Below are 121,896 nucleotides of genomic sequence, written 5' to 3'. Positions count from 1 at the left end.
TGCTCTAACTTAATTATGGACTGTCATAATGTGCGTATTATCTGGTATTGATTTTATCATGTTTGTTTTGTTTTGGCCACAGTGTCTTAGAACAGCTAAACTGGACTCCATGCTGAGCAGAAGCGGAGACGTGGAAACCTTTTGCTGGTAGTGACAATTTTTGTCTCTCAGGAGCCCAGAGACTTTGCAACTCCTCTGCCTTTTCCCCAGCAGAGAGACGTTGCAGCTTGCCTCCTACTCCTCTCCGCTTTAATCGCTGCTATTTTAAGATGAGATATTAGACTCGCAACACACACACATACACACACAGGTATAAACACATTTGTTTTGCGGTCATGGATAACCCAGGTGCGCCCACAGATTGCAGCGAAGGGAGCATTGCCTGCAGCGGCAGAACGCTGAATTGCAAACTGTTGGGTAATAAAACAAAGACAGGCCCCAGGGTTTGCAACAGTGGGCCCTCGGGTGGCTAGAAACCCTGAAACAGACTTAGCAAGTCGTTTGTCTGATTTCCGTGCTCACACTTTGAGCATCACAACAGGTGAGCTTTTGCAAGTGATGAACACACCCATAGCACCTGAAACCAGCTCTTACCTCTTACCCTGGGACTGCAGAGCTGAAGGAATGAACACAGGATGATGCCTAGACTAAGCATCAAATCCCCATTCAAACATGAAACTCACCAGGTCGTGTGAACGTCTGAAGCCCTTCTGGCAGAGGGTGTTTGCAGAAATAACCTATGTTGCAGGTCAGCCTGTGGAATGTGCCCTGTTTGGGATTGTTAACTAGTTTTAAAGAAGGGCAATCTGACCTTTGTTAGAAAGAGATAATTCATTTTCTTTTAGCAGCGGCACGCCTACCAGTGCACAGAATCAGAAAGGATTGGAACATCTGCGTATCTCTCGTTGGAAACAGAATGTATGGTCTATTGCTGCGTCAGAACAATTAACAAAGAGATTACATGCATTGAATGTGACAAATGATGTAGACAATTTCGTTGAGATACGGCATCCCTATGAAAAAACACTTTGCTGATAAGCCTGAAGAATGGCAGATTGGACTTAATTTGATTGATCCGTCCTGGAGGAGGGCGAGTTGGGATTTTGTTTCTGTAACTCTTTTTGGGGGGTGGGGAGGGGGGATGGTTATATATTGGGGGGAAATTGTAAAGTATTTTTTTTAAAAAGAAAAGAAACTCACCTGTGATCTTGGGCCAGTCCCTGCCTCCTAGATCAACCTCTCAGGGTTGTTGTGGGGATAAAACGGGGAGGAGGCGAGAAGCCACATACACCACCTTGAACTCCTTGGAGTAAAGGCAGACAAACAATGGAATACGTAACGAATGGATGCTCAATGGCGTAGCGTGGGTTGCCAGTGCCCGGGACGGGGCAAGTGTTGCCCCCCCTGGCTGGACTGGGCAGCTGGGGTGAGGTTTTGTGCCAGGGGGCCCGCACGGAGGGTGAACGCTGCCCACCTCCAACAGGCTCCTCGCCAGCTGCCTCCATCCACCTGCCCACTAGACCAACCTGCCCATCACTGCAATTCAGCTGCCGGGGCTCTGTGCCTGTCGTGGGGGCACCTGGTTGTGCCCCCACAAAATGTGTGCCTCTGCAGACACTGCAGTCCAACACACCTGGAGGGCATGGCGGTGGCATCCCCTGCGATAAGTAAGTAGAATGCAACAGCTCGCTTGTGTTTCAAGGGTGTTCCAGGGAGGTAAACCAGCAATGGTATCCCAGAGTGGGGCAGGATTGCTATGTTAGCCTTGGAGCCGCTTCAGAAAGTGACTGAGCACTTAGGTCACCCAGCAGGGAGCCGATTATTATTTCCCCCTTATCACCCCAGGATAGATGGAAGCTGAAAGCATGCTGGTGGACTTTCTTCCAACTACAACCGCCTCAGCTGTTGTTGCTGCGTCACCTTAGGAATGAGAAGGATAATCCTTGCCTGTTGCATGTAAACAGAGCTTTATTTGACTTCATTCTTGACAGCCTGCTGGAAAGGAAAGCAGCCAGAGTCCCCCCCCCAAAAAAATCCTTAGCTGTGATCTCGCACATCACAACTCGTCTTGCTCCCCACATCTTTTAGACACTGAGGAGGACCCTATTTTTGTTTCAAAATATCGTGGGGACGTGGGTTTTTCTTTTTGGTGGAATGTGCACCAGGCATTCTTCTCCTTGGCTGCCAAGATGTTCCTGCTACTCTGAACTGCCGAGGCAGAACATGCCAATCTCTCTTCCAGCCATCTGTGGCACACCCTCCAACATGTCACTGATGAAAATAGGGGCACCCCATTTAATAATAATAATAATAATAATAATAATAATAATAATAATACTCCACCCATCTGACTGGATTGCCCCAGCCACTCTGGGCTGCTTCCAATGCATATAAAACATAAAAAAAGATTAAACTTTTTAAAAAAAGCCTTCCCTATACACTGCTCCCTTCAGATGTCTTCTAAAGGTTGTATAGTTACTTATCTCCTTGGCTCAGGGGTTGCATAACTCCATCCCCTCCAACATTTCTCTGATGAAAATAGGGATGTCTTAGTCCACAACAACAACAACAACAACAACAACAACAACATTATTTCTACTCTGCCCATCTGAGTTGCCCCAGCCACTCTGGGCAGCTTCTAACATATATAAAAACATTAAACATTACAAAACTTCCCTATACAGGGCTGCCTTCAGATGGCTCGGGGGTTGGATAATTCCACACCCGCCAACATTTCTCCAATGAAAATAGGGATGTCCTAAGGAAAATCAGAAACTAGGATAACTTCTGTAAATCTGGGACTGTCCCTGAAAAATAGGGATACCTGGATGGTCTGGTTAGGCCAGAAAAAGTTGGTATTCAACAGAGCACTTGTAAAAGTGAAGCTGTATACCACAGCAGCCAGGACTATCTAAGGGGTTGGAAACCTGGACACCAAGACTCAAGTTTAGGGCAAATACTCTTTGGTGGGAGAACCCCACCTTGCCTCATGGGTGGGCTTGAAGTCTAGCACATCATTCTCACAGGCGCAACCAGATGTCTATGGAAAGCCCAGAAGCAGAAGTGGAACGCAACAGCACTCTCGCTTTGACACACTGGCAGAAAAAGCAACCACCCAACAATTTGATTGGGAGTGGCTGCCGAGACCACATAACGCCGGTCCTAAAAGACCTACATTGGCTCCCAGAAGGTTTCCGAGTGCAATTCAAAGTGTTGGTGCTGGCCTTTAAAGCCCTAAACGGCCTCGGCCCAGTATACCTGAAGGAGCATCTCCATCCCCATCGTTCAGCCCGGACACTGAGGTCCAGTTCTGAGGGCCTTCTGGAGGTTCCCTTACTGCAAGAAGTGAGGTTACAGGGAACCAGGCAGAGGGCCTTCTCGGTGGTGGTGCCTGCTCTGTGGAACACCCTCCCAGCAGATCTCAAGGTAAACAAACAACTATCTGACTTTTACAAAACATCTGAAGGCAGTCCTGTTTAGGGCAGTTTTTAATGTTTGATGTTTGATCGTGTTTTTAATATTCTATTGGGAGCCGCCCAGAGTGGCTGGGGAAACACAGCCAGATGGGCGGGGTATAAATTATTATTATTATTATTATTATTATTATTATTATTATTATTATTATTACTTTTTCATTAAAAATGTTTCACGTCAATTAAAATATAAGTAAGCCCTTGGCATCAGTAATGGGTTCGCTGCTCACAGACTACCAGCCAGTTGCTCAGAATTAAAATAAAGATTGTGATCTACTACACATCAACATGTTTTTTTCTGCTCCCAGGCCAGAATAAAAATGTCCAATGAACACTGGGGTGGGACCTTTTGAAACCCCACAGGATCGAGGAATCCTTTCTTTTTATTTCTACATTCCTGCATCACACCCTGCTGATTCCATTTCATTTTATGCTGTTTGTTTGAACAATTTGCATGCCACTTAACTACAATCATCCCCTTTGCCGTGAATGAGAAACTTAATATAGGGAAATGCGTTGAAACTATGAACGTCAAACTTCTGTGGAAATGCCTGCTGAAATAATCTCTGCAGCAGGCAATGGAAATTCAACCGGGAGTGCCATGAAGTTGGGCCCACAATCCCAATGGGTATGAACCATACATGGGGGAACCACCAACAGTGACTCCTCTGAAGACCTCAGTGATCAGGCAGGGAAGTAAAGGATTAGGTGGTCCTTGAGGTATCCTGGACTCATTGTTAAGGGGCCTTGTAAACAACCTTGAACCTCACCTGGTGCAATCTGGGCAGCCAGTGCAAGCTTTTGAGCACCGGAATTATGGAGTTAAGAGGTTCCACCTCCTCCATGGGAGCTGGGGCTGCCAGACCTCCATATTTGACCTTGTCTCTAGGTTTACCTGACCCACACCCCACCTTGGGGGGGCAGGTAGAGGGCTTGACTCTTCAGGTGGATATATAATAATAAGACATGGGTGGCACTGTGGTCTAAACCACTGAACCTCTTGGGCTTGCCGGTTTGAATCCCCGCGATGATAATAATGATAATGATATTATTATTATTATTATTATTATTATTATTATTATTATTATTATTATCATCATCATCATTATTTATACCCCACCCATCTGGCTCCCGTTGCTCTGTCTCAGCACCCACCAACCTAGCAGTTCAAAAGCATGCCAGTACAAGTAAATAAATAGGTACCACTGTGACGGGAAGGTAAACGGTGTTTCCGTGCGCTCTGGTTTCCGTCATGGTGTTCCGTTGCGCCAGTAGCGGTTAAGTCCTGCTGGCCACGTTACCCGAAATGCTGTCTGTGGACAAATGCTGGCTCCCTCGGCCTGAAAGCGAGATGAGCGCTGCAACCACATATTCGCTTTTGACTGGACTTAACCGTCCAGTGTCCTTTACCTTTTTTATATACAGTATAGTATAATAATAATAATAATAATAATAATAATAATAATAATAATAATAATATAGAGATTATGCCCACAGCTTGCAAGCTTCAGCCCAGCAGGAGTTAGCTGCAAATGATAGCAAAACATTATATATACACACTGCAATTATTTGCCATTATTTGCCGGCTCCCTCGGCCTGAAAGCGAGATGAGCACTGCAACCCCATATTCGCCTTTGACTGGACTTAACCGTCCAGTGTCCTTTACCTTTTTTATATATAGTATAATAATAATAATTATATAGAGATTATGCCCACAGCTTGCAAACTTCAGCCCAGCAGGAGCGAGCTGCAAATGATAGCAAAACATTATATATACACATTGCAATTATTTGCAAAACTGCTTTGAGAATTGGGGGCTGGTGGGGAAGAAAGTGCTGTGTTGGTGATGTCCCAGATGCTAGCCAATCACCACAGTCCTCAGCCAGCATTTCTCCAGGTCAAATCTGAAACACTCCCAAAAGCTACAGAGCAGGGTTTTTTTCGCTTGTTTGTTTCCGAGTTTGTGCCTGGAAGAAGTTTCACTTGGAGCAGATCTGGCGAGGGCAACACAAAACTAGCCTTAACAGATCTAGAGAGATGTTACTGCTGTCTTTTTTAAAAAAATAAACTTTATTTTATTTCATATTAAAATATACAAACCATAACATAACATAACACAACTTAACCACAACAAATATAACAAACCCAACATAACATAAGCATAACATAATCAAATCCGACTGAACATACATAATGAAGAAAAAAGGAAAAGGAAAAGAGAAAAAAGAAAAGGCGGAAGAAAAAAAAAGTATAATAAAAGAAAGGAAAAAATAAAGGAAAAAATTGAGGGGGGGGGGAATCCAATTAAGAAAAATTTAAAAATAACTTCCAAACATTTATATTTGGTTCTCTCCTATATACAATTTTACTAGGCTTTCCATACTCTTATGATTTTTAACCCAAATATTAAATGACAAATTTTATATTTACCACTTCCTTAATCAGCTTGTGCATTTATTCTAAACATATCACCCATTTTGAATTCATTCCGTTTATGAAGATAATATTCCACATATTTCCACTCTTCCCTAATCTTCTGCTTAGGGATCTTCCTAATTATTGCTGTTAATTTAGCTAGTTGTACATATTCTGTCAATCTGATACGCCATTCTTCTATGGATGGGACCTTTTCCTTTTTCCAATTTTGAGCTATCAGGGTTCTACCTGCCGCACATGCATATAATAAGATGTTCCTCCTGTCCTTCGGTAAGCTGCTGTCTTAACACGGTTGTCAATGAAAGCCAAGGCAATATTTGCTTTTCTGTGCAATGGCACTGCAGTCATTCATATTATCTCACACTTATTTTCATTCTCTCTCTCTGTCACATACACACACACACACACTCAACCATTTTCAGTCTCTGAGTAACCTTTGGTCTAGTAAACACCATCAGAAGTGGACATAACTCAGTTATTGCAGCATAACTGATAATGTAAACAAGCCCCAAAGTAGCTTGCATGACTCCACCAAGCAGAGCGTGTGATACACGGGTGTCCCCTTTCATGACCGGAAGTTCTTGCCAAAACATACAGATGAGTTCAGCTGTCAGAAAGGGATCGAATATCCCTACTAGGAGGGGGAGACAGGGAGCATAAAAGAAGCGTTTCATCCTCCCCTCCTCCCTGAAATGCTATTTTTCTAGGTGCGAAGAAATTCTTTTAATATAGAGGAGGCGCATCTGGCCGTGCAAGTATTTATTAAGCGGCATAGCAGAGCTGCAAGTTGATTAGCTCGGCGAAGACCACTTCCAGGCGTCATTCTCAGTGGGAACAAAAATGTGATGCAAAACTGCCCAGGCTGACAGATTTTGGCTTCCCCTAAGGACACCAGTGGAAGGCAGAGAGATAAGGTCCAAGAGAAGAATCCTCTGACGTTAAAGAAAAACTGAAGATGGGCTTAACGCTATACTCTACAGCAGTGGTCCTCAACCTTGGGCCTCCAGATGTTTTGAGACTACAATTCCCATCATCCCTGACCACTGGTCCTGCTAGCTAGGGATCATGGGAGTTGTAGGCCAAAAACATCTGGAGGCCCAAGGTTGAGGACCACTGCTCTACAGGAGGATTTCCTGGAGCTGAAACCTCCTTGAACACACCTATCGATGCCTTCTCTTAGAAAAAAAAGCTTAAGGCAGGGTTCAAGGACATGTTGGGGCTTCAACTCCCATAACCATTAGCCATGCTGGTTGTGGATGATGGCAGTTGGAGTCCCATTAACATAGGGGAGGCCAGAGGCTCCCTAGATCTCACTGTGTTAAAGACACACAAGGGCAACTCCCGCTCACTTAAAATGAGGGACAGGAGAAGTTCGCTGTGGACACTGGGCCCCTTGTTAACCAGCGGAAGGGGCTGCCACTTGGATTTCCCAGCACCTCAGGCCTCAAAATGTCTTGGGCCGGGAATGCATTGTGTCGAATCCATGACTTTTGAGGGCCTCGGGGGGCACCATTTCCCAGATTTCTCGTTTTTCTCCGGCTTCTGACTCAACACTTTTCCAGGTAATGTTTTTTTTGCACCGCCACTGAGGAAAGAGAAACGCAACTAAATAGGCTCGGAAGGCAGGGCTGAAAGGGTTTTATAACAAGCCCTCTTATTTATTTATTTTATTTTTGGCAGCTGGGGGAGGAAGGGATGGCAGCAGCAGCAGCAACAACAACAAAAATCTGTCCAAGGGCCTCCAAAACACTAAGAGCAAAAAAATTAAAAATCCAAAATGAGATTCTCTTTCCTTTTTCTTTTAAAGGGACGCATTGTTTTATTTTCCTCTCTCTCTTCTTGGCTGAAACCTGAAATGCTTTGGCTTGAGAGGATAAGATAAAGCTGTGCAGATCAGCCGTCGTAGCCCTGGCTATGAATCATTTGCTGCTGCTGCTGCTGCTGCTGCCTTGCTCAATGCCAATCTCCCACCATCCCAGGGAGAACTCAGGCAGTGCCTAGAAATCACAGCGTTCTCTCTCCTCTCTCTCTCTCTCCTCTATTGAGAGTCCTCTCAGCAGCAAAAGCACCCCTGGAGCACCTCGGAGTTCATCTGGGCTGCAGGCTGTCTTCTCTCTGGCTGGCATTTCTTCTTCCGCCACGCTCTAATCCTGCACAGATCTCGTGATCAGGTAATTCTCTCCTCTGCCCACTTGATATGACGCAGCAAAATTAGTACAGTCATACCTCGGGTTACAGCCACTTCGGGTTGCGTCTTTTCGGGTTGCACTCTGCACTGGACCTGGAAATACCGGAATGGGTTACTTCCGGGTTTTGGCGCATGTGGAGCGCTAAATTGCGCTTTCGAATCGCGACCCGCACCTGCGCAGACGCGGGTTGCGAATGCTGCGGGTTGCGAACGTGCCTCCCGCACGGATCATGTTTGCAACCCGAGCATCCACTGTATTGGGTTTGGGGGGGGTGAGAATGGGGGTGTGGGAAGCAGCTGTGCTTCTCCAAGGCTTAATTTGCTTTTGTGACCTTGCTTAAGGATGTTTTAAAAGCCTCACATTTAAAAGAACAGAGAGAGACTGAGAGAGAGAGAGATGAATAAGCAAGTTTGCAGCTTCCCCTTCCCCTGTTGTCAAGGAAAAGCTGAGCAGGCATCTATCATAGAACTATAGGAAATTCTCCCTTAGTGCAGGACGTCAAGTTTCAAGAACCAGTGGGTCTTTCCAAACGTATCAGCCTGTTTGCATTACCCTGTTTCTCCGAAAATAAGACATAGCCATAAAATAAGCCTTAGAGAAGCCATAAAATAAGGCTTAGTCAATACATGCTCAAACTAAGAAAACTCTGAATATAAGAAATTGAATATGTAAATGTATCAAAGCCGCATGAGAGAACCTTTTGAAATAAGAACTTGAGCGTTGTGGCCTAAGCCAAGATAAGTGGTTTCATACAAATTTGAATGTATTAAACATAACAGAAAGCAGAAGGAGAAACTACTGAAGAAGCCCGTCATATGGGCGAAACAGGTGAAAAACGCCGGCAGCCTGTCATCACTGACCCTTCGTTCGACCTGCTGCCACTTTGCTGACCGCTATATAGCCTCAAAGACCATAAAGACTGGTTTGCCTTTCGGTATTTATTTGTATATGCTATCTGCTTGACGTTTGGTTTTGGCTTCTGTGTCGGCATTTGTATATGGTTCTCTTATTGTTTTCTTTTTGTACTAATAATACTTGATTGAAACTTGATTGAATCTTGTGCCCTTGCGTGCTGCTTGTATTGTAGCAGGATTTTTAAGCATTCAAGGAATATAAACCATACCCCGAAAATAAGACATAGTTATAGGCGCAGTAGCATTGGCGGCTGCGGCAGGAGGAGGAGGAGGAGGAGGAGGGGAAAAAATAAGACATCCACTGAAAAGAAGCCATCGTGGGTTTTTTTGAGGAAAAATGAATATAAGATGGTGCCTTATTTTCTGAGAAACACGGTACATAACACAGTGAATTCAATAATAATAACATTATAATTTTTTTTTATTTGTACCCCGCCCTCCCCAGCTGGAGCCAGGCTCAGGGCGGCTAACATCATAAAACTAACACAGTATACAAAGAACATAAAAAACAGACAATCAATTAATTAAAATACATCTTAAAATTAGTTCAGAGCAAATTAAAATCTGGACAGATGGCAGTCCATGGGTAAAATTGAGTGTGGTTAATATTCTCTAGGCCCAGGGTTCAGCAAACTTTTTCAGCAGAGGGCCGGTCCACTGTCCCTCAGACCTTGGGGGGGGGGACTATATTTTGGAAAAAAATATGAACAAATTCCTATGCCCCACAAATAACCCAGAGATGCATTTTAAATAAAAGGACACATTCTGCTCATGTAAAAACATGCTGATTCCCAGACCGTCCGCGGGCCGGATTGAGAAGGTGATTGGGCTGCATCCGGCCCCCGGGCCTTAGTTTGGGGACCCCTCCTCTAGCGCCAACTGTTACCACTGGTCTTATAGCTTGAGTTGGCTAGGAGGCCTCTTTAATGCTTGTTCTTATACAGGAACAGCTCCATCTTGCAGGCCCTACGGAAAGATGTCAAATCCCGCAGGCCCCTAGTCTCTTGTGAGAGAGCGTTCCACCAGGCCGGGGCCACGGCCAAAAAGGCCCTGGCTCTGGTCGAGGCCAGTTTATTCTCCCTGGGGCCTGGGATCTTCAGGGTGTTATTATCTGAAGACCTTAAGGTCCTCCATGGTTCATACCAGGAGAGGCAGTCCCATAGGTACGAGGGCCCTAGGCTAGGGATTGTTTGGAAAGGGACTGAAAATAAAACTGTCAATATCATCATGGTGATAGAAAGATAGATATAGGACATGGTGGAATGGACCACTTTGGAAGGTGGTGGACTCTCCTCCCTTGGATGTTTTTAAGCAGAGGTTGGATGACCATCTGCCATGGATGCTTTAGCCGAGATTCCTGCGTGGCAGAGGGGGGCTGGACTAGATGACCGACCCTTGGGGTCCCTTCCAACTCTACAATTCTGTGATTCTAGTTTAACCACCACGGTTGTTCCTTTACTACCTGGGGACAAGATGGAGCCTTGAAGAACTTTGCTAGGAGGAACCCAGATGCTCTGCAGAACTGACAGCTGTCAGCACGCTCTAGGATTCCCCTTCGAGGACAAAACAGAACCACACACTAGTTGGTTCCATGAACACCTGCTAGGCCACCTAGCTGCATACCCAACGTCTCATGTTCTGTCAACCACAATGAAAACCACTGAAAGTTCCAACCGGATGAAAAGAATAGAGTTCACCACACTGAATACCAAGTGCAGATACAGACTCTGGTAAAAAGCAAACTGTGTTTACAACCCTGTTGTAGGAGAAATCAGGAAACCTGGGCCCAGATGTCAGTAAGGCATAGGCTGGAACAGGCATCCCCAAACTTCGGCCCTCCAGATGTTTTGGACTACAATTCCCATCTTCCCCGATCACTGGTCCTGTTAGCTAGGGATCATGGGAGTTGTAGGCTAAAACATCTGGAGGGCCGCAGTTTGGGGATACCTGGGCTGGAACCTTCTCCGAATTGTTTGGGGTGGCAAACCATTACACACTTACCTGGGAATTAGTCTCATTGAACTCAGCGTGACTTATTTCTGCAGAGGTATGCATATGATTTTGTGCTGCCAGTTTGGTGCAAATTTGCAAATTATTGAAAGCAATTCTCCTGAAATGGATGGGGTGAAAATTATACCTCTGTTTGTTTGTTTTTTTAGGTGATGCATACACCACAGCAGAAATCATCATGGGGGGGGGAATGCATTCCCTGTCCCAGCTCAAGGGGAAGTGGATTGCAGGAGAGGCCGCTACTTGTTAGTCCACATTGCATCAGGTAAAAAAAACCATATATATCTGTGGCTATCACACACTTCCCAAATCTAGTGTGTTCGAGATGTTGTTCGATGTAATTATCTGACCGTTTGCTATGCTGGCTGGGGCTGATAAGAGTCTGAGTCCAAAACCCATGAGGGGCACCAGGTTGGGGAATGCTGGTCCTAAGTGCTTTTGTGGAAAAGATTCAGGGATTAAATGCAACACCTACAGTCTAATCCAGGCATGTCAAACCTCCAGATGTTTTGGACTACAATTCCCATCTTCCCCAACCACTGGCCCTGCTAGCTAGGGATCATGGGAGTTGTAGGCCAAAACATCTGGAGGGCCGCAGGTTTGACATGCCTGGTCTAATCCTTTATATGCCTACTCTGAAACAAGCGCAATTGAATTCAGTGAGGCTTACTCCCAGGTAAATGGGTATAGGACTGCAAACCTAGAGTCGCTCTTTTGCTGTAAGGAGATCGGACAAAAAATGGTTCTTCCCTCTGACTGTCCAAAGTCCAGCACTGACCCGTATTGAAGAAGACCGAATATCTTATTAGTGGCAGGGATCTGACTGTCGCACGATGTAGCTTTTCCAACAGCCGTGCCTGCCAAAAATATGAAAAAGACATGTAATGTGATAGTCTGATTTCTCCCACTAATAACATACTCAGTCTTCCCCAGTGCCAACCGCCAATACATCTGCCATAATGTATACACATTTTAAATGGAAAAAAGCAGCGTTATTTGCTGCCACAGGGGCACAGAATGAGGAATCTTGCTGATAGGGTTCACGAGGTTTATTTGGGTGTATGTGTTGTTATGTGACTTGATGCAATTAGGGTTATAGGCTGAATCAACACGAAGTTACCCGACCTAGATCCACTTGGCCCCTTTGTTTGCTCAGCAGGTATGGGGTCAAGTCATTGCAAGCAAAATGCTGGCTTGGTAGGGCTGAGAGCAAGATCCGAGATCTCCGCAATGGCCTTCCTTGCAGCTTTTGAGGCCTGCACAATGGCAGCCTCCTTGCGTAGATCTGGAGGGAGAGAGGGAGAGATTCCGACTCCGGCAAGCAGTTTAGGAACAGGGACCACCTCTCCCCTTTCAACACATTATTTCAGCAGAGCAGAGCAAACTTCAGCACTACCATAGGAACAGCAACAGCGCGACTGATCTCCCGCACAGATCAGCCGACCCTCACCCCATCCGCTTTCCGCAGCACAGAGATTTCGGCAAGCAGGATTTCCGACCGCTGTGTTTCCCAAGCTTTTGATACTTGGGGCATTAAGAAAAATATATGGAGGAAAATTTGAGACATGCCTATGCTCAGAAAGATGCGAGCAGGTTTTCCTCAACCCTCTCTCTTCATCCTTGCAACTAGGGGAAAGTTGTCTTCTCCTTACTAATCAGTCAAGGGAGATGCTTCTGAGATTCTCTCATGCCTTTCAGGTGCACTGGAAATCCAAGTGACCCCTTACTCCCCAATCCCCAGATACCTGCACCAGGCCTTGCTTTTCCAACGCTGTGGGTGAATTATGACAAGCCAGCTTAGTTTTTCCAAGTTTTTTGACTCCTCCTGCATCTCACTTAAGAGTTGCCCAGCACAGAATTTGGGAATGTCTTAGTGGGTGCGAGAGAATGTGCTGGGTGTGTGGAAAAAGTAGGGTTCGGAAAGAACAATACGTTACGTGGAAGGGATACATACGTTTTGTTTCAGAAACGTCACTGAACCTTTCAGCTTGCTGCTCAGCGCAAAAGTCTAGTTAGCTAAATAACCTCGTTGTGGAAACTTAAAACACATTGTGGAGATGGAGAAATTTGGATAGACAAGAGAGGTACTAACCTAGTACTGAAACAGGTGGTGGTTGTTGCTGCTGTGATCAACAGAAAAAGTCTTATGAGACAACTCATAGAATCCAATAAACAAACAGCATCTCAGAAATTTAGGATTACATCCCATGGGACCATAGTAAACACTTATCATCAAATTAATATTTTTGCATAATACAATGCATTACTGTTCTCCACCCTTAACAGTTTGTAATTTTGACAGTTTCCCCAAGTCTCGATAACGTGGTACTTTGCTGTTGCCCATATTCTTACCAAAAAAAACACCCTTTTTTCTTGGTTACATTTCCAAATGTGATTGCTAATATTTCTCAAAAGGATGGGAGTTAAATAATATAGGTTTGCTTCAAAATATTTCTTTACATAGTTTAACAGAAAATTTAGTGGGTCCACATTTTCAAAGGATAATGAAGTTCTGATTATTTGTTTATATTGAAAAACCAGGTATTTCCTCAAGCTTATGACAAGGAGATGTTTAGTGATTTAAAAGAATTTCTAAACCTCTTGCTGTATACTATAGTGTCTACTATGTGCAATATAAAACCAATGCCCATTAAAAAGAGAAAAACAACAACCTAAAATAATAAAGCAATGGTACAAAAACTGATAAAAGTGAACCAAACAAAACCAGAAGATTCAAACACATAAAATACATCATTTTGATCTTAAGGGTCAGGGAAAGCCTAGGCAAAAAAACCCCAGCCTTTACTAGACACCTGAAGCAAGTAATAGTTGCAGCTTCATTTATGGCAAAGGGAAGGGCGATCCACAGTACAGAGGCAACAGCAGAAAATGAATGTTTTGGGGTCACTACCCTATGATATTCTGTGGGGTGCGGTGCCACAAGCAAGAATTTCCCTAGATGTTCTAAATCAGGCATCCCCAAACTTCGGCCCTCCAGATGTTTTGGACTACAATCCCCATCATCCCTGACCACTGGTACTGTTAGCTGGGGATCATGGGAGTTGTAGGCCAAAACATCTGGAGGGCCGCAGTTTGGGGGATGCCTGTTCTAAATGATCTTACAGGCAGCATCTAATTGATGTCTCATATAATTAGTCCCCATGTTACCACTCTGAAGTAGATCATGATTCCCATTTTACATCAAAATAAGGCTGAGACTTGGGAGACAGGTTCAAATCCATGAACTAAACCCATGGCTGTGTTGGGATTGAAAGGCAGTTTCTCCATGTCTATATGGCTTGAAACCGAACTGATTGGCCTCACAGAGGCCACTTGCTGGCGCATTAACCGGTGAGCATTAATGTGTGAGCAGACAAGGATGAAAGTAATGTATGCTTGATGTGGGCTTCCTGTAGGCATCTGGTTGGCCTCTGTAAGAGGAGGGTGGACTAGATGGGCCTTTTAACCCGATCACACAGGGGATTTTAATGTTCTATCCATGGTTTTAAATGTGGGCTTGCAAAGACAAACAAGTTATCAGTTGATGCTGAAAGCATATGTGTATCAGTATGCAGTCCCTAACTGGGAGCCAGCCAACATGGTGCCTCCAGATTATGCTCCTAAACAATGGGGATAAACCAGGTTCAAGTCATGGTTCAGGTTTATAAACCACACACTGGATGGCCCAGAGAAGAGACGGCACACATTTCTTGCCTTTATGAGTGTGCATTAAAACAAAACTATTGATTGCAAGATGCATCCTATAGAAACGACATTTTGCGGAGCAAATCTTTCAGGTCCCATCTGCTCAGGCTGTAACTTCTCTCCCCCTTTCTTTCGACATAAACAAGTTTTTCTCCTTCCTCGCTTCTGCTTCTGTCAGCACTGCAAAGGCCCAATACAGCTGCGGAAGAGCAAAGCTGCATTTTCTTTATGCGCGAAGGCACCTTTCCCCAAGTTGCTCAGAGGGGCTGTGCCGAGACCCTGTGCAATCCAAGGCCCGTGGCAAACCAAGTGATACCACTACCTAGCAAGCAAAACACAGACAGGTGTTTGTTTTGGGGGAAAACAAACAACCCATTTACTGCTTCTTCCCATCCGTTATCATCATCATCATCACCATCATTGCATTACTCCACAGGATAATAATGCATCCCCCCCCCATCAATTCCTTTTCACTTGTTAACTTTTTGGAAAGCTATTCCTGCCGCTTAAAGAGACCCCCTAGCGTCCCACTCTCCAGGGGCGCCCCCCCCTTCTGCAAATGTGCTTGCTCATTACTGTACACCTCTTCTTTTGCTTTTTGGAGACGCATCTGCGCTGGATTCTGCCTGGTGCCTCTCCTGTTTCTGATCTCTCCTTCCAGAAGCGGTGTGGTCCCCCCCCTCTGCTGTTGTTGTTGTTCCTTGTTTTCCTCCAGACAAAACTTGGTGATGCTGGTGGTCTGTTGCAAGCAGCCCGGCGTGTTGCGTTGGCGGGGGTTAGGCGAGATGATGGTGTGGCTTGGAGCTTCTGGGTTGGTGGTTTATTTTTTTGGCTCGCTGCTGCTGCCGCCGCCGCCGCTGCTGCTGCAGAGTCACGTGGGAGTCCCCGAAGTTTCCATAGCGAGGCCTCTCGGCGTCACATGATGGCCACGATATAATGAAACAACATTGTAGCGAAGGAAGCAGTGCCGGGCGGCGGCGAGAGAGGCGCGCACGGGAGGCGGAGAAAGTTCTCGGGCGCGCCGGCAGCAGCCCCGGGAACCCGGTGCGGCTTCGGGGAAGGGGCGTCGCTACGGGTAGGGCAGCAGAAGAGCCGTCCGCCCCGCTCCCTTCCCAGCCCGGAGCGAGAGGAACTTTGCGCGCCAGCCTGCGTGGGAATTGCACCTGCTCCGGGCCGGAGAGCGCGCCTGGCCATCATAGGATTGGAAGGGATCCCGAGGATCATCTAGTCCAGCCCCCTACAATGCTGGAAAAAGGGGGTCCGCGTGGAAGATGATGGGGTTTGGAAATTTTTGCTTGGGGAAAATTATTTCCTCCCCCCCCCACTTCCTTTTTTCATGTTCTTTGGGAAGAAAAGAGACCCGCGCCTGGATCGCGAAGGTGAGTTTATTTATAGGGAGGATTTGTTGGGAGCAGGGGGGGGGGCAAGGATTGAGGAAAAGGCAAAGATGCGCATCCCCGGGCAGGGAGGATGGCGCTCTCCGTTGGGTCAGTTTCCGAGACGCTGCGTTTTCGTTTCACCACCTCTTGGCAATGCCCCGTTTCCCCTCTGGCTCCGGTTTTTTTAAAAAAAATTATCTTTCCTTTTTATTTTATTTTTAAAAAGGGAATTGCTCCATGGTGGCGCTGCTTCCGCGCGGGGCTCCGGGCGCACCGGGCGCCCCTCCTGCGGGCGGCGTGGCGTGCGTGCGCTTCGCCCCCCCCCCTGCGATGTCCGCATTCCAGCTAATGTTGCGCAGATAAAATTCAAACTTGAGGTAAACAGAGGAGGAGGAGGGAGGGAGGGAGGTTGTTTCCATCCTTAGATCCCACCTCCTCCCAGGCGGAAACACCTCCCGGTTCAAGAGATGAGAACAGTCCCCAGATCTCCTCCAACACCGACAGCCCCATCCATCCCTAGATTCCTTCACTTCTTACCGTAGGGGCTCCTGGCTGATGCCCGGAACTCTCCATCAGGGGTGAAAGAGCAGGTGTCTTTGCAACCCCAGACATGATCCTCTCCCCACCTACTCCCCAAATTTAACAACCCAAGACACCTCCAGTGTTGGGCATGTTTTTTGTTTACCATTTGGAAAACACCATGCTCCTTTCCCGGTTAGCCGCAAAACATCTTTTCCCCCAAGGAAAGGGGTTTGTTAGAAGTATTGTAATCTCTCTGACCTCCCCATATTAAAACATCCAGGTGTTTTAATAAGCCAGAGCAGTGTTTTTTGTACAGGGGCATCAAGTAGTCGGTAGGACTTGCCGTCAGTTATCTTGCTTGCACTCATGACAACAACCTTGCAAGGTAGGCCGGCGTTACTGTGCCTGCGTTGCAGTTCAGTGCGGAGGCGGTAAGAGGGGAGGGGGGCTGTCCCTGAGACCTAGGGTGAGTTTCTGGTAGAGGAGGGAACGCTCCCTCCCTGCTTCATGGCACAATCCAGGGGCGAAACAAGGCTTTATTTCACCCAGGTCAAAGACCCAGTTTGTGGCACACACACACACACACACACACCCATGTACATTTGCGTACACACACAGGCTGGGAGCCTCAATGGCGCTCCTCTGGAAGCTTCACCTGAGGCAAAAATCCAGCTAGCCCCCCCCCCAATAGCTATAGCCCTGGCAGAATCACTACCTCCTCTCCCATTTTGCTTGGGCTCTTCCTTAAAAGGTAAAGGTAAAGGGACCCCTGACCATTAAGTCCAGTCGTGACCGACTCTGGGTTTGCGCGCTCATCTCGCAATATTGGCCGAGGGAGCCGGCGTATAGCTTCCAGGTCATGTGGCCAGCATGACAAAGCCGCTTCTGGCAAACCAGAGCAGCACATGGAAACGCCGTTTACCTTCCCGCTGTAGCGGTTCCTATTTATCTACTTGCACTTTGATGTGCTTTCGAACTGCTAGGTTGGCAGGAGCTGGGACCAAGCAACGGGAGCTCACCCCGTCACAGGGATTCGAACCACCGACCTTCTGATCAGCAAGAAGGCTTGGGCTCTTCCTTACTTTAAAAAAAAGAGCTCTCTGTGTATGTGTAGACAGAGAGAGAAAGGGCAGAAAAGGAAATACTGTATGACCCTCTTACCCACCCTTACGCCAGGAAACCCAGGCCTTTTGCTCTTACAATACTGCAGCCTTGCTGAGAACAAGAGGAGCAGTACAGTAGGGAGTTTTGGAGAAGTGGAGCTTACATCTGCAAAGAGGGGGGCTGACTAACGCAGGAGCGAGTGGAGGAACGCTGGGCTGGTGGTTGTGGTTGTTTTTGCCAAACTTCTGGGCAAAGGAGAGAGCCTCAGGGGCATTCGGCGGTGGGTGCTGCTCTGTAGACCTTTGCTGAAAGACCCTCCCTCTCCCAGGCACCTGCAAGGAAAGGCATGGGAGCCTTGCTATCTCCTTGGCCTCTGGTCCCCTTTAAGGCTTCTGCAGTTTCAGGCATATCACTGGTGACATGCAAAGCGCTGTAATAACAGGGTGGAGGTTTGTGTGGAAGCGACAGCTGGGCGTGCATGAGGTTAGACCGTGTTGACAGCTGGCTGTGTATGTGGCTCGGCGGTATTGGTGTTGGGGAAAAGAGGAGAGCGAATGGTAGTAGTGAGGGGGCAGGCACACACACAGGTAGTGTGCGACCAGCAGTGGTGGTTTTTGTGATGTGCTTCCTGCGGGGTGGGGGTGGGAAGCAGACGGGTGCTTTTTGCCCACTGGGATGCTTGAGGCTGTGTTGACATGAGTTAAGAGAAAACTTCCCCCCCTACTCAACCGCTTGGAGGGAGGTGCAGGCAATGGATTGGTTAACTGTGGGTGGAGATGTTTCGGGAAGTGCTTGTTGTGTTGAATAACAGGCTAGATGTTAAAGAGAGTGTTGCATGCCTGCCTGGTGTCTGTGGTTGTTCCTCCACCGCCTCCCCAGGCCTCCTTGCCTTCCAGGGTAATACTTAGCAACTTCGCTGTACAGAGAGAGCTGCCTGTGCAAACATTTCACTAATTAATTGATGCAAGCTTCCCCTCTGCGAATGTTCTCTGGTGGCAGGGAACAGTTTGCCTCCAGTGGCATGCAGAGAGGCAGAGAGACAGAGAGGGTTAGTGAGGAAGCCCAAAGCTGGAACATTTAACTAAACAGTCTTAAAGGCATATACATATGCATACATAGGTCTATTCTCTCTCTCTCTCTCTCTCTCTCTCTCTCTCTCTCTCTGTCTGTCTGTCTGTCTGTCTGTCTTTTACACACACAAATTGCCTCCTAGAAGCTCAGCTCAGTTTGGGTAACAACATGTTATTTAAAACTGTGGCAACGAAACCGGAGAAGTTGAATTATGAGGAAGTGATTAGGCTTTTCCGGCATTTTTCTTCGGTAAAAGGAAAATAACCTAGATTCCTTTCATCCCCCCATAGCTGCCAAGTTATCCCTTTTTTACAGGGATTTTCCCTTATGCTGAATAGGCTTCCTCGCGAGAAAAGCGAAAACTTGGCAGCTATGCATCCCCCATGGTGAGATATATTCTTTTATAAAACCCTTTGTAAGATATCTGTACTACTGGGTCCCATCACAACCTTCCCTCACACACACACACCCGGCAAAAAGCCACCCTTTAAAGCTGGGATGAAGGTAAGGTTTTGCAGATTGGCCGGTTAGAAGAGAAGGCAGGCTTTAAGGCTGCGGTTGTGCTGTCTGACTGATGTGTGCGTGTGAAGCATTTGAGAAGGCTAAAAGTAGGAAATATGCCATTTCCCTGTGCGCATGGAGCGAGGCATTGGATGTTCACAGGGTTGCCTTGGGGTAATCTCAGGATAAAGGAGCAGGAGTCACACACGAGTACGTTTCACCCACGTTAAATCAGCTTACAACTACCGTGGTTTCTTGATCTTCACAGATGAGTTAAGGGGTCTTTATTTGCTATGGCAATAACAGTGTTGGTATCTTAAGATTAAAGACCACATATATATATATATATATATATATATATACGGACAAGGAGTTGATTCTTCTAGGTAACACAGCTTAATTGGGAGTATGAAGCCTCCCCCCACAAAAGAGCATGGGGAAAATTTGGGGCTATTTGTTTTCTGACTGGCTTAGGCTGAATGTAAAAGGGCCTTTGGTCTGATTTTGTGTGTGTGTGTTTGTGTGTTGCTGGCAAGCTTCCTCACACTGCCGTGCATGTTCCACAGCAAATTCGCCCGTGTATGTGTGTGTGTGTGTGTGTTTTTAGCCTAGTACTACTGACCCACAGCTAGGATGGTTTGTGGCAAAGTACAAGATGTTCAGTTCCTTTGCATGGGAGAGAGCTTGCAAATAACCAGCTCATTGCAGGCTGGGAAGCAATGCATCCAGATTCCAACCAGCTGATGTGTGCCTGGCAATGGTGTGAAACGCTGCTAAATGAGGGTAAAGCGCCAGTTTGTTGTTGTTGTTGTTGTTGTTGTGTGTGTGGCTCATTCTGGGGAGAAACGACTCTTATAGAAACCACAAAGGTCTCTCCATAGAGGAAGGTCGCTAATTTTGGAGGGACAGGTTCTGAGGGTACAAACACAGGCTATATTATCATAATGCTTTTAAAGGTCTGAACCACCTATTGGACTGGCTGAAAAGCAGTTTTCGTAAGAAAAAGGGGGAAAGTAATCTGCATTATTTTGAGTTGAATGAGGGTGTGGCTGTGCTGGATTAATTGATGCGTATGATCTTCTGTACGAAATGTGGGCTGTGGTGCATTGTGGGCTCTGTGTTAAGATTTGAGAGCTGAGGAGTGATTTGTGTTTCGGAGTCCAGGGTTCTTAATGGCAAAGGTAATGATGATGTTACGAGGCACACAGAACAATGCAGAAATCACGGGGCTGGATGCGACTGGGGAAGCAACATAAACAGAAAATGGTTACCGGAAATGAAAGGGGGTGGGCGGGAGAGGATTCGGCTATCTGTGCATGTGTGCACATGAACACAGGGCAAACATGCCCAAACTCTTGTAGCACATCCATACACATGAAGACCTGTGGTGCCAGGGCGAGCCTTGTTCTAGTGTGGGGTCCTGCAGAGATTGCAAAAGTGCTGTTTGCTGCAAACCGGAATGGTGTTGCCATGTGAAGATGTGTTCCTCGATAAGAGGTGCATGGAGGTGGCCTGCGCCATTTTTGTAAGGCTGTGGTGCGTGGAGATCTCGTATCTGCTGCATAAAAAGTAGCCAATGGATGGCATCATCATCCTCTTGTTCCGGGATGCTCCTTGGTCAGCACAAGATAAATAAGCAGGTTGAGAGGGAGGCACCAGATCCCACAGCACGGCCAGATATGCTTCAGAAAGTCGAGTGTTCCTCTCGACAAAAACATCATTTTGCACATGTTCACAGGGATGGTACCCAGATTGGTTTATGGAATCCTTCTTAGGGGGAAAGCTGTCCTCAAAAGCCCCCTGCCTTTCACGTTATGCTGTTCATAAATCAATTGCTGGGGTTGTGAAGAGGTTTGCCCTGCTGTGTTGTCTTGTTTTGTGGGAGAGAAAGAGAGAACAGGTGCCGTGGAGAGATTTCATTTTGCGGGGCTGCTTTCTAGATGGAAGGAAGCCCTGGATTTGTTTCATTTCTCTTGCATGACGATGGCATTAAAGTCGAAAGGGCATTTCATTTTTATAGGGTGGGGGGCAGAAGTTGCAGTCCCTGAAGTATTGTCAGGCATTGTGTGGAGTTTGGGGCATTTGTTTTGTGGAATAACGGGACGGTATGGATGCATGGAAGGTGTTTGCTTCCAGCACTTCTCCCCCAGAACAAAGACAATGTTTCCTGGCCATGTTGGGCTGGAAAGTCCTTCGCAAATTTAGGCTTCCCTTCACGTCTTTTGCGGGGTACCTCGCACTTTATTATTAAAAAAAAATCCAAGCGGGCAGCCTTGTTAAGTCCGCTGCAAGCACGCACAGAGCAATACCTATCTGTTGCCGTTAGGGGGCCCGTGACACCTCTTTTCACGCGTTGTGAGGTTCACACGTGCACCCGAAATGAGGCAAACTGCTCTGGAACTGCGAGTATCAGCCTCCTCGGATTGGCTCCCTTTCTGAGCTTTCCTGTCCTGCGCCCCGCGAACGCGGGTTTGGCTGCCTGACTCGTAACATGAGGAATGTTGTTGTTATCATTTTGTGAGGGGAGACTTTTGCGTGGGGAAAGTGTCGGACTTGTTTTCAGGCGCGTCTTGGGAACGAGCGGCTTTCGCGTGTCTGAGGAGAGAGAACCGTGTCTCTTCCTCCGTGTGAATGTCTTCGCGTCGCCTCAGGAGTTTGTTTTGACAGCCGGGCTTTTCCTCCCTCCCTCCCTCCCTCCTCACAGTGACGTGGCCAGCCCCGCCCACCCCGCTGCGCTCCCAGCCGACACGAACACGAACGCAGCTCCCGCTGCCAAGCAGCGGCTTCCGCCCTCAGCCTCCCAAACCCGGCCGGCGCCACCTCGCACTGACTGCGGCACCGCCGCCGGCGAGCCCGCCCACGCACTCGCGGCCGCCTAATCGAAACCCTCCTCTCTCCCCCCCCCGCGCCCCTCCCTCGCCACTGTTGCCAGCCAATCAGAGCCTATCGCCGCTGCCTTCGAGCCACGCCCTCAGCTTCCCCCTTCTCCCCCCTTCCCTGGCTCGCTCCCCCGCGCGTGTGCTGATTGGCTTCTCCTCAAGTACGTTTCTCGCTCTCCTCTCCTCTCCCCCCTCCCCTCCCTGCCTGCTTCTCCAGTGTTTGTTATGGTCCGGCCTCGTGCCGCCGGCTCATTTTGTCACGCGGCAGGGCCTCGCGCCGCCCTTGTCCCCGCCCCTTCTCGCTCGTTCGCTCCCTTTCCTCGTGCTAGCTCCCTCCACCCCCACCCCGCGCCTTGTGGCGACGAGGCTTCTGATTGGTTGGGAGGAAGGCGGGAGGGAAGGAGGGGAGCTAAAAAGCGTTTATGGCGTTTTACCTCAGACATCCTGGTTCTTGAATTTTATTGGATTTTATACTAAATGCACGCGCGCGCACGTAGATCTATTTATATTTATACAACCACACACGTATATAGATTTACATACATCTCTATGTATATCTACATGCCTATATATAATATATACTGTAGATATACATTTATAAATATGTGTGTGTGTAGAGAGAGGGGGGGAGACTGGCAACAATAATGACACTGCCTGCTCTTGGGTTCCTTCTTACGGATGGACAAAACTCTGAAAAAAAATAATCCTCATGATTATGAATAAACGTTTAGTTACCATCAGTGGGCTCTTGTCAGAATAATTTAACACCAGTTTTATTCTCCCACAACAACAAAACCCTTTAAACTGCATGTTCTTGCTGCAGCAGGCAGAAGTTCAACAGGCGGAAATGGCTGCTGTGGCTTTTGTCTCCGCCTCAGGGGAAGCGGCACCTGGCTGTTTAAAGCAATATGGCCAAGAAGTTCCCTTAGCACCCTCACCTTCAAGAAATGTGTTTTTTCGATACAATGGCTGCAGAAAGAAATGTTGCAGCACTAGCTGTGGGAGTGGAGCCCAATGATCCCTGAATTCTAGCAACTCGTAATATAATAATAATAGTAGTATTGTTGCGTGCAATATTTGTTATGGCAAGAACAACTTGCTGCCTTTGTGAAGAGAGCAGGGATCAGGGAAACTGTGCCCTTAAATGTACTGTTATTAGGACCATAGTTCCCACCGTCCATTGCCATTGGCCATGGTGGCTGGGGCTGATGGGAATTGGAGTCCAGCAACATCCGCTCACACCCTGATACAATCCCAAGGGCCGCATTGCCGCCTGGGCCACCTTCTGGGAGCCACATGCCAATGGTAGGCAAGGGCCAGAGCCACAAGTGGGTGGGAGCAGCTGAGGCAACATTGATACTTGCACAGAATTCTTACTACTCTTGAGTTAAATTTATATACCGCCCGTTGTCCGGAGAAGATCACAGGGTGGTTTTACGGTGTAAAAATGCAGAATGCAAACCCCAAATGCATATCATAATAGCAACAACAACCAATAACTACCTCGCTCCCCCCCAAACACAATTAAAAAGGCCATATATGGTTTAATCAGCCAAAGCCTGGCTATTGAGTTACTACGTAAAAGAAGGGTCCTTTCTGAATCCCATTCCACACACTTCTCTGTCTTCCATTCAGGCAAGCAGGAGGCATTATCAGATTTCAAGCAAAACAAAAGTAGGCAAGCAAGGTGACACTAGGATTGCCACATTTTGATCAGCTCGTGCTTCTTTGCATTTAAGAGCGTCTCTACGGTATTTGCAGACTTTGTTTAGGGAATGCTAACGTGTTTTTTCTCCATGCTGGGCTAAAGCATTGCTTTATTGTTTTGCTGCTAAATACACAAGAGCAGGGGCGGTCTGCCTTTGGTTCTTGGTCAGCAACCCCAGGACAGGATTCATTCTCAAGCCAGCTTTATAGCAGTTGCACCCTTGATTCTGTTGCCAGCATGAATCCCATTGGCTTGCAGTCTCCGTCTCATACTCGGGTGGGCTATTCCTGGCCAGCCAAATTCCTTGCAGGAACCTCAGTAGATGCTGCCAAGATTATTAAAACAGCCACCACCAGGTAGCTCTACCGCTGCTGATTTGGCCCTGAAGGTTTTCATTATACGTTCCCCCCCCCCCTTTTGCTTTTTTTTGCACGGCACCAAAATAGCCGACTGCAGGCTGGTGACTCATGAGAAAAACACCTGTTTGGTCACATTTGAGCAGAGCGAAACAATGTGGCAGGTAGGGAGGTGGGCAGCTGTGAAAAGGAGGATAGTGGGGTTTCTGCACAGAGGAGGAAATTTTGGAACGGAGGAAACTTCTCTGTCTAGATCTGTATTGCCTGCACTGAGTCACAGTGGCTCTCCAAGGGAATGTTCCCAGCCTAACTTGCAGCTGCCAGTGAGGGAATCTGGGACCTTCTGAATGCAAGAAAGTTGCTCTGAACTATGGCGAGAGTGGTTTCCTGTATTTTGCATCGTTGTTAAAAGCTGAAGGAGACTCTTAGGCACCTGTTCTGCGTTTGGCCACTGTCATGTGAGGATATTTATTTGTTTAAAAGCATGCATAAATGCCTCAATATTTTGAATATCTCTAAGCAGTTACAATCTGGGCACTGGATGATAGCTGCCTCTAAATCTCTGGATTCAGCAGGAGGCAAAGTGACCATGGCTTGTCCCACCCAATGTTCGAAATTCCCCAGGCGCAGTTTGCACCTGGTTATCAGCCATTTGCGACCAAGTGAAGATGCCTGGGCCTGACACCATCTGGAGGTGCATGCCTGGGAATCTCTGGGTCTTGCCTGTTTTCACACACTAAGAACACACCCTGTAGAATTCTTCCCATTGTATTTTATCTGCACAATCAGAATGAATTTCTGGAAGCAGAAAGTTGTGTTGAAAAATATGACTTTCGAGCCTTCTGGCCCCCAAATGGCAGCCAGGCATTCCATTTTGGCGACTGTAACCCTGCTTTAAGGGGGATTTTGGCGCCTAGCTTATATATCTGAGTTTCTAACACTGGCACCCATTATTTTCCTGATGCTACCGTCAACTGCCCCTTACTGGCTGTGAAGAGTCCTTTTGAAGAGAGAAGCAGGTGACAGGACCAGGGAATGGGGTCACATCAAGATTGTTGCTTCTCTTGCTTCAAAGAGGAGGGGGGGATATTACTATTATTATGTTATTATGATTATTATCCTTAGGGCTGCCATATGTCCAGAATTTCCCAGTCATACCTGGGATCCGTCCTTCAAAAATGGCTTCCGGGCAGAATTTTCTGTAAAATTCCTGACATTTCCCCCCAGAATTTCACTTTTTGAAATACAGCAACCCTAATTATCCTTATAGATTTATAAGTTTTAATTAAAAAATAAAATTAAACTTCCCTGCAAGGCAGCTCATGCTGTTACCTTAAAAACAACCATATCAGTGAATTGACAATCCAATGTAAATAATAGAGTGGCACAGCTAACAGAATTTAATATGACTCAGTATCCCAAGGGTCACCTTTCCCAGTATGAACCAACCCCAAACATTTGTTATGCATCTGAAGTCCTCCTTCTTGTGCCCTTTTCCAAGGGAGGTGCAGAGGGTGGCGACATGAGAACGGGCCTTTTCAGTGGTGGCTCCCTGTTTATGGAACGCTGTCGTTGGTAAGGCACACCTTGTTCAGTAGCTGCTTTTAGGTGCCGGGCAAAAACATACCTGTTCGCCCAGGTCTTTGGATCTTAATTTTAGCATGGTATGGTGGAGTTGTATCTGCTATATCTGTGTACCTCTATCTATCTTATGTATTTTAGGTTGTGTTATTCTCTTTTTATATTTGTTTTTTAATGTTTCCTTTTTTTGTAAGTTGCTTTAAGTTTCATTTTTTAAAAAAAAGAAAGTAACTAGAATAATAAAATAATAGAACTGTACAGTTAGGGACCTTAAGAATCATCTAGTCCAACCCCTGCAATGCAGGAATCTTTTGCCTAGCACGAGAAAAGGCTTTCTTGAATAAGAACATTTTCGAAGGGCAAAAGAACAGGGACGTAACAGACTCCTCCAGGAAGGGAACTTCACCACCTTGGTGCCAGAAAAGGCGTTGGAACCAGTGTCTGGAAATGAGGATACGAGAACCACAGCTGATGCTACAGCTAGAGAAACTCTTGACATCACTTTGCAATCCAAAGGCGTGTCTACTTGGAAGAAAGTCCCATTAAGTTCAATAGGACTTTCTCCCAGCCAGGCTAAGGATTGCAGCCTTAGCCATTTTCTCTTTTCAAGCAGCTGGCAGGCTTGCTAGCACACTAATAACATTTCCAGCTATTTATGGGCTGCCTATCGAATAAAATAATTGCTCTTCCTTTCCTAAAACACACTTCTGCTGGTAAAAAATAATACCCTTTTTTGATATCCGCCTTGCTGCTGCTTTCATTAGTTTTATTGAATTGATGTTTGTTTGTTTTTAATGCAGGAAAACTATTTCTTTTTTTGAAATCGAAATTCTGTCTACCTTTCCAAATAAGAGGAAGGGCATCCTGTTGTTATGGTGTCCCAAAGCACAGTTTGTACTGTACTGTTTTATGGAGCAGTTAGGATCATGAATACGGAGGGTAAATTTAAAAGGCCCATGACGGATAGCGATTATGCCTTTGCTTTGTGGAAGTATGTAAAAAAAATTCTATTATTCTCCTTATGCAAGAGATGCCTGTGGCTTCACATCGAGAGCTAACGGCGTGCCAAGTTTTCAGAAGTTTCAAATTCAAACTTCTTACTTTTATAAAAACAAAAGTCGGAAGAATTCAAAAGGCATCCGAAAAGGAAATGGCTAATGCATCATTAATCCTATAATACACCATAATTTGGCTTTTAAAAACTTGAATAATTTTTGCTGAAATTTTAACCCATGCCATACCAAGAACGGCCACACCCAAACGCTACAGAGATTAAATAAAATGCCTGTAACAGTACAAAATGTGATAATGAACTAAATATTTGATTTGCTCGTGATTGATTTGCTCATGGCTATCATATCTCCCCCTCCCCAGTCTCCTCTTGTTATCCTTTACTAGCTTGCATGGTTTTACGTTCATTATTAAGACCCTATTTTATTTTATTTTTATTTCTCCTTTTTGGCACCCAAAATCAGGTTTACCAATTCCCCCTCACCCCGGTGAAGCTATTCTGCCTTTGACAAGTGTGTGGCAGGCAGAAATTCAGCAGGTGAAGCTTTGCTTGCCGCTCAGAGGCACCCGAGTCCCTGCAGTCTCGAGAGCGAGAGAAATGTAAATAACCCTAATCCAAATCCAGGGAATCGTGCTGCCACTGCTCATATATTTCAGGGTTGCTCTCTGTTTCAGGCAATAGACCCTCCACGCATTGAATAGCTGCACGACAGCTAGAAACTTAACAGATGCAGCTTTTTAATTCCTTCCTCCTTGGGGGGGGGGGAGCTTCCACGGTGGATTTCTGCCTGTTATACAGCTGTTGGAAAATGCAGTACTCTTGCCTCTGCAAAATTCACAGAGGGAAGGGAAGGAGAGCAGAGGCCCCAACTGGGAGAGCTGAGAGAGAACACAGCCTTTGACATCACAGGGAGGGGAATTTACCTACTAGGAACGAACAGTTCTCAGTTTCAGAGAGAGAGAGAGAGAGAGAGAGAGAGAGAGAGAGAGAGAGAGAGAGAGAGAGAGGACGGGTGTGTGTATTCCCCTGGTAGATGGAAACCACCGACTTCTGATGTTTATTTCCTGTGTATTTCTTAATGGTAATAGACAGGGACCTTGGTTTATTGCACATCAGAACTCAAGAATCCCAGAAAAGGAAAGCCCAGTTTTCTCAAACAGTGCAGGCTGCTCCATTAAGAATGCAAGGATGTAAGGAGAAGCCTGCTGGATCAGGCCAGTGGACCATCTAGCCTGGCATCTTGTTCTCACAGGGACCAACCAGGTCCCTGTGGGAAACCAGCAAGCAGGATTTGAGCACTCTCCCTTCTTGTGGTTTCCAGCAACTGGTATTGGGAAGCATTGTGGCCTCCAACTGTGGAGGCAGAACATAGCCATCATCATAGCTGCCAAGTTCGGGCCTGAGAAATAAGGGACTGGGCCGGAGGTAGCAGCTCGGAAGTAGCACTGCCGCCATTTTGGAACTGGGCGGAGCATGCTCAGAAGCTACTTTTGATGCTGCTCTGCCCTGTTCCAAAATGGCCGCCGCACCAGAAGTCACGCTGTACCCATTTTGGAACTGGGCAAAGCAGCATCAAAAGTCGCTTCTGAGCATGCTCCGCCCAGTTCCAAAATGGCCACCGCGCCAGAATAAACCAGGGAAAAACAAAAAAAAATCCGTTTTTTCGGCTGGGGACAGCTGGAAAAACGGGGGTTTCCCGGGGAATACGGGAGACTTGGCAGCTATGGCCATCATGCCTAGTAGCCTTCTCCTCCCTGAATTACCATATTGGCCCGAATATAAGCCACACCTTTAAAATTCAGGGGGGGAGGCAATACCCAAATATAAGCCGCTCCCTTAAAATTGGGTTACAGGCTGAAAATCGCTGCCGTTGGTAGAATTATAACTCCCGAGCCAGTTTAAGCCTTTGATCTTGCAAGCCCGCCAAAGTTACCATACAATCGCTAAAATCGAAAATCGTTATTCAGTTGCTGCAATTCCGATGATTCCCCGCCTTCCTACGGCTCCTCCTCACCCAGTTCTGTCCCAAGCAATGTGAGACACCTTCATCTTGTCTGACTTTCCTCTACTATCTTCATACCTCTTTGCATTTGGGGAGACCAGGGGGGAGAAGAGCTGCCCATCGCAGGAGGGGGGGCACCCTGGATTCTTCACCAGCCTGACTCATGTCTGCCTCCCTCCTCTCTAGCCTCCTCTGCTGCCTCTGATTCTGGACTGCTCTCTCCCACAGCCTCTTCCTGCTCACTAAGCCCTGTTGCCTCTTCAGCTTCCGACACCACCTCCTCCCAGTCTTCTCCCTCTCACCACTCATCATTGTTCCACCAGTCCCCGGGCTCTGAGCCTCCTTCCCTTGGGGGTTCCCCAGCTGGTTCCTCTCACCATTCCTCTGCGTCCAGCCAGTCCATGACACCCAGTGGCCCCTAATCACTGCAAGTTACTTTTTCTGCATGGCTTTTCCTGTTCACTGGTGAGCCTCCCCAGTCCCCCACCCAGCAGTGTGGCCTGGGGCCTTGCGTGACGGGGGGAAGTCATGCGACGAGCATGATCCCCACGGCAACCGTGATGTGTGTTCCTGCCAGCGATGGCGTGGGAAGGAATGCGTCAGTTATTGGGGATGGATATGCTTGCATGGTGTTATGCAGCTACGTTATGCCATGCTGTGGGTGGCACCGCAACCCAAGGACGCCATGGTCTCCATTGTTTAGATAGCTACTCTCCTGTTCCTGGAGCTCATATTTTCTTCCCTTGATCTTTCAGATAGCTCTTCCTAATCAGGGCAGAACGATGTGTTCGTTAAATTCATTTTTCTTTGTATTTACCCTTGTGTTTTTAAATAGCAGCTGTGGAATGCGTATGGGATTAACTCTTCCACACCTCCATGCCATGGTCTTAATGTTAATCACTGCCCCCTCCTTATTGCCAGTTATTTGTTTATAAAAGTATCCCTATACCTCCAATCCATACAATATAACATGGTGGTATACAGCAGCATATAAAAACAAAACCACCACAAAAAGGTCCAAAATTATTAAGATCAGTGGCAGACAATATTAAAGTAGCTGCATAGATCTGTCTACAGAAAAAAAAACTCTTGGAAAAGTTGAAAATAAAAAGCGAGGGTGCCTGCTGCGTCTCTGCTGGAAGTGTGTTCAGAGCACGGGACCAGTGACACTGAATGCCCACTAGGAGGCCAGTCCAGGAAGGAAGCATGGCTTCATGCAAATAGCAGGCTTGGAGGTGATGGGTGATTTTCATTGAGACCACCATGCAGGGGGAAGGGTTAAATCCCCTTCTCCTCTATCACAGTAGGTCCCAATCCAGATCAGCCCCCCCCCCAGCTGCTATCTGAAAACAACAAGCACAAAGGACTCCGTCTGCATTTATGTCTGGTTTGACCCTCACTGTTACTTTATTTTTTAAAGAGTCTCTTCAAACTGAGCATATAAGCAAGCCCATTGTCTCGTGCCAGTAAAGACATTCATTAAAAACTTAGTTACTTAAAGAGCAAATTTCCAGTAACAACTGTAGTTGAGCAATAGGAGGAATTCCCATCACTGTAGTCTGTGGGGCAGATTAGATGACCCTGCGTTGGGTTGAGGCACACTGTGTCCCCTGGAAGGCTTGGCAGATGGGGCTGGCTTAGGATTCAGTTGTAAACTTCATAGCTATGCAACTCTCAGGGGCACCCTAGTGCGGCTTTATAAAACCCACCAAGAAATTAACAGCATATGAATGTGCCGGCAAAACACAATTTATTAAAGCAGATTGTGCGTCGGTATTAAAAGCAAACAAGGATGAAAAGTCAACAGAGCGGCAGCTTCGTTGCACTTGGCTCAAAAGCACAAGTCTTTCCGAAACAACCCTGTCTCTACTCCAACGGAAGAAGTGTGAATCTTGATTAGAAATTGGAATGGCGGGGAAGGAAGAAAGGAAGCATCTCTTTGGCTGGGCAGATAACAGAACGTGTGCCAAAACCAACAAGGGTGAACAGATACAAAAATGGACAGGGGCCCTGAACCTTTAACGCTTGCGTAGATTAGAAGAAGGACCTTTCGTGTGGTCCTCCTCTCCTCCCATGTGTGTAGGAAACCTGCCAAAATTTTCTCTCCTGCGTGCTTACTGAAAGTAGAGGTGCTTCTGTTCTCCTTGGCGATTCATGTTTATCCAATAACAAGCCTGGGGGCTTCCAATAATAATAATTATCTCTCTATGTCGCCTGGTTGCTCCAGCCACCCTGGTCAGCTTCCAGCAAATTAAAACATATTCTTGAGAAGCCATTGAGAGTTGTCGTGAATGCCTTTGAAAAATCACCTTTGGCTAATAAAGAGTCATTCCTTCTCCTTTGACAGGTGGGACCATGCTTTGCTCATTCATGCTTCTGTACCATCGAGCATGGGTCCTGCAGTGTGCCAGGCGTGGCGCTGCCCTTGAAGTTGACCCCAAAGCTTCAGCTGGTGCTTCAGGCCTTCAGAAGCAGGGATGGAGAACCCGTGGTCCTCTAGACGACAATTGGATCACCACTTCCCATAATTGCTGACCATTGGCCATGCTTACCCGGGGGCTGGTAGAAGTTGAGTGCTCAACAGCAACACCCAGGGACCCACAGGTTCACTATCTCTGTTGTAAAGTGTGGCCCATTTCAGCTGTTCTGGGACAGTTACATTGGTGGCCAGTTTGCTTCCAGTCTCAATTCAGGGTGCTGGTTTTAACCTTTTTTAAAAAGCTGGGGTGGGTAATCTGTAGCCCTCCAGATGTTCGATTCCAGCTCCTACCGTATCAGTCCCAGCCATCATGTTTTAAAGACTTGCATGGCTTAGAAACGTCAACTCTTTCCCAACAGCTTGGGGCGGGTCTTTTATGGTGACATCTCTGGAACGGGAATCTCTCTATCATGTATGATCTAGTTGAGATTTCTGCATTGCAGGGCGTTGTGCTAGGTGACCCTCAGGATCCCTTCCAACTCTACAAATCTATGAAGTAAACCCGGTTGAAATATGAAGTAAAAATGTATATAATGAACTAAATAGAACCTGGCAAATAGGGACAAAACCCAAGGCGCTGCCATTTTATATAGTGACATCACTATAAGTAAAATACTGCTTTTTCTAGAGCCTTATGAATCAATAGCATTAAAAAGGATAATAGCTTAATAACATCCACCTGGCAACCGATAATTTGCAGAGGACAGTTTTATATTTTTCGAAGCACATCCAGATTAAATGCACCACTTTATGACAGCTAAATGGAAAGAGAACAGGCAGTCTGTTAATCTACAGCAACCATGGATAGCCTTGGAAACACCACCAAAGCATTCTTGACATATGCCTGTCAAGCCTCTGCTTAAAGACCTCCAAAGAAGGAGACTCCACCACACTCCTTGGCAGCAAATTCCACTGCCAAACAGCTCTTAGTGTCAGGAAATTATTCCTAATGTTTAGGTGGAATCTTCTTTCTTGTAGCTTGAATCCATTGCTCCGTGTCCGCTTCTCTGGAGCAGCAGAAAACAACCTTTCTCCCTCCCTCCTCTATATGACATCCTTTTATATATTTGAACATGGCTATCATATCACCCTTTAACCTTCTCTTCTCCAGGCTAAACATACCCAGCTCCCTAAGCCCTTCCTCATAAGGCATAGTTTCCAGTCCTTTGACCATTTTGGTTGCCCTCTTCTGGACACGTTCCAGCTTGTCAGTATCCTTCTTGAATTGTGGTGCCCAGAACTGGACACGTGTGATTCGCTCGTCTACCAGTATCATCCTGGATTTTTGGTTCAGATGCCTTGGAAGCTCAGAAACTGAAAGGTCAGACGGCAATAAGTCTGCATAAGTACAGTTTCTCTGCCATGTATATCAGCATGATATACAAATATCAAGAATGGTAAAAGGTCATTGGCTTCCGGTATGAGCTTGTTTCCTGAGCAACTCTCTCTCTCTCTTTCTCTTTTACCAGAGTAGATCTAAAAAAAAAAACCCAGTTTCTCAGAAAGAAAGAAAACACCCACACAGCTCTGTTTCATTTTTCCTGCCTTGCTGCAAAGAGTTCGTCTTAGGCAGGGGTCAGCAAACTTTTCCAGTAGGGGGCCAGTCCACTGTCCCTCAGACCTTGGGGGGGTGGTGGACTATATTTTGAAAATAATAATAATGAACGAATTCTTATGCCCCACGAATAACCCAGAGATGCATTTTAAATAAAAGGACACATTCTACTCATGTAAAAACACTCTGATTTACCAGACTGTCCATGGGCCGGATTGAGAAGGCGATTGGGCCGGATCCGGCCCTGGGCCTTAGTTTGCCTACCGTCCGTTTTTGTTCCGCAAAAAGGTGACCGCAAGGTGGGGAGGCAGAATAGAAGTTCAGGACGTGATAAGAGGTTATGCATTATCGTGGCGAGAAAATGGAGAGGGCACATACAAATTGTGGTGGCAAAGCATCGGTATCTACTAGCCAGCTATGAGGTCGGCTCGCACCATGAAACTGCAACAATATTGCATGCATTTAGCCAGTGTTAGAAACTCAGATTTATAAGCTAGGCACCAAACGGTACCTTAAACCTAGGTTATGGTCGCCTAGGGGTTGGACTAGATGACCCTTAGGGTCCCTTCCGACTCTACAATTCTAGGATTCTGTAAGATCTTGGGGGAACTACGATTCTGTGATCTCAACTACATTGCTTGACTGTAGCGTGCTCTTACAACAATGCACTTGTCCCAGTATGCAAGAAGGAGAAAAACACAGTGGAAATGGAAATGGTATCAACTGTGGACTAAGGCAGGGGCTTTTAAACTGTGGTCTGTGAGTTTCATTTGGGTGGTTTGTGGAAAGGCTGCAGCACCGTCGAATATCTCTGTGCTCCACCCTGGAATTACTTTCCTTGGTGTAATGATGATGAAGGACTAAGAGGCCCAGCAAGGGGTCCACGATTTGCGTTGCAGTGCAGAAACACAAAAATTCTTTTGCTGCGCACAAGTCGGTTGGCTCAGTGGAGACGTCAAGTCGCTAACCTGGCGCCCAGAAATCTCCACGTCATTGCAATTTCACCCGCCCCAGTAGCGACATGCACTCAGCGCCCGGGGAATTCCGAACACTGCATTTATCATATGCACTTAGCGCAGTGGAACCTACTTATGAGCAGATATGTGAAAGTTTAGGAAGTTGGAAGTTGCCGTATCCTGCATCAGACAGTTGGTCCAACAAACTCAGTATTCTCTCCACTGCCGGTCAACAGTATCACTTCCCTTAAACCAGTGGTTCCCAATTGATGGTCCACCGACTGCAGGGGGTTCGCGTAACCCACCCAGGGGTTCCACAGCACCATTCACATAACAAAAACTGCCAGAAAGATTCCAACATTTTCAAAAGTAGGAGTTGCATGGCTTGGCTTTTGAGAAATGGAGGGTCCCCAGTAGAGCTGGACGATAAATCGTCCAAACCTGGCTTGAAATCCATATCGCCATATCTGTTTCATAATTTTTGACCTGGCAACATATCGCGAATTACGATGCGTATGCCAAAACGACGATGCAGGGAAAACCGCGAAGCCAGCCAGTGTCTCTGCCAAGCTCCATCCTTATTCCAGACATTGTGATGTATCGGTATATCGTGGTGTTTTGGTGGTGATATATCACAATGTTTGAAACCAGTTATCGCTGAGCCCTACTGTTCTCCTCCGCATAACTCCACCCTTATTTCAGATGTCGTGATATACTGGTAGATCAGTGTCCTGTTAGAAGGACATCAAATTTGGCAGAGCTGCAGTGCCAGGGAGCTATCACTAGGTGGACACAAAGACCGCAGTATAGCAGAGGTTGGCACAGCATTCTCTTATTTCCAAGTCCTCTGCTAACCACCCAAGTAGCCAAAGGCACCGTTTGCTGCATTTGTGAAGACAGAGTGAGCCTGCTGCGATCACGTGTAATCAGTGGGGAATTTGGCCCCATTAAGGTGTTGGTGCTGTTATTCATTTATCCCATTTATACCCTACATTTCCTCCCGAAAGAGCTCAGTCAAGAACAATTTTGAAAGTCAATCCATGCAACAAAGATCGCTTTGTCCCTTACGAACTCTGCAGTCCCCTTCGGATGATATTCAGAGGCCCTTTTCTGGTTTCCTCCACCTCCACAGCTGTTTAGGTCCCAGCTTGGAACTATGTTGTGTTATGTTGTGTCCCCCTATGTTGTGAGTCCTGCAAGGAAGGGCTGAAAGCACCTAGGTTTGCTGGAAGAGAGGAGATTTGGGGAGGGGGGTGACAGGTGCCTTCAGATAGCTGTTAAGAGCAGGGCGTGTCCTCCGATGCTCCTGGGAACCACTAAGTGGAAGTATCAGGAAAGCAGGTTTTTGGCTCAACATTAGGAAGGACAGTTAACAGAGTGGTGGGACCCCTTTTGCTGGAGATATCTTAGGAGAGGGTTGATGTCAGAGATGCTGTAGCCAAACCTGGCACTGCAGATCCTATACTGAACAAGAGGGTGAACCGGTGTTCGACATTCCCCCGGGACCAAGCACATTTTGTGATTGGCTTGGGTTGAGCTGCGACCATGTGGAGATCTCTGGATGCCAGGTTGGTGACTGAGATCTCCACCCGGCTGGCCCCTCCATCTTTCTTAAGCAAGTCAGCAGAAGAGCTCATTTACTGCATCTTTATCCCACCTTTTCCTCCAAGGATTACATGGTTCACTCTGCTCCTCAGTTAATCCTTACAACAACCCGGTAAGGTAGGTTAAGAGACTGTGACTAACTCCAAACTCATCCAGTGATCTTCATAACTGAGTGTGAATTGGAACTCTGATCTCCCAGCTTCTAGTCCAACCACCACACCACATTAGCCCCCTAGAGTCCTTCTGCTATGTGGCAGCTATATAAATTAAGTAGGTAAATAAATATGGGGAAAGCAAAATGTCCCTTAGAGAAGGATCTGAAAATATTTTCCTCAACATTACTTACTAATAGGGACAGATTTGCAGTATGGTAGACATTCTTGTGGTTGCGTTGTTCTTAATGGGCTTTGCTTATGAATTCATTGAATTAAAATGAGGTATACAGTGGTACCTCGACTTATGAATTTAATCCGTTGCAAATGGACCTTTGTAAGTCGAAAAATTCATAAGTCGAAGCCAATGGGGGGGAATTAAAAAAAATCGTAAGTCAAAAAAATCCTATCTAAAAATGTGTAAGTCGAAAAAATCCTATCTAAACCGCATCCAAAATGGCGGACGGAACTCTGTTCGTAAATCAAAACATTCGCAAGTCGAGTCATTCGTAAGTCGAGGTACCACTGTATACACCTCCCCCCAAATGAATATTTACTTGTGCCGTTTTTTTGTTTTAATGCTGATAAGAGTTGGCAAAAGAATTCAAAGGCAAAGGAAAGGACTGCTCACCTATGGAAGGGCTTCCTGTTCAAAGTAGTGACCAGATGTGTACAGTGAATGACAGTGACCGTCAACAGTGGAAGGAAAGTGATAAGGTCTGCATGGAAACGGTTTTTATTGTGGGGTGGGGAAGACTGGAGGTTGCCCCCTCCTTTCTACAACTTTGGCCACTTTTGGCTGAAAGTCTCACCTCACCTGTGTCCTACGATGCTGGTAAAAGCCTTGAAATCCAGAAATGTCCTCTGCCTTCAGCATCCTTACGCAGAAGAACAGCTTTCCTCCGCTGTGAGGACTGGAGATGATGGAGCTCCCAGTCCAAAACATCTGGAGGGAACCAGCATAAGGAAGGCTGTCATAGAGTCATCATTAGCTGTGTCCTTTACAACCTCACAATTCCATGATGTATGTTACACATTTTTCGGATATCTCATTGACCGTCTTGGGAACTTCAGTCTCAATGTCGTCACTATTGTTTTATCTCAAGGATGGCAGGTTCCACCCAATACCGCTGGACCGATGGCAGGTGTAGTCAAACGTCTGGGAGTCCACAGGTTTTCCAATGCCCCCTCACTACCTGTTTTATTTCTATAAACCAACCTGCACCCAACCAGGTACCTTCTCATTAATTTTGGACTCCCAACATGACTATCCTGGCTGGGCCTGGTGGGAGTTGTAAATCCAAAACATCTGTAGGGAGAGTCCCACTAGTTTCCAGCGAGCTGTGATGGTTATTTTTAAGAGTGGTCTGCAGATTTTAGACTATGTGGTGCGTGCGTGTGTTCCTTCACGTGTAATTGTGTCTGTCTCCCTTTCAGGTTCGGGGACCGCTCGGTTTGAGGTTCTCCGCACGTAGTTCTTCATTAGAACGCTCTGTCTCTTTGTGAGGAGGGAACATCAGCTCACGTTGGAAGGAAGGATTTCATCCCTGCAAGTGGAGAACCCCATGCTTGTTTCCTAGGCAACTGCTCGCAGAATCATTTCGAAGGCTAAAGACTGTTGCACGAAGCAACAGGTTGTGCTAACATCTCCTCCCATCTTCCCCTCCCCGGAAGATCACTTCCACGATCCTCGTGTCGTTTCCAGCGGTGGTCGTGGGTTGTTCTTTTTATACTGGTCTGGAACATAAGGGGATCTCTGCTGGATTTGGAAAATAGATTCCGGGTGATGGAGGATTCCATAGCCACACCTGAACAATCCATCCATTTAATGTCCAAGCTGAATGTTTTTGATGCAACGTGGGCCTGCTATTTGTTGTCTACAGAAGGCCGAAGAGTCTCGTCTCTTCCTAATAACCCTCCCCCTGCTCCTTTGGACTTCTCTTGCTGTGGCTCAGGAGCAGAGACCCGTCACTTCCACCTCCCACAGTGATGTGGCCTCCACTGTGGGTAACTAGTGCACAAGTGTGCCTTTAAAAAACACATAAGTAACCGCTTTCAGCTCATCAGAGAGACGGACACTGTTTGGGGCATGAATAAGCAAGACCTCGGTCCACGGCTGTTGAGGAGATAACATGTTGGAAGTCCCATCATTTTCTGCCATGGTGCAAATGAACCAAAGGTAGGGGATTGAGAAGGTTTTGTGTTCTGGCTTTGCAGGAATCAGGGGAATTGATTTGAAGGGGAAGTCGTAGGAGCAGTCAGGAGCCAGGTGGTTAATAAATTCACACTCCACTCTTCCTCCCAAAGAACACGAATAATAAGACGTCTAGAAATGATGGCAATGCAGATGTAGACTGGGAAAGAGCCTTGCTTAAAAGACTTGTTGGACGAGGCCTTCCATAGGCTTCCAGTAGACCATGGTAGCAGGTAGGAGAGCTGGGGGGGACGGGACATCAGGCCACCAATGAGCCCCTTTGGTTTTAGGGAGCACATGGGTAGAAGAGTCTAAAAGGCCCAAGACACAAATTTTCACAGCCCTCTAGCAGCTGTGGCCGCTCATTTACCAGAAGTACAGTGGTACTTCCGGTTGCGGACGGGATCCATTCCGGAGGTCCGGTCGGATCCCGAGGTTTCTGCAACCTGAGGACTGCTTCTGTGCATGTGTGCGGGGCAGAACTCGGTAAAATACTTCCTGGGTTTGCCGCGCACACATCCCGAAGTTTACGTAACCAGAGGGTTACGTAAATGGAGGCATTACTGTAATGTATTTACCGTTAACTCTGGAAGTGTATCCCTGATTCTGACCAAACGAAACTTCCTGATGTACCTTTTACTCTAGGAAGATACCGAAAACCCTTCCGCTTTGGATGGAGCGGCCAGCCCTGCCCCACTGCTTCCCAGCTGCTGGGGTTCGGGGTTAGGATTATTTGGCCCACTGGTTGCCTTTGTTATTCCTACTGAAATAATTGGGACCAAAGTTGCAACTCGCTTATCCCATTGATTTCAGTGGGACCAAAGTGCAGTAGACGTAACGTCACTCCAGTCCAGCGGTTCCCAAGCTTTTTGAGGCCACCGGCCCCTCGGTTCCATAAACTCATCTCCAGTGCCCCCCCCCCTTATAAAGGTAAGGGGACCCCTGACCATTAGGTCCAGTCGTGACCGACTCTGGGGTTGCGGCGCTCATCTCGCATTATTGGCCGCAGGAGCCGGTGTATAGCTTCCAGATCATGTGGCCAGCATGACTAAGCCGCTTCTGGCAAACCAGAGCAGCACACAGAAACGCTGTTTACCTTCCTGCCAGAGCGGTACCTATTTATCTACTTGCACTTTGAGGTGCTTTCAAACTGCTAGGTTGGCAGGAGCTGGGGCCAAGCAACAGGAGCTCACCCCGTCTCGGGGATTCAAACTGCCAACCTTCTGATCAGCAAGCCCTAGGCTCAGTGGTTTAGACAACAGCGCCACCTGGGTCCCTATTACCCCCCCCTTATAAAAAAAGCATTATTCAGAAGAGCCGTTTACACAGCCTGCAGAAGAAGTTGACGATACAATAAAATCCAAGCGGTGGCAATTGCACATTTATTCAAAATCCAATTGAAGTAATTTAGTTTAATTCGACGGAACTGATAGTATTGATCCAGCTTTTCGAAGTCTGGCAGTCATTTGCACCTCTAGCATCCCCCTGCCTCCCCGCTTGCCTCTTAGTCCCACTCCCTGGGGGGCAGCCCTGCCCACTTTGTGAACCAGTGCTCCAGCCCAGTGTTTCCCAGACTTGGGTCTCCAGCTGTTTCCAGACTACAACTCCCATTATCCCTAGCTAGCAAGACCAGTGGTCAGGGATGATTGGAATTGTAGTTTGAAAACAGCTGGAGACCCAAGTTTGGGAAACTGCTCTAGTCAAATAGATTTCAAGGTCCTTCTTCAGCCTATTTCCTCCTTGCAATTTGAAAATAGGAAGCGTGGAAGTAGAATGAATTATGAGAAAAGACAGCAACTAGAGATGTGCATTTATGGAATCCCTTGACTGGCGAAGGCCTGGAGAGCTTTCCCAACTGCTTGGCTGACTGCCACTGCTGCTTTTCCTTGTTTTGTTTTGTCAATGTTTCCTGGTTTTGTTTCATTTATTCTTATGCAAGTATTGATTTCTGTGGAAAGGCAGCCGGTCTCTCTAAACGGTAACAACAAAGGCAATAATTCTGAATGCGGATTTTGGCGTCTGTGACTCAGAATGTGATGCGTTGAGGGACTATTCACTTGCTAGTTTTCTGGGGAGAAATCTCAAACAGGTACAAGTCTCAGGTGTGCACACATTCCTCCTGCTGTCCAGGGAGAGAAAAGTAGCCGCTGTGTTGAAATACGCCGTGTTTATTTGAGCATGCTGTCTCCTTGATCACCCATTCGAAACCTCCCTTTCTTTCCAGGGACAGTTTGTTCTTATTTAAGAGTGAAGACAGAATTGCCATTGGGAGGTGGCTCAATAGTGCTGTCCCTGCCCTTCAAACAAACAAACACACATCTCTCTGCTCTGGGTTGAATATTGCGGGCTCTTGGCAACTTAGTCAAGCTTGAGGTGGAGAAAAAACATTGTGTCGGGTGCCTGTTGGCCAGCACCTGTGACATCACCAACACAGTTTCCCCTCCATCTTTAGAGCAACGGTTTTTAGAATGCTTGGGATTGTGTGCATGTGTACTGTATACAACTAGGAGCAGCAAGGAGGGGAGCGGCTTATATTCAGGGTTTTTCTTTACTTTTTTGCCCTCCAATTTTAAAGGTGTGGCTTATATTGGGGTGTGGCTTATATTCGGGCCAATACGGTAAGAACATAACAAGAGACCAGTAGCCCATCTATTCCATTATCTTGTTCTCACAGTGTATACCTAAGGGTGTAGGTCAGTATACAAATTTAATACATAATAATAAATAAAAATAACCAGGTGTCTATAGCAAAACGCATAAGCAAGACCTGAGCACAGTAGCCCTCTCCCCCCAGCAACTGAGATGTACTGTCTCCAACAGCAGAAACAGGACACAACTATTATGGCTAGCAGCCATTCATAACCTTATCCTTTATGAATTCGTCAAATCTTATTTTGAAGCCATCCTTCTTACTTCTGTGAAGGAGGAAGTGAAGCTGCTTCTCTTCCTTTCTGTCTCTCGCTCTGCGCCACGTAACTGAGCAGCATGGGCATGTCTGAACTCGCTCCAAGTTCAGGCTGCATGCTTGAAACTGCATTCCGTATTTTGCACCCGAGTATTCTACCTGTGTTTTCCTTGCTGCTGCATGGAGCAATGCATGAACAAACCTTTGGGTTTTGTAAGTAAAGCTTTTGTCTGTTCATTGCCAGGGGCTGTAAGCAAACGAAGCAGGATCTGAAAAAGGTTCTAACAACCTGTATTCCATGCTATACTGCTGTCTGCCGGGGGCTCTCTCCCACTGAAGAGTGTGCAAACCCCATTCTTTTGAATCTAGGTGCCCAGTCAATTTTTAAATTAATTTTCCACACGTGGGTCAGATCTATTTTCCACCTCCACATAAAAACACGCAGTGTCGCACAGCTAAGTCTCCTTGTCCAGCTGGGTGCTGCTTGCAAATAGGACCAATTCCTCTGACACAAAAAGCCAGAAAAACAAACCCCAAAGCCGCAATATGGTTCACTCACTGTGAAGAACCTTTCACTTGCCATTAAGATGACACCTCTGGCTTAATAATAAAGTGATTTATTGCTCCGCTGCTTCTGAGCATCTTTCCGATGGGAGATGAAGCTTCTTGTTCTCTTCCCTTTCCTCCCCCCGCCCAAAAGAAGATGTTAGATGTTTTAAAAGGCAACAGAATGTGTATGTTGCAATGTGCAGTGTGTTTAATTTACGATCTCCTGCTTCTTGCGGCAGTTAAACAGTGTGAGTGGGTGGGGAAGACATATCCTCGGGAGGAAGAGGGCTGCTAAATCATTCCGACTGGTGTAGTGATTCAGTCTGCTGGCGACTTGTTGAAAGTCTTCTCTGCACGCTTGTTTCAGCTTACGAGAAATCGATCCCATATGCATGAGTAAACCGTCTCCGCAACAGGGGCACGAATGCTTAAGATACGGCTCTGTGTACTCTCCCTCTTAAACAGAAGCAACGCCTGCTCTCTGCAGAAGAAAACACATGTCACTGAAGCTGGCTTGATCTTCCCCACTGCTTCTCCATTAAAATCCAGTTATGAGCCACTGTGGTCTGCTGGGTGCAGCTTTACATTTGGTCCTGGAGTAGGGGTGGGCAAGCTGTGGCCTCTCAATGTTCTTGTACTTTAGTTCCCATAAGCTTCGGTGTCAGGAATAAATCGCACAGAGCAAGTGAAGTTAACTCTTTATTAGAAGAAACAAGGTCTGCTCAGGAGTGCCAGGCCTATTGAGCACAGCAAGTCTTCTTGGTAGGTCTTGCCCCCATGAGGCAGTTGTGGAGCTGATGGTCTCTGCCTTCCCACAGTTGCCTAAATCTCTTCTTCCCCTGGGCCCTTCCCAAGCAATCTGAAACTCTGCCACTGCGTCTGTGTTTCTGCTCTTCCCTCTTCATACCTCTCGTGGTCCTGGGAGTGAGAGCAGCTTGTTCCCAGGTTTGATCTCCGTCATCTCTCCAGGATGTCCACTACCTGAAACGATGGAGAGGTACTGCCAGTCAGTGTAGTCAGTACTGAGCTGGATGGGCCCAGTGGTTTGATTTAGTACTGTATGTTCCTATTATGACAGGCTTTTGCTCAAATAGTGCCTTCTTGACTGTCCTATGTGTGCACCGAGTTGAAATAGCTGGGAGATTCCCTTTGGATGATTCCCTTACAGTTGTGTGACTCTTACTAGGGAAAGTTCAACCTGGAAGAGGGCACTTTCTGGAGGAGCTACAAAACATGGAGCTAGCGTTTATAAAGGTAAAGGGGCCCCTGACCATCAGGTCCAGTCGTGCCCGACTCTGGGGTTGCGGCGCTCATCTCGCTCTATAGGCCGAGGGAGCCGGCGTTTGTCCGCAGACAGCTTCCGGGTCATGTGGCCAGCATGACAAAGCTGCTTCTGGTGAACCAGAGCAGCGCACGGAAATGCCATTTACATTCCTGCCGGAGCGGTCCCTATTTATCTACTTGCACTTTGATGTGCTTTCGAACTGCTAGGTGGGCAGGAGGGAGCTAGCGTTTAATGACCTGGATTAAGCAGGTGTGGGGTAACAGTTATATTTTAACACCTGTGCTTTGTTCTTGTTTCTTTTCTTCTTTTTTAAAAAAGGTACTCACCTGCCCTGAGCCCTTGGCAAGGGGCAGGATAGAAAACAATTGAAATACGATTCGTCACCTTCAATTTATATCGGAATGATTGGGCTAAATCATGGCTTTGAGGGTTGTAGATTTTGGCCTGGATCCCACATAAAGCTAAACCATGGTTTAGTGTTACAAGGGCAAGCCACGGTGAACTGTGGACTCCCCCACCCATCTCTGGGGGAGGTGGAGGAGATCAGAAGCTTCTGTTTTGAATTGATCACAGTTTAGCGTTAGTATTATGTTGATGCCTGTATTGCAGGATTTCTGTAACCGTGATTACAGAAAACAAGCCAACTTTGTAAACCATGGTTTGATGTTAGCCTGTTTCGACTAACTGTAATTAAGGCTAACCATGGCTTGTCTGGGTTCGGATTAAGATGGCAAGCTGTGGTTAATCTAAAATTGAAGCAAAAGCTTCTGAGCTCTTGGGGAGGGCAGCTCACAAGAGTGTGAGGCTCACTGCAGCTCATCCTTGTAATTTAAAGACCATTCAACTTTATGCAGCCATAGCAAGCTTAGATCTAGGTTTGGGGTTCTCAAAACATTTCAGAAAACCTGACTGTTCTATAACCATCTGAAACAAACAGTGCAGTGGAGATGTGGGTTGTCAAGTGTGCAAGACCCTCTTCAGTCTCCTGATATTCCAAGATATTCTGGTTCTTCAAAATATGTACTTGTGTGTACGGCATTGAACGTCATAAGCGTGTGTCTGTGTGCGTGGGCTTGCACATGGTACACAATGTAACGAACGCATCTAATCTTCGCAGGTATGCTTTGAAGATTGATTCCTGAGCAGCCTCTTTTGGCGATTGTATGCTACTTGTCTCTTGAAGGATGAGGAGCGCATGTATAGAAATGTCATGGGTTTCGTGAAGTGCTGCAGATTATTATTTGGTGTGTGAGTTGCTGTTTGCGTTCCCTGACCCCCCCCCTGTCCCTGGTGAAGTGCTTCTCCCCCTCCTCAAAAGGCTAAGGTGGGATTCGGAAGGGCGTTTGTTCCCGGCAATAAAGGAGATTGATGGAGTTGTTCTGATTAAACTGAAAATCGGCACCAGTGTGTGTGTCTGTGTGCATGAAGCAGCGGAAGGAACGGCTCATATTACATATCTTTGTGCATAATAAAATGGTTCTTAGGGGTGGGTGGGAGAAATCAAACACTCTGTCCACGAGGCCTTGAAGGGTCAGTTCCTAGGGTCAGTTCCTAGGGTCACTAAGGAGTGCTTCAAATGACCCAATGTGCCAGCTTTGAAAATGGACACAGGTGTTCCCTTGATCTCTCAACCCATCTCTCCCGTTTAATTGTTGCGTTGTTTTAATGGGATTGATTGATAGCACATTTTAGTTTGCATTTTAGTGTTTTGTTGTGTTCAACTGTGGATATTTATATTTAGTGTTTGTGTAATTGGTTTTTTTTTAAAATAGATACAGGATACACTTGTGAAAGACTTAGAAACCTATTTGGACATTGTTGTTGTTTAGTCGTTTAGTTGTGTCCGACTCTTCGTGACCCCATGGACCATAGCATGCCAGGCACTCCTGTCTTCCACTGCCTCCCGCAGTTTGGTCAAACTCATGTTCGTAGCTTCAAGAACACTGTCCAACCATCTCGTCCTCTGTCGTCCCCTTCTCCTTGTGCCCTCCATCTTTCCCAACATCAGGGTCTTTTCCAGGGAGTCTTCTCTTCTCATGAGGTGGCCAAAGTATTGGAGCCTCAGCTTCACGATCTGTCCTTCCAGTGAGCACTCAGGGCTGATTTCCTTCAGAATGGATAGGTTTGATCTTCTTGCAGTCCATGGGACTCTCAAGAGTCTCCTCCAGCACCATAATTCAAAAGCATCAATTCTTCGGCGATCAGCCTTCTTTATGGTCCAGCTCTCACTTCCATACATCACTACTGGGAAAACCATAGCTTTAACAATACGGACCTTTGTCGGCAAGGTAATGTCTCTGCTTTTTAAGATGCTGTCACTGGCTCTGGCTCCCCATCTGGGCTGTAGGCTCCATCCCAGCCCATCTTTTGACTTATTAATTTATATACCATTTGGACATGAAGTGGTATATAAATTAATAAGTCAAAAGATGGGCTGGGATGGAGCCTACAGCCCAGATGGGGAGCCAGAGCCAGTAATGAAGCTCATGCCATGGAGCAGGATGCCCTCTGGATGTTGTTGGACTCCAACCCCCATCAGCCCCAGCCAGCATGGCCAGCAGTCAGGAATGATGGGAATTGGAGTCTGGCAGCACTTATAGAATCATGGAATTGTACAGCTGGAAGGGACTCTGAGGATCACCTATCCCAACCCCCTGCAATGCAGGAATCTCAGCTAAAGCATCCGTGGCAGATGACCATCCAACCTCTGCTTAAAAACCTCCAAGGAAGGAGAGCCCACCACCACTGTTTGAAACTCCCATTGTTCTAGGCACAGTTTGCGACAGGGAATTTCATTAGCACAAGCAGTTTCTTAGCTCTGGGCACAGTACTGCCTCTAAGATTTCAGATTAAAACTGCAGAGTGGAAGGAAAGGAGGACCTTTTTCTGCCTCCCCAGCCACTCTCTGAAGACTGGAGAAGAGACCCTCTTAAGAATATTAGGAGGGCGGACGGGCAGGGGAAGGACTATAGACCATGTGAAAAAGGAATATAATATTTTAGCTGGAAGTTCATTCATTTTCAGCTTTATATTCTTGTTATAAAACAGTGTGCCTAGACATTCCATTGCTGTGCCCATAACCTAGGTTTGAGGTACCATTTAGCTCCTAGCATTCATATCTCAGTTTCTAACCCTGTCCACCACCTCCTGAAGAAGACTGTTCCACTGTCAAGCAGCTCTTACCATCAGAAAGTTCTTGTAACTTCAAGCCATTGGTTTGGGCACAGCATGGGCTACCTCTCATCATGGAGGTTATGACAGGATAAAGCTGAGGATCAAGGGAATGTGAGGGATCCAAATGAGTAGCAGGGGTGCCATATTCTAGTGGTCCAATGCCAGATTCCATGAAAGAGGAGGCAAGGCTGGTGAAAAGTTTCAGCACCACGGATAGCTCCAAGTGAGCCACTTGCTCCAGCGAAGGCTATGAGAAGCCTTTTTGATTTCCTACTCTCAGACTTCCTCTCTCACACTCCACCTCACTCTAGAATCTTCTCTAGACCCCACAGCCTGAAGATGGACACCCCTCCCCTGTTTCCTGCCCTCCAGTCGTGCACTCCCTGCACAGCTGGACTGCTGAGGTTCTGGGAGAATAATAGAATCATAGAGTTCGAAGAGACCACAAAGGCCATCCAGTCCAACCCCCTGCCAAGCAGGAAACACTATCAAAGCATTCCTGACAGATGGCTGTCAAGCTTCTGCTTAAAGACCTCCAAAGAAGGAGATTCCACCACACTCCTTGGCAGCAAATTCCACTGCCGAACAGCTCTTACTGTCAGGAAGTTCTTCCTAATGTTTAGGTGGAATCTCCTTTCTTGTAGTTTGAATCCATTGCTCCGTGTCCGCTTCTCTGGAGCAGCAGAAAACAACCTTTCTCCCTCCTCTATATGGCATCCTTTAATATATTTGAACATGGCTATCATATCACCCCTTAACCTTCTCTTCTCCAGGCTAAACATGTCCAGCTTCCTAAGCCGTTCCTCATAAGGCATCGTTTCCAGGTCTTTGACCATTTTGGTTGCCCTCCTCTGGACACGTTCCAGCTTGTCAGTATCCTTTTTGAACTGTGGTGCCCAGAACTGGAGACGGTACTCCAGGTGAGGTCTGACCAGAGATACAGTGGTACTATTACTTCCCTTCTAGATGCTATACTCCTATTGATGCAGCCCACCAGAGGCATCTGCTTTCTCCTGTGCAAAGGAAGATGCCTGTGAGGGCCCAGATTCTGGCTCTACAGATATAGGAGGTTCTTCTGGGGGCTCTTGTTCCTTAGTCTCAGTTGTCTCCTGATATTTATTAATTCATTTATTGCGTTTCTACCCCACTTTCTTCTCCGAGAAGCTCAAGGTGGGATACATGGTTCTCCGCCTGCCTCGTTTAATCCCTCACAACAAACCTGCGAGGTAGGTTAGACTGATGGAATGCTGTGACTGGCCCAAGCTGCCCCCCCCCGTGAGCCTTACATGGCCAAGTGGGGAGCTGAACCATGGTCTGCCAGGTCCTAGCCCGACACTCTAACCACTACACCACCATGCCAGCTCTCTTCAGTGGCAAGCTCAGAGGCCTGCACCTGGTCTGCCTCCTTCGCTGGAGAGCCTGCTTGGATCTTGACTGCTGCTGGACTCTGGGGTCATGACAAGGAAAGGGGAAAGGTGGCAAAGGATTGGCCTTGTAGGTACTAAAGGGCAGCAGGCTAGATAGTGGCTCTGGCAATCCTGTTTATTAACATTTTCCTGGCTTGAGAGGCCACAACACCCGTGGCAATTTCAGAAGATGATATCTGAAGAAGTATCAGATATCAGATGGGTATCTGAAGAAGTGGGCATGCATGCGAAAGCTTATACCAAGAACAAACTTAGTTGGTCTCTAAGGTGCTACTGGACAATTAAATAAATAATTTATACCCCGTCCATCTGGCTGGGTTTCCCCAGCCACTCTGGGCGGCTTCCAACAGACATTAAAATACAACAATCTATTAAACATTAAAAGCTTCCCTAAACAGGGCTGCCTTCAGATGTCTTCTAAAAGTCTGGTAGCTGTTTATCTCTTTAACATCTGGTGGGAGGGCGTTCCACAGGGTGGGTGCCACTACCAAGAAGGCCCTCTGCTTGGTTCCCTGTAGCTTGGCTTCTCGTGGCGAGGGAACCGCCAGAAGGCCCTCAGTGCTGGACCTCAGTGTCTGGGCAGAACGATGGGGGTGGAGATGCTTCTTCAGGTATACTGGACCGATGCCATTTAGGGTTTTAAAGTTCAGCACCAACACTTTGAATTGTGCTCGGAAACGTGCTGGAAGCCAATGTAGGTCTTTCAAGACCGGGGTTACGTGGTCTCGGCGGCCGCTCCCAGTCACCAGTCTAGCTGCCGCATTCTGGATTAATTGCAGTTTCCAGGTTGCCTTCAAAGGTAGCCCCACGTAAAGCGCAATGCAGTAGTCCAAGCGGGAGATAACCAGAGATTGCACCACTCTGGCAAGACAGTCTGTGGGCAGGTAGGGTCTCAGCCTACATACCAGATGGAGCTGCCCTGGACACAGAATTGACCTGCGCCTCCATGGACAGCTTTGAGTCCAAAATGACTCCCAGTCTGCGCATCTGGTCCTTCAGGGGCACAGTTACCCCATTCAGGACCAGGGAGTCCCCCACACCTGCCCGCCTCCTATCTCCCAAGAGCAGTACTTCTGTCTTGTCAGGATTCAACCTCAATCTGTTGGCCGCCATCCTTCCTCCAACTGCCTCCAGACACTCACACAGGACCTTCACCGCCTTCACTGCCGCTATATATCGACTGCATCTGACCAACACGGGTACCTACCTGAATCATCTTAAACTATTCACCTAATATATGGGGCTTGACAATCGGTCAACGTAAATGGATTCTCATCTGCAAAAAGATTGTTATTGACACATTGGAAGGACAAAACATGACCTCCTTTGAGTAATGGATAGATAATAGAATCATGGAATCTTAGAGCTGAAAGGGACTCAAAGGTTCTCTAGTCCAACCCTCTGCAATGCAGGAATCTCAGCTAAAGCATCCATGACAGGTGGCCGTCCAACCTCTGCTTTAAATCCTCCAAGGAAAGAGAGTCCACCACCTCTCGCGGGAGTCTGTTCCACTCCCGAACAGCTTTTACCGTCAGAAGGTTTTTTCTGAATGTTTAGTCAGAATCTCCTTTCTTGTAACTTGAAGCCATTAGTTCAAGTCCTACCTTCCAGAGCAGAAGAAAACAAGCATGTTCTATCTTCCATGTGACAGCCCTTAAGATATTTGAAGATGGCTATCATATCTCCTCTCAGTCTCCTCTTTTCCAGGCTAAGCTAAGCTCCTTCAAGCATTCCCCGTAAGGTCAGACCCTTGATCATCTTGGTTGCCCTCCTCACACATTCCAGCTTGTCAACGTCCTTAAACTGTGGTGCCCAGAATTGGACACAGTATTCCAGGTGTGGTCTGAACAAAGCAGAATGCACCCTATGAATGAATCGCTTTCAGGCGAAGATATACATGGACATACAGTGGTGCCTCGCTAGACGAATGCCCTGTAAGACAATTTTTTCACTTAACGAAGAGATTTTTCAAGCGGAGGTTGCCTCACAAGACGAATTCGTTTTGTGAAAAATTCATCTAGCGAATTGCGGTTTCCCATAGGAATGCATTGAAATTCAATTAATGTGTTCCTATGGGCAAAATAATAATAATAATAATCATAAACATTCAATGCATTCCTATGGGATTCGCTAGACGAATTTTTCGTTATACGAATTGACCCGTGGAACGAATTAAATTCGTCTAGCGAAGCACCACTGTATGTAATGATGTTTGGAACATATTTGTTGAAACCATAGTGAGCCATGGTTTCATGGGTCTTGAGCGAAACAATTCGTTTATCCATTTACATACTGTATAGTTTTGTAACAGTAACTATATTTGACAGTTATTTTGTTTTTCTTGTTTTAAAAATGTTTTTTCATGTTTCCTCTTTTCCCTTTTTCTAATTTTTAATATACTTTTAATTTATACTATAATAATCTCAATAAAATATAAACATAATACATTAAAAGAAGAACAACAGCGAAACTCTTGGTAAAGAGCTAGAAGACTGGAGTGACACACATCCCTGAGCTTCTGGAACCAAACTGAAAGCCACACTGGGATGTACTAGAAATCCTCTTAACTGAGTCATAATTGCTACCGCCTGCTTTCCCCACTCCCAACCCACGTCATGTTGATGGTCCAACTGCACCTCATTGCTGTCCCCTTCCTCCTCCGTTCCTAATACTGCCTTGGTGAGCTATTAAAGTAATAGTGGATAGTTCCATTCTCAGAACAAAGGAACCCACGATTCATGTTTCACTAGTAAAATATTCATAATGGTAATGGCTTAGATTACTCTTTCTTGATGGTTCTCACTTGAATGAGAGGAATTTGTACCGTATGTGTTCTGGTTGAGTGGTTAAAAAAAAAATCAATGTCAATAAATAACTATGACTCAAAGTTCTTCTTAAAGCCACAGCTTTCCTAAGCAGGAGTAAGTTTCCCCAGAGTAGGTGTGAGCAGTTGGCTTGAGATGATGACCTCCATGATCGCCCTTTTTTCGTAGCAGTTGCATGTACGTCGATAGAGCCATGTTTATCCCAGGTAAAAAGGTAAAGGTAAAGGGACCCCTGACCATTAGGTCCAGTCGTGACCGACTCTGGGGTTGCGGCGCTCATCTCGCGTTATTGGCCGAGGGAGCCGGCGTACAGCTTCCAGGCCATGTGGCCAGCATGACAAAGCAGCTTCTGGCGAACCAGAGCAGCACATGAAAACGCAGTTTACCTTCCCGCTGTAGCGGTACCTATTTATCTACTTGCACTTTGACATGCTTTCGAACTGCTAGGTTGGCAGGAGCTGGGACCGAGCAACAGGAGCTCACCCCATCACAGGGATTCGAACAGCCGACCCTCTGATCAGCAAGCCCTAGGCTCAGTGGTTTAACCCACAGCGCCACCTGGGTCCCTTATCCCAGGTAGTTCGGCTTATTTATTTATCTATTTCATAAAATTTCTACACTGATTGATGTGACAAAACAACAGCAACCAAACGCCACGAAGCAGTTTACAAACAGATGGAGCAATAAAACCGAGGGGAAAATTACAGCGGTGGTTTAAAAAATGCAAAAAGTTCAGTACTAAAACCAGGTCAAAGTGCACACCCACTTTCTAAGCATCTGGGTCGGCTTGCCTAAACAAGAATGTTTTTTAGCAGGTCCCGAAAAGATTACGGTGAAAGCACCTGCTTGATCTCAAGAGGCAGGGAGTTCCAAAGTGCACCGAACAATCGTATTGTTACACATGTGGAATGGGTATTGTGTGGCACCTGTAGTAGAGGCAACAACCCTTTTGCGGTCCCTAAGGCGGTTGGATGGCGCCTTGTCCACCTCCTTCCGGCGACTCCTGCAGCCAAGTTGGTGCCAAACATCTTGCTCTGCTTTCCTTTGGATCCCATCAGTGAGGCCGAGAGAGGGGTCTTGTCATCTGGGCAGCCCAGGACCTCCAAGCACACTGCCCAGGCTTGCGCCCCGGGGTGGTCACTTCGGTGCTTCTGACGCAGCGGTTTTGCTTCACCCCCAGATGTGCACTCCATTGTCTCTTGAGACAGACAAATGCCAACAACTACAACTATTATTATGCTCCGTAAAGTATGTTATTACTGGGGTTTTCTGCCACCATGGTAGGGGAAGAATGAGGACCAGTGAGCTTTTCTCTCCAGGAAACTGGTGGTTTTTTTTTGAGGGACCCCATAGATTTCCTCCAAATGCCATCTGGATACGATTCCCCAGTGCCACTTAATGCGCAGCCGTCTTATTGCTGGCAGACACAAACTGATGAAATAATTGTTTGTTTCATTTTGCGTTTTGTTGATTTGCTTGCTATCTGCTCTCAGCAAAGCTGCAGTTTTGTTTTCCAATTGTCCTCCCACAGGTGGCCTTGCCTGCTGATGGGAAACTGCAGTCTGAACAATTAGATGTGCGTATTGGCGTTTATATATATTTAGGAAGAGTTGCCTTCAGAATGTGCTGTGTGAAATGGTGCGAGTGGAGAGAACACTTCGTAGCAATTTCTAGATTGGTATGAACAACGCCGTTTGATTGTTGTCGTTTGTATACATGTTTCCTCAGCTGCGCTTTAAAAAAGTATTTCTTTCATTAAAGTGCATTATCTGTTTTCTCATACTCAGTGTGCAGAGGGACCAGCCTATTGGAGCTTTTGTTGTCAGAACAGGAGTGTGTAAAGCCAGGAAAAATAAATCTTATACCTTATTTATGTACATTTATATACAATCTCTCTCTCTCTCTCTCTCTCTCTCTCTCTCTCTCTCTCTCTCTCTCTCTCTCTTAGAGAACTTGTGGTACCTTTCATCTTCCTGTCAGAAAGGAAAGGCATTCTGCACATGGCCAGGGGTACTTTGCCATTAGAATACCCTCTCCACGAACACACCCCATTTTTTCATTTGGGACAAAGGCTACGTTGGTTCCATTGGTGGAGTTTAACTCCTAGACACACAGGCACACACTGTGTCTTACTGTAGGCAGGATCGGTTGCAGAGACCTTTGACCGATCCATTTGTAAGGGACCAAGGAATGAAGGCCGTAACCAGAAAAACTGAGTTGCCCCACCTCTCAGATCCAGAGTAAATTACACAGGATTTAAACCCCAACATAATTGATGATGATGATAAGCAATAGAACACCAGACATTAAAAAATTTCCCTAACAGGGCTGCCTTCAGTTATCCTCTGAAAGTCAGATAGTTGTTTCTTTCCTTCACATCTGACAGGACGGCGTTCCCCAGGGTGGGCGCCACCACTGAGAAGGCCCTCTACCTGGTTCCCTGTAGCTTCACTTCCTGCAGTGAGGGAACCGCCAGAAGACCCTTGGAGCTGAATCTCAGTGTCTGGGCTGAACGATGAGGGTGGAGACACACCTTCAGGTATATTATCACGAGAGCCAATGGAAGGTGCTTCAAGGGGTGAATCCAAACAACTGCGTTTGGAGCACCCAGGTGAGCTCTCTGGGGCACAAGGCTGGGCAGTGTGCATGGAGATCCTGGGCTGCCCAGGCAGCAAGAACCCCCCCCCTAGACCTCCAAAGGAAAGCAGAGCAATATGTTTGGCCAGTCTCACCCGTGGAGCGCTAAAACCTAGGAGAAGCGTTTGTGGCTCTGTGAATTCCTGTTCCTCAAACACGTGAGAGCACAAAAGCACATGTACACTGTGGTAGCCGGGGAACGTTGCTTTGCTTGCAGAGAGCCAGTTTCCATGGCGATGGAGCCCTTGATGGAGTTGTAATAAGCTGAACGCATCTTGCTCCCACCTCCTTTATTTGCCGTCAATCAGGAACGGCGACTTTGCCAGGAAGGTTCACCCCCCTCTCTTTGCTTGCTTTTTTGGCGGTGGTTTCCATAGAATTTCGTTCCATCTCTTTTCTCCCAGCCCACTGCCTTTTCTCTCTCCACTCCCCGGCACCCGCTGCCCATGTCAGGTTTCAATGTCGGCACTCAAGTGTTAACGTGGCGTCCAAAAAAACGGCGCAGCCTAATTGAAATTCCTTCTCCCCGTTTTGCCTTTTGCTGTGTCAAAAGAGATGCTTAAGGATTCCGCAAGCGTTTCCCCCCCAGGAAAAGTGTGTGTGTTTGCATGTAGAAATCTCTGCAAACCGTTTGCATACTGAGCACCAGCTGCTGATTCCAGTCGGTGTTTATATCCCGTTTCACTTATTGGAGGGGGGGGGGGGAGATATGTAGAGTCCAGTTTCCCAACATTTATATTGAGGTAATATTTATTTTTATTTATACCACCAGTCGTGCCCTCAAAACACTCACTCTCTTGCAAACCTGTGTATGTCAGAACTGAATGCATGCCTTCCTGCTCCTGGTGCATGGGCAAAAAATAATTCTGGCACGGCTTTCCCTCCCCCAGTTCTGAGCAAGGCAGAAGCTATCGTGACGGAACCAGCCTCTGCTTAGACTAGGAAACTTGTGGTCAGTTGGGTTCGGGTTTACATGGCAAAATGACGAGGCTCTGGGGCAGGCATGTCAAACATGCGGCCCTCCAGATGTTTTGGCCTACAACTCCCATGATCCCTAGCTAGCAGGACCAGTGGTTGGGGAAGATGGGAATTGTAGTCCAAAACATCTGGAGGGCCGCAGGTTTGACATGCCTGCTCTGGGGGATGCAGCCACACTCCTTCAGGTGGGATTTAGATTTGGGATTGTGTGGTGACAGTAAATTAAGAGCTCTCGCACAAGAAACCCGATTATGTCCCCCTGCTCCAAGCTGGACATTTTTGCAGTAAGGAAAGTAGTGGAGAAACCGCACTGGGAAATGTGGGTTAACATTTGCTTGATGCAACGTCGTGTGACCTCCCTGAAGGCAGATCAAAAGGAATGCTGCATTGATAGTGCAGATGAATGAGGATGAATGATCAGTAAACAACTTGTCTGGACGCAGCCTGGGACACTTGCATTTAATTGCTTTGGGATAAATCAGGGCCCATTGACTTGGCAAAATGATGAGAATGTGGATTGCCTTTCTTCTTGGGGTGAAGGTTGTTGTGAAATGTATCCCCCCCCCCCCCGGTGAGAATGGCACACACTCCTGGTATGCCCCGCAGAGGACCTTACGGTCCACAAACAATAACACCTTGGAGGTCCCGGGCCTCAAGGAGGTAAGACTGGCCTGTATGAGGGCCAGGGCCTTTTCGGCTGTGGCCCCGGCCTGGTGGAACATTCTGTCGCAAGAGACCAGGGCCCTCCAGCACTTGACGTCTTTCCACAGGGCCTGCAAGACGGAGCTGTTCCGCCAGGCCTTTGTTTGGGGCCCAGTCTGACCCCCCCTCTTTTTTGTTATAAGACCCAGTGTGTAAGTAGCCTCCCTAGCCCTTTCCACCGGCTCATATAAGAGCAGCACCAACAGTTAGGCCTGGTGACCACTCAGTGATCTCCCTCCCCTGTAGTTATAATCTCTGGGTTGCCATCTGATTTTATTCTGCGCCAAATTTGATTTTAAGATGTATTTTAATTGATTGTTTGATTTATGTTTTTCATGTATCATACTTTGATGTTAGCCGCCCTGAGCCTGGTCCTGGCCAGGGGAGGCGGAGTATAAATAAATTTATTATTATTATTATTATTATTATTATTATTATTATTATTATTATTATAAATTATTATTATTATTATTATTATTATTATTACTGCTGCTACATGTCAGCACAAGTTTACTATGTTTTGGGGGCATGGAAGAGTCCAAAATAGTGCCCCCAGTGGCATGGTAAATGTGAGCAAAATTGTGCGTCCCCCGAATGTTTTTATGGCCAGACACTGTGGACACTTGCAAGCTAGCAAAAAGCTTGAGCATCAAGGCAGAGCTTGTCTTCTTCTGCTGGCAGAGAGGTTGAAGTGACACCACACTGATGAGGAGAGGAAACTGGCCAGCTGCTACAGATGCAAGAGCTGCCTTATCCCGAGTCAGACCATCAGTCCAACTAGCCTAGTATTGTCTGCACTGACTGGCAGTAGCTCTGCAGGGTTTCAGAAAGCGAGCCTTTCCCAGCCCCACCTGGAGGTTCTGGAAACTGAACCCAGGACCTTCTGCGTGCAAAGCAGATGCTTCCCCACTCGGCTGCAGTCCAAAATGTGGCAGTACGGTTTGCTTCAGGAATATGTACCCCTATTCATTTTTTAAAAACAATACTAGCTTCACGGAGGCTGGCAGATGACAGGAGCGAGTCAGCAGGTAACCACACCGAGCAAGCTGGAGCTAGCTCTATATTAGCAAAGCAGGATCTGCACAAGAGAGCAGAAGTGCCTAATGAGCACAGCAACTGGGGTCTTGCCCCAATGGGTCAGTTGCCAAGACTAAAGGTCCCCGCCTCCCCACAGCTGCCCGAGTCCCCTCCTCTCCAGTGTTTTTTTTCTGAGCAAACGGAGACCGCGCTTGTGTGCCTGTCTTTGCTCCTCCCTCTTCATGCCTCTCCTGGTTCTGGGAGATTGAGGGGGAAGAGCTTATTGCAGCAGGAGGGGGAGACACCCGTGACTTCACCAGCTTGACCCATCTCTAACCCCCCCCCCCCACCGCTCGCTAGCCTCCTCTTCTGCCTCTGATTCTGGACTTCTCTCTACCACAGATTCTTCCTGCTCACTAAACCCTGTTGCCTCCCCAGCTTCCTACACCACCTCCTCCCATACCTGCCAAGTTGCTGTCAGAAAAATAAGGGACCGGGCCGGAAATAGCAGACCGGAAGTAGTGCTGCCGCCATTTTGGAACTGGGTGGAGCATGCTCAGAAGTGACTTTTGATGCTGCTTTGCCCAGTTCCAAAATGGCCGCTGCGCCAGAAGTCTCACTGCAGCCATTTCGGAACTGGGGAGAGCAGCATAAAAAGTCGCTTCTGAGCATGCTCCGCCCAGTTCCAAAATGGCCGCCGCGCCAGAATAAACCGGGGGGAAACAAAAAAAATCTGTTTTTTCAGCTAGGAACAGCTGGAAAAACGGGAGACTTGGCAGCTATGCCTCCTCCCAGTCTTCTCCCTCTGACCACTCACTGTCCTCCCACCACCAGTCCCCTGAATCTGAGCCTTCTTCCCTTGGGAGTTCCCCACCTGGTACCTCCCACCGTTCCTCTGCATCCAACCAGCAAAGGAGGAATAGAGGCAGGAAGCTTCCTTATATTGACCCAGAGCCACTGCTCTACCTGCCTGAGTATTGTTTTGCTTGCCTGCACAACAGGTGCTTTGCCACTGAGCTTTGACCCTTCCCTGTAGAAGCAAAGACAAAAAGCCCAATGCTTTTGCCTTCCCTTGCACTGATCATTCTGGTTGCCCCTCCCAAACACCTTTAGCCCCGTGAGCTAACCCCCTCCTCCTGTGCTTCTGTGTGACGGCTCTTCTTAAGCGTGTCTCTCGGTTTGGGAGAGGGCAAGCTCAGAGCAGGGACTCACGCAGAGACAGAGCAGGCAGGCTCCCAGTTGCCCAGTTTTGCAACCCAGCGCCGACGTGCTTGTACACTCACCTTGGGAATCTGTGGTAGAGGCTGATGAGTCATTGCTTGCCGTCTGGGCTGATACGAAACAGCCCCAGTCATTATTGTTAACGCGATATTCAGGCGGCAAACGGCTCTGTATTCAACTCGGGAACTTTTTGTTTGACGGCACTGTCTTCCTTGCTCTCTCTCTTTTAAAGAAAAATACTTTCGAAATCCTAGCGGTGGTTGTTTTCGAAAAAAGGAAAACCACAAGCTTATTTTAATGAGGAGCACTTAGAGGAGCACTTTAGTTTCAAATACAGATTGAGATTTGTTTTCTGCAAAGATGGGGGAGGGGGGGCATCAACTGTCAAAAAGCGCCGCTTGCAAAATCATCTGTTCCTAGTAGCTGCCGTGTCGTGTTCTGAGCATATTTGCAGGGATGGTTGTACCCTGAGCTAAAAATATTGGCGTTCTGCAGCACGTTGGCAAGCCCAGATGCCGAGAAAAGGAGGATTCTGTAAACACACACACACAAAAACCCCTTTGCTTATACTGTATGCTCCCCCACCCTCTTCTTTTGCATAATGTATTTTGAGTTAAGGAGAAGGAGAGCTACTAAAGTGTAGTCATCTAGTCTGACCCCGTGTAATGCAGGAATCTCTTCCCCAACGCGGGACTCGAACCCACGACTCTGAGAGAAAGCAGAGTCCTCCAAGGAATCAGACTTGGGACATGCACTTTTAAACTTGTTCATAAATCATTTTAGAGCTAGGGGTGGCCAGGTTTGCTGATGATACCAAAAGGCAGAGAGTTGTTCCACTCCTGTCCAGGTCACAGCCTTCCCACTGGTTGGCCCATGTGAGACCAGGATGCTGGGTCATTGGCCGGACCAGGCAGACTCTTCTCATGCTCTTAAGCTGGGTCAAAATCAAAAGCCAAAATCCAGACAAGCACACCAACACTCTCCCCTCCAGGGGTTTCCAGCAGCTGCTATTCATAAGCATTTAGTGTCTCTGACTGCTCTCACTGCTTCTTGTGGCAGTGAGTTCCACCGTTCGGCCAAGTGCTACATGAAGAAGTACCTCCTTTAATCTGACCTGGAAGTTCCAGTGTTATGAGAGAGGGAGAAGAACTTGCCACCCACTCCTGGGTGGTAGGGGGCACACCACAGCGGTGGGGGCTTTTTCAGGTAGCCAAGGAGGCTGGCGCTGGCAGTAGAGCTGGGCAATATGTCAGTTCATCATCTGAAACCTGTATGAAGTTCAGGTCCCCCCAAAACGATTTTGGACTTTTTGAGCTGGCAATACATTGCAGCTCTCCGGCTGCCGCCAGCGCAGAACCTACCTGCTTGCTCTGTGTTGGTGTTGGCTGGGGAGCCGCGGTGTATTGCCAGTTCCAATTGCCTGGTCGCCCGTGAGCCTATAGGTTTGCCTTTGCCTGAGCAAGTGGGGTGGGCTGCTTCTTCCCTCCCAGTTGATCGCTCCTCCTGCAACTGACCAGGAGGAAAGAGGAAGGCCACCCACTTGCTCGGGCGAAGGCAAAAGGGCAGGCAGATGGAGCACCTTCTCAGGGTCCTTTTTCTGAGGCCAGGGCTGGCCTGCAGAGGATGGGACGGGGGGACTGGACAGGAGCTCCTTTGCCCGAGCAGGCAAGCAACCTCCTTCCCTTCCTCCTAGTTGCTTCTCCCTCCACAGCCCAGCCTCTTTTTCAGCCTTTTTCGGTGTTATTTCAGACATTGTGATATATCTCTATATTGCGATGTTTAGCTGGTGAGATCCTCTTCTTTGGCAAACACTCATAGCCAAGCAAGATTGTCTTCCATGAACACAGTTTTAACAGTGAGTCTGTAAGTGATTGTGGAGGCAAATTCTTGATCCACACGTCCTTCCACAGTGGGGACATACCGGTAGGTTTCCGGGCGGGAGTTGATCACGGTGTGGATTTGCCAAGCGTTCCTTCCTCTTAGCACATTTCTCCCTTTCGTCCTGAGTTCGAGCGTCTTCAAAGCACATGACAACTTTGGTTAAGGCTGTTCTCCAACTGGAGCGCTCGCAGGCCAGTGTTTCCCAGTTGTCAGTGTTTATACGACATTTTTTTTTTAGATTTGCCTTGAGACAGTCTTTAAATCTCTTTTGTTGACCACCAGCATTACGCTTTCCATTTTTAAGTTTGGAATAGAGTAGTTGTTTTGGAAGATGATAATCAGGCATCTGCACAACATGACCAGTCCAACGAAGTTGATGTTGAAGAATCATTGCTTCGACACTGGTGATCTTTGCTTCTTCCAGTACACTGACATTAGTTCGCCTGTCTTCCCAGATGATGTGTAAAAATTTTCAGGGACACCGTTGATGGAATCTTTGGGGGAGTTGGAGGTGGTGTTTATAAGTGGTCCATGTTTCACAAGCATGCATTCAGGTTTTCTTGGTTGAAGGGTATGGCTTAACCCCAAACTGTACGAACATTTGCCCCAAATTGGGACTGAACACACAAGGAGATAGCATTTTTCCCGGGGGGGGGGGAGGCAGGGAGCCATAACCACAGAGGTGTCAGTGGCGTATAAAATAATTCAAGGTTTGCAATCAGCCCAATTAGGTATGGCTAATTTCCTCTCCGACTTAAGGGGACACACACAAGGTATTTGCTCATTGTAACAAAGGCCACTCGTCTGAAACAATTAGAGGAAATGTGTGTGTGTTTTTATGCGGCACATAATTAAATAGTGCAGCCGTTTTTAGGACTATTTGGCAAGCGAAATGTTTTGTAAAATTCTAGACAGATAAAAGAAAGTGCTTTGTGCAGTGCATGGTTAAAACTATGGAACGTGCGAGGCAGGAATATGGCCACCAACCTAGAGAGCTGTAAAATAGGGGATTGGGCAAATTCATGGAGGAGAGGGCATTCGATGGCTACTAGCCATCATGGTTATGCTCTTACCTCCGCAGTCGGAGGCAGCAATGCTTGTGAATACCAGTTGCTGGAAACCACAGGAGCAGGGTTAGAAATTAGCCAGGCGCCAGGCGCGTTTTGCGACCGGCATGGGTCCAATTGCGACCATGTGGAGATCTCTGGATGCCAGGTTGGCAATTGAAGAAAGCAAAGTGTCATTTAGAGAAGGAGCTGAAATATTTCCCTTGCAGCTTGAATTTCTTTTATTCTGGGTTGTTTTATTGGATGTTTTAAAACAGCTTTGAGATCTGTTCTTTAAAAGGTAATGCAGTATTGAATGGAAAATAATAATAATTAATAATAATACTGATTTTAGTAGTAGTAGCAGTAGTAGTATTCCATTGGGGAGAAATGGCACCTAGACATTCCATTGTGGCAACCATAACCTAGGTTTCAGGTGCCATTTGGTGGTTAGCTTATATATCTGAGTTTCTAACATTGCACAGGAGGGGGGATGGTTGCTCTTGTGTTCAAATCCTGCTTGCAGGTTCCCCACAGGCCACTGTGAGAAGAGGATGTTGGACCAGATGGGCCATTGGCCTCATCCAGCAAGCTCTTCTGATGTTCTTATGCACTCCCTTGTATCTGAAGTTGTCCGGTCCACTATGCTACCTGAAAACTCCCATCATCACCTTACTCCTTTGGCCATTGCAAATCTTATTTGACCACCTCCTCCCACTATTATACCAAGCATTGCCCACTCATTTTCAAACGGTTGTGCTATTATTATGCTATTCACATGGTACAAGGTGCTTTGCTAAAATACATGGTGGCAGGTGCCTGCCGCAAGGGCAAGGAGCTTACGTACTAGAAACAGACACCAGGAAAGCAACAGAGGAAGGGGATTGAAAAGGACGCAGGGGGTCAATGGGAAGATTTATTAGTATTGTGGCTGTGTGTACTTTGGCTTAGTCTAAATAAGTTACTGGGAGTGGGTGCCAAAGGTGTCACGGAAAATGGTGCTTTTAGGGGATGGATGTGGAGGAAAGAACAGAAGGGGTATCACAGAGGAGACCTGGGAGTTGGCTACTTGTGCCAGCGGAAGCTACCTGACCGCAAATTTAAGTTTGCAAGGTCTAGAAACTTGCCCCCCCCTTTTTTTAAAAAAAACCCCCAAAATCAGAGAGATTCTCAGGAAGCTGCTTTCGGTCCCCGTGACCACATTTCTTATTCCTGCGCTGCACATAAGTGCCACGTGTACAAAGCGCTTGTCCCGTTCAGCCGGCAATGCGGAGGGAAGCGTTGGCTCTTAATCTGCCCAGTGGAAACAGTATTGATCCGCTTCACGAGGCCGCTAAGAATGAACACAAACTGGATTGCCAAAGTGCTCGAAAGAGAGTTACATAATGGAAGCAGCAGTGACATGTGCAAACAGCCTCCTCTGCATAGCTTTCCCAGCTTCCGTGTCCTCCAAGCTTTGAAGCGTTACTGTAAAAAAACAAAACCCAAAAAGAAACCCTCCCTAGTTGTTGACGCAGTTCCTTTTAAAAATAGGTGAATGACTTCTTGTTTCTCAGTTCCTTGTTTCAGCATTTTTTACATATATAATCTTTAGGGAGGGCCGTATCCTGGTACGGCTTTTCTCCTGCTTTTAATCCACCCAAGGCAATGAATGCTGCTGGGTTTCTGCTCAGAACCTGCCAGCCGCTTGGGAGTGACTCTTGTTGCCCTGAACTTCCTGGTCGCTCTGCTCAGTTTGTCCCAAGCAGGCATAAATAACTTTTAAAAAAGAAAGAAAGAAAGAAAGAAAGAAAAGAAAGAAAGAAAGAATAATTGCCAGGGTGCAAATTCCTATCTCCCTGTGGGAATTTTGTGTGTGTGTGTGTGTTGAGGCCTCTCCCCCACAATGGAACGAGAACTTGAGTTTGATCAGGATTGCAGGGGTTTAACACGTCTCCTCCCATTCTGATTTCGACCTGAACTTTGCTTTCGTTATAAAGTTAACATGCAAATCCTGCTCTCCCCCCCCCCCTTGGGCGTGCTGTGGGCTGCAGCCTGGAACTCGTCTTGTCATTTGGATTGCTCTTCGTCAGCTGGGTCTCCTCTCCTTTAACAGCTCTGGTCGTCAGGTGCGTCCCCATAGGTGTTACGTGTTTCATTTCTGCGAAAACCGAGGTACCATGTTTCTTCTTGTGTGTGCTTTACCCCCCCCCCCTCTTCCTTGCCTCTTTCTCTCCTCATAAGAATTAGAATCCGGTTGCGGGCGACGCCTGTTCCACACCTTGACTCGGAAAATAAAACACACAAAGCTGCCAAATGCTAACGAGGAGGATTTTTGAAGACTGATTCTTCTCCTCTTGTGATTCTAATGTATCCCCAGATTTCCCTGCTCTTGGCAGTGGTGAAAGCCGTTTGAAGCTGAGGTGCTTCAAGGTCACTTTGGTAGGTTCCTCCCCAGCACTCCTTGAAAGCAATTTTGTGGTTTAGGCAGTCTCATGGCAGAGATGAGCATCTTGCCACGTCGGTCTCGGCGCCTTTCAGAGCGAGAGAAGGCTCATGGCGGTACAGTTAGAAAGCAGGTATTTCTCTACGGAGGAGAGCTTCATAGGTACGCCTTCTGCTTTTTCCTCCTTCGCCGACAGTTCTTACAACTCTCTTTGGAGCAAGTGAAGGTTTCTGAACAAACATATGTTTCCACGCAGACGAGCTGTTCAAACCTTGAAGCCCATCGTGGCCCATTGGAAGCCTTTGAGAATGCAAATTTGCTCCTTGATCTTATGAATCGCTTTGTAGTGGGATGGTTTTATTTGAAATTGCCAGATCTTGCAGGGAGGCATCGATCAGGCGCGGCAATTGAGGCAGGAACGATACAGACTGCTCACCGTTGTTCGCCCAGGCAATGTGGAGAACTGGGGGCGAAACGAGTCTTTCAAGAGTTGCTTCCGGCCAGCTAAGGGCACACCAGTTTGTTTGTTTTTAGCAGTCTTGACCATCCCAGTAGAATGAATTCCAAAAGTGCTTTATGGAAGAATGGGTGCCTTTTTCGTACTATTTAAAGAAATGTTATAGTATGGAGAACTTGCAAGCAGGATTTGAGCAACAGAAGTAATTAGATTATAACACAGTTTTATGATTAAATAGATGGAAGTTAGGGTGCAGCAGAAGGGGAGAAACAAACAGCTCCATGGAAAACTGCGTAGGAAGCTGATAAAAATAAGAGAAATGATGAAAATGTGTTTTGATTGTACATGCTGTTTTTAAAATATATACAGTATATATATTCAAAAGTTACAGTACAGTTGCAATGCAATACAATACATTTTCAATCAGTATATCAATTGTACATGTTTAAAATGTTGAAACTTAATAAAATATAATTGGTGAAATAGCGAATTTCAAAAATTGTATTTTGGAGAGGTGCCGCTCAGTTAGAGGGCCAAAACCCAGGCCAAGCATTGGCTTGTGTCGCCGTTGGAGAGCTCCACAACCAAGCTTGTAGTTCCCGCCTTCGGCATTGTGGGAAATTAAATGGTGGCCGCTGCTGTGGCCTGTCCATAACTGTCCAGTTCTCCCTTTTTAAAAGGGAAATTCCCTTATGCTGAATAGGCTTCCTCGCGAGAAAAGGGAAAACTTAACAGCTATGGGCCTGCCACTCCTCAGGTCTCCTTCAGGAGGTGGTGGGCTGTCCTTCCTTGGAGGGTTTTTAAGCAGAGGTTGGATGGTCATCCGTCATGGATGCTTCAGTTGAGATTCCTTCGTTGCAGGGGGTTGGACTAGATGACCCTTGGGGTACCTTCCAACTCTACAATTCTCCGATTCATAGCACAGCGAAGAGCCCCTTAAATCCGATGGCAAACATTTCCCTCACAGAAACGTACTGAGGAGGATGAAGGGCTGCAAAGTCTCTGTCAAGCCTCGGGTGCAGACAGCCCTAATAATTAAGAGTTTTCAATGAGCCTGTGTGAGCTTTTCCAGTGCTGCTAATAAACGAGCCCTTTGGGAATGAAACAGTCAAATATTTGGATTGCGGGTGCCAATGTTTTGTTGGAACATTTTTGTAAAGGCCTTCAGTATTACGAAGCTTAATTGGTTGGAAAATGAAGATCTGATTCTAGGACGGGCAAGCAAATGATTCCAGGCCAGGTGTGTGTGTTTTAATTGGCGCTGCCAGAGATTGCAAAGGTTTCTGCTCTACTGTCTTGTGCCTTGAATGAGCCCCAAATGCAAAAATAGTCGCTGCTTCCCTGCCCACATGCAACGCTGTTTTTTTTTTCCTGGGGGTGGCAAGGAACCTGATCAGGAAGAACGGTTATTTGCCTTGGCTAACTGCGTGGCTAGATGAAGCAGCTCAGATAAATGTTATGGTGCACAATTAATGGCGACATTTTGGAGAGAACACGGGGAACCCTTTCCCTGGTTTTAAATGCCGAAGTGTCCACCGGGGCAAAAATGATTTTAAGCGTGCTCCATGACTGAGGGGGCACATGCAAATTGCTACTCACAAGCAGGCCAATAGTAAATGCCCCCCCCCCCCGACCGGAGAGATGTCTATTAATAAAATGCCACAATGAAAAATCGGCAACTCGTATCTGTCTTGGTATGAACTTCTCAGCATGAGTAAGAGCAGGTTGAACGAACGCTCGGGCCACTTCATAATAAGATGCTTATCCGCACTGCATGCAAAAGGTCCCATTGGGACCTAAGAAAAGGCTTGCCAGATCGGGCCAAAATGTAGGCCCATCGATTATACAGGATCCTGTTCTCTCAGTGGTCTGACTCTGCAGAAGGCAGCTTCTTCAGTTGCTGTGCTGTCAGCTCTGGAGAACTGCTGCCAGTCCGTGTCAGCAGTACTGAGCTGAGATGGACCAACAGGCTTGGCATAAGATGGCTTCCTACGTCCCTGTATGTATGTATGTATGGCCTTCTGTGTCCTTTAAGGGGCAACCCAGCCAGATGGGTTAGGTACAAATAATAAAATTATTATTATTATCATCATTATTATTAAGGTTCACCGAGGGACCCACAACTGTGCCGTCGCCCCTCCAGTAATAATTTCATTTAATCCAATGGGGACAGGAGGGTTGAATAAGGCTGGGTTCTTATCGTTCAAAGCCAACGTTTGGTGGGGGGACTTCCAAGGAGGAGCCCAGTTTGGGTGCATCGTGCCAAATATTGTAAATGGGGGAAAAGAGTACACATTTTACTACCCATGAGAGGGTGCCTTGCTCCAGAACAATGACTCAGTCCTGAGCAGGTAAACAGGGTCACACTGTTCCATCTCGCTTTGGGAAGGGAGTTTTCATGACCAGTTCACTGATTAGCAAATTCTTTTCTTTCAAAGGCTGGAAAGGGCTCTGCCTGTAGGAAAGATTAGAAAGTTCACTTGTAGCGTTTTAGATCTTCGTCTTTTTAAAATTAAAATTCATGACCCACTCTTTAATCAAATTATCATGGTGTCTTACAGTAATACACACTGTTTGTTTTTTAAAAAAGAAAACCCGCATTAGAAATAAGTTAGAAATAGCAAATCTATGAGCAACTGCATTAAGCAACACAAAGCAAAATAGATCATTAAAAAGGCTGGCAGCGAGGCTGGGGAGAGATGTTTCCCCCTGGAACTGGAAATAACTTTAAAGGACTAAAAGCTGTGGTGAAATTTTATTTGGAGACATCTAAGGAGTAGGAGCCCTTCAATCAGGCAAATTATGGGATGCCGAACTACTCATCTTCTCAGTCTTCATTGCAAAGGCAGCATAATCACAGGTAAATTGTCATGTTGTTTAAATTATTTCAACTAAGTATAAAAAGAATTTCCCTTTTCTGGTCACCTCAGGGGAGACCCGCAGGTTGGGTAGCAGGGTAAGCCGTTCGACTTCATGAATAAGAAGCCTGAAGAGCCATTTAACTGCAGATCTTTTGCAAATTTAATTAAAACAAAGGACAACCGGGCGTATAAACGGCAGGACATATCAATCAACTCAAGTCTGTAATGAAATGCTGTTATAGGGCCACCTCAATCTCTGCCAAGGGGCTCAGTTGGTAGAGCACGATGCTCTTAATCTCAGGGTCGTGAGTTTGAGCCCCACGTTTGGGTGACAGATTCCTGCCTTGCAGGTACGAGATGACCCTCACAGTCCCTTCCAAGTCTGTGATTCTGTGATACTCTTCAAATGTTGCCCAGTTATTATCCCTACTCACTGTAGGAAGGGTGCAATAAAAAAACATTTTAACAAATAATAGATCTAAATGAAATAAACGTGTTTGCACAGGCATTTGGTGACTATGAGCAGGAGGAGCCAACTGAGTTTGTTGCCATAGCTGCTGTGTGTTCAGAAGATGTTTTTAGTAGTGTTTTAATAGTGTTTGTGTTTATGTGTGTGTATATATAGAGAGAGCATAGCTGCCAAGTTTTCCCTTTTCTCGCGAGGAAGCCTATTCAGCATAAGGGAAAATCCCTTAAAAAAAGGGATAACTTGGCAGCTATGATAGAGAGAGAGAGCGTGCTATTGTTGCTTCTGGTTTTGTAAGCTGCAGGCCACGGCAGGATAGAAGCATTTGAAATAAATAAATAGAAAGCTGGTTGTGCGAACCTCATTGCTGAAGTGGGATAGATCTTATTTTGTTCCTCTTGCTGTTTTTTTTAAGAGCCGAAGGTGATCTCTTTCCACAAATATGCCTCTTGTGCAACAAACACAGGAGTACATAGAGGAGGAGGAGGAGAATCTTGCTTGCTAGCCCCACCCTCTGACCCCATTGCATTGATTGCCCCCAAATTTCATGCATTGCGCTGAAGTTGGGGATTTGATTTATATGTGTTTCCATTACAACCTACTTGTTTGTGCCTCCGGTCCACTAGTCAAACTCTGTCAGTATACATGAGGTTAAGATAGTGTGATCGTCCGGCAGAATCCTGTTCCCCCGTATTTGTTCACTTGACATGTGGAGTGTTGGTTGGAAGAGAGGGCTCTTGTCTTCTTTGGTTTCAGAAAATACAGGTGTTTCATTGCCTCCATTGAGATTTCCCATCCCCTGATTCTGTGATTCATCACCAATGGCTCAAACCAGTTTTCACCCCGGCTGATGCCGCTGCAGTCGGTAGGATCCATCTCTGCATAAAGCTACCGACTTTAGGATTTTGGGTATCTATTGGACAGCGCCAGTGATGTCATTAATGTTGCGAACCGCCCTGAGATCTACGGGTGTAGGGTGGTATACAAATTCAACAAAAACAAATGAATGGTGAGAAACACACCCTTCCCTTCCATTCTGCATTTTACATCTCGCCTTTGTACCCCAAAAGTCTGTTTTTGTTTGTGATTTGCATTTTAGTTCCCCGTGTGTTTGCTCTTCCTCTGGTTGGAGCTTTGATGCGACGCAGAGGTACACTGGTGTGTGCGTTTTCAAGGAAGCGAGTTTGTGTGCTGGTACATAGTGTAACCACAACAATCACACAGCGGCAAGAGGTCACATTGATCTGTAAGCACAGTTCCTGGGTGAAGTCAGTCCTGAACTCTGGCAACCCTCTTGGGCGCTTGTTGTTCTGCCGAAAGCTGCCGGCTCAGAACAACCTTGGGAAGATTTGAGAAATGGTGGCAAGTTGGCTGCTAAGTACTCTCTCTGAATTGTCCCCTTTGCTTAGGACAGTGGTATATCCGGCTCCTGCCTGCTGCTCACACCACCGGCCTTTGCCCTTTTTTAAACCTCCCACCGTTCTCCCCCCTCCCCGTTATTCGCAGATTGCACAATTGTTAAAGAACAGCTTCCACCGTGAGGAATGGGTGTTTTCATTCTTCCAAAAGCCATGTCTGTTGCCTTCGTGAACCGCTGGCCTTCGACCCATTGTCTCGTAAGTCCTTCTGCCAACAGGATTTTTGCCGCAGCTCATGTACTTTGTAGTCCTGACCTCTGCGTTTGAACGGAAACTTAATATCCGCACTGCCAGTTCCTTACAGGAACCTGCCCACATGCTGAGATTATTGTTGTTTAACACTTGCAAAGTAGCCGAGGCAAGGGCGAGTGACCTTTTTCATCCAGAGGCAAAAGCGGGCAGCGAATGTAAAATTTCTCTTCGTGTGATGGGTAGCTCAGTCGGTAGAGCATGAGACACTTAAATCTCCAGGTCGTGGGTTCGAGCCCAATGTTGGGCGGAAGATTCCTGCATTGCCAAGGGATGGACTTAGATAACCCTCATGGACCATTCCATCTCTACAATTCTATGTTTCTATGAATAAAGGATGGCACAGGAAAGCAGGGTTGGGGAACATCAGTGGCTCTCCAGGTGTGCTGAACCAAGGTGGCTGGATGTTGTTGGAAGGGACCTATGGAAATGCGGATTAAACCAACCATTTGCTGCTCAGGAGCCTGTGGTGGCACTGACCAACAGGAGGTCAGGATAAAGCCAGCATGAAGATCACTGCGAAGCAAGGAAAGGAATTTCCCCCAAAGTCAGGGGAGAGCCGGGACTAGAACCATGCACCATGTGACTCCCGGTCAGATGCTTCCAAGCTCCCATCATCGCGTTCATCTCTTTTCAAACGGAAATCTTAAAAATGATTCATCTTTTGAAAAGCGAGTGCCGGGGGGAACAAAGCATGAGACATCGGAGCCAGACTTAGGAGCTCAGTCTCTGGACTTCAAAAATCATTATAAAATAAGTCCTGGGAAAGGGCAGGGTGGAGAGGCTGAATTATTTGTTTCTATCTTGCCTTTACTCCCAAGAAGCTCAGGGTGGCGTTCTGTCCTCACAACAACCCTGCGAGGTAGGTTAGGCTGAAAGACTGTGGCTGGGGATTCAAACCCTGGTCTCCGAGCTCTTAGTCCTCGTATTGGGTGCTGGGGCCGGGGGGGGGGAGAGTGGTGGATAAAATACAGGGCTAAATATACCAGTGGTAAGACAGCTTCAAACTGCTCGGTGTGGTGACTGGGTGGTCTGTTGTTTGTTTTTTTGGGGGGGTAGAACTGTAGATTTGGAAGGGACCATGAGAGTCATCTAGTCTAACCCCCCTCCCCCCCGCACAATGCAGGAATCACAGCTAAAGAATCCCTTGACAGATGGCCATCCAAGCTCTCCCAGGATAGTTCTTGTGAAGCTGGTGTGGAGGTCCCGGTTTCATAGAACCGTAGAATTATCGCATTGGAAGGCACACCTAGAGTCACCTAGTCCAACCCCCTGCATTGCAGGGATCTTTTGCCCAACGTGGGGCTCGGACCCATGGCCCCGAGATCAAGAGTCTCGTGCTGTAACAACTGAGCACAAGTCCACTAGTTCTTGAGCACAGTGTGAACCCATGCCACTTAGCTCTGCTGGGAGAAAAATCTGAACGAACAAGGAAGATTTTGTGGTGGCCGATGCTGGCATCCATTTAATCCATAAAATCTCTTCAGGCAGGACACTGGCTCGTTCTAGTGAAGTTGAGTCACCCTCCTCTCATCAGGGTTACCTGTTCTAAGAAAGCCCACCTTACAATGCCAATCCCCTTTTCAGCTGCAAGCTCTTCAAAGCTTAACCTACTCAGGACCCTACGGGGGGGGGGGGGAAGCAACAACAGCTCCATCACTCATCAGGGTTTCTGTTTCCCAAAGGTTGGATGCCAGGTGAGAAAGCTCTTTGGCATTTTTCACCTTTGCTGGAGAAAAGTGAACAGGTATTTTGCTGTTGTTGTTGCCGCCCAGAAGGGAATTCCTCTTGCATGGTATGAGCACTCGCCTGGTGTTTCGCCTGTTCCTGTGGTTATTTTACCCCAAACATCTTCCCCTCCAACGCCTCGACCCATGATCAATATTGAAATGGGTCGCTCTGGGGGTGTGCAATGTTTTTACTCTGCCACATTCTAAAGGTAAAGGAGGGGTTCCCTCCCATGTGCAAGAGAGAACGGAGAAGGCCTCTTTCGTTAATGCTACCTTCCATTGAAAATAACAGACGCACCTTGTGTCACAATAAATCTTTACAACGTACAGTGTTTTTCCAATGGGAAATCAGATGATGTGAACATCAAATGTATGTTGCATAACACCCACATAACACAAATGGCAAAATTCGTGTGAATCCATCCATTCATTTCAATCTCCCTCACATCCCTACCCTATTAGATTTTAAACAAAATAATAATAGAAATCCTTCCAGTAGCACCTTAGAGATGCTTATATATAGTGAGAGGGTGGGGAGGGGGTATTACTCAGAAGGGTGGTGGGAATGGGATATTGGCTGATAGGTGTGGTAAACCCCCCCCCCTCAATATATATAAGGGTATGGTGACTTCTGTTTCAGTGTATCTGAAGAAGTGTGCATGCACAGGAAAGCTCATACCAATGACAAACTTAGTTGGTCTCTAAGGTGCTACTGGAAGGGAAATGACCAATATTTATCACCATATTTTTGGTAAGCAGTTTGTTTGGTCAATAAAGGGGAGGGGGGCACCAAGCCTCTATTAACCAGTCTGACATCGTTGTCTTTCCTTTTGCTTTGGTCTCTTATTCAATTTCCAAAATCTTCAGAAATAGAGAGGGATGTATGTTGTGTGTGCTTAAAGCAGGTACTGTATAGGGAGCCAAGGCCCTCCAGATTCTGTGGAACTGAAACTCTCATTAGCCCCAGCAAGCATGGCCATAGAAACATAGATTTGTAGAGTTGGAAGGGAACCCCCAAGAGACACCGTCCTAGACCAACCCGCCGCAATGCAGGAATCAGTGGTCAGAAGTGATAGGAGCTTCAGTTCAGCAACATCTGGAGGGCCCAAGTTTCCCCAAACCTGTGCTTCAAGCATCAAACACAACTTTGCTGTCTATCTTGGAAAGATGCAGTTAGTCACTGAAATAAATATGATTTCAGTGATCAACATGACATAGATACCAGTTTCTTAGGGCGGAAGGTTTGGACAAGTTTTGTAGCCTTGGATTTGCCCCGCAACAGACTTAATACAAACCCTCTAGAAGTTGTATGCAAAAAAATAAATACTGCACAACAGTTCTCCAACCAAATCATTGCAGCATCCCTGCGATTGATCCAAGGGCTTTTTGGCGATTAATCCTAACCGATTCCTCAGCTGCGCGAACTACAGGAAAAGAAGGCGTGGAAGAATTGCATTAGGAATGTTCATGTGTTCTTCTCGTAAGACCAAGATTAGGCTGATAAACCACATTAAAAAAAAAGAGTCATGCTTGTTGCTCCTTGTTACTATAACCATCTGCGGGTGTTTTTTTTTTTTTTTTAAATCAGTTCCTGGGCTTTGGAGTGTTAAATAAATGGCCAGAAGCTAAGATTTTCATCCCACAGCTTAGCTTTGGGTGCGGTCTCCTCTCGTCTCTTCCGTTTGGCCAGTCGGCTGAAAGAGGCTGGAGAAATGACTCTGGTTCTGCCCGAGCAGGTTTTCAGGAATTCATTTAGGAGACATTACAGTCCGCTTGTTTGTCTCTTCTCAACTCGGCCCCTGTTTAAGCCGATGGCTGCTCTTTTGTGTATCGCAAATAACATACATTCAGAAAGGCTAGCTATATATCCGAAGGGCACAGTGGAGCGGAAGTTGTGCTGTCGTTTCATTGGAATTAATGAGGCGTGTTATGGCTAATTGCTTGTTGCACTCATTCCATGGGGGGTAGAAAACTTCTTTGCACTGGGGAGGGGGTCAGAATTTGCAGCCTTTATCCAGCTGGACTGCATAGCTGCCAAGTCTCCCGTATTCCCCAGGAAACCCCCGTTTTTCCAGCTGTCCCCAGCCGAAAAAACAGATTTTTTTGTCCCCCCCCCCCGGTTTATTCTGGCGCGGCAGCCATTTTGGACCTGGGTGGAGCATGCTCAGAAGCAACTTTTGATGCAGCTTTGCCCAGTTCCAAAATGGCTGCAGCGTGACTTCTGGTGCGACAGCCATTTTGGAACAGGGCAGAGCAGCATCAAAAGTAGCTTCTGAGCATGCTCCGCCCAGTTCAAAAATGGCGGCAGCGCTACTTCCGGTCCAGTCCCTTATTTCTCAGGCTGGAACTTGGCAGCTATGCTGGACTGCTGCGCACATGGGTGCAACGTGAACATTCGTACTAGAACCCTAAAAAAACGTGGCTTCGGTTTACATGGGGGAAAGACGGGTCTGTTTGCAGGTCTCATGGCTGTAGAGCTCAATTTAAAATGAGAAGAGAAACAAAACAAAGAAGGATGAGGAGCAAAGAAACCATCAGACTTAATCTCAGGGTTGTGAGTTTGAGCCCCATGTTGGGCAGAAGATTCCTGCAGTGCAGGGGGTTAAACTAGATGATTCTCATGCTCCCTTCCAACTCTACAGTTCTATCATTCTAACAGTGTATCTCTTTACATAACTACAGTCATACCTCGGGTTACAGACGCTACAGGTTGTGCGTTTTCAGGTTGCACACCATGTCGAACCCAGAAGTACCGGAATGGGTTACTTCTGGGTTTCAGCACTCATGCATGCGCAGAACACTAAATCGCGCTTTGTGCATGTGCAGAAGTGCTGGATCACGACCCGTGCATGTGCAGACACGGCGCTGCGGGTTGCGAACACTGCGGGTTGTCGACGTGCCTCCCACATGGATCACGTTTGCAACCCGAGCGTCCACTGTACTCAAAGGCAAGCCTTCTCAAATGCAATGGGGCTTACTCCCAGGTAGCCAGGATCAGTGTATGATTTCCTCCTGCAGGAGTGTGGAACCTGAGGTTCTCCAGATCTTGTGTGAGTACAGCTGTCTTGGTCCGGCCACACCTACTAAAGCAAAATGACAGAAGGCCACCCAACCTTTGCTTAAAAACCTGCAAGGGAGGTGGGTCCACCACCTCCCGAGGGAGACCGTTCCACTGTCAAACAGCTCTTACTGTCAGAAAGTTTTTCTGAATGTTTAGTCTGAATCTCCTTTGCTTGTAACTTAAAGCCATTGGTTCGAGTCCTACTCTCCAGAGCGGGAAAAAAACAAGCTTTTCTTTGTTCTCTGATATTTGAAGATGGCCATCAAAGCTCCTTTCAGTCCCCTCTTTTGCAGGCTAAACATCATAGCTGTCAAGTTCTCCCCTTATGCTGAATAGGCTTCCTCGCGAGAAAAGGGAAAACTTTACAGCTATGCTAAACATACCCAGCTCCTTCAACCATTCCTCATAAGGCTTGGCTTCTAGACCTTCTTGGTTGCCCTCTTCTGCATACCTTCCAGCTTTTTCCAGTTATTTGGATACTATGCTATACTACATTGAAATGGGTTCGTGTCCTACTCTTCAGAGCAGGAGAAAACAAGTTTTCTCCATCCTCCATGTGACAGCCCTTGAGATATTTGAAGATGGCTATCTTATCTCTTCTCAGCCTCCTCTTTTCCAGGTTAAACATACCCAGCTCCTGAGACCTTTCCCCATAAGGCTTGGTTTCCAAACCCTTGATCATCTTGGTTGCCCTCCTCTGCACACCCTCCAGCTTGTCAACATCCTTCCTAATTTTGTTGCTCAGAATTGGACATAGAATTGGCAGAAAATAGTAATGCTATTACTTTCCCTGATGTGGACACTAGACTTCTGCTGATGCAGCCTAGAATAGCATTAGCGTTGCTTTTTGCTGCTGCTGCATCACACTGTTGACTCCTGTTAAGCTTGTGGTCCACCAAGACCCCTAGATCCTTTTCACATGTACTGTTAGAGTAGGTCTAAATCCTGATATTTTTACAGATTCCAGGCGTGGCTTTGGTTCCGTTGTAAGACATTTATGAGCCACTTTACCATATACTCCCCTCTGTGCACATGTTGGAAGTCATAAAAATAAAGGTAAAGGACCCCTGACTGTTAGGTCCAGTCACGAACGACTCTGGGGTTGCGGCGCTCATCTCGCTTTACTACAGCGTTTGCCCGCAGAAAGTTTTTCCGGGTCATGTGGCCAGCATGACTAAGCCGCTTCTGGCAAAACCGGAGCAGCGCACGGAAAAGCCGTTTACCTTCCCGCCGGAGCGGTACCTATTTATTTCCTGGCACATTGATGTGCTTTCGAACTTCTAGGTTGGCAGGAGCTGGGACTGAACAACGGGAGCTCACTCCGTCGCGGGGATTCGAACCACCGACCTTCCGATCGGCAAGCCCAAGAGGCTCAGTGGTTTAGACCATAGCGCAACTCGCATCCCGTTGGAAGTCATAGAACCATAGAATTGTAGAGTTGGAAGGGGCCAAGGGAGGAGTGTTGGGTTCTTTTTTGTTCTTTCTTTTCCAAGTAGATTTCCATAGCATGTAGCTGCCAGCATTCAGGACTTCCTCTTCCTGCTTGGCAAAGACCTGGCATTCCACGAGACTCCGGCTCTGAGGTGGCTCGTCCCACCCTAATCCCCGGGTAGATAATTGATCACATCAGCCAACGCTTGGCAACTTTGCCACAATTGGCAGCCGTGGCTGCTTGTGGGAGTTCCAGGATTGGCGTGGCCAAGGGAGGAGCAGGCCAGAGGGCATTGGCGGAGCTGGGGCAGGAGAGGCACCCGCCAGCCGTCTCCATCTCTGGCCCACACAGTCAGGGCTTTTGTCCAAGGACACAGCGAATACTCCAGGGCATGTTAATTGCAAGCGAGGAGAAGCAGAGAGGCAGTTGCGTGGGCAGGAAGCAGTAGCGGGAAAGAAGGAATTGCGGAAGAAGTGCAGGCACGACCCACTCAAAGCCAGGCTTGAAATTAGGCCCACACCCTGCCCTACAAAAATGGAATCTGATGCTCGAGTATTTTCCCCCCTCCCCTAGCGACCGGGGAGAAATACCATTTAAAGGTGAGCCCACCTGACTCACGCTTTCTAAAGCAGCATGTGGGACAAAGCACCACCATTCTTCAACATTCGAATTTCTTTCTTTGTTTTTTTCAATGCAGTTCTGGACAAGTAATGAGAAACAACCAAGCAAACAAAAACATATACTGCGGTAAAGCATGCCTAAAATGCATGTATCAGCAAAGGCAACATTTTGAATTGTAGAGTTGGAAGGGACCCCGAGGGTCATCTAGTCCAAGCCCCAGTAATGCAGGAGTCTCAGATGAAGCATCCATGACAGATGGCCATCCAACCTCTGCTTAAAAACCTGTAAGGAAGGAGGTTCCACAACCTCCCGAGGGGGACCTTTCCACTGCAAAACAGCTCGTACTATCAGAAAGTTCTTCCTGATGTCCTTTCTTGTAATGTGAAGCCATTGGTTTAAGTCCTGCCCTTCAGAACAGGAGAAAACAAGCTTGTTTTTTCTTCCACGTGACAGCCCTTGAGATATTTGAAGATGGCTATCACATCTCTCAGTCTTCTCTTTTCCAGGCTCTCTCTCTTCTCTTTGGCGATCACTCGTAGCCGAGTAAGATTGTCTTCCATAAACACGGTTTTAACAATGAGTCCATAAGTGACTGTGGAGGCCAATTCTGGAGCCACACGTCCTTCCATAGTGGGGGCATCGGTTTCCGGGCGGGAGTTGATCGCGGTGTGGATTTGCCAAGCGTGCCTTCCTCTTAGCACGTTTCTCCCTTGCGTCCTGAGATCGAGTGTCTTCAAAGCCCATGACACCTTTGGTAAAGGCTGTTCTCCAACTGGAGCACTCACAGGCCAGTGTTTCCCAGTTGTCAGTGTTTATACTACTCTACATTTTTAAAGATTTGCCTTGAGACAGTCTTTAAACCTCTTTTGTTGACCACCAGCATTGCGCTTTCCATTTTTAAGTTCGGAATAGAGTAGTTGCTTTGGAAGACGATCATCAGGCATCCGCACAACATGACCAGTCCAACGAAGCTGATGTTCAAGAGTCATTGCTTCAACACTGGTGATCTTTGCACAGCTCCTTTGACTGTTCGTTTCCTGACCCTTGATCATCTTGGTTGCCCTCCTCTGCACACCTTCCAGCCAGGGGTGTGGGGTGGGTGTGGGCCTCTCTGGATGCCAGGCGGCACTCACCGCAGGGCCTGCAGCTTGCCTGAGCCACGCATATTTCCTGGGAGAGACACGGTGGCTTGGGCACCTGAAGGCTCCGTCCCCCCCCCCCAGCTGTAGGAGGGCTGAGTGGGAGGAGGCAGGCAGGCACTGGAGGCCCCACAGTGCACCCCACCCCTATGGGTGGCTCGTCCCGACCCTGGGCGCGCCGCCCCAGACGCCCGTGTGGCTTCCTCTGCCGCTGCTTCCAGCTCATCAACATTTAAAAGTGTGCATTCTATCAGGGATCATTCTTTGCAAAAAAGATGTCTGTATTAGGCAGAGTTGCATTCAAACACGAGTATATTAGGAGTAAATGCTGATGAATCGCAAATTGATGTAGAGAACTGAACTTTAGATGGGGAGGGGCGGGACTGAGACTACCCAACAAATTCACCCATCCTCAATTGTTTTGCCATGTCAGCGTTTCAAAAAACAAAACAAAAAAAAACACCCTCTGCAGCAAACACGATCTTCAGCTCTTCTTTATGTCTTTTGATGATGAGGAAAGCAGCAGTTCTGTTCAGTTTACACAACTATTTTTGGTGGGAGCTTTATCTCCCTTTTCAGCAAAAACGTGTTTCCTTGTTAAATGTAACTTTGAGGGCAACTGCAGGGGGGATTCTGCAGGTGAGAAGGATGGTCCTTATGCATCCCCCCCAAAAAAACTGCTTCTCTCTTCATCCCTACAACCTTTCCCCTTGCTTATTTCCAGTCTTAAGAGGCAGCTTGGGGGAAGAAGGAAAGCATGGCTGCTGGGGAGAAGGAGCTGGTGGGCAAAGGGTTAAGCACTCCCTCCCTCCCTCCTACTGCTTTTCACCTGCGTGTGCCCTTTCCATCCTGGCAAGGCAAACAGAGGGGTGTGACGCCTGTTGCTTGTGAAATTATGCCCATTGGCATAGCAGTGAATCAGCATGTTTTCTTCTTTTCTTTACCCTTTTTTTTGCAAGGTGAATGGCATTGTGGCCGCTGAGATGGCAGCTCGTACAAAATTTGGGCTGAAACAAAAGTGGGCGGAAAAGCCACATTCCTGGCAGGTTGACCTTTCCTGAGCTTGGCATGCAAAGTATGTGCTCAGCATGGCAGAAAAGGCACCTGGCCCAACACTGCACATCTCCCCCCGCTGCAGGGTTGAGGAGTCCTTTTTAGCTCCAATGGCCACATTGTCTTCTGGGGGCCGCATGCCAGTACTGGGCAGGACCGGAGGCCAAAGTGGGCCGAGTAACGAATGCACCTTTCACCTTTGCACAGTGGGCCTCTGTGAGCTGGCAGTAAACCACACCGTACAGCTTGGTGTTAACTCTTCATTTGCAGGAACAGGATCTGCAGAGACTTGGTGGAGTGTCAGGTCTAATGAGCACAGCATTTCACCCCTGGTAGGTCTTGCCCCCATGGATCAGTTGCTGATACTCCCCACGGCCGTCTAAGTCCCCTCCTCTCCAGTGTTTTCCTCGAGCAATCGGAGACTGTACCTGCATGCAGCCAACCTCTCCTCCGCCCTTTTCATGCCTCTTCTGGTTCTGGGAGACCTGGGTGGAGGGGAGCTTGTTGCAACAAGAGGGGGACACACCCGTGACTCTTCACCAGTCAGACTCCTCTCTGCCTCTTGGCCTCTCTCCTCTCCTGCTTCAGCTTCTCTCCCTTCTCTCTGCCACAGACTCTCCCAGCTCACTAAGCCATGTTACCTCTCCAGCTTCTGACACCTCCTCTTCCCTCTTCTCTCTCTTCTCCCTCTGACCACTCATTGTCGTCCCACCACCACTTCCTGGGATCTCAGCCTTCTTCCTTTCGGCCTTCTTCCTTTCAGGGTTCCCCAGATGATGCCTCCCACCATTGCTCTCTGTCCAACCAGACCATGACTTCCTGTTTCTACTTCCTGTCTTCCATCCAGGCAATCAAAAGGTGCTACTGGTGTGTCCAAGGCTACATACCACCCTAGACCCTTGAGCACAGTGGAGGACCAGCGATGGGTGTGGCCTGTGGGGAAGGGGCGTGGCCAAAAGAGATTCCCAAGCACCGGGTAAAGAAGGCTGCCTGTGTGCAGTCCCAGGGAGCCCCACCTCGCATTCCTGCAAAGTGGTCCTTGCTTTCCTCAGTGCTTTAACCCACTTGCCCAACAGGAACGGCAAGCTTTTCCACTAACCTTTGCAGATCCAGTGGTGCTCTGCACCAGCGTTAGAAATTAGCCAGGTGCATTTTGTGACCGGCACGGGCCCAGTTGCAACCACATGGAGATCTCTGGATGCCAGGCTGGCAACGGGGGGAAAGCAAAATGTCGCTTGGAGAAGGATCTGAAATATTTTCCTCGAGGCTTGAATTTGTTTCATTCTGGATTGTTTTATTTGATGCTTTTTAAAGTGTTGTAAACAGCTTTGAGATTTGTTCTTTACGATACAAAGCGCTATAGAAATGAAATGAGCAGCGATAATGGTGAATTCCATTGCAAAACAAAAAACGGCGCCTAAACATTTCCATTGTGGCGACCGTAACTTAGGTTTAATGTGCCATTGGTTGCTCTGCACCATTTGACTCAGTTTGCACGCAGCTCTCGCCTGACCTGTCAAGAAAACACACCTGCAGGCTCTCTGCTGCTGTTGCTGCTGCTGCTGCTGCTACTAGGAGCATCAAAGCAGGAGACGTCCGCCGCATAGCTGTTGTGTGAACACCTTCCACCATGCCTTCTCGCTGTGTTGTGCTTTGAATGCCACGAATGACCTTGGCAGCTAATCAAACGGCTTTCAGATGTGGCTGCTTTGTTGACCGAAGTTGTTCCAGCACCTGTGAACATGCACTTCAGCTGCTTGCAAGGGAATTCTTCAGCATGAGAGAGCCTGTTCCCACGGTGGCCAGGCAGATGACTTTGAGGAGTCTTGTGGGAAGGGCGATAGCTCAGGCAGTGGTTGAGCACATTCTTTGCATGCAAAAGTTCCCAGGCTCAGTCGTGGATGTCTGCAGCCCGGGCTGGAAAAGACCCCCTTCCTGAAACCCTGGAGAGCTGCTGCCAGCCCTTGTTGGAAGTATGGAGCAAGGCAGACCAAATCTTCTGACTCTTGATATAAGATACCACCTCCTGGATGAGGGACGCGGGTGGCGCTGTGGTCTAAACCACTGAGCCTCTTGGGCTTGCCGATCAGAACGTCGGCAGTTCGAATCCCCACGACGGGGTGAGCCCCCGTTGCTCGGTCCCAGCTCCTGCCCACCTAGCAGTTTGAAAGCACATCAAAGTGCAAGTAGATAAAGAGGTGGGAAGGTGAACGCCGTTTCCGTGTGCTGCTGTGGTTCGCCAGAAGTGGCTTAATCATGCTGGCCACGTGACCCGGAAGCTGTCTGTGGACAAACGCCAGCTCCCTCGGCCTATAGAGCGAGATGAGCGTGCAACCCCAGAGTCGTCCACGACTGGACCTGACGGTCAGGAGTACCTTTACCTTTTTTTTTACCACCTCCTGGAGGGGTGGGATTACATAGTGGGGTGCTGAGAGGCAAAGGGGCCATGGGGAGAGGGTGCTGAAGGGGTCTAGGACTACCAGACTTTGAAAATCTGGCATCTCTGGCTCAAGTCCACCCATTTCTTTGAATTAATTAAACTAAATAGTTTTAACTGGATTGTGAACTAACTGGTACTTTTTTAATTTTACTGTGTTCTCTTCCCGCTAGTCTGAATGGTGCTTTTAATTTTATTTATTTGTCACATAAAATTTACATACCGCTTGATTGCATAAAAGCCTCAAAGTGGTTTCCGAGAAGACAATAACATCAAGAAAAATTCACGACCCTACTTTAAAATGTACAAAAGTTAAAGTACTGAAACTTTAATCCCAACTTTCTAAGCATTTGAGCCAGCTTGTCTCAATAAGAATGCTTTTAGCCAGCCCTGATAAGAGGGCACCTGCTTGGTCTCAATCGGCAGTGAGTTCCAAAGTGCTTTGCGCAGCGGGAATTTCACCCTAAATCCGGCACCAAACACCATGAACTTTGCCTGGGAGCAGATTGGTAACCAGTGAGATCTCTGGGCACCAAGCTCTTTATAGGGTAGGGGGCTCAGGGGATGGGTTTATTGAACCGAGTGACTGGTGGCTAGAAAAAGTTAGGAAATTGCTGGTTTAAGTCAGCTTCCTATATTCCTGAGCCCAGAAGTACTTGCTGCCCAGTAGCGGGCGTTCAGGTGTATGGAACTGAAAGTTGCAAATAAAATTCAGTAAGGCAAAGGAGCTGCTATGGATGTGTGTGCTATGATTGAAGGAGGAAGCAGAGAGCTGCTCCCTCACTCTCCAATTGCTGCACCGCCCCACTGTTGATAATCCAGGGGATTATCCAGGGGAGAGCAGACCCAGATCCCGTTTCCTTCCCTAGCAAGGAATAGTCCGCCCTTGCGATGGGAGTAGCTGGAGTGTCGGACTAGGAGGCCCAACTCCTTGGTTAGTCGCCTATTGCAGCTTTTGCCTAACTTCCAGGTGTTCCGCACTACAACTCCCAAAAGCTGGCACAGTCCCAGAGTGGTTTAACAGCCAACCCCCTTACCCAGGGAGCTTTGGGAATTGTGGCTCAGGGGTGAGATAGGGAGCACCCTTTTTTTGGGGGGGTGGAGAGTCGTTCACAGTGGTGTGAAAGTAGCCTGCCTTGAAGACCAACTTGTGTTTCAGTTTAAGTGTGGTTTCGGTCGGCTCATCTTTGAATGTGAATGGAGTCAAATTGCTCTCCCATCCTTTGGAGAGAGAGAGAGAGAGAGAGAGAGAGAGAGAGAGAGAGAGAGAGAGAGGAAGGAGAGGGCAAAAAGATCACAAACCCCCCTGCAATGCAGGAATCCTTTGCCCAGCTTGGGGCTCAAACCTACCACCCTGAGATTAAGAGCCTTGTGTTCTACCAACTGAGATATTCCGCAGGGCTCTTGGCTGCCCTTCCTAGGCAAATCCAGATTTTTTTGCCTCGTCACCTTTGAGCGCCAGCGCGGCAACATTGAACCATCCGAACGGGAGTCCGCAGGTGTTGCGGGAGAATGCTGGGCGCCCTGCCACAGCAAACACAGCTTACCTCTGCCCTTGATAATCACAGGTGGGTGTTGGAAGTGACTTGTATGTATTCCTCCTCCCCCCCCTCCTTTCTCTTAACAAGCTTTTCGGACGCTCCTACCGTCCCAGGAACGCACCGTGAGCGGCAGAATTAAGGGGCTTGGGAGAGGCTGGCTTCTGGTGGGCAAGGGAAGAAGGGAGGATTGAATTGCAGGTGGGTGTGTTTCAGGGTTTGTTGTGCCGCTAAGCTCAGAACAAGAAGGCACCGTCAGGCCTATGGGGGGTGGGGGGGCACGTTAACTGGAAAATGCAAGCTACTTCCTCCCCAAAGCTCTTTCAGAGCAGAAGAAAGTATCAACAGAAGTGGGGATATTAGAATTCTCTCAAATGCTGGGGAAGGAGAGCCAGTAGGGCATCTTCTGTGAAGGGCAGGATCCTAATCATCGTCGGAAATGCAGGATACAAATGTTAGCGAATGAATGATGAAGTTCATTCCTCCTTAGCTTCCCTTCCTCTCCTGCCTATGGCAGCAAGGAAGGTCGCGAGGCGGTGGCACGTTTTTTGGCCATCCCACTATTTAGATTAGATAGAAAATTGTAGAAAGGCAAGAACTCTGGCCACTAAAGTACAATTGTGTTGGACTAATAGTTCAAATGATTCAAATTTGTACTACTGCCTCTTTAAATCTTTATTAGAACACACCCAATCTTTTCTTTATATATTACAAACACACTCTCAGTCACCTACCTCTAAGCTACCAGTACATGTTGACTTTCAGACTATTTGGTAAGACTATGTTCTTCTTATACATTTTTGCATAAATGTTTGTAAACCTTTTAGATGACTTTATATTGCTTATATGATAATTAATATGATAAGAGGGTCTCTGATAAATGTACATTTAACTTTTTCCAGCTGAAGAAGAATTTTTGAAACAGGGCCTTGTCCTGGTGCATCCATTTCACCTGGCATATAAGCTTCAAGAAATAAATCCATCTATAAGAAACTATTTAAATAATTTGAATCATTTGAACTATTAGTCCAACACAATTTTACTTTAGTGGCCAGAGTTCTTGCCTTTCTACAATTTTCTATGTAAGCTTCAATCAAGAACTGCAACTTCTTTAGCTATTTAGAGGATGTCAACTAGAAATGAGTTTGATTATAGTCACTCGTTTCAACGCAAGGGCACCATTTCAGATTTCTTTTGGGACTCGGCCTGCTCTGGCTGAGCCAGGTCTGCAAAGCAGCCAAGTATAATAACTGGAGTTATTAATAACCGTGCTATTAATACAGGTAAAAATAGTAAGAGGGCGGGAATCACTTTTCCTTGGAAGCAGGGGGCTTTGTGTTCCTGCATGCACACCTGTTCCCATAAGCCTGTTTTCTTATTCGTTATGGCAGGTAGAGGGACACTCGGCAGGTAATCAACCAGGCAAGAGATATGGGTGCGTCGGAATCTTGAAACTGAATTTACCTGGGAGTAAGTCTGCCAGTGGTCTTTAACTTCCAAGTACAGTGGTACCTCTACTTACGAATGTTTCTACTTACGAACGGAGCTCTGTCCGCCATCTTGGATGCGATTTAGATAGTTTTTTTTTTCTACTTACGAATTTTTAGATAGGGTTGCTTTGACTTACGATTTTTTTCTCCCAATGCATTCCTATGGGATTCGACTTACCATTTTTTTTCGACTTACGAATGTGCGTTCGGAACACATTAAATTCGGAAGTAGAGGTACCATTGTAAATGTGCAAAGGATTTCGCTGTTCACTGAATAAATTAGGACCCTTGTGCTTCCCCTGGAACATAACCCAGGGCCCAGTTTGCATGCTGGGAGGTTGGAATATGTGAAGTAATGATAGAAAAGAGTGTCCCTGGGCATGAAGTATGTAGCTTCCATTCATTTCTAAGCCCGGCAAGCCCCTTGCACAGAGCAGGGCTGCCTCTTCACAGCATTGCCGATACGACAAGAAGCTCAGCAAACGGGCATCGTAGGATCCTAGAGTTGGAAGGCATCCCAAGGGTCATCTCGTCCAACCCCCTGCAATGCTGGAATCTCAACTAAATCTCCAGGAAGTCTTGCCTAGTCGTAGAAAAGAAAGCACAGGGCGAATTGCAAATGTTCAAAAGTGACAACAGATTGATGTGAGAATTCATGCTCAGTGTAACATAATATGTTTTCATCACTGATGTTCTGTCTTGTGCTTTTAATGTTGTACACAGCCCTGGGATATTTTGACAAAGGGCGGTATATAAATTGAATAAATAATAATATAGTGAGAGGGAGGCAAATAAAGTAGTATACACACAGAAATCATGAATCTGCAAATTAGTATGGTGATTCAGACTGTTGTTCTAAATCATGGGTAGGCAAACTAAGGCTCGGGGGCCAGATCCTACTACTACTGCCTCTTTAAATCTTTATTAGAACACACCCAATCTTTTCTTTATATATTACAAACACACTCTCAGTCACCTACCTCTAAGCTACCAGTACATGTTGACTTTCAGACTATTTGGTAAGACTATGTTCTTCTTATACATTTTTGCATAAATGTTTGTAAACCTTTTAGATGACTTTATATTGCTTATATGATAATTAATATGATAAGAGGGTCTCTGATAAATGTACATTTAACTTTTTCCAGCTGAAGAAGAATTTTTGAAACAGGGCCTTGTCCTGGTGCATCCATTTCACCTGGCATATAAGCTTCAAGAAATAAATCCATCTATAAGAAACTATTTAAATAATTTGAATCATTTGAACTATTAGTCCAACACAATTTTACTTTAGTGGCCAGAGTTCTTGCCTTTCTACAATTTTCTATGTAAGCTTCAATCAAGAACTGCAACTTCTTTAGCTATTTAGATTAGAGGATGTCAACTAGAAATGAGTTTGATTATAGTCACTCGTTTCAACGCAAGGGCACCATTTCAGATTTCTTTTGGGACTCGGCCTGCTCTGGCTGAGCCAGGTCTGCAAAGCAGCCAAGTATAATAACTGGAGTTATTAATAACCGTGCTATTAATACAGGTAAAAATAGTAAGAGGGCGGGAATCACTTTTCCTTGGAAGCAGGGGGCTTTGTGTTCCTGCATGCACACCTGTTCCCATAAGCCTGTTTTCTTATTCGTTATGGCAGGTAGAGGGACACTCGGCAGGTAATCAACCAGGCAAGAGATATGGGTGCGTCGGAATCTTGAAACTGAATTTACCTGGGAGTAAGTCTGCCAGTGGTCTTTAACTTCCAAGTACAGTGGTACCTCTACTTACGAATGTTTCTACTTACGAACGGAGCTCTGTCCGCCATCTTGGATGCGATTTAGATAGTTTTTTTTTTCTACTTACGAATTTTTAGATAGGGTTGCTTTGACTTACGATTTTTTTCTCCCAATGCATTCCTATGGGATTCGACTTACCATTTTTTTTCGACTTACGAATGTGCGTTCGGAACACATTAAATTCGGAAGTAGAGGTACCACTGTAAATGTGCAAAGGATTTCGCTGTTCACTGAATAAATTAGGACCCTTGTGCTTCCCCTGGAACATAACCCAGGGCCCAGTTTGCATGCTGGGAGGTTGGAATATGTGAAGTAATGATAGAAAAGAGTGTCCCTGGGCATGAAGTATGTAGCTTCCATTCATTTCTAAGCCCGGCAAGCCCCTTGCACAGAGCAGGGCTGCCTCTTCACAGCATTGCCGATACGACAAGAAGCTCAGCAAACGGGCATCGTAGGATCCTAGAGTTGGAAGGCATCCCAAGGGTCATCTCGTCCAACCCCCTGCAATGCTGGAATCTCAACTAAATCTCCAGGAAGTCTTGCCTAGTCGTAGAAAAGAAAGCACAGGGCGAATTGCAAATGTTCAAAAGTGACAACAGATTGATGTGAGAATTCATGCTCAGTGTAACATAATATGTTTTCATCACTGATGTTCTGTCTTGTGCTTTTAATGTTGTACACAGCCCTGGGATATTTTGACAAAGGGCGGTATATAAATTGAATAAATAATAATATAGTGAGAGGGAGGCAAATAAAGTAGTATACACACAGAAATCATGAATCTGCAAATTAGTATGGTGATTCAGACTGTTGTTCTAAATCATGGGTAGGCAAACTAAGGCTCGGGGGCCAGATCCGGCCCAATCGCCTTCTAAATCTGGCCCGCGGACAGTCTGGGAGTCAGCGTGTTTTTACATGAGTAGAATGTGTCCTTTTATTTCAAATGCATCTCTGGGTTATTTGTGGGGCATACGAATTTGTTCATTAATTTTTTCCAAAATATAGTCCGGTCCCCCACAAGGTCTGAGGGACAGTGGACCGGCCCCCTGCTAAAAAAGTTTGCTGACCCCTGTTCTAAATTCACAGAGGAATATAACTCTTTGGTGGGTTGCTGTTGTGGATCTTTTCCGATTAAGACAAGGGTACTTTGTCTGCGGCAATCCTGGTCGCTTCTTCCCCACTGCCCAGACTTTGTGCTTGCATCCACCGTCCTGGGGCCATCTCCATGCCCTGGGAGTAATGAAAGTTTCGGGATAGACTCACTTTTGGATAATCAAGGCACATGGCTTGGTGTGAGAGAATCTTTGCCCTGGTTTTGACTTGTTTGTTCTCTCAGAGTGTGGTTTTATGGCAGGAAGCTCTAGAACCCTCAATGCTGGGGTTGGGTAGATGAAAAGCAGGGCTTTAAACTTGCAGGATTTCTTCTTCTTCTTCTTCTTCTTCTTCTTCTTCTTCTTCTTCTTCTTCTTCTTCTTCTTCTTCTTCTTCGCAAACAAGACTGCGTGTAGCAGGGAAGGTGGCACACCGCTTTGCAGAACACTTGCATTTAATCTTTTGCTGGAAGCTGGAGTGGCTGGGGAAACCCAGCCAGGGGTATAAATAATTTATTATTATTATTATTATTATTATTATTCGATTGCATTTTTCGCAGAAAAAGCCCCGCACATTCTTTGAAGGTTTCCTGGGAGTTTTAAGATGCTCTGCACGATTGTTTTCTGAAAATCTGTTGGCTTCAGCCTGCATTTCCTTTGCAGAGATGGAATCATAGAATTGGAAAGGGACCCCACGGGTCATCTAGCCCAGCTCCCTGCAGCTCAGGAGTCATTGTGGCTTTTATAATTCTTCATGAACCTTGCAAAATATTTTCCAGAAAGGTAGCCTTCTTAGTAAAATCAGCCAAGCCTTGCAGCACCCTAGAGATTAACCAATTTATTACGGCACACAGTGGCAGGTATATACACAAAAAAAATTAGGTTGGTGGCCATTAGTGTCCCCTGTGGGAGAGAGGTCCATAGGTTATAACTATGCTCTGGGTACAGAAGTTGTTTATTTTATCTTTCCTGAATCTTCCATCATCATTGAATGTCCACAAGTTCTGGTGTTACGAGGGAGGGAGAAAACTTTTATCCAGCCACTAAAAGTTGCTAAGAGTAAACTGACAAATAAATTGAAATCAGGCCCATTGATTTCAGTAGGTCTTCTCTGAAGCAAAACTCTGAGTAAAACTTAGTTGAATTCCTGCACTGGAATTGGATTTGATGTTCCTTCCAACTCTACAGTTCTATGATTCTGTGAATGCCACCTGCAGATTAAAAGCCCCTCAGTGCCTACGACAGTGATGGCGAACCTATGGCACGCGTGTCAGATGTGACACACAGAGCCCTCACTGCTGGCACGTGCCCCATCGGCCCATTCACGTTGTTGTTGTTGGTTCTCCCCCCCCCCCCCCAATTTGTTCTCCCGCTCCTTCTACAGCTTATCTCTGCTGTTGCTGGTAGCCAGAGATTGGTTTTTAACCCTTTCTGTGCTGTTTTTTCTGGCGCTTTGGCAGACTATGATTGGGTGTAACAGCGTTTGTTTTTTAACCCGTTCTGTGCTGGGTTTTTTGGCGCTTTGGCAGACTATGTCGGTGCTGCGTGTTAGTTCCAGCGAAGGTATTATTCGTCATTTATTTCTGTTCTCTCCCCCCCTCCAAAACGCAGCAGTTTTGGGGCATCCCCCCCCCCCAAAGCAAAGCAACTTTTGCACCACCACCCCCAAAAAACCTCCAAAACTTTGGTTAGCAGCTCCTCCCAAAAAGCTCAACAACTCTGGGCACTTTGTGATAAATAAGGGTTTTTTTGGTTTGGTTTGGTTTGGTTAAATAATTAGTTTTTGGTTTATTAAATACAGTTACTGTATATATTACAATTATACATTTTTGTTATTTAAACTATAAATATCGCTTAATTATGGTTTTTTTCTCGAAGTGACACACCACCTGAGTTATGCTCGGTTTTTTGGTGAATTTTGACACACCAAGCTTGAAAGGTTGCCCATCACTGGTCTAGGATCTATATATCTCAGAAGGAGACCTTCCTCATATGAGTGGACAACTATTTGTGTCCTCTCTGCTAACTTAGAACAATTTCACTACACATTTTAGATGAGGGCACAGGGGGATTTTCTGCACACACCAAATTATGCACAAAAACTGGAGAGGGGGAAATATCTCTGCTGAAACATGCCCTGGGGGAAATCCTTTCTTCTGGAAAATTAATTCTCGTCAAGTGCTTAAAAAACATTTGCAATGCCGAAAAAACGCTGTAGTGAATCTCCTGTTTCCCTTTTCTAAAATCAACATCCTTTTCCGTTAGTCAAGTATCAATGACTGATCCGAATAAGGATTTATCTCCGTGGCAGGTGTGAGTGAAATGGCTACTTGTGTCACTGCTCACTCCCCTTAGTCAAGGAGGCTGACATGAATCTGATCTGAGTAATAAAAGATCTGAATGTTTGCACCCTGCCGGAGCTACATTCCTACTGGTCAGGTCATCTACTGGAGGCTGAGACAGGAGGGTTTCGGGAAAGAAGGGGATTTTGATTGCCGGTCTTGTTTCCCTCCTAGAGAGTCAGAAGCAGTGTGGTTTGGTTAGAACTATTATTGCCAGGAATGTAGCTTCATCCCACTCTCGTCTCTGCAGATTTCACAGAAAGCATAGGGAAAGTTGGGAAAGCCACCGCCGGTCATCTAGTCCAACCCCCTGCAGTGCCGGAATCACCGGGAACCTTGCAAAATTATTTCCCAGTAAAACTAACCGAGCCTTGTGGCACCTTGAAGATGAACCAATTTATTATGGCATAAAGTTTTGGGAACTACGGTCTGCTTTCTGGCCACCGCGCATGCTGAATTATCCTGAGCGGCAGGAACACATGCGCACTTGGTTTGTGATGCTTGTCTGCAGTGAGGTCAGAGGCAAATGAAATCAATAATGTTCAGAGACAGTGATAACTATGCAGCTGATGGCCGAAATTTGCAAGACAGTCGTTGATCACGCTGACAGCCTGGCATGGGCAATGAACGCATTTCACGTGTTAAATAAACGCATTGTCCTGATTTGGCCCACATGGGTGAGCACTTATGAACTGTAGTCCAGTGATTTTCCATTGCAGTTTTCCCTTAGATGCACATTTTCTTGGGTCTTTCCAGTGGGTCAGTTGCAGAACATTTCGTGAGGCTGAAATGCCCCCTTCCCGCATTGGCTTTTGAATGTTGCCGTTTCGGATGTCCGATTTGTGCCTCTTTGTCCTTTGCGCACAGGTCCTGACCTGTCCGCCCTCTGTAGACTGCAAAACAATGGCTTATTACTGCATTGGAAGATGATAAAGCGAACTAACCCCTGATGCTGAGGATGACATTATTAGGCTATTTGGGCAAAAGGTATCGGGGACGGGGGGCTCTTCCAGGTGACCTATTTATAGAGCATTTCTCCAAATCTCCTTGCAGAAAGCTGGCATGGAGGTTAGATTATATCCGCTTGTTCTGATTTGTTTACAAGGCGGTTATACAAGCACCGGCCTTCTCGCCCTGTGTTCATCCAGATTTGCTTGTGGGGTGTTTCTTCGTCCTCCCGTTAGTCATTCGCCCATCTCACACACTTGCTGGCGCATTTATTTCTCCCATCGCTTTCCAAAGCACAGCGAGTTACGTTTCTTCTTCTTCTTCTTTTTTTTTTTTTTTATTAAAGGTTTTCTCAGTTTACAAAGACATGGGCAGTGGCAGGAGTAAACATGGACCAATGGTACCAGACGGTATGGGAAATAGCCCTATTAGAAAAATTAACCAATAAGTTGAAATTGACACGGGGTCAAATAGAAGAAGACGGCTTCACCCCAGTATGGTTCCCCTCTTCTTCTTCTTTTTAATGTGGATTTGTTATGTCAGAGCAACAGAGCCGTTTCGCCCATTTTAACCGAGGAAACCGAAAGTTCTGGTATGCTCTTGAATCTGTCCCACAAAAGAACGGTGGTCTGGAGGGGACCCTTAGGCTACCTTTGCACCATGCAGTAGATGTGCCGTGTTGCTGCTGGCATCCGTCTGTCTCGAGAGACGATAGAGTGTGCCTCTTGAAGTGAAGCCAAACCGCTGGATTAGCAGCACTTAAGTGACCTCCCCGGGGCGCAGGCCTGGGCAGTGTGCATGGAGGTCCTGGGCTGCCCAGATGACAAGACCCTCTTCTCAGCCTCACTGATGTGGTCCAAAGGAAAGCAGAGCAAGACGTTTGGCACCATCTTGGCTGCAAGAGTTGCCAGAAGGAGGCATACAAGGCGCCATCCAACCATCTTAGGGACTCCATTCCAGATTTGTGTAGAGTTTGCTCCTTAGCCCTTTCCTGAAGATATCCCACAAGGCTTCTCCAAATAATTCTGAGAACTGTAGTTGCTTAAGGCAGGCATAGGCAAACACGGCCCTCCAGATGTTTTGGGACTACAACTCCCATCATCCCTAGCTAACAGGACCAGTGGTCAGGGATTATGTTGTTGTTGTTGTTGTTTAGTCGTTTAGTTGTGTCTGACTCTTCATGACCCCATGGACCAGAGCACGCCAGGCACTCCTGTCTTCCACTGCCTCCCGCAGTTCGGTCAAACTCATGTTGGTAGCTTCGAGAACACTGTCCAACCATCTCGTCCTCTGTCGTCCCCTTCTCCTTGTGCCCTCCATCTTTCTCAACATCAGGGTCTTTTCCAGGGAGTCTTCTCTTCTCATGAGGTGGCCAAAGTATTGGAGCCTCAGCTTCAGGATCTGTCCTTCCAGTGAGCACTCGGGGCTGATTTCCTTAAGAATGGATAGGTTTGATCTTCTTGCAGTCCATGGGACTCTCAAGAGTCTCCTCCAGCACCATAATTCAAAAGGGATTATAGGAGTCCCAAAACATCTGGAGGGCCGAGTTTGCCTATGCCTGGCTTAAGGGATCTGAAAGTTCTTAGGTGACCCCAATATCCCTCCTAGAGCTACAATTCCCAGAGTGGTTTAACCATCAATCTGTCTCCATGGGGAGCTCTGGGACCTATCCAAGCCTTGAGCAGACCCAGCAACCTTGTGTGACTTCAGACCACACCTTGAGACAACACATATGGTCTACCGTTTATGCCTGAGACAACTGAGCTGCACACGGAGAACAGTATCAGAATGACGCCAAGTCGCCCATTTAGCAGGGACAGCCCGTAGACCTCGATGCCTCTGAGGGCTCTGGTGGAGGGGTGGGGAACCTGTGGCTCTGTCCAGGTTTTGTTGGGCTCAAGACATTCCATCGGCTCCAGCCGGCAGGGGTCAGGGATGATGGGAGCTGGAATCCAAGATCTCTGGGACAATCGCAGGTTTCAAGTCTCTGCTCTGGTGCTTGGAGTCTTTCCTCAGAACTTGTTTGCCATTGTCCGAGGATGCTGCTGCTTTTGCTGCAGAAGATGAACCCGTCTCCCATTCTGGAATAGGATGAGTGTGCTTGTGTGCATGTGCAGAGTGTGTGTGTGTGTGTGTGTGTGTGTGTGTGTGAGAGAGAGAGAGAGAGAGAGAGAGAGAGAGAGAATGAAAATAAGAAAATATGAATGACTGCAGTGCCATTGCACAGAAAAGCAAATATTGCCTTGGCTCTCATTGACAACCGTGTTAAGAGAGCAGTAACATCTCTCTAGATCTGTTAAGGCTAGTTTTGTGTTGCCCTCGCCAGATCTACTCCAAGTGAAACTTCTTCCAGGCACAAACTCGGAAACAAACAAGCAAAAAAACAAACCCTGCTCTGTAGCTTTTGGGAGTGTTTCAGATTTGACCTAGAGAAATGCTGGCTGAGGACTGTGGTGATTGGCTAGCATCTGGGACATCACCAACACAGCACTTTCTTCCCCACCAGCCCCCAATTCTCAAAGCAGTTTTGCAAATAATTGCAAAAGAGAGAGAGATGCATGCAAAACAAATGGTTGCTTTTTCCTTATCTTTTTGCTCCAGTGGCTGTCCCACCCACCCCAAACTGCTAGGGAAGCTTCCCTTCCTGGAGCAAATAGCAGCTGTTCGCGGAGAGACCACTCTCAACAGGATACGCTGGGAACCATCCCCGTTCCCACTGTCCTAGCTGCAATTCCTCCCCTGGCCGCACCTGCTGCTTAAAAATAAAGCAAATGAAAGGAAGGCACCACATTCCATGCCTCTAGTTCGGCCACATTAAAAGCAGGGTGTGCAAAACCAGGGTTGTCGGTGGAGGCCAATTTGTGCAAGCATGTCAGAACCAGGGTGTTTTACTCCCATGTGCAGATTCCCAAGTACTTTGCACTCCTCTGCAGTGTGTGTGTGTGTGTTGTTATTTTATTCATTTATTCCTCGTTGCATGTCTGTCCAACTTTCCCTCCCAAGTTGCTCAAGGTGGCGTATGTCGTTCTCCCTTCTCCCCCGCCCCATTTTATCCTCACAACAACCCTGTGAGGTAGGTCAGGCTGAGAGCGAGTGACTGCTGCAAGGCCACTCGGCCAGCTTTGTGGCTGAGCGGGGCTTTGAGTCCTGGTCTCCCAACGCTCTAACCACTACACCACACCACCTTTGGTTTTGTCTATATGTAGCAGCTGCACAGAAAACGGCTTTGTAGGCCTGGCTTTTATTTCATAGCCTGCCCACTGTCTCCCTCATAGTGCCACAAACACCTTCCAGGTGTGCTAGTTGTCACAGCGTCACCACAGTCACAGGCTGACCGCTCTGCCTTTCAGCAACCCACTTAACCATCCCAAGACACTGAGTTAATTCACCCCAAGCTTTAGCCTTCTCCCCCGCCCCTTATCTGAACCTGAAAAGAGTTAATCTCAACACCAGCAGCAGCCCAGCTTCCAATTTAATTCGCTTCTTTTCGTTAATTATTTCTCTCATCACGCACAGGAAAGATCTCATTTTGTGGGGTGGGGTGACACTTATCTCCCCCAATACTCTCCCCTCCATTGATACTTCCAACTGCAGCGACTCCGAAAGCAACTTCTTAGCACCAGACTTTTTGCAGTTCACCCTCTTTGTTTCTCTCCCCCACCCCCCTCTTTCCCCACTTTCCTTTTGGTCTTTCCTTCCCTCTCTCTCTCTCTCTCTCTCTCTCTCTCTCTCTCTCTCTCTCTCTCTCTCTCTCTCTCTCTCTTGGTTTGTGGAATTTTCCTGTGCTCTGGGCGTTGCCAGGATCTTGCATTTCTCGGAAGCGGCATTGCACGAGAGCCTGAGCAGCTACTCACTACGAAACATGCACTGCCTGCCCCCTGACTAATATCCTTCGGTGTTTAGCTGAGGGCTGACTCAAAGCGAGGGGCTGGCAGATGCTACATCATTACGGCTGCAGAGTGCAACCCAGGTTGGAATTTCCATCAGCGCGGGGGGGGGGGGAAACGTGGCTCAGGGTCCCCCAGCGACACTCAGTAACCCCGGCAGGAGGGGTTGGAAGGGAGAGGAAATAAATGTGCAAGGAGTCATCCTGTGGTCAGGATGATTCAGGAGTTGTTTCTGTTAGTGGTCAGCGAGGCAAGTGGCCAGTTTCATTGCTTTTGTATGCTAATCGGAGGCCAAGTCATTTCCCCTGGGGAATCTGGCCAGAGAACCCGTTTGTCGGATTCAGAAAGCTGCGATTGTCGTTTGCAAGGAGCGAGTGTTCCGGGAGCCTCTGCAACATATGGCAGGCAGGTTTTCTAGATGGGGGATTTCGTCGCCGCCTCTGAATCAGAGCGAAACTTTCGGAAGCAGAAGAAAAATGAAAGTTGCATGCTGATCTACTGAACCACACACACACACACAGTGCTTGATTGAAGCAGCTGCATTTTGAGACAGAAGCAGCACTGGTTTTTAGAAACCGAGAATGGATTTTGTGGAGCCCAAAGGTGGATAAGCATAGGAGCTCTCCTGTTTGCTCGGTGGGAAAGAAAAAGGATGCCCAGGCTCATCTCGCCGAATCAGCCAATGGAGTGCTGAAAGCTAAGATGTAAGTTTGGAAATATAGCTGCTTGCAAGTGTTTTTTGAACTAAGTTTAGGATTCCTTTTCGTGGGCTGTGTGTGTGTGTGTGTGTGTGTGTGTGTGGCTGGCTATCTTGTTTTGTGCCTAACCATCCTATCATGTGTGTTTGCCAATTTATGCACCAGGGAGGGACCACACAGCGGCAGAGCACCTGCTTTGCATGCAACAGGTGCCAAATTCAGTCCCAGCCATCTCCTTTCAGGAGGGTGAGGGAGGGGATGACGAGAAAGACCCTCCTCTGGCCAGGAAAAAACCAAGCCTTAGGAGGAACGGCTGAGGGAGTTGGGTATGTTTAGTCTAGGAAAGAGGAGACTGAGAGGAGATAAGATAGCCATCTTCAAATCATCTGAAGGGCTGGCACACAGAGGATAGAGCAAGCTTGTATTACACTTCTCTGGAGTGTAGGACTCGAACCAATGGCTTCACGTTACAAGAAGGGAGAGTCCGACTAAGACCTTTCCGGCAGTAGGAGTTGTGGAATGGACTTCTTTGAAAGGCGGTGGACTCTCCTTCATTGAAGATATTTAAGCAGAGGTCGGGTGGTCATCTCTCATGGATGCTTGAGTTGAGATTCCTGCATTGCAGGGGGTTGGACTAGATGGCCTTGGGGGTCCCTTCCAACTCTACAATACTAGGATGATGTAAGACCTTGGGAGAACTGCTGCCAGTCAGAGTATAGAAAACTGAGCTGGATGGACAAATAGCCTGAGCTGCAATAAGGCACTGCCCTAGTTTTCAATTATTTTGCTTATATGTGCATTTGATGCTGGGGGTGCAGGTGGGAGGTACTAAGAATCCCACTTCTGGCACCTTGCATTTTGTGAAACCCAGCATGGCCCAGGGCGAAAGAAACAGAGCGCATAGGAAATGAAAAGGACTATAGGAATCATGATGACAGGAACCTTAAGAAGCTGCCTTATACTGGATCAAAGCATTGGCCCATCTAGCTCAGTATTGCCCGCACTGGCTGGCAGCTACTTGGCACAGTTTCTAACGTGCTCTAATGCTTAAGTGGGGTCTGTCCAGTCCTGCTGCACAACTATAGCCAGCCAGGCACCTCTGGTCATTTCTCCTGCTCTTCTCCTCCCACCTCTGGTACCCAGAGGTACACTGCCTCTATCTGTGGAAGTTCCATTTAAGCGCGGATAGACCGATTTGATGCAGAGACCCGCCTGTCCACGGATGTTGAGGTTTGCAGCACGTTGGGACCATAGGACCCGAGCGCTGCTTAATTTCTCCACCGTGAAGGATTCAGAAGCCCGCAAGGAGGGTGTGCATTGGCTCTTGGCAATGGGGTGGCTGCATTGGCAGCCGAGGACAGTTTCCTGCGAGCTTCTCTGCGATGTGTGTGTGAAAGAGAGTTGCTGGTTAGTCGAGAGCCTGTTATGAAACCAGATTCAAGCAGCTCCTTGAATCAGGCAGCGGGGAGGCGAGGGGAGGCTGCCTTGTGCACACAGCCAGGGATCATGTGTGTCCACCACGTTCCGTAATTTGCAAGTGGAGTACAAACGGTTCGTGGCGGATGGCACCACACTCTGCTTTTGGGGAACGGAAAGGGAGCGTGCGGGAATCAGGGAACCCGGAATTCAGCATGCGCTGCGAGTTTGGGAGGTGCTGGGTGAAGGTGTGCCGTGCTTCTTTCGTTTTGGAGGAAACGGAAATTTTGTGTGCATATCTTATCTCTCTTTCGCCTCTTGGCTTGGGTCTCCAAACTGCACGATCCTGGGCCCTGGCAGCTCAGGGGAGCACAGATCGCTTCTCCGAGAGCAGCCACAGGCAGGAAATAGGCAGCTCTTTCAGCGGAGAGGAAGAGGAGGATGGGAAAATGAGGATAATCTTTTGCAGAGTGTTTGCTGCAAGTGGATTCTTGACCCACTGGCTCAGATAGGAGGAGGGGTCACAGACAGAAGCCTCACCGCGGTTCCTCCTTTCCCTTTCGCTCGGAGCAGATTTTGGGAGCCGTCCAGGAGCACCGCCAGCAAAAGGAGAAGAGTGCGCATGCCAGGCAGCAAGTGGATTTGGTGCCTGAGATGAAATGAACTTGCTGCCTTTGTCCTCACGAGGACTGCCTAGGATCCCAGTCGCTTGGCGAGGGTGGGTAAGTCAAAATGCCATTTTAGTTCTGGACCCGTGTTGAGAAGCTTGTTTATTGGTTTTCTGTCGTTTGCACTGCACGCTTTCCAGATGCTTTGCAACCTTGGCGGCATTTCAAACAGTCGCTGTGAGGAAGCTTATCTCTGTCCCCATTTTAGAGGCAGACAACTGAGGCTGATGAGTCGGATTGCCTACGGACAGCAGGCTTTCTCTCCTCCCCTCTCCCCTGTCTCCCTCTGTTGTTGCAGTGTGACTAATTTAGCTCACAATCGTAGACTACTTGTAGAGTTGGAAGGTACCCCCGAGGGTCGTAACCCCCTGCAATGCAGGAATATTTTTGCCCAACGTGGGGCTCGAACCCACAACCTTCAGATTCAGTGTCTCGTGCTCTGCAGACTGAGCTATCCTGAAGATGGAGGAGTAGCATGCTTTAAATGGCGGGGTGAGTGTTGCATATCAGGTCCAGGGATTAAAAGAGACCTCTAATGTAGAACCACCAGCCTGCCATAGGTTGCCCTTTCTGGTTTTTCCTAAAATCGGAACCCGATTCCCACGTAGCTTATTTTCCAACGACAATGCTTACAACAGGGCGGTTTTGTTGCCATTGTTCTTTTCTCCTTCCTGGCTGCAGCTGAGCATCCCAAATCATTTTGCATGATTCTCGCCACAGCCCTACAAATGTTCGTGTGTCTGTATTGCAGATGGAAGATTGTGGGGGGTGAGAGGGCAGCCGTGGAGAGCTCAGGGCTTACCTACAGCTTCCTAAAGGTGTAATGCAAGATTTGGACCCCAGTAATAAAACAATGCGGGGGGGGGGGAGCACGTTTTGCTCTCTGTAGCTTGCAGCAGATGCTTCCCACATGGAGGGCTCATTGCGATAGACTGGCTGGCTTTGCATGTGGAAATTTCTGGCTGTTCCCAGTGCAAGGGGGCAGGTGGCAGGAAGAACCGTCCTCTTGGTATCCTAGAGAGATGCTTCTGCTGTTGCTCAGTCAGTCCTGGCCAAGACAGCAATGCTCTGACTAAGGAGACCTTCATGTGACCATGTGCTGCTTAGGTCCTACATCATGCATCTTCCTGGCCATGGAGTCCCTTGCTCACTTCTCCTTTCTCCTTCTGTAGGATATTCTGACTTGGACAATGCAGACTAATCTGCTGTCTCCTTTGCACAGAGCAGCTCCTAGATATTCAGGGTATACGGAGTAGGGATGAGCAAATCATTCAGTTCTTCACAGTTTCACATTGGTCTGCAATTTTTTAAATCATTGTGAAAATTCACCAGCCTTTTAGCACACGTTTAACTTTAACATGTTGCGGGTGGCGCTGTGGGTTAAACCACTGAGCCTAGGGCTTGCCGATCAGAAGGTCGGCAGTTCGAATCCCCGCGACGGGGTGAGCTCCCGTTGTTTGGTCCCAGCTCCTGCCAACCTAGCAGTTCAAAAGCACGTCAAAGTGCAAGTAGATAAATAGGGATAATGGCGGGAAGGTAAACGGCGTTTCCATTCACTGCTCTCGTTCGCATGCTGTTTTTGCTAACAAAGTAATGCAGACTTTACCCCAATTTAGGCATTTTTGTAACCAAAATTGAGAGAAGCACGAATTTCAAAGGACAGCTGTGTTTTGAGTTTTTGTATTGTTTGGGAAAGCGAGTTAGACTTGCTTTAGATGCACTTTTAAAATGTGAACTGAATCTAATTTCTCCCACTAACATTGAGATAGATTTTGGTTCAAGTCTCTACAACTTCTTTGTTTTTATGCATACTGTCTTAATTCGTGGCCATTTTAAGTTGTGTCTTGCACTCTCGATTATTGCTTTATATCTGAGCTGAAATGCAAAAAATTCTGAAAAGCCAAAATTCTGCACTGCAGTTTCAGCCTCAAAGAGTTTCCAGGAATTGTCTCACTAATACAGTTTTCCAAGTATGTACTGTACAATCTGTTTTATAATTTGCCAAAATATTTTTAATATGACCTTGGAATCCTATGATGCTTAATTCCAGTATTAGTATTAGGCAAGTGCCTTCTTTGTCCTGCTTTCCATGCCTGCTAAAAAGACTTTTGTTTAGACAAACCTGCACAGACGACATGTATGTGTGATTATGCACTTTGTTGACTGCGTTTGATAGTGACATGCAATGGCACTTAGTATTTAGAGTTTAGTTCTCGGCTATATTTGGCATATGACATCTTAAGGAGATCTCAGGTTTGGTGCACTAAAAACCCAAATAGCCTTTTCAAATCCTAAAAAGTGCACCTGGTCCAGTACTGTGACCAGCCAGATCACTGTGAGAAACTCACAAGTAGGACATACAGGAAACTTTCTCCCCCCACCCCCAAAAAACACAATAATTGGCCTTCAGAGATATACTGCCACTGAACTGGAGGCTCTATTCTCCTAACCAAGGATTTGCCAAGTTTTCCTTCCTCCTTCTTTTGGGCCCCAAGTCAAGACCGTATTCTTCAACTGTGTGCTTGGTTCCCAAATTATGGAAGCGTAGGATCTGCCTTACATCGAGTCAGACCAATTGCCCAGCTAGCTCAGTATTGCAAATACACTGACTGGCAGCAGCTCTCCAGGGTTTCAGATGGGGTGGGGAGTGGAATCCTGTCCTATCTGGAGAGGCCAGGGATTGAACCAGTGACCTTCTGCATGCAAAGGAGATGCTTCACCGGGTTTCCAGAGACAGGAAGCTGAGCAAGACTTTGAACTTTTGTTTGAGGCCCTGGTGATCTGCTTCCATTCAGAAGAGTAGACTATACTAGGCTGTATGGACAGGTGTGTGTGTGTGTGTGTGTGTGTGTATAGAATGCAGCCCATAGTTAAACTGTGGAACTCTTTCCCACAAGAGGCAGCGATGACCACCAACCTAGGTGGCTTTAAAAGAAGTTTAGAGAAATTCATGGAGGAAACGGCTGTTGATGGCTACCAGCCACAATAGCTATGCTTTGTCTCCATGGTTGGAAGAGGAGAGTTGCTCTTGTGCTCAGGTACCTCTAGGCCATTGTGAGAACAGGATGTTCGACTAGATAAGGGGTGATGTGATGGCCATGTTCAAATATATAAAAGGATGTCATATAGAAAGAGGGTGAAAGGTTGTTTTCTGCTGCTCCAGAGAAGCGGACACGGAGCAATGGATTCAAGCTACAAGAAAGAAGATTCCACCTAAACGTTAGGAAGAACTTCCTGACAGTAAGAGCTGTTCGACAGTGGAACTTGCTGCCAAGGAGTGTGGTGGAGTCTCCTTCCTTGTAGGTCTTTAAGCAGGGGCTTGACAGCCATCTGTCAGGAATGCTTTGATGGTGTTTCCTGCTTGGCAGCGGGTTGGACTGGATGGCCCTTGTGGTCTCTTCCAACTCTATGATTCTAGATGGTATAAAGGTAAAGGACCCCTGGACGGTTACGTCCAGTCAAAGGCTCATCTCCACTTTCAGGCCGAGGGAGCCGGCAATTGTCCACAGACAGCTTTCCACTTCTGGTGCAACGGAACACCGTGACGGAAACACCGTTTACTTTCCCACCACAGCAGTACCTATTTATCTACTTGCACTGGTGTGCTTTCGAACTGCTAGGTTGGCAGAGGCTGGGACAGAGCAACAGAAGCTCACCCCGTCGCGGGGATTTGAACCGCCAACCTTCCAATCGAACAGATGGACCATGGACCTGGTCGAAGAAGCCTTTTCTTATGTTCTTATGATAGCCTGGCCTGATTTTTTTTTAAGCTTCCTGTACTTCTAAGGATGTGGCCTACAGCAGTGGTTCTCAAACGTTCTTCTCTGAGCCACACTTTCAGAATAAGAATCTGCTCACACCCACACCAAATTTTATATTGCTAAAAAACAAAAAAAATACATTGGAAAACACAGCCAGGGTTGTCCTCAGTGTCACTGGAGGCTCTTGCTCTCATTTGGAAAAGAGATCTACCCGTACAGGCAACTCCCCATTCATGTGTGTTTTGTTTCCTCGCGACACACACACACATGGAAGGGGAAATGGGGGACACCCAGTCAACCGAGCCTTGCTGTCACAGCTAACACAAGCAGGAAAGCTTCTGCCCCTCGTGTGAGCAGGAGGGCCGAGGAAGACTCTCCTGGATGCCCCCCATTTTACGCAACTCCGCGTACATGCACAAGGGCCCGTAACGGAACCCCTGCATAAATGGGGAGTCGCCTGTATCCTGCCAATAACAAAAAAAAATGGAACCATAGAACTGTAGAGTTGGAAGGGACCCCGAGGGTCATCTAGTCCAGCCCCCTGCAATGTAGGAATCTCAACGGAAGCATCCATGACAGATGGCCATCCAACCTCTGCTTAAAAACCTCCCAAGGATGGAGAGCCCACCACCTCCCGAGAGAGACCGTTCCACTGTCAAACAGCTCTTAGTAACAGAAAGTTCTTCCTGTTCAGTTGGAATCTCCTTTCTTGTAACTTTGAAGCCATTGGTTCGAGTCCTACTCTCCAGAGCAGGAAAAAACAAGCTTTTCTTTGTTCTCTGATATTTGAAGATGGCCGTCAAAGCTCCTTTCAGTCTCCTCTTTTGCAGGCTAAACATCATAGCTGTCAAGTTCTCCCCTTATGTTGAATAGGCTTCCTTGTGAGAAAAGGGAAAACTTGAGAGCTATGCTAAACATACCCAGCTCCTTCAACCATTCCTCATAAGGCTTGGCTTCTAGACCTTTGATCCATCTTGGTTTGCCCTCTTCTGCACACCTTTCAGCTTGCTCCAGTTATTTGGATACTATACTATACTACAATAGGGACCCAGGTGGCGCTGTGGTTAAACCACTGAGCCTAGGGCTTGCTGATCAGAAGGTCGGCGGTTCGAATCCCTGTGACGGGGTGAGCTCCCATTGCTTAGTCCCAGCTCCTGCCAACCTAGCAGTTCGAAAGCACGTCAAAATGCAAGTAGATAAATAGGAACCGCTACAGCGGGAAGGTAAACGGCGTTTCCATGTGCTGCTCTGGTTTGCCAGAAGCGGCTTTGTCATGCTGGCCACATGACCTGGAAGCTATACGCCGGCTCCCTCGGCCAATAATGCGAGATGAGCGCGCAACCCCAGAGTCGGTCACGACTTGACCTAATGGTCAGGGGTCCCTTTACCTTTACCTACTATACTACACTGAAATGTTTAAAGGTTTCTTTGTCCTTGAATCTCCCTGCCGTCCTCTCCTGCCACACCCTTTGAGAGCGGCTGAGCTATAGTTTCTAAGCAACATAAATTAGGTGCCAAGTGCAACTTATGGTTTGGTCCCTCTTGCTCAACAATATCCTTTTAGCCGCAGGAAATTTTTTGTTGAGTTTCTGCACTGTTCTGCACATTTCTCTATTTGCATTGGCAGCCATCAAACGGAGATCCGAATTGGAGGCTCGACACCTCCATGCCTTTATCTTCATTATAGCTTGCAGCTAAAGGAATACAATTGCTATTGTTAGCCACAACGGCTATGCCCTACCTGCAGAATCAGAGACAGCCTGCTTCCGAATCAACAGTTGCTGGGGAGCAGCAGGAGGAGAGGGCTATTGCTCTTATCTCCTGCTTTGTGGCCGCCCTGTTGGGGCATCTTGTTGATGATCGTAGAGATCAGGGCAGTGGACTAGATTGGCCTTGGCTCTGGTCCAACGGCGAGAGAGAGAGAGAGACTTGTGCATTTTCTGCTTTTCTGCAAGGCTGATCACGAACTGAGAGACAAGACGTGTGTCCTTTGCAGTCTGCTGGACCCGAGGCCAAGGTCTACGATAGCAGTAATGGCCGTGGAGGTTTTATTATAAGATGGTACAGGAAGAGGCAAAGCGTCCCACGTTTTGGTTTTTCGTGAGATCTGCCTCCGCTGCCCACAAAAACACTCCCTGATCTTTGGAGAGGAAAACGTAAAGAGCAAGTTTCCAAGTGAGCAGATCCACCAAAAGGAGTGGGCGTCAAGGTCACAGAGAAAGCCATTCTCGCTGTGGTTTCTGCGCAGGCGGGAAAAGGCCCGAGAAAAAGGAAAGGGTGGAGGAAACTTGCTCGAATTCGGCAAATAAAGGGGTGTGGTAAGGCACAGGGCCACATTTCTTAATTTTAATTATACATTTTAAAAAAAACATTGTTTTGTCGCTGCTGCTTCTGCAGGTCCTTACATGGGCTAACCCAGCCCAGCCTTTGCCAGCCTGGCTCCCTCCAGATGCTCTGGGTGCTGGGAGTTCTAGTCCAAAAACGTCTGGAGGGAATCAGGTTGGCAAAGGCCATAGCTCCAGAAAAGGCCCGGCTCTTATCACAGCCAGCTTCTCGGGACATTTCCAAGGAGTCCTTTGCCAGCAGAACTGGAGCTCAGTACCCCTTATCTCAAGGAGGAAGCTGTGGGTTTTTATAGTTTTCGTGATTTGTAACTGCCAGGTACGAACTGGGATTTGAGGATCAGGTTTCGTCAAGGGCGATGCCAGCAGGAACATTAATTGCCAAGGAAGTCAGAGCCGGCCATGAAAGGAGATCTCTCTAGCCATTCATTGCCACTTGCCTACCTGCGTGGTGCGGGGGAAGAGATATCGCCCCGGGTTCGTTTATTGCGGCGGTTTAATCGTTATTACTTATCCCACACTGATGGGCTCCTCCTGGCTAAGGTGCCCTCTCTTTATTGAACACTACTCAGCAGGGTGGATTCGATTTAAGTCAAATTGATTTAAACTACGATTTAAGTCACTAGTCAGTAAGACTTGATTTAAACCATTTTTTTACAGAAAGACTCATTCTTGCTGGTATAATCTTCATATTTACAACCAGATGAAGGTTTCATTTTTGGAATAATAAATTTTCAGAGTAGTTTTTGCAGTCATATCAAAAATTTCTGATTTGGTTATACTATTAGAAATACATAAGACAGATAATTACAAAATTATTGTGAGGTTTAATCAGTTAACTGTTTCTATTTGGGCAACTTTTCTGCTTTCTGCTGTACTTTATTGGAAGGAGAAATATAATCGTTTCCTTAATAACAATTTAAACTATTTAACTACAACAATAGCATTATAGCATATGTATCCATGTTTGTTAACTGATGTGGTTAAACAATTAAAAACAATTTTAAAAAACAGACGGAGTTTTAGCACACATGAAAAACGTAAAACAAACCCTTATTTCCTTTGGACTAGATTGCAACTAACATAGAAAACTATCTTTAGAAATATTTTTTCCTCCAAAAGCATTTTATTTTAAAAATCCGATTTAAATAAAAAAAAAATCTGATTTAAATTTTTTAAAAATCAATTTTTTAAAAAAAACCTAATTTATTTTTGTCCACCCTGCTACTCAGACAAAATATAGCACCGAGTGGAAGGGGTTGTTTTCCAGTAAAGGTGCCAGCACACTCACACCTAAAGCATATGTGGTGCCAGGGTGCAAAAAAACTGCCCAGTTTTGGGGGGAGGGGGGAGGCCAAAGTTGTTGAGCTTTTTTATGGGGGCAGCTCAGAGTTGCTGAGCTTTCTTGGGAGGGAAGCTGCACGCCTTGTGTCAGCAGCGTGTGTGTGCTGGGCGGCCCTCTCAACGGCCCGCCAATCCCAGGCGTGCAGGAGGGCAGAGCCGGCCAGCTGCCTCAGCGCCCATAGCAGAAAAGCCTGCGGCTGGCCTGGCTCTTCAATCCCCAGATTCCAAATCCCGGCCCTGGACTCTCAGCCTGGCGCCCCTGAGAGCTCGGCGCCCGGGTGCCCCGCACCCCTAGCACCTATGGGTAAGCCGGCCCTGGTGAGGTCTGCCATGAAAGCTCACCAGAGTCACTCGGTCTCATCCTGGCCTACCTTGCAGGGTTGTAGGTAGAAAGCACTAAGGACCCCAGTACTGAGCTAGATGGACCAGGGTATGTCAGGCCTAAGCTTGCCATACTTACTCATAAACCCAAATAAGAATCGCAGAGGACTGTGCTACTTTTCCAGATGCTAAGCTCCCTTTCATGTGAGGTGAAAGGTTAAAAGGGGGAAAGGATTAAAAAAAACTAAAAAAGGTTTCGTGGGCAGAGGAGGGTGCGGTGAGAACTTTGGGTATTTCCAGACTGTTGGTGTTTTGTGCAGGTAGGATTCCTCTGCATACCTGCAAATCCAGGTAGCATACTTACTGAAGTGTGGATTTGGCACACTCGAGCAGCAAACCTGCTCCCCGCCCGCCACCTCCCAAATACCTGAGTTTCTGAGATTTAAAATAAAAGTGCCAGGAAATTGTGGGATAACAGATAGAAGATCACATGAACTCCCTGAAAGCAGATCAGAAGGGACGCTCCGTGTCTCCTCTCTCTGCAGACTTTGTGCAGGCAAAGCAGGAGAAAAGGCTCAGTTGTCGGGTCGTCCGGAAGAGAGACCTTAGTTTAAAATGTGGCGCAGCCGATAGGGTAGTTCAGGAAGCTTTACTGATCAATTAGATTTAGACCGTGTGCTCAATATGAAAGTTCACAGGTAGCATGAGGGCTGCTCTTCCCCCCTTTGGAAAAGAAAAGCTAGCAGTTCCTCAGGTGCGGGACTTATCCGGTCTCTTGTAAGGCAGAGAGCAGAAGAAATATAGAGTCCCTTATTCATTCATTCATTCATCCATCCATCCATCCATCCATCCATTTAACCCTTTGTAGAACGCAGTATAAAAGGCAGTTTTACAGGATTAAATCAATGCACTGAAACAGAATTGTAGAATTGTAAACCTGGAGGATCATTAGTCTGCCTCCCTGCAGTGCAGGAATATTTTGCCCAGCGTGGGACTCGAACCCACGGCCCTGAGGTTAAGAGTCTAACGCTCCACCAACTGACCTATCTCTAAGCATCAGCACCACGTATATCCACATGTATTCAAATAGAGGCAGTGTTAAAATATCAGAGCTCAGGAATGTGCGCGCGCGTGTCTGTCTGTGTGTGTGTGTCTCTGTTTTGGCTGGGTAACAAATGGCACTCACAGCCTGAGCATCAGAAACAGAGTGATACCAAACAAGTGATGGATACCAGAAAAGGCCCCTAAATGTACAGTCCCAGAGATTGGGATGTTTCCAAGGACCAAACAACTGTTTCGCTCCCTGAACCACAGCCTATGGAGGCCTCCACAAGGACTCTACAGCTCTCTGAAGCATTGAAAGTGGACCTTGGGCCACGCATTGGACCCCCTGGCCTTTAAAAGAGGATTAGACAAACACACAGAGGAGGTGGCTATTATCAATGGCTGTTGGCCGCAATGGCTGTGCTCTTGTCTCCATGGTCGGAGGCGGTTATGCTTCTGAATATCGCTTTCTGGGAGGGTAGGGTTGCTCTACGGCTCAGATCCTGGTGGCAGGTTCCTCACAGGCACCTGGAGAGAACAGGATCTTGGCCCCGATCCACCAGGACACTTCTTAATGTGCTTACGACAAATCCAGCCTTTGACCAGTAGGGAAGGACCAACGGTAGTCACATGGCATTTGCACGACGCAGGAAGTGTCAGATCTGACCCCCAGCCCCCTCCACGTGGCTGGCAAAGACCCCCCTCGGAAGCCGCTGCCAGCCCATGGCAACCAAACAGCTTTAAGACGCGTCAAGGGCGTGACTCGGTGCAAGGTTGTTCCGTACATTCATAGGCAAAGTGCCGACCTGTGTTCTCTCTGCCGACGTGCTGTCACAGGCTCCTGTCTGAGCACGTGACCATTCTCATTGCCAAAACACCGTCCCGGGCAAGAATGTGCCGTATGGCAGGGGGAATATGTTTGGTTTACGTGGATTCACCAAAACACGGGGGGGGGGGGGTTGGCAGTGGGGAGGGAGATAAATTCCAGTGCAGGCAAGAGCGCCTTGTTCTCTCCTGTTAGAAAGAGCATTCCAGTCAGTGATGTGTGTTTGATCCTTGCAGGATTTGTTTAAATGACTGTTGGTTTGGCAAAAGGAAGGCGTGAATGGCTTATACCAGTTTGTGCCTACCCTCGCTCAAGATGCCACTGGGGTCGGTTAATTCCTTCTAAGGCTGTGGCTGGGGGGGGGCGCCTCTTTGCTGTTGATTTGGGAAATTTGGAAACTGGCTCAGAAGCATAGCAGTCCCAGGTGAGTCCCACGGTTGGCAGGTAAGGGGCTGAATTGGCTTGTAGTTGCCACTAAGGCTGGGCAATACCTGGTTTTCACCATCGCGATATATCACCAGCTAAACATCATGATAATATCAATATATCACGATGTCTTAAATTAAGGATGGAGCAATGTAGAGGCATTGGCTGGCTCCACGGTTTTTCCCACATTGTGATTTTTGCAAAGCACATGCACAGCATGATTTTGATATATTGCCAGGTCAAAGATTATGAAGCCGGTCTCATGATACGGACTTGAAACCAATTTTGGATTATATATCGCCCAGCCCTAATACACATCATGACTTGTGATACAGTGGTACCTCGGTTTTCGGATGTAATCTGTTTCAGAAGACTGTTCGAGTTCTGAAAAGTTCAAAAACAGAAATATCAATACGGAAAACTCAATACGGAAGCCGCGTTTCCGGTTTGACTTCTGAGGCGCATTCGAAAACGGAAGCATTTACTTCCAGGTTTACGGTGTTCAAGTTCCAAAACGTTCGTCAGTGGAGACGTTCGAAAACCGAGGTGCCACTGTATATTGCCAAGTCAAAAACTATGAAACCAATATCGTGATATGGACTTGAAACCGGTTTGGGACGATATATCGATATACAGTGGGACCTCGACTTTCGAGCTTTTCGACATCTGACGTTTTCAACTTACAAGCAGAAAAAGTGGCCGCGCGCTTACAATTTTTTCGACACCTGAACGGAAAACCCATTCGCGGCTAGATGCGATTTTATCGACTTGCGAATTTTTCCGTTTCCAATGCATTCCTATGGGAAACCGCTTTTCCTATGGAAAACTCGACTTACAAAGTTTTCGATGTACAAGTGTGCATTCGAAATTCGTAAGTCGAGGTCCCACTGTATTGCCCAGCCCTAGTTGCCACGAAGATTTCACTTGAAGGAAAAAGCCAGGATTAATCTTGTGTGTGCCTCTGTGTTAGTTCACTCTTGCAAGTTTTTCACTGGCCGGTTGCAGTTTTCCAAGCATGTGTAGGCAGACTTCAGAGTTGCTTCCATCTGCTTTGTTGTCCTCAAGGTCCGCCAGGGAGAGCCAGGCATATGGTGCGAAGGATGGGCCTTTACGCAGCACAAAGGAACAGGGTGCTTCTGAACCCAGGGGTGGGATAATCTGCCAATTTCAGTACAGTGGTACCTCGGTTTATGAACACAATTGGTTCCGGAAGTCTGTTCATAAACTGAAGCGAACTTTCCCATTGAAGTAATGGAAAGTGGATTAATCTGTTCCAGATGGTCCGCGGAGTACTTAAACTGAAGCGTTCATAAACTGAAGCGAACTTTCCAATTGAAAGTAATAGAAAGTGGATTAATCCGTTCCAGACGGGTCCGCGGAGTACTCAACCTGAAGCGTACTTAACCCGAAGCATGGGTGTAATTGGTTCCGGAAGTCTGTTCATAAACTGAAGCGTTCATAAACTGAAGCGAACTTTCCCATTGAAAGTAATGGAAAGTGAATTAATCCGTTCCAGATGGGTCCGCAGCGTTCGTAAACCGAAAATTCGTAAACCGAGGTGTTCATAAACTGAGGTTCCACTGTATACACGCTCCCTTTGCCACCTACATTTCCACTTGCTCTAAAGTGTGAAACATCACACCTTGTCCCGTTGGCCATCGTATTAACACAGACACACAGCATGTAAATAATAAACAGTTTTTTTAAAAAAGCCTCCTTCTCATATGGTTTCTGACAATCCCACGAACTCCATTCTGAATTCCCAAATTGGATCAGCCCGGCAAGGTGAAGCACAGACTTTGCAGCTAGCTCCTCAATCCATTTTGCACACTGTTTTGAAGCTTGGATATGTAGGAAGAGAAAGAAGCATGTGTTAGACACTAAAGGGCCTTCCGGACAACCTGCTTATTGAGTGTTCATCCTGATTCGTTTCCACAGGGGTTAGACGGCGTTGCGTTGTTATCCCACTCTTTCTGGCACATCACTTTCCATGTATATAGCAAAAGTCTGGTCTTTGGGTGGGGGGGAACAGGACAGATTTGTAGTGCAAGAGTGCCAAATCAGCCGTAGTTGTTCAGCCTGACATTTGCATGGTGTGATTGAATCCTACCTGAAAGTGGTGACAGTCTAGGTCAGGGGTCCCCAAACTACGGCCTCCGGGCCGGATGCGGCCCAATCGGCCTCCCAATCCGGCCCGCGACGACCCCCGCCGCCCGCTGCCGCCGCCCGCTCTTACGGCGCACGGCGCGGCGGCGATCTTAAAAATCGGCAAAAAATCGCCGAAAATCCTTTGTGCGCATGCGTATGGGCCTCTCCCGACCCAGAAGAGGTCATTTCCGATGCACTTCCGGGTCGGGGGAGGCCCATACGCATGCGCACAAGCAATCTTCGGCGATTTTTCCCCGCCCGTGTGCGTGTGCGCATGCGCACGGGCGCACACTCCCCCGCCCTCCGGCCCGCTGCGCGCGCACTCCCCTGCCCTCCGGCCCGCCGCGCGGTCGGCGCGGCGGGCACCGGCCCACTGCGCGGTAAGTCTGGGGACCCCTGGTCTAGGTGCTCCGGAAAGCAACAGCCAGCTTGCAAAAAAAGGAAGAGGAAAAAACCTAGCACAATCAAATGTTCTCAGAGGGCAGAAGCAGTCTGTGCCTAAACCATGCATCCCCAAACTTCGGCCCTCCAGATGTTTTGGACTACAGTTCCCATCTTCCCCGACCACTGGTCCTTTTAGCTAGGGATCATGGGAGTTGTAGGCCAAAACATCTGGAGGGCCGCAGTTTGGGGATGCCTGGCCTAAACTTTCCCGTGAGAATTTCTCTGGAGTAAAAGAAGCACTTAAGGAAAATACAGAATGTTCCCCGGTTCTCCCTCGCGGTCCATTTTTGTCGGCGTCAGCCTGCAAAGCATGGTTTCTATTGCTCTAGCAAATCACCAAATGTGTGTGTGTGTTTAATCTCCCCACCCCTGTTTACAAAAGCTCTGGCAAACGGGCATGCACACAAGCAAAGGCGGTCTATCGATTGTATGCTTCTACTTGCAGTCGCTCCCCAGCCCACCTGGTTTCCCAGATGCAGGACAGAAAGGTGCTTGTGTAATAGTGGGTAGAACATGGGTAGGCAAACTAAGCCCCAGGGGCCGGATGTGGCCCAATCGCCTTCTAAATCCGGCCCGCGGTCGGTCCAGGAAGCAGCGTGTTTTTACATGAGTAGAATGCGTCCTTTTATTTAAAACGTGTCTCTGGGTTATTTGTGGGGCCCGCCTGGTGTTTTTACATGAGTAGAATGTGTGCTTTTCTTTAAAATGCATCTCTGGGTTATTTGTAGGGCATAGGAATTAGTTCTTCTTTTTTTTCCTCTCTGCACCTGGCCTGTCTTGAAGGATGCTTTGCAACGGAGCATCAGTTGGCTCCTTTTTAAAAAAATATAGTTTTTATTTATTATCTTCCATAACCATATCCTATATATTTTACATACATTTACTCTCTCTTTTTTTACATACACGTTTTCATATTTTCCTTTCTTTCCCACAATACATTCCCTTAGTTACATTCTTTCCTTTATATTCTGTCCAGCATACTTCCTCGTATTTGGCTTCCTTTCTTCCTTCACCCGTCTTTTTTACAGTCTGCTTTCTCTGCACATTACTATTCCATTTTGTTTTTCTTCTGTTTTTCCATATATTTTCTTATCTTTAACGACTATTTCTTCTTTCCCTGAGTTTACCCACTTTGTAAACTTATTTGCTGCGCCACCATTTTTCAACCTATTCCTCTATATACAGTAATCCATGAATTTTCTCCACTCCTTGTCAAATTTCTCATTACCCTGATTTCTAATTTTCCCTGTTAACGTAGCTATTCCTGCATATTCCGTTAGTTTTATTTCCCACTCTTCTACTGTTGGTATATTTTGTTGTTTCCAGAGTTGTGCTAGTAACGATCAGTTTGCCTCCTTTTCTCATCGTTTCCGCTGCCCGAGCAAAACTTTTATTATTATTGTAGAAACTTAATAAATGATAATGATAATCGTTCTGGCAGGCATTTGCCTTTGCCAGGCTGGGTGAAATTTTTTACGCAGCAAACCCTCATTTTGGTTGCTTTGATCTGTGGCTTGCTTCTGTCTCCATTTCTGTTTCTCTTTCGTTCATTCGTTTAGTTTGTGTGCTGATTTCCGACTTCAGCGCTCCTATTTCTCAATAGCCACACTGAGGGATGCAAACACGTTGCCGGCGTATAGCTTCCAGGTCATGTGGCCAGCATGACAAAGCCGTTTCTGGCAAACCAGAGCAGCACACGGAAACGCCGTTTACCTTCCCACTATGACTGTATTATTATTATTATTATTATTATTATTATTATTATTATTATTATTATTATTATTATTGCCAGTAATTGATGAAGGGTGGGGCATAAGTCTTTTAAAATAATAAATGAATACTATAAATCACGGGTGTCAAACACAAGGCCCGGGGGCCAAATCCGGCCCGCCAGACCTCGTCATGTGGCCCGCCGAGCGCCCCAGCCAGCGGGACCCAGCAGTGGGACCTTGCTGCTGAAGCGCCGTGCCAACAAAGTGCCGACAAACAGCTGGGGCCGGGGAAATGCTTTATGCCCCTGGGTCCCTTCGCGCTCTTTTCTGGCGCTGAATCAAGGCGGCGACCCCCCTTCCCTCTCTTTCTTCCTCCCTCTCGTTCTTATTCTTTCTTTCCCTCTCCTTCCTTCCTTCTTTATCTCTGTCTTCTCTCCCTCTTTCTTTTTCTTTCCTTCTTTATTCCTTCTTTCCTACTCTTCTTTCTCTCACCTCTTTCCTTCCTCTCTCCCTCCTGCTCCCTCTTTTCTTCCTTCCTTCCTTCCTTCCTTCCTTCCTTCCTTCCTTCCTTCCTTCCTTCCTTCCTTCCTTCCTTCCCAACTTTCTTCCTCTCCCTCATTCTTATTCTTTCTTTCCCTCTACTTCCTTCCTTCTTTCTCCCTTTCTGTCTTCTCTCCCTCTTTCTTTTTCTTTCCTTCTTTTTTCTCTTCCTTATTTCCAACTCTTCTTTCTCTCCCCTCTTTCCTTCCTTCCTCTCTCCCTCCCACTCCCTCTTTTCTTCCTTCCTTCCTTCCTTCCTTCCTTCCTTCCTTCCTTCCTCCTCTCCCTCTCCCTCTCCCTCTCCCTCTCCCTCTCCTCAGAAACATAGGATGCTGCTTTATACTTCTGGCCCTTAAACCCTGGAACCAGGAGAGCAGCTTCAGTGAGTCAACCTCAGCCAGTCCCTTTGGTGAAGGGTGGTGGCTCACTGGCAGAACATCTGTCCTGCATGCAGAAGGACCCCAGCATCTCCAGGTACTAGTAGCTCTGCAAAGGTCCTGCATGAAACCCTAGCGAGCCTCCACCACCCAGTGCAGTTACCAAAAATCATTTTTCAATAAATTGTACAATAATTGTACATTTGAATATCTACTTGCCATTATTCTGACTATGTTTCCGCTTTCAGAGCTAGTTATTACTTACATTATTACAAAAAACAGTAATAATTGAATGCAGTGACAATAATTTATGATAATAAAGAGTGGACACATAGTCCTACAGATACAACCGGCCCTTTGAGGGTGACCAAACTGCTGATGCGGCCCCCGATGAATTTGAGTTTGACACCCCTGCTATAAATATTCCGAATAAACAAATAAGATGGCGGTGTAGGAACCCCTGCATATTTCTCAAAATTTGCACTCACATTTTGGCACATTTAGTTTATTACAACTGTCGCATGTTACCTTCCCCGCTTCTATCCTGTCCAACGATCACAAAATAACTTCCTGTAGGGTCTCACTTTCTCCTCACAAGAGTCCTGCAAGGCAGACCAGGCTCAGAGATCGGCTGGCCCAAGCTCGCCCAGCGAGCTTGACCAGAGCAGGGAATTGAACCCAGCTTCTCCCCCGGTTTGAGTCACGTTGCCCCTTCATATTGTTTCACGCGCTTTGGGACTACAAATCCCATCAGCCAGGATGGCTGTGATAGCTGAAGCTTATCGGAGTTGCAGCCCCAAAACACATGGAAGTCAGAACGCCAGCACAGCCTTAAGAACTTGGAAAGCTGCTGCCGGCCAGTGCAGACAGCATTGGGCTTGGTGCATTCAGCGAGCCGTTGAGCTGACTCAACCTGCGCTCACTTTTGCGCATGCATGCACATCACTCGGATGTTTCCTTGCCAAGAACTCACAGCTGAACACAAGAGCCGAGGTTTAAAGCATTGTGTTGAGGTTAGGGGAAATATAATCGCTGCAGTCCTTTTACCCGTTACGGCCGCTTCCGCACATGCAAGTCTCCTCTTGACTCCGCAGAGGGGTGGACGAGGAATGTGTGAACTCCCGCCAAGGACTCCCAAGGCGGTTAGGGTGGAAAGATGGAGCCGGGAGACCTCTCTTCTTTCTTTCTTTCTTTCTTTCTTTCTTTCTTTCTTTCTTTCTTTCTTTCTTTCTTTCTTTCTTTCTTTCCAGCAGCAGGGACCGGGCTGGGAGCGTGAAATAATTGCATTGTACACACAGCTGAATAGGGAAGTGGATGGAAAAAACGTGTGACATGGGTGCGTGAGCGAGCGATGATGTGAGTGGGCGGTTAATTAGGTTGGCAAGCGTACAGGGAGCGTACACTCGGATGAGCACTTGGGCGCACATGAATGCAGAGTTGGGCCAACTTCATTACCAAACATTGTGGCGCCTCCACATATCGGCAAGCACCAGAAAGGAGTTGGAAGACTGTTCCCCCGAATAAGCAGGGAACCTGAGATCTTTGTTGCCACTTCTCCCCTCCCCCCAAAAACAGCACCCTAATCTCGGTGAACATTGTTGTTTAGTCGTTTAGTCGTGTCCGACTCTTCATGACCCCATGGACCAGAGCACGCCAGGCACTCCTGTCTTCCACTGCCTCCCGCAGTTTGGTCAAACTCATGTTCGTAGCTTCAAGAACACTGTCCAACCATCTCGTCCTCTGTCGTCCCCTTCTCCTAGTGCCCTCAATATTTCCCAACATCAGGGTCTTTTCCAGGGAGTCTTCTCTTCTCATGAGGTGGCCAAAGTATTGGAGCCTCAGCTTCACGATCTGTCCTTCCAGGGAGCACTCAGGGCTGATTTCCTTAAGAATGGATAGGTTTGATCTTCTTGCAGTCCATGGGACTCTCAAGAGTCTCCTCCAGCACCATAATTCAAAAGCATCAATTCTTCGGCGATCAGCCTTCTTTATGGTCCAGCTCTCACTTCCATACATCACTACTGGGAAAACCATAGCTTTAACTATACGGATCTTTGTCGGCAAGGTGATGTCTATGCTTTTTAAGATGCTGTCTAGGTTTGTCATTGCTTTTCTCCCAAGAAGTAGGTGTCTTTTAACTTCGTGACTGCTGTCACCATCTGCAGTGATCAAGGAGCCCAAGAAAGTAAAATCTCTCACTGCCTCCATTTCTTCCCCTTCATGTTCCCCTCGGTGAACATGGCATCGCTCAAAGGGTATGTAGTTTGTTTGCTTATCTGTTGCATTCACACACACACACACACACACACACACACACACACAAAAGCTCGAGAGGGCAGATATGACTCTCCACATTTTTCTCACAAAAACCTTGTGAGGTAGGTTGGATGACAATCAACAGCTGGCCCAAGAACACCTAGAAACCTTTGTGGCTGAATCAGGACTAGAACCCAGGTTTCCCAAGCCCCAGGCCAGCACTATAACCACTGTACCACAAGGGATCTGAACTTGTGCCTCAAATAATTCTTCTTGGCTGCTGTTAAATTGAAATGGGTTTGGAGGAGCTTTCTGGAGAGTAGAGGTGCCCAGGGTCTGAGTATTTTTATGGGGGCTCAAATATGAAGGCATAAAGCACTGGATTGTGGAGGGGGCTCCCCACGGATGCTCACCTTGGAAGCCTTTAGACGCCGAGCAAAAGCATTCCGGTTTGACCAAACGTTTGGATGTTAATTGAATCATAGTGCCGATTGATTGTGACTTGCTTTTAGGTGTTCACATTTCACTGGTGTGTATTTTTCTGGGGTAAGATTCACCTTTTTCATTCTTGTTAATGGACAAACACTTTTGTTATCCTCCAGTTCAGTTCTGTATTGCAGATTTTTAAAGGTTGTATCGGATTTTCAGTATTACAATAGTTGCTTTGAGCCTTTTCTTTTTTTAAAAAAATGATGAGCAAATATCAGTGATAACCATAGCTCTCTATTGCTCCTTTTTAGCCCAGCATAGTCTACCTGGAACGGGGATGTCTCTCCAAGGTTTCAGTCCCAGCTTTGACCGTCAATGTGTTTGCTTTCAAAATTTCAAGGCTGTGAACCCTCACAGGGTTGGAACCGTTTGTGAAGGAACATAGAATTGCAGAGTTGGAAGGGACCCTGAGGGTCATCTAGCCCAACCCCCCTCCAGTGCAGGATTTTTTGCCCAACATGGGGCTCGAACCCACGACCCTGAGATTAAGAGTCTCATGCTCTACCGACTGAGCTATCCTAGTTCAGCACAGGTAGGATTAATTGCCAAGCTCTATAGCAGGCATCCCCAAAGTGCGGCCCTCCAAGTGTTTTGGCCTACAACTCCCATGATCCCTAGCTAACAGGACCGGTGGTCGGGGAAGATGGGAATTGTAGTCCAAAACACCTGCAGGGCCGAAGTTTGGGGATGCCTGCTCTATAGGCACAAGAACTAAAGAACATAAGAATATACCTGCCGGATGAGACCCAAGGCCTCTATTAGTGCATAATGCCCAATTATTAAATGTCCACGGCTGTAAAATCTTAAACCCACCTGAGAGCAAACCCCATTATGCTCAGCAGACTTCTGAGCAGTTGTGTGCATAGATACAGACAACAGGATTGAGGGATTTTTTAAATTTTATTTCTTACAGTCAAAAAGGTAAAGGTAAAGGGACCCCCTAGCAGTTAAGTCCAGTTGCGGACGACAAGCAACATAAAAATTTCAGGAAACAAATTATACCGGGTTACATTCAGCTAAAACCATTGGAATGAATGAACATGGCTAAGTTAAAGCCAGTAACCTCAGTGCGTCTATACTCTTGAGTAAAACTTAGTTGCCGGCCACCCATGGTGTTGGATGACAACCGCAGGTACCTCGTTCCATCTCCCAGTTTTTTTTCAATTTCCTTCAGAGCTGTCCCACCCAACAGCTAGGAGATGGCTACCTGCTCACAGGGCAGCGTTTGAATACCTGTTTAATAGGGACGCGGGTGACGCTGTGGTCTAAACCACTGAGCCTTTTAGGCTTGCCGATCAGAAGGTCGGCGGTTCAAATCCCCGCGATGGGGTGAGCTCCCGTTGTTCGGTCCCAACTCCTGCCAACCTAGCAGTTTGAAAGCACGCCAGTGCAAGTAGATAAATAGGTACCATTGCAGCGGGAAGGTAAATGACGTTTCTGTGCACCCTGGCTTCCATCACGGTATTCGGTTGTGCCAGAAGCGGTTTAGTCCTGCTGGCCACACGACCTGGAAAGCTGTCTGTGCACAAACTCCCTTGGCCTGAAGCAGGATGAGCGCTGCAACCCCGCAGTCGCCTTTGACTGGACTTAACCGCCCAGGGGTCCTTTACCTTTTTTAAAAAAACCTGTTTAATAGGGAACGATTTCCCTCAGAAGTTTAGAGATCCTCCGGCACCGAATGTGATTAATCCGTAATTGTTTTTTGTTGTTTAGCTCCCAGTGTCAAGGTTACAGGCCTGCCACCATGACCTTCATTTAGCGGCCCACAATCGCCCTATTGTTTTAAGAGTTATTGCTACAACATCCTGGTTGGGTTGTATTATTAAGTTACGCACAGTACATTTTGCCAGTTCCACACCCCCTCCCACCTCGGTGATAAAAAAAGAGACCTTTTGAACCCTGGGCAACAGTTTGCCAGAAGTTCATGGAGCAAAAGGGTTTTGTTTGTTTGTTTTGCAGTGTAGAGCCTGTTCATGTGCAGCGGACCAAACCACAGATTTTAAAGAAGCAGTGCGGCTTAGTGATTGGAGACCCGAGTTTGAATTTCTGTGTAGCTCCCGGATAAGCCAGTTGCTTTGGGCCCAACCTACCTCAAAGGGCTGTTGTGCAATGAAACCTGGGCAAGACCATGTGTGCTGCCTTGAGGGTGGGAAGATGATGGAAATGCAGCGGTGATGACCACAAATTCTGTCCTGGACATCTGTTGGTTTACATAAGAACTGGGTCAGGATGCTGGATCAGACCAAGCCCTGCCTCATCTAGCTCTCGGTTGGCTTCTGAATATAAGTTGTTGGGATTCATAGAATCATAGAGTTGGAAGAGACCACAAGGGCCATCCAGTCCAACCCCCTGCCAAGCAGGAAACACCATCAAAGCATTCTTCACATATGCCTGTCAAGCCTCTGCTTAAAGACCTCCAAAGAAGGAGACTCCACCACACTCCTTGGTAGCAAATTCCACTGCCGAACAGCTCTTACTGTCAGGAAGTTCTTCCTAATGTTTAGGGGGAATCTTCTTTCTTGTAGTTTGAATCCATTGCTCCGTGTCCGCTTCGCCGGAGCAGCAGAAAACAACCTTTCTCCCTCCTCTATATGACATCCTTTTATATATTTGAACATGGCTATCATATCACCCCTTAACCTTCTCTTCTCCAAGCTAAACATACCCAGCTCCCTAAGCTGTTCCTCATAAGGCATCATTTCCAGGCCTTTGACCATTATGGTTGCCCTCTTCTGGACAAGTTCCAGCTTGTCAGTATCCTTCTTGAACTGCGGTGCCCAGAACTGGACACAGTACTCCAGGTGAGGTCTGACCAGAGCGGAATACAGTGGTACTATTACTTCCCTTGATCTAGATGCTATACTCCTATTGATGCAGCCCAGAACTGCATTGGCTTTTTTAGCTGCTGCATCACACTGCTGACTCATGAATGGTGAGGCATCATTGCCGCACTCAGGTCCTGCATGTAGACTTCCCAAAGGGGTACCTGGTTGGCCCCTAGAGAGCAGGATCTTTGACTAAAGGGCCCTTTCTGCCTGATGCAGCAGGACATTTCTTAATGTGTCTTACCTTTCCATGTTCCTATGTTTAGCTGTGATCCCTGCACTGCAGTGGGTTGGGCTAGATGACTCCTTGGAACCCCGCCAACTCTGTGATTCTAAGCAGTGGTGGGCTGTCTGTCTCCGGGAGCACACAAGCCGGCAGGGATATGGCAGGCCATCATGCTTTTGTCAACAAGTCTTCCGAGACAGGCTCTGGTGGATTGAGCGGGCGAGACCAAGAGTGGGTCCAGTGGTCAAGAAGGGGGTTTCTGCACGTGCTGTAGAGGGAAATGAGAGGCAGGTGGGGCTCGTCCACTTGGGAAGGTAGCCCATCTAGGAGAAAGAAAACTCTGCTCCTAAATCTCTGCTGTTTTGTGGGATATATTTGGGAGAAGACGGGAGTAAACGCTACACAAATCCAGAGTGAATTCCCTAAGACTGTTGGATGGTGCCTTGTATGCCTCCTTCCAGCAACTCTTGCAGCCAGGCTGGTGCCAAACATCTTGCTCTGCTTTCCTTTGGACCACATCAGTGAGGCTGAGAAGAGGGTCTTGTCATCTGGGCAGCCCAGGACCTCCAGACACACTGGCCAAGGCTTGCGTCCCGGGGAGGTCACTTTGGTGCTGCTAACACAGCCGTTTGACTTCACCCTCAGAGACACACACTCTCAAGACAGGCAGGTGGCCAGCAACAACAATTCAGGGATATACTGGCTCTGAAGATGGAGGTTCTGTTCAGCTGTGATGGCTGGCTGCGGCTAAATCCCTACCCATTCAGGGTCTAATAATCCCCTTTTGAAAGCTATCACTACGCCAGAGGAACCTGTACGTTACTTAAGTGCTGGTTATTATTTCCGTCGTCTTTGAGTGTATATCACATGGAGATGGGGAACTGAGCCGCCAGCCACTCCCTTCATTCCAAACACACGGCAGACCAGGAAAGGAAACGTTCCCTGAACACCGTGTTCCTACTAATCTTTATACGACCTGTAGAGGCAGGTGTTTCGCATGAGAAGAATGGGGGAAAGCACGCTGGCGGTTACACAACGTGGCAGAGCTGTTGAGGAAGACTCAAACGTCTTCCGGCCGTTAAGGAGGCGTGAGGCTTATCTTCCTTTCTGGCGCCTTTCGCACACATGCCCGCGCAAAGCCGCTATCGGATTTGAGAGCCAGGTGCTTGACCGCAGATTTAAGCCTTGGAAAGCAGCAGGCCCCGAGTTCGGTCCGTGTAAAAACCAATAAGACACCCTAACTGGTTTTACTGGGAGATGCTGGGGGTGCGGGAGAGAGAAGGCGATGCAGACCAAACCACAAACACTCAGGGGGAAAGGATGCTCCTTTTCCTCCCTCCCTTCCAACGACTTAAGCAGCTTCGTAACCGGCTAAAAATATTTCTATTCCTCAGAGGCGTCTGGTTATTTTCCTGACAGACACTACCTCAGCATCATGGAGGCAATATAAACCGACCACCCTCTTTGGCCTTCCTTTGCTGTGGGCGGAAGAGGCTAGAAGGAAAAAGGGAGGAAGCCAAAGGAAGTAAACATAGGACAATTTGCCTGACTCGGAATGGCATCCCAGTGGCTTTGAAGAACAGGCTCTGACTTGTGTTTCATAGAATTGTAAAGTTGGAAGTCACCCCGAGGGTCAACTGGTCCAAGCACCTGTAATGCATAGCAGCCACGCAGTTCCAGACATCATCATCATCATCATCATCAATACTAATTGAATTTATTAATACCCTGCCCATCTGGCTGTGTTACCCCAGCCACTCTGGGCAGCTTCCAACAAATATTAAAACGTCATAAAACAGCAAACAGCGAAAACTTCCCTATACAGTACAGGGCTGCCTTCAGATGTCTTCCAAAGGTTATATAGTTACTCATCTCCTTGACATCTGATGGGAGGGCATTCTGTAGGGTGGGCGCCACTACTAAGAAGGCCCTCTGCTTGGTTCCCCATAACTTCGCTTCTCGCAGTGAGGGAACCGCCAGAAGGCCCTCGGAGCTGGACCTCAGTGTCTGGGCTGAATGATGGGGGTGGAGACGCTCCTTCAGGTATACTGGGCCGAGGGTGTTTAGAGTTTTAAAGCTCAGCACCAACACTTTGAATTGTGCTCGGAAACGTACTGGGAGCCAATGCGGGGCTCTCAGGACCGGTGTTATATGGTCTCGGTGGCCACTCCCAGTCACCAGTTTGGGTGCTACATTCTGGATTAATTGCAGTTTGCAGGTCACCTTCAAAGGTAGCCCCACGTAGAGCGCATTGCACTAATCCAAGCGGGAGATAACTAGAGCATGCACCACTCTGGTGACACAGTCTGCAGGCAGGTAGGGTCTCAGCCTGCGTACCAGATGGAGCTGATAGACAGCTGCCCTGGACACAGAATTGACCTGTGCCTCCATGGACAGCTGTGAGTCCAAAATGGCTCCCAGGCTGCGCACCTGGTCCTTCAGGGGCATAGTTACCCCATTCAGGACCAGGGAGTCTCCACACTCTCCTAACCACAGAATTAAGAATGGTAAAGAATTAACCATGGTTAAAGCACAATCAGAGTTGCGGGAATGGGGTAGGTCTTGAAAACACACATTTCCAGTGTCAAAGACCTAGGTAAAGTTGCTTATCTCCAGCCCTCCTGCCTTGTTCCCAGAAAGTGCACACATTTGGTAGCTGCAAGTCCTGGGAAACATGCTCCTTGCCTTATCTGGGAGGAAGGGGATCTGGACTGACTCCAGCTACAAAAGCTGAAGCTGCTGAACAGACTCTTGGTGCTGTTTGAAGGTTTTTTGCTGTTGGTTTTTGTTTGTTTGTTTTTTGTTTGTTTTGCATCTTTATTTTAGAACATGATGTGATTGCAAAAACCGTCCAGTTTGCTTGTGTATTTTTTTAAAAATGTTTTATTTATTGTTTATGGTTACTTTTTTGTTACGTTGTAGCTAGGTATTTTTTTCCATGCTGTAAGCCGCCTTGAGCATGGTTTGAACTGTAGAAAGGCGACGTGCAAATAAAATTAGGTATGTATCTCAAAAAGGGGGTTGTAGTCTACAGAACAGGGGCAGCCACAGAAAAGGCCCTGCTGCACGTTACAGTGGATCTTTGGAGGCAGACTGCAATGACCTACTGGGCTTATAAGAGATAAGGCAGTCTTTCAAGTATAACATTGTATGTTGCTTTCATTTGGACATGGGCTCTCCTTCCTTGGAGGTTTGTAAGTAGAGAGGTTGGATGGCCATCTGCCATGGATGCTTTAGTTGAGAATCCTGTGTGGTGAGGGGTTACATTAGGGTCCCTTCCAACTCTCCAATTGTAGAATTGCATCTGTGATGACGGTCATATTTTTAAAAGCAGCACTTCATGTCTTTGGGGTACAGTGGAACCTCGGTTTATGAACACCTCGGTTTACGATTTTTGGGTTTACGAACGCCGCAGAACCATCTGGAACGGATTAATTCACTTTCCATTACTTTCAATGGGAAAGTTCGCTTCAGTTTATGAACGCTTCAGTTTATGAACAGACTTCCGGAACCAATTACACCCATGCTTCGGGTTAAGTACGCTTCAGGTTGAGTACTCCGCGGACCCGTCTGGAACCGATTAATCCACTTTCCATTACTTTCAATGGGAAAGTTTGCTTCAGTTTATGAGCGCTTCAGTTTATGAACAGACTTCCGGAACCAATTGTGTTCATAAACCGAGGTACCACTGTACTGGGAAGACCGGGGGGCATAGAGTTACCTTTATACACAACTGCTCTGAAACACACCTTCTGATGGCTTCATCCTGTGAAATTTGCTTATGTAATTGCCTTTACAAGCAACGAGACAGGCACACCTCTCCCTGTCTGGGAGCTGAATGTGCCTAAATTTAGGCCTCAGTCGAACAGATAAATCACTCCCCTTTCATCTAGTCACCCCACCGGCACATGGTTCCGCTCGCTATTTGCATGTACAAATGTTGCAGGGAGGTCAGTGGAGTAAAGGGACTTGTGCAAGAACCTCGTGCTCTGGGGTGGAAGGACGGCAGTGAGGTCAGGACTCTTCTGAGCTGTGTGTTGCCATTTTTATTCTTTTTATGGCTGTCAGCTAGTTAAAAGAAATTTGAGTTGATCACAAGAGCCTTGCATCAATACAACACATGTATATTTGGCAGTCAGTCCTGCTGCGTTCCAAGGAGAATTCAGCTTAGGGGTTGCTGCCTTCGTCGACTGGCGGAATCTGCACAGGTTTTGCGTATGAGAAATAAACCATTTCTTGTAATAATGGAATACTGAATGGCATAGCTTTGGTAAAACGTGCAGGGATTTATGATACGTAAAATGAACCATGGAAAGGGAAGAAGGGAAGTCATTGATATTTTAAGGATATAAAAATGAGTACTATAAATTGTAAAACAAAAAACGTAATAAAAATTATATATAAGAAAAGAAACATTTATACGGGAGAAAGTGTGCCGTGCTGTTCAAACGACGATGCATCTGTTATAAAAAGAGAGCTATGGATAGCTCGTTGGACTTCTAGCATAGTGAAGTGATTCAAAGGTTGTGGGTTCAAGTCCCGTCAGAGTCACATGTTTCTTAAGTGAATGGAGATAGCTCAGTCAGTAGAGCATGAGACTCTTAATCTCTTAACTTCTCAGGCTTGTGGGTTCCAGCCCCACAATGGGCAAAAGATTCCTGCATTGCAGGGGGTTGGACTTGATGACCCTTCCAACTCTGCAAGACTTTGATTCTAAAGTAGTGCATAGTGGAACTATGGAACTCTCTCCCACAGGAGGCAGGAATGGCCACCTGGTTGGATGGCTTTAAAAGAGGATTAGGCTAGTTCATGGAGAAGGGGAGGGCTATCAAAGACTCCTAGACATGATACACATGGAGGCAGCAATGCTTCTGAATACCAGTAAGGGGAGAGTGAGCTTGTGTTTGGGGCAGACTTGCTGGTTTTTCACAGCTCTGGCTGGCCACTGTGGGAACACGATACTCAACTAGATGGGCCTGTGGCCTGATCCAGTAAAGGTAAAAGGTAAAGGATCCCTGGATGGTTAAGTCCAGTCAAAGGCACTCATCTCGCTTTCAGGCCAAGGGAGACGGCATTTGTCCCCAGACAGCTTTCCGGGTCATGTGGCCAGCATGACTAAACTGCTTCTGGTGCAACAGAACACCGTAGTGCATGGAAACACCATTTACCTTCCTGCCACAGCGGTACCTATTTATCTACTTGCGCTGGCGTGCTTTCAAACTGCTAGGTTGGCAGGAGCTGGGAACGAACAACGGGAGCTCACCCCGTCACGGGGATTCGAACCTCTGACCTTCTGATTGGCAAGCCCAAGAGGCCCAGTGGCTTAGACCACAGCGCCACCCATGTCCCTACCCTGATCCAGTAGACTCTCTTAGGTTATATGCCATGTCTAAGGTAGGGGAGGTATATTCCCCTCCTCTTCTCTAACGCAATAGTGGACCTTTCTTTTAAAGATGTCTTAAGATATCTAATATCTTAGATATCTTATCAAATATCTAAAGAGCTGTCACAGGGAAGATGGAGCAAGCCTGTTTTCTCCTGCTCCAGAGGGCAGAACCAATGGCTTCAAGTTGCAAGAAATGAGATCCCGATTCAATGTCAGGGGGAACTTTCTGACAGCAAGAGCTGTTCCAACCGTGGAAAGGGCTCCCTCAGCAGGTGGTGGACTCTGCTTGGAGGCTTTTAAGCCAATTGGATGGCCTTCTGCCATGGATGCTTTAGCTGAGATTGGACTAGATTCTGTGATCCTATACCTGGAGATGGCGGGGATCGAACCTGAGACGTTCTGCATCCAAGAGCTTCTGCCACTGAGATACAGTCTTTAGAAGCAGCAGGGGGGTTTCTGTAAGAAGACAAGTTTTCTCAGGGTTGTTTCTCGCCTCCCTTGGCGGCACATACGCAATCCACAGGCAGGACGAATCGCACGGGAATAACTCTTGAGGAAGGGCTGCGGCCTGTTGCTTCATTCCTTGGGTTCCTGAGCCAGTGTGGTGTAGTGGTTAAGAGCGGTAGACTCCTAATCTGGGAAACTGGGTTCGTGTCTCCGCTCCTCCACATGCAGCTGCTGGGTGACCTTGGGCTACTCACACTTCTCTGAAGTCTCTCAGCCCCACCTACCTCACAGGGTGTCTGTTGTGGGGGAGGAAGGGAAAGGAGAATGTTAGCCGCTTTGAGACT

General features: G+C 47.1%; 1 long non-coding RNA gene across 3 annotated transcripts; it reads left to right on the top strand.

The window, feature by feature from the left end:
* The first annotated feature begins 15,599 nt into the window (after positions 1-15,599).
* On the top strand, positions 15,600-101,929 carry LOC118091262 (uncharacterized). Of its 3 annotated transcripts, none has more exons than XR_009558230.1 (3): positions 15,600-16,106; positions 37,027-92,560; positions 94,544-101,929. It is a non-coding gene; the product is annotated as an uncharacterized LOC118091262 (long non-coding RNA). The 3 variants fall into 3 exon arrangements; XR_009558231.1 differs by having other exon boundaries at positions 94,541-101,929; XR_009558232.1 differs by having other exon boundaries at positions 15,601-16,106; positions 37,027-61,584; positions 94,541-101,929.
* Positions 101,930-121,896: the final 19,967 nt, after the last annotated feature.

Source organism: Zootoca vivipara, chromosome 10 (genome assembly GCF_963506605.1).
Source record: "Zootoca vivipara chromosome 10, rZooViv1.1, whole genome shotgun sequence".
In the NCBI taxonomy this organism is placed as follows: Eukaryota; Metazoa; Chordata; class Lepidosauria; order Squamata; family Lacertidae; genus Zootoca; species Zootoca vivipara.
Note: the sequence above shows the minus strand (reverse complement) of the source record. Positions and strands in the feature narration are given on the sequence as shown.